General features: G+C 42.3%; 12 protein-coding genes across 21 annotated transcripts; 8 read left to right on the top strand and 4 right to left on the bottom strand.

The window, feature by feature from the left end:
- Positions 1-1,030: 1,030 nt before the first annotated feature.
- RB195_010538 (uncharacterized protein) lies at positions 1,031-14,288 on the top strand (the record flags this gene model as incomplete). Of its 2 annotated transcripts, XM_064191595.1 has the most annotated exons (27): positions 1,031-1,103; positions 1,165-1,220; positions 1,475-1,598; positions 1,675-1,769; positions 2,076-2,235; positions 2,315-2,394; positions 2,904-3,019; positions 3,069-3,183; positions 3,247-3,338; positions 3,721-3,784; positions 3,837-3,928; positions 4,841-4,976; positions 5,052-5,186; positions 6,893-7,036; positions 7,094-7,248; positions 7,371-7,431; positions 8,238-8,322; positions 8,389-8,498; positions 8,560-8,720; positions 9,183-9,280; positions 9,414-9,514; positions 9,645-9,721; positions 9,961-10,021; positions 10,166-10,302; positions 10,418-10,523; positions 13,805-13,948; positions 14,175-14,288. In XM_064191595.1, the coding sequence occupies 27 exons, from the start codon at positions 1,031-1,033 to the stop codon at positions 14,286-14,288; spliced, it is 2,892 nt and encodes a 963-aa protein (XP_064049178.1). The 2 variants fall into 2 exon arrangements, with proteins under 2 accessions (XP_064049178.1, XP_064049179.1); XM_064191596.1 differs by lacking the exons at positions 1,031-1,103; positions 1,165-1,220; positions 9,645-9,721; positions 9,961-10,021.
- Positions 14,289-14,610: 322 nt separating this feature from the next.
- RB195_010537 (uncharacterized protein) lies at positions 14,611-23,712 on the bottom strand (the record flags this gene model as incomplete). 2 transcript variants are annotated; one of them, XM_064191594.1, is made up of 14 exons in its annotated part: positions 14,611-14,703; positions 15,655-15,789; positions 15,840-15,908; positions 17,926-18,033; positions 18,177-18,307; positions 18,359-18,473; positions 18,533-18,601; positions 19,456-19,590; positions 19,681-19,797; positions 19,925-20,079; positions 20,182-20,275; positions 21,511-21,622; positions 23,545-23,592; positions 23,654-23,712. In XM_064191594.1, the coding sequence occupies 14 exons, from the start codon at positions 23,710-23,712 to the stop codon at positions 14,611-14,613; spliced, it is 1,440 nt and encodes a 479-aa protein (XP_064049176.1). The 2 variants fall into 2 exon arrangements, with proteins under 2 accessions (XP_064049176.1, XP_064049177.1); XM_064191593.1 differs by lacking the exons at positions 23,545-23,592; positions 23,654-23,712 and having other exon boundaries at positions 21,511-21,600.
- A 2,885-nt stretch (positions 23,713-26,597) lies between these two features.
- Positions 26,598-36,505, top strand: RB195_010536 (uncharacterized protein; the record flags this gene model as incomplete). 3 transcript variants are annotated; one of them, XM_064191592.1, is made up of 15 exons in its annotated part: positions 28,263-28,286; positions 28,362-28,427; positions 29,513-29,566; positions 31,284-31,474; positions 31,677-31,802; positions 32,368-32,587; positions 32,654-32,750; positions 32,809-32,950; positions 33,048-33,103; positions 35,247-35,347; positions 35,407-35,512; positions 35,589-35,742; positions 35,902-36,032; positions 36,321-36,366; positions 36,426-36,438. In XM_064191592.1, the coding sequence occupies 15 exons, from the start codon at positions 28,263-28,265 to the stop codon at positions 36,436-36,438; spliced, it is 1,527 nt and encodes a 508-aa protein (XP_064049174.1). The 3 variants fall into 3 exon arrangements, with proteins under 3 accessions (XP_013303046.2, XP_064049174.1, XP_064049175.1); XM_064191591.1 differs by having other exon boundaries at positions 29,513-29,659; XM_013447592.2 differs by lacking the exon at positions 28,263-28,286 and adding an exon at positions 26,598-26,633 and having other exon boundaries at positions 29,513-29,659; positions 36,321-36,505.
- A 2,687-nt stretch (positions 36,506-39,192) lies between these two features.
- RB195_010535 (uncharacterized protein) lies at positions 39,193-40,053 on the top strand (the record flags this gene model as incomplete). The annotated part of the gene is made up of 1 exon (XM_064191590.1): positions 39,193-40,053. One exon carries the CDS (start codon positions 39,193-39,195, stop codon positions 40,051-40,053), a length of 861 nt encoding a protein of 286 aa, XP_064049173.1.
- Positions 40,054-40,329: 276 nt separating this feature from the next.
- On the top strand, positions 40,330-41,970 carry RB195_010534 (uncharacterized protein; the record flags this gene model as incomplete). Its single annotated transcript, XM_064191589.1, has 1 exon — positions 40,330-41,970. One exon carries the CDS (start codon positions 40,330-40,332, stop codon positions 41,968-41,970), a length of 1,641 nt encoding a protein of 546 aa, XP_064049172.1.
- Positions 41,971-43,566: 1,596 nt separating this feature from the next.
- On the bottom strand, positions 43,567-44,285 carry RB195_010533 (uncharacterized protein; the record flags this gene model as incomplete). Its single annotated transcript, XM_064191588.1, has 2 exons — positions 43,567-43,686; positions 44,142-44,285. 2 exons carry the CDS (start codon positions 44,283-44,285, stop codon positions 43,567-43,569), a joined length of 264 nt encoding a protein of 87 aa, XP_064049171.1.
- A 2,811-nt stretch (positions 44,286-47,096) lies between these two features.
- On the top strand, positions 47,097-47,411 carry RB195_010532 (uncharacterized protein; the record flags this gene model as incomplete). 2 transcript variants are annotated; one of them, XM_064191587.1, is made up of 1 exon in its annotated part: positions 47,097-47,411. In XM_064191587.1, the coding sequence occupies one exon, from the start codon at positions 47,097-47,099 to the stop codon at positions 47,409-47,411; it is 315 nt and encodes a 104-aa protein (XP_064049169.1). The 2 variants fall into 2 exon arrangements, with proteins under 2 accessions (XP_064049169.1, XP_064049170.1); XM_064191586.1 differs by having other exon boundaries at positions 47,136-47,411.
- An 863-nt stretch (positions 47,412-48,274) lies between these two features.
- On the bottom strand, positions 48,275-59,251 carry RB195_010531 (uncharacterized protein; the record flags this gene model as incomplete). Of its 2 annotated transcripts, XM_064191585.1 has the most annotated exons (10): positions 48,275-48,374; positions 48,454-48,653; positions 48,724-48,873; positions 54,362-54,426; positions 54,478-54,685; positions 57,560-57,655; positions 57,930-57,965; positions 58,041-58,134; positions 58,198-58,259; positions 59,207-59,251. In XM_064191585.1, 10 exons carry the CDS (start codon positions 59,249-59,251, stop codon positions 48,275-48,277), a joined length of 1,056 nt encoding a protein of 351 aa, XP_064049167.1. The 2 variants fall into 2 exon arrangements, with proteins under 2 accessions (XP_064049167.1, XP_064049168.1); XM_064191584.1 differs by lacking the exons at positions 48,275-48,374; positions 48,454-48,653; positions 48,724-48,873; positions 58,198-58,259; positions 59,207-59,251 and having other exon boundaries at positions 54,338-54,426; positions 58,041-58,082.
- A 412-nt stretch (positions 59,252-59,663) lies between these two features.
- RB195_010530 (uncharacterized protein) lies at positions 59,664-65,256 on the bottom strand (the record flags this gene model as incomplete). 2 transcript variants are annotated; one of them, XM_064191582.1, is made up of 8 exons in its annotated part: positions 59,664-59,742; positions 59,797-59,877; positions 59,996-60,072; positions 60,224-60,316; positions 61,053-61,148; positions 61,204-61,305; positions 61,374-61,511; positions 65,209-65,256. In XM_064191582.1, the coding sequence occupies 8 exons, from the start codon at positions 65,254-65,256 to the stop codon at positions 59,664-59,666; spliced, it is 714 nt and encodes a 237-aa protein (XP_064049165.1). The 2 variants fall into 2 exon arrangements, with proteins under 2 accessions (XP_064049165.1, XP_064049166.1); XM_064191583.1 differs by lacking the exon at positions 65,209-65,256 and adding an exon at positions 63,984-64,088.
- Positions 65,257-65,475: 219 nt separating this feature from the next.
- Positions 65,476-66,912, top strand: RB195_010529 (uncharacterized protein; the record flags this gene model as incomplete). Its single annotated transcript, XM_013447588.2, has 7 exons — positions 65,476-65,526; positions 65,578-65,655; positions 66,180-66,284; positions 66,340-66,435; positions 66,499-66,591; positions 66,648-66,766; positions 66,819-66,912. The coding sequence occupies 7 exons, from the start codon at positions 65,476-65,478 to the stop codon at positions 66,910-66,912; spliced, it is 636 nt and encodes a 211-aa protein (XP_013303042.2).
- Positions 66,913-75,401: 8,489 nt separating this feature from the next.
- Positions 75,402-95,299, top strand: RB195_010528 (uncharacterized protein; the record flags this gene model as incomplete). 3 transcript variants are annotated; one of them, XM_064191581.1, is made up of 37 exons in its annotated part: positions 75,402-75,491; positions 80,834-80,932; positions 81,000-81,116; positions 84,482-84,607; positions 84,703-84,771; positions 86,039-86,146; positions 86,206-86,411; positions 86,473-86,587; positions 86,683-86,814; positions 86,873-86,982; positions 87,071-87,202; positions 87,506-87,624; positions 87,778-87,914; positions 87,970-88,072; positions 88,133-88,207; positions 88,374-88,606; positions 88,678-88,767; positions 89,172-89,292; positions 89,361-89,419; positions 89,468-89,596; positions 89,673-89,771; positions 89,875-90,030; positions 90,088-90,176; positions 90,270-90,369; positions 90,426-90,536; positions 90,636-90,755; positions 90,807-90,948; positions 91,057-91,176; positions 91,377-91,543; positions 91,812-91,903; positions 92,645-92,696; positions 92,992-93,094; positions 93,356-93,416; positions 93,478-93,513; positions 93,557-93,561; positions 93,635-93,750; positions 95,297-95,299. In XM_064191581.1, 37 exons carry the CDS (start codon positions 75,402-75,404, stop codon positions 95,297-95,299), a joined length of 3,942 nt encoding a protein of 1,313 aa, XP_064049162.1. The 3 variants fall into 3 exon arrangements, with proteins under 3 accessions (XP_064049162.1, XP_064049164.1, XP_064049163.1); XM_064191580.1 differs by lacking the exon at positions 75,402-75,491 and adding an exon at positions 80,418-80,759; XM_064191579.1 differs by lacking the exons at positions 92,645-92,696; positions 92,992-93,094; positions 93,356-93,416; ... (2 more) ...; positions 93,635-93,750; positions 95,297-95,299 and adding an exon at positions 80,397-80,759 and having other exon boundaries at positions 91,812-91,910.
- A 2,434-nt stretch (positions 95,300-97,733) lies between these two features.
- On the top strand, positions 97,734-105,051 carry RB195_010527 (uncharacterized protein; the record flags this gene model as incomplete). Its single annotated transcript, XM_064191578.1, has 11 exons — positions 97,734-97,736; positions 97,796-97,882; positions 101,689-101,793; positions 101,847-101,945; positions 102,571-102,687; positions 102,751-102,861; positions 102,948-103,045; positions 104,336-104,474; positions 104,526-104,693; positions 104,747-104,890; positions 104,941-105,051. The coding sequence occupies 11 exons, from the start codon at positions 97,734-97,736 to the stop codon at positions 105,049-105,051; spliced, it is 1,182 nt and encodes a 393-aa protein (XP_064049161.1).
- Between the last annotated feature and the right edge of the window lie 17,129 nt (positions 105,052-122,180).

The following is a 122,180-nucleotide window of genomic DNA, read 5'->3' as shown; positions in this document are numbered from 1 at the left end:
AATTCGACCCGATCAGGGCTAGGTGAATGAAGAAAGGGAGGGTTATTCGTGAAGTTTCGTTGGCTGAAAAAAAACCGCTGATGAGTCTGTCGGGATTAGAGCAAAACGCAAAAGAGGTGAAGAAGATGGAAATTAAGGAGAAAGGATGATTAATTGTGCAACTCTGTACTGGCGGAAACCCACATTTTACAATCGCATGGTGCTCAAATAGATGAGGGCGCTGAATATTTGTGGACAACTTACATTCATGAGTTACACTTCACTTTTTAAGCGCTGAGATATGTTGGCTTTCTAACGTTATACTAAACAATTCGCTTTGCTCAGCTGTCCTAACACGACGAAGCAAAAGATGGATCCATCTGGCCATTCTAAGAGAAGAGGTTATTCCGTGTATTTGAAAATTTCTGATCTATATATTTTTGTATAATGTGAAATAGAACTACTAGTTCTTCCACCGATAGACCTAAATCACCAATATTTGTTTGGTTTCAACCAAGTGTCGTTCTTGAAAGCCCGAAAAAACGTAGGAGAACATAAGAGAGCATGCACATGCTTCTCTAGCCGTTCATGCCAAATTTTTGTTAACCATTTTTTTCTATTTTCCACGTTTGAAATGAAGTTAGAGTGAAATATAAAGTGCGGATGAGAACTCCTCTTGTTTTGTTCTTGTCGACGCAACTTCTGGATGTCCTTCGGTCGTTGCCCATTACCGATAAGAGAACTGAAATTATTGATCTCAATTGAGATACAGTCAATTCCCGATATCATTATGATGCCAAGATGCTTACGAAGCGATGTGGAACGCTCCTCCTCAACCCTCACGTCTCCGCCGGCGAAGCTGGCGCTCATAATTTGCGGCAATTCCCGGCGCTCCTCTAGGGACGCAGACTCACTTTGCGCAAATTGTTACTGACAGCCCTCTTTTCCAGCCGGCTGGTGGTATGCGCCGGGACTTCTAGCAGTTACTATTGAGGTATTCACTTCTGCTGCACCCATTCATGCACACATAGTCGAAATACTGTGGTGAAGAATGACAAAATGGTGTCCTGCTCTGTTCGTGTGCTTGCTCGGCTCCGCTCGTCCCAGTCGCAAAGTTCCGCTGAGTAATTGTTTTGTGCTCCTATCTCACATCACATCTTTCCGCAATTTTACGAAAAAATTCAGGAGCATTCGTTGATGTGTCGGAAACGGATAATGCAACGGCTTACGCTACAATTGAGGTGAGAGGACTGCGCATATATGATATTATTAAAGCAAGATCACGAAATCGACAGAATCTGCGACAGATAAGAAAAAGTTGTATTTTTTGGAACTCTAGAACTCTGCAAAACCTTTGCGAGCTCTTTTGGAAGCAATGAAATCTTCTTAAGATACAAAAATATTGTATTTTTTGGACTCATCTATTTTCTGCACATCCTCTCCTTAACTATGTATCGAGTAAAACCAACTTACGAAAAACCTTAACGGTGTGCAGATGCTTCGACTTGCCGAATTAACATTCAACGCTCGTTCTGATGCAATGGTCGACGTTCTGTTAGGCACCCGAGAACTTCCTCCGCTTCAAAGAAGCACGCTTATGTGGAATTTGAACAGAATAGGTAGGATCTTAGCTGAGACCAGGTCACGCATAAAGATTCTTGCTTTTCGGGACATTGAAGAAAAAGACATTTGTAGTGTGCGACGAGATGAAATTAGGCTTCATGACTATGCTGGCGGGGACGCACACTTATAATTATGGAGTATATCAGGCGATTGCGGATACAATGAAGGTAAGTTTAAAGATTTTTGTTTTCCTTCCTTTGAGTTTCCTCCAGATCTTCTTTTCTCCTCTCCAAAGCAGCTATGTTTTTATCTTTTATGGATCAGTTCTATTTCCTCATATAAATCTGCTGCCAATCTGTTGAGGCCGGAAGATTTGAAATATTCGTTGATACATTGCGCTTTCAAAGCACCGATTGTACTGTATCTGGAATCTTCTTTCTTACACCCTCCCTGGACCAACCAATCCTGATCTCTGACCGTACTGCCCGAGAATTCCTTCCTGGAAGACGTCTGCTGCTAAAATCCATTTACAGGTGCCACTTGTGGACTGGGAAGTGTCTGACGTCCGCTCGGCAGATGCGAAACGCTCTCCGATGACTTTCTCTGTTCGGCCACCAGTTGATCACATACTTGTGGATTATATCAAGTACAAAGGATGGACACACGTTGTGTACATTCATGACGGGGCTAACGGTTTACTTTGGAGTTTTTTTTCTATCTAGCTACGACGGTTGGTTCGATTGATCCATCGAAAAGATCATCAAAATTACAGCTGATCGGACTTTACACGGAATGTTCGAGTATTTGAAGGAAGGAAGCCCCGAATACAATCTGTATGTGGACAATTTCAGGGTGGGTAAATATGATCTACATATACAGAGAAACTTCAATTCTCTCAACTAAACGACTTTGATAAAATGACGAGTTTCACCGAGGAAAACGCTACGTGCAGAAAACATTGGATCATCCCATAAATAATGCGATTAAGACAGGAGCTGGAAGGGTATCTGTGGCCACCAACAGTTGAATTTAGAAAGAGAGACATGGAAAATCCATTAGAAGAAGGGAAAAGAAGTGTAGGAAACCAACGAGAATATTCAGATTTTTCAGTTTTTAAGAAGTTTGAATTATCTTAGTTTTGAAACGTAAAGAAAGTATATGAACAATAAATCCCATTTCAATATGTAATAAAGATTGAATGAATAGTTGCAGATGTAATGAGAAAGTGTAAACTTTAAAACATCTTGGCATATTTATGTTCACTCTCATGGAATCCTGAAACATGTGAAGAAAAGTCTCACTCTAAAAACTCACTTTATGTAGCTACTTTATATGCTTCCCAATTCCTTCAAAATCTCCAGGCTCCCTCCGACGAAGAGTTCTTTCGCGAATTTTTGAATGACTTCCATCGCAGAATGTCACTCACGCATTTAAACAAGGAAAACGCCTCAGAAACAGGGGAATCGGAGGCTGTGCGGTAAATTTCTGCGTGATTGTCTCAGCAGGCAAATTTAGAATTCTTATAGCCCAGTGCACGTCATCGTTGACTTAGAAGGTGGGTATCGAATGAGGATGTTCCTGAGAGCTCTCGACGAAAGTGTGCTTGTGAAGAAGGAGTATCATTATGTATTCGCCAATTTTGTAAGTTAGATACCTGCTACCTCTTAAGTCTTTTCTGTGAAGTTTCAATGCAGAACAGCTTAGGAGATGGAAGATGCGGACTTGGCCTCCTTTCACTACTCATTGATCAACATAACCGGATTTCAAATGTTCGATCGTATGGAAAAGAAATTCCTGTGAGCCCCTTAAATACGATTGGTTTTTTTTAAAAAGCTTGACTCTGTAATGCTGCTATCGGAATGAAAAAAAGACGTTTGCAGTGACAGTAATCTTAAATTAAAGTGTCCTTTGAATTCTTTTTGATCGCTAGCTACACACCAACAGCATGCAATGTATCCTCATGGATTTGCGCACGTTGTTACTGCCTATAAACAGTCTATTATCACTTTGTGGACTGAATCTCTATGTAGTAACTGAAGTATGTAAGCATTTCTGATACTACATTTTATTGGGAAACACATTCTAAAATTTCTCGAACAATTATAACCAACTCCTCTTGTCTGTGAAGTATTTTGCGATTCAGCAAAAGGTTCACGAAGCATATGTTTCATTTTCCAGGCAAAACAGAAAGATGTTCGAGGATATATATCGGGAACAGATCACCACAGTGGACTACCTTCCGGTGCGTTTCTCGTTCCCCGTTAAGCCCTACTAGTGATCTCGTTAACTGACAGGCAAGCAGCGCATTCGCCCACGATGCTCTGTTGGTTGCAGCTTCTGCGCTAGACCGCACCATTCGAAAGCATGGAATTAGCGTATTTTCAAAGTAAGTGTTAGCTGGGTGATTCAGGTAGGGAAAGCGCTTGCATGTAACAGGATTGAGCGGAAGTTCACCTCCTACTAGACTCAACCAGAACCTGGAGAGGATAATCACTGTTGAGTTTTTCCATTTGATTGGAGATTTCGGGTACTGCGAAAACGGAACATACAGAAATGCAGATGCACCTGTGTCTGACACTTGTTTTGTCACGGCTAGAGCGCTTCTGGAATTTGTTACGTACTTTCACGAAGGAAGTTGAGGTAATCCGGTTAGTTAAAGGCAGCATACCACGGATCTGAGGTGGTGCGGATTTCAGGTGGAATATCCGTATACGGGGTGGTTCTGCTCATCTCCCCCTATATCACTGCAAACAGCTGTTTTGTACAACCCCATCTGTTGCAACGCTCCACCCCTTGCGCCGCCTCCGCCTTGCGATTCGTCGAAAATCCAATTCGAACTGCCCCAATAGGCAGTAAAGGACGCTACGCGTGCAAGCGTGGCGCGCTGCAATAGAAGGCATCGTACAAAGCAAAATTCAGGGGTCGGGTGCTTGCAGTGATTCAGGGAGAGATGAGCGGAACCACCCCGGTCTCCATGACCACGTGTACGGATACTTCACCTGAGATCCGTACCACCCTATATTCGTGGTATGCTGCCTTTAAGTTGAGTAGTTTTTAGGTTGGATATCAACTTCTAGGCGAACACATTAATGGCACATAGTGAGTAACCACGATCGAAGCTTTTTTCACAAAGATTTAATCTAACGATCAACACTTAATTGACTATATTTGCCACTTTCATTCCCTGCACGTTCAGATCTCATTGGTGACAGCATTAGAACGGGTAGATGCTGTGACTTTGCGGAAATTTTCCCAACATAGAGACGTTTTCGCAGGAAAAGGACGGATTCATTTCCAGCAGCTTCTCCCGCCATCAGCTCTTCAATCGTGGCCTCCCCGGACTATACTGCAGGTCACATGAAGATAGTGAACATCCAGACAGGGAGTTCGAACCCTTCGAGTTCGGAGACAAAATTGCAGAGTCACTCAAAGAGGTTTCACTTGTTCCTACTTTCGGCTCAATTTTATGACCTGTCGAATCTTAGTATTCTGCACAGTGACCATTTAAGGTGGTCCTTACTAGTGACGACGGAACTCTAACGGGACGAATTGAATTTGATCCCAACACCGGATGGCGCACTAATTTTTCTGCTGCCGTTATTGAAATAAAACCAGGCGTGAATAGTTTGAACAGCATAAAGGAGGTACGACATTTTAATTAAGAACTCTGAAAACCCTCCATCATTGTTCTTACTTTTTTTTCTAAATTTATGCTCTTGTACTCAAAAGTTGCCGTAAGAAAAAGCAAAAGTGTTTCATCATACTGTAGCCTTTCAGCTAAAGTGAAATTTTGAAGCGAATGCTTCATTTTCAGCGTACTTTTCGCTATCTTCATAGATCACTGCAACCATGAGTTTCGTCCTTTTTTCTATTTTCATTTTCGTTTTCTCTAAAAATAGCGGGAATTTGGAGGGAGATATCTGAGGACCAGGGCGGGTGTAGTGCAGCGGTGATAGGTTCCGCTTCCTGCACGATCGATCGGAGGTTCGAATCCGCGCTAGTGCTCACCACGCATTTCATCCCTCCAGCGTCGATAAATTGGTACCAGACCTGTCTGGAATACAAAGCACTGACTTGAAACATCGACTAGCCCCCGCGAGTCATTGTATAGGCCAGTTACACGTTCGAACACCTCAAACGATTCTGAATTGAAGTGAACGAGGATTGATTAAGGCCAGAAACTTTAACTATAACTTCTATCTGAGGACAGAAGAGTTCAATTCACGAGGGAGATGAGTACTTGGTTTAGGGCGATGTACCAAAATGTTTTGTACTGGGATCCTCAGGTTCTGCTCCCCAAGGAACAGGAAAACTCGAACCATATCTATAGCTTTTGGTCGAAAACTACTCGAACTTCGTCAAACAGTGGGATGTTTGCCAGAAGTGGGTAGTGGCGATGCTGCGCCAACCTTTCATTGAAGCAGGTCGCCGCCACCTTGTCGGGACCAACTTCCACAAGTAGAAGTTCGCTCGATTATCTTTCTTATCCATATCGGAACAGTATTTCTTTTGCGTGTTCCCTTCCATCCATGATTAGCTTTTGGGTTGGAGGCAAGAAAATGAGGGTGTTCACAAAAAAACGGATCTTTCAAAATGTAGATGATCATTCTGCTCATGCTGACAGCAGAAATGAGTTTTCATTTTGTGAACAGAAGCAGTTTTAGAGTTGTAAGGAGAGGAAGAATTTTATAGTTTTTTGTTTGTTTAAAGTTTAAGTTCTTTCTTAATAAGTTATAACTAAAAGAAAGCATATTTTTGTCAAAGGCTCACGAGGGTTTCATACCTTGTGTTTTTGTTCTTCCCTGCTTTGGCATTTATAACTCCTATCCCCTTATAATGATAGTATTGAAATCTACCCTTCACTCTCCTTCTCAAGCACCCGTCAAGGATATCCTCACATAAGAACTTTCCACCTTCTTCACCCCTTTCCCTTTAAAGGCATCATCCCACGAATCTGAGGTGGTACGGATTTCAGGTGGAGTATTCGTAGATGGGGTCGTAGATTATGGAGGGAGGGGTGATCCCGTCCATTTCTTCCTAATTGCCGTAAAAAACGGCCCGGAAGATGCAGCGCGCTCCAATCCAACCCCTTGTAGAAAAAACCCCCCGGAACGTCCGAAGCCGTATCTTCTGGGCCGTTTTTACCGCAATTAGAGAGGAATGGACGGAATCACCCCCCTCTCCATAATCTACTATGCCGTATACGAATACTCCACCTGAAATCCGTAACACCTCAGATTCGTGGGGTGATGCCTTTAATTTGTCTTACATTTCACATACCCAATAATTAGCAACCTTTTGCATATGGTTCTTTAAACGCCATCAGGAATCGCTTCTACATTGGTTACAGAGATTCCAATGGGCGCAGGGTAAAGGATTCCTCCTTGATCAGCAGAGGATGTTCCATGAAAACAAACCTAACGTGACGATGTCGGCGAAAGGAATTCTTGTGGACAAGCCATGGAAACTGAGTTTGAATGTTGTCACCGTTTTGGTGAGTTTGCCTTAAAATGGTACAGTAGCAGAAGACTGAGGTCCTGGTAATTCAAAGGTGAAGCCGTTCGTGATGTTAAAAAGAAGCAGCCAGGGCGATCCTCTACAAAAGGGCAACGATCGCTTCGAAGGATACTGCATTGATCTGCTGAAGCTGCTTGCCAAAAACATCTCTGGCTTCGAATATAACATCTTCGTGTCTGAAGGAAACAAGTAAGCGAGCACTAATTTGTTCAAAGTAGTCACTTCAGCGTAAATACAAGTTGTAAATATTGTATTTCATAAGAAAAGATGTTGAGAATCAAGGCCAGAATGGGTAAATTCATCGCTTCCAGGTACGGTGCTCGACAACCGGACGGCAGCTGGGACGGAATGCTTGGATATCTTCTGAACGAGGTCAAGAAGTTGTTTTTGTCACTTGTTGTTTTTTATCTCAATTAAGAATAATTGAAAATACTTCAAATATTCTGAGCGAGATTTCTTCTCCTGAATGTTTGATGGAGCGCCATTCGAACAGGTTTTGGGAAAACAGTGACACCAAAAAATTTATCATATCAGGTCGAGTAATCGTCCTTGGTTATCTCCACTTCGGCTGTGCGTGCTTTTTCCCATCACTGCTGAGGGGAGCATTTTGAAGAAAAAGAAACGAAGAACTGGAAGCTAGGCTGAAAACTGTGTCTGACTCGTTTCTAATTAGCCATTTTCACCAACAGTTTCCGATTTTCATTTTCACCATCCACATTTATCTCTTACTTTACACATCGACTCCTCGAATGTCAGGGGACTATTTGTCTGCCTTTAAGCTACTTTGTCGCATTTATTCCACAGAAGAAATCATACATTCCATGCCCCACGGCTCGTATGTATAAAAACTCGTTTGTATAAAAAATCATTTGACGTTAAAAAATCGATTTAACACTTTTCCATACTCCTATTACTACTATTTCCTCAAAACCCTCCAGATTTTCCCAGAAATTCAGGACAGTAGGCTGTCGCATCATAGGTTCCTAAAAACTACAGTTTGCCTCTCTGCTCAGGTTTTCTACCATTTTCTACCCAATTCCCCATTCTTTTTCTTCCCTTCTCTCTGTCCTACTCCTTACTTCCTTTTTTTCTTCCTACTATTGCTATAGCTGCTCGATTTTTGTTCCACATTTCTGGTATTCTTGCGACATTAACTGAAAATTTCAAATTTGCTTCAGACTGCAGACATCGCAGTCGCGCCGCTCACAATCACTCAGGAGAGGGAAAGAGCAGTGGATTTCTCAAAACCCTTCATGACAACCGGTGCGATCTATGCAATACGAATTAAATCACATTAATCATATTGCTGAGAATTTGTCAAAAGTTCAGGCATTTCAATAATGATCAAGAAACCGGAGAAACAAGAATTTAATATTTTCTCGTTCATGGAACCATTGGGAATGCGTATTTGGATTTTTACACTGTGCTCGTACGTAGGAGTGGGTGATAGATGAACGTAACAATTTTTATGGTCACCGATCGTAAATCTACATTCTTTAGGTTTCGCTGACAATTTTCCTTGTGTCCTCGTTCTCGCCATACGAGCAACGAGTACAGTTCAATCGTGGAGAATTCTCTGTCTCGAACGAATTTTCTATGTACAACTCTCTCTGGTTTACTCTTGCTGCCTTCATGCAACAAGGAACCGACATTCTCCCAAAGTTAGCTTTCACTCTGTTTACTAATTTTTGCACGGGCGCAATGGTAACTTGGATATATAAAAATGTAAAATGTGAGATGTACAGGGCTGGTTTAGCGCAGTAGGCACGATCGTTCGATGGTTCGAAACGGCCCTACTGGAACCAAGCTTCCATCCCGCCGGGGTCGATAAATTGGTGAGAGACTCGACTGGGAGGATAAAACACTGACTTGGTATGTCGGCAAACCCTAGCAAGTATTGTATAGGCAGGACACGCGTTTGTAAACTTCAGACGATTCTAAATAGAAGCGAACGGGGAGGCGCATCCGAAGCGAATTCATTAACGCCAGACACTTTATCGTTTATCCTTCATGAGTTGTAGATTTCTAACGGCAAAACCTTCACAAAATGGAAATTTCTGCGAAACTGATGGAGAAATCGATCCAAACAACCTTTGGATAAGTGACAAAAATTCTCTTTCCAGGGCTTTCTCTGGAAGGATCGCTTCATCTGCATGGTGGTTTTTCACTCTGATCATAGTTTCTTCGTATACCGCTAATTTAGCAGCTTTTCTGACTTTAGGTAAGTTCTTTTCTTCGGAAAGACTAAGGTGTCGATTAACTGGATTCAACTGCATAGAAGTATTATCCAGCACTATCTGTCATTGTGTTAGAGTTGGTGTACAAGAACAAATAGTAAACATTTTTGGTTCCAGAGAAAATGACTCCTCCAATCGAATCTGTCGAAGATCTGGCAAATCAAAATAAAATTCTTTACGGAGTTGTCAAAGGTGGATCAACTGCTGCTTTTTTCGAGGTTTGGTATTACCTTTTTAAGCTCTTAATGATCATTATCATCGGTGCTGAAGGCAACGAGCTGAGTTTACTCCTAGTTGTCAATCTTTTTCACTGACATGTGATTATGTATGCTGTGTGTAGCTCTATAGGATTCCACTGTTCCGCTATACAAGAAGATGTGGGACTTCATGCAAGACGAGCACAACAAATTCCTGAGAAATCAAGCGTAAGTACAGCTGGGTCGAAATCACCTGACTTGTGGTGCAACTGCGAAGCGACTGCACTCGAACGGCGCGGCGGCTTTCTCGTTAAGTCTTGCTTTAAAAGCTTTCCTGTCTTGAATTAGAACTAACGAAATTCGCAGCAGGAGCGGAGTCCCTTTGCAGTGCATGTCAAGACAAATGGTTTTGACCCGGCTGTAACGATATATTTTTATGTTCATGAATCTTACATTTTTCCATTAAGACCTGAGTCAGTTTTTGTGGACACCTATGCAGAAGGGATCGACAGGGTTAGGAAAAGTAAGGTTCGCATGTTTCAAAGAATTGTAGATGGTGGACTCTGTGACAGCTTAGGTTTGAACTTTCATAAGAAAGGACGGAGGTACTACACGAGTTCATAAGAAGCATGCTGCTGATTTGTTCTTGTACATCTCTGTTGTCATTTTAAGGGCAAATATGCATTCTTACTAGAAGAGACCACCAACAACTATGAGGGAGGTCGCAAACCATGCAACACAATGAAAGTTGGGCAGAACCTAAACACGCTCGGATACGGAATCGCAACCAAAATTGGAAATCCTTTGAGGCAATGACATTTTATCTGTGAAACATTGAGAAATGAGTTTTAGATGTGTGCTAACGATTCAACTCGATAGCATAAAGAATTCAGTTTTTCCTTCGTTTGAGACGAAATATTTGAGGGGGTCCATCAACTTAGCCATACTCTACCTCCAGGAGAAAGGAGAGCTCAAACGACTGGAAAACAAGTGGTGGTACGATCGAGGACAGTGCGACCAAGGAATTTCGGTACGTGAATAGGCAAACATATTAGATCTTGCACGTTTTTTTGTCAAGTGCTGAGTGGTACTTTTCGTAATATCTCCATCGATTTTAAAATAAAATCTAAAAAGAAAGGAAATATTTCACAAACAGGAGGATGAAGAACTTTTCCCAAAAGCTGCTAGCATTTCCCAACACCTGTCGGCGCTGACTGACTGTGTTAAATGCTGCATTCAGGGATATTTCCGGTTTTAGTCGTGGGTTGAACTCGGAGGGTAATTTGCAAGCATCCTTGAGTCAGAGACAGGAACCAGGGTGTGTCAGGAGCGCTCGACGCACCAGTTCACCCAACGAAGCAACTCTTCACAGCTATGGCGAGGTTAATCCGCGTAAAGTGGATAGGCGGTGAAATCACCCGTTTAGGCCAGCTCTTTATGCCAGCACAAGTAACGAGTTTGCCTAACGAGGAATCATTTCGTCAAAACCTAAATAGGTATCCGCAAAGGACTGTATCACCTTGATCACCTTGACTCCCGTTGATCTTCGAAGTGGTCGAGCGGGCGCCAGTAATTCTTCCATTTTTCCCGATCGCGTGCCAGAGTCGCCCAGTGGTTCCTCCTTTCGCGTGGGACACGAAGAGCATCATAATTTTCTTTGAAAGACTTGAACGTGAAGAAATCTGACCATCGGGTCGGCGGTCTTTCTGTACTGCGCTTAATATCGCGGGGAATCCAGTCTAAGGGCCGAATAGAGTTGGGTAATTTGGCGCCTTAGATACCTCTGATTTGTTCTGGATTCTTGACTCGTTGACGATGCTTCTTATTTTCTTCTCTACCCTCTACTATCTCGTAGGTGAGTGAAGAGACCTTGCGGGTAGAAATGCGATGCACAGCGAAGGTATGCCATTCTACGGGGTTTCTCAAGCTGAGAGAAAGTTCGATATATTCAGCTTCTTTGAAAATCGGAGGTCCAGTCAAAATAAATCAACTTCTAAGATTCCCGACAGCGCTGGCAAAATGTTGCAAAGTGGCCCTCTGATCTTTGTGGGATGCTGAAGACCTGTGGTGAAAGGAAAGCTCACTACAGCAAGAATGCTTAGCACGGGAAAAGATTCATTTGCCTGTTCTCAGTCCCCTTCCTGCACATTGGACCCTGCCGGCGCAAATGTCCGGCGGTATGGCGACCAGCGAGAGGCGATCAATGTTCCAGAGGTCTTTTAATCTTGACCAAGATGAGACTAGCACGATTCATCACGAAAACCGCCACAGACTTCGTTCTTACAACGGGTTATGTAACTCCTCTGTCGGATATCAAGAGAGGAACGTACGATAGATGATTGACGGAACAGTGGTTATTCGCAGAGAAAACCTTTCACCAGGGAATGTAGAGGACGTTACTTCAGTTGCGCAAGCATCTGTCGCCTATCTCGTCGATTCTCGCGATATCTTGTCAACTCGTCTAGCCATTCCTTGTCTCCGTATTTCGAGCATAAAGTCTATAAACATCATCAACCGTCACTGACCATCATCACCAGTTGATTGGAAGCTTGGAGAGTTGCAAGCTTCCATGAGAAACTGGTGATAGTGACCTACGAAGAAGGACACAGAATCGAAAGATTTGGATTGGGAGATCAGAATGAAAGTGGCAATCTCATATGTCTGCCACGTTCTTTTTCTACGGGAATTCTATTTTTATGGAGAAGAATAGTCGTTGTATGGTAATCTACCACGGACCGCCGGAGATCTACCACGTACTTCCCAATAAGAGGTGAAGGTATTTGACGTTTCACTGCTGGTAGAGACTTTGCAGTGGTTCTGATCACCGTCTCCTTCGAGCAAAAATACTCTTCAAAGGACCTAGCTGTGCTGCAAGTATCTCGAACCCGCGCATATTCCCTCTGGTAAAGTGCCATTCCTGACTCTTCCTTTGGAAGTACCCAACGCGACCAAAAACAAGGAACGTCATCTTCTATTCTTTCACATTCTAGCAACGCTCATGATGTAATGTCTTCAAGAAAGAAGGATTCTAGACCAGTGGAAGGGTTCGCAAACCACTCTTATCCGCAAGGAAGGTGATCAAGAGTACCTTCGAAACTACCGCCTCAAATGCTTACTAAATGTCTTATGCAAAGTGTTTACTAAAGTGTTCATTGTGTTGGTGATCTAATCTGGGAGCTGCTGGAGCTTGATTACACAATGATAGCCAATCTGTACGTAAAGCAACTCCAGAAGCCGCCCGATGCAGTGCGCGAAAAACGCCCAAAACGCGTCGTATTCGCATTAGTGCATGACAATGCGTAACCTCACGCTTCAAAGGTGACATGGTAATTTCTGGAAGACCTGGGCTGGAAGACGTTGCCCCAACCTCCCTATAGCTCGAACCTTGTCCCATTCGACTATCACTTGCTCTGCGCCAAGAAACATCAAAAACTTCCAGAGACTTCGATAACCTCAAAAACGTGCTCAACGAATTTTTATGGTAACAGCCCCTCTCCTTCTGGAAGAAGCGCATTCAAATTTTGCCCATCAAGTAGCTAGACTGCTAATAAAAATAATGTGGTAATTACATTGCTGATCCTTTATTTGTAGTAATGAAATTTACGGAATTGAAGTTTTTCGAAAGCGGGAAAAAGATATGCGAAAACCCAATACTGCGTGTACTTCGAAGAACAGGAAATACAAGTTGAAGACTACCAAATGTTGAAAACCTCTCTTTCAAGAGGGGCTGGATACAAGGATCCGAATACTCCACCTAAAATTCGTACCTCCTCAGATTCGTGGGGTGATGCGTTTAATGTAGACGTACTAAAGGACGATTGCCAAGGAGTTGAGCTGAAGTGGTCGCAGCACGGAAGGATAAGTTGAGAGCCCAGCTGGATACGGCTCAATGATAAATTCGTAAGCCAAGTTTACTCACTCAACTTACGAATATCTTTGATGGCGATTCGGAGGGGAAGGATTGACTGGAAACGATGCTGAGTCCACAGAATAGGTGATTTAAGTATATCTAGGCTTCACCTTTTTTGCTTTTATAGCTCTACTTGAACTAGGTCCCGCACTCTAACTAAGTAGAAAGAAAAAGTCGAAGTCAAAGGCAAACTTCTGCAGGAATTTTTTTTAAGGAGATCAATGAGACCTACCAGAGAAATTCACTCAATGAAATCCCCATAGCAATTTCCATAGAATAATTGAGAACGCAAGGATCATACCGTACCACTTACTGGCGTTGAAGCTTGGTAAATTAGACGAATTCTAAATGAAAGAATATCTTACTATTCTTGCTAGTTCACTATGACAAACCGCTTTCAGGACAGCGGTGCAAGCTCGTCGCTGAATCTGTCAAAAGTAGCTGGTATCTTTTACATCCTAATGTGCGGCATGGTACTCTCAATGCTTACAGCGCTAGTGGAGTTTCTTGTGCGAAAGAAGAAAGAGAATCGACAGAAAGAAAAGGTAACTTAGTTCACAGTTCACTAGAATGACTCAATAATTGATCTTCTGAAAACGGCATAAAGAACAAGTAGGTAAGTCTGACTTCCATCAAAACAACGCAACACATGTATTTCAGTAAATATTGTTGCGATGTAACTATTTACATTTGGATCTTTCTCCCCAAATAACATTTTCCAGGCACGGATGGAACGTTTCCGATGACTTTGATTTGAAATTTTAATTACAGAAACGACAGTCGGTTATTCGCCAACGCCCCTTCGTAACGGGAGCATCCAATCGATTCAACAAACGGCGTACAAAATCGGAGGAAGCCAGAGGCAGTTTGTCAACACAGTGTTAGATTAATCTTTTGTATCTGTGTTAGTAAACAATCACAAAAATAATAAAAATACTTTACGCAAATTCCGCTTACAAACAAGTTGCATGAAACACAGATGTGTCGTTTTTAAATTTTCTCCCCGCCCCTCATTGTCACGAATGACATCAAAAAATCTACTTCGTAATCGTAAATCTTTATTATTTTTCTAAGAAACAAAGCGTGGCAATTCTATATTAAAACCATGTAAACTATAACTTCCGAAAACAGGAAATAACAACGATAACAAGTAATATAACAGGTGAAATCTTTTTTTGTTAAACAAGTTGTTGAACAAATGTAATACTCAAATATTGATCGTTTTAAAAACATTAAAACCATCCAGCGACGTTGTGAGGGCGAGTCCAGAAATCTGTGGATGCCAGTGTACTTCTTTGACCTAGGTAAATCAGTGAGTGAGAAATCGAACTACAGCTTATTTATTAATGTATTGTCTAAGAAGGATAAATATTAAAGAATAAAGTGTCTGGCTTTAGTTTTTAATTGATTTTCTTCAGCTGTAGCCAAGATTGGTATTGATCTTCTTCATTAGATGTCTGGCGTTAATCAATCCGCTTGAGATGTTTGCGGTGGCTAGCCGATGTGTCAAGTCAGTCAGTTTTACAAACAATTCTGGTACCAATTTATTAACCATGGAGGGACGAAAGGCTTGGTGAGCACTAGGGCGGATTCGAACCTCCGATCGATCGCGCATGAAGCGGAACCTCTGACCGCTACACTACACCCGACCACCGGTCTAAGAAGAACAAAAAGAAGAACAAACTACAATATAAACTTAAACAATGGATAGTGGCAGTCCATGCTAGCTTTAAATTATACTTGTTTCTATCTTCGCTACAAATTAGTCAACGTACTATATATATATATATATATATATATATATATATATATATATATATATATATATACGCGAAAAGCTTTTCGTATATATATATATATATTTATATTTATATTTATATATTTATATATATATATATACGAAAAGCTGATCATGTAATACATGGAAAAAGTAGTAAAAAAAAACTAAGGGCGACTATGTGGTTCCTCCAGTGGGTTGCTGGGAGCTTTCAGATGAATTTTGTACATCTGTGTGAATGCATTTTTGACAGTGAGAATATTTTTTTGACATGCAGACAATGAATCCAACAAGGACGTGTGTGTTCAAAACTTCTGACGAGTCTGAGCATTTTCTTTTGAAAAACCGCCGTAATAATTAGAAAATATGGCAACTGAGAAGTCCCCTTTCTTCTTCCACACTTAGTTTTTTGCTTGTTTTTTTCTATATCAAAGTTCAATTCATTTTATAAAACTGGAGAAATAAATCGTGTACCTCTTTTTGGCCAAGATGTAAGAACATGAGTTGAGGTGGCACACCTTCTACAGCATCTTGCGAATCAGCCTCCGTAGCTATATCCCAGATGGTAACCTGATCATCTTCCGCAGAAGCCATGAAAGTCGTCGCATCCTGAATTGAAAAATTGCTTCCCCCTATATTTTCGCAATTCTCGAATATACCTGTGGCAACCATTCGACCGATGTTATAGGTGCTGAATGATACTTGAAGCGTGCAACTGGTTGACCAAACTGAATGCATGGAATATCAAGAACAAAACAGAAATAACAATGCGTTTTATAGGCGTGTACAGTATTCGTCACAATCTTCGCTTCATGCAAATAGCCACTATTAAAGCGCCGAGTATTTGTTTCTAAGAAACTAAACTCCAGTTGAGTGCTTAGAACAAGTGTGATGGCACATTTGTTTTTGACACAATAGGGAAAACAGCTATGGATAGTGGATAGATCATGGGGATCCACTCTTGCAGAAAGTAGCTGGAAGTGAAAGAAAGTGCCGCTATTGCAGTCGCTCTGTTGTGCATATAATATGTTTTCAAGATGAACAATCTAGACAGATCAATCTAGATGAATACCGACTCATTCACAGAGCAAGCGAAAGTACGCAGCGCGGTTCCAGTGACCGACATCAGTGACGCCTCAGATTGATGACTATCACAGGAACCGCATTCCGAAGCCGGATATCGCTCGTCTCTCACTGCATCACTGTAAACAGACGGCTTCGGAATGTGGTTCCTTACGATGTCCTCTATTGCAACGCGCCATCCTTTCGCCTCGCCCCCGCCTGCGATTCGTCGAAAATCCATTCGGACGGCCCGATAGACAATTCATTTCATTTCACGAATCGCAGGCGGGGGCGGGGCACAAGAGTGGCGCAGTGGAACAGAGGACGTCGTAAGGAATCGCAATCCGGAGCCGTCTGTTTACAGTGATGCAAGCACAGGTGAACAAGATCCCACCCGTTTTTGCAATCTACGTCGCCGTATAGTCTTTGGCCTTCGGAAAGCCATACCAAGTCAGATTCGTGGGATGATGCCTTCAATAAGAATGTTTTCCATGAGTAGCACACAGTAGTAACACGTAATAGTTAGAGAGGAAAAGTTAATATGCGACTATCACTGCCAATATCGATTATGTTATATTGTGGAGATGACGAGTCCTCATGTGCTACTCTCCCAGTGCATCCCTCCATCGATTTATATGAACTATTGCAGGAATGTGGTGTGATTTTATTCAAAAACACATCTTGTTCCTTTATCGCTTTGCTTTTTACGGTTAATCAATGAGCTTAGTGATGGCTCGGTTACCTCCATCTGCTGGAAGTTTTAATGATTAACAGATACTCTGATACCACATACAGTTATTTAGTGCGCTCTAGTTCTCGCGTGTTTTCACCTAATTTCTGAGGGAGTTTCTATTTGTGCTTTTCATTATCACTGTAATCTTATTTTCTGCCTCTTTTCTTAGAGGACAATATTTTTTAAAGGAACAAAAACGGAGCACAAAACTAAGAGGAAGAAAACGTGTCATAAAATATTACATTTGAAACAGTTGCCCTTGTGATATACTCGAGGAAGCCCACATTTCAAAAACTTTTCTTACGCTGTAAAAGCGGAATCGGATGTTAATAAAAGGTGTAGTCCTAGGTTTCCAGGTAAAAGGAACCCGCTGGTGCACGAAACTGGCTCCCTCAGATAGCAAAATGTTCTGCTTTCCAGGCTTTTGAGCACTGAGATTATCTTCTTGTACGTATGCTCCAAAAATGTTCTACAGGTTTTCTTGCGTAATAATAGAAGAAAATGCACTTGAGCAGTTTCTCTACAATCAACGAGATTTTCCTCATGCAAGACTGAAGCATAGAGTCCATAGAGTGAAGCATTAAAGGCATCACTCCATGAATCTGAGGTGGTGCAGATTTTAGGTGGAGTGTTCGTATACGGGATAGTAGATTATGGGGGACAGTAATTCCGTCCATTTCTTCCTAATTGCCGTAAAAAACGGCCCGGAAGATACGGCTTCGGACGTTCTGGCGCACTATTTTCTACAAGGAGTTCGACTGGAGCGCGCCAGCCTTGTGTGGCGCCGCATTTTTCGGGCCGTTTCTCCACCTGAAATCTGCACCACCTCAGATTCGTGGGGTGATGCCTTTAAGAATTCTAGATATACTACCTTTAACTGTTTTAACTGTTTCAAAAAGATGCAAGAATAAACAAGGATAAGATGGAACATTACGGAAACTTATCCTGACTTGAATGCTCTTCAACGACCAAATTTTCAGCTCAGCATCGTCTCCACCGCTTACTAACAGTGCATCGCTTGGATTCCATGATAGGACATTCACGTCAGAACTATGGGCCTGGAAGGCCAAACGGATCAATTCATTAAAAAAAAAACTTTCTGTTTCGGCAAGCATTTGGTTCAGAAAGAGATCGCACACAAACAGTAACTCAGAGACTCTTATATTTCAAATCAGTTTAGCCCCATAATTGAGAAATCTACCTTATCAACGGTGCACACACAAGCATTTGCTGGACTTGACCGAGTGTCCCACAGCTTTATCGTACCATCACAAGAACATGACGCCAGCAGACCTTCTTCTGTGGGAGACCAATGCACGTCTTCAACGAAACCTAAAGACGAAATTTCTGAGAATTTAGAATTTGTTATGTTGGCAGCAGCACCAATCAACTTCCCGGAATGACCAGTGAGTGCTCGTTGATCTACTGCCCACGTGCCACCTTCGTGCATACGGTAAACGTGAATGTTCCGGCACTGATCACCAGAAGCAAAGTCCCCCTATATCGAATACACGTGCGCGAAAAGATTGGATAAAGGGAAAAAATAAAGATACAAACCTGCTTCAGTTTTGACCAACCAAGCGCATAACCTTCTCTCTTTGTGCTGTATGAAAATAAGGGTTTCTCCTAAAAATAAACAAGAATTATGCTGAGGACGATTTCACTCAACTAGTCACGATTTGGTTTCCTATATAAGTGCAGTATAACTTTGCTAAATAGTAAACGGGAACTCGTTGCAATATTTTACAGGACTCGCAATTTTTAAACAGGATCATAGTTGATACTGCTGAATACTGATACTGCTGTTGAATACCAAATTTCTCCACAAAGAACGAACTAAATTCATGACTAATCAACTTTAAGAGAGGTCTGAATTTCATCAATCTTATCTGTCTTCAGGGACGAGTTGGCGCAGTCGCTTGGAGCTTCGCTGTGAGCGCACAGTCGATGGTTCGAAACCGCCCCAGCGCCAACCAAGCCTTTCATCTCCCGGGGTCAATAATTTGATATCAGATCTGTCTGGGAGAACAAAAACACTGATTTGATTATCGGCTGGCCCCCGCAAGTCATTGTATAGGCCAGCACGCGTTCCAAAACACGAATTGCAGAAAAAAAATGCGTTGGCGCAGCCTAAGGGGTTGACACGCCAGTGATTTTATCCCTTTTTTATTTGTGTCTCTATGATAATACAATGCAGATACTTTACTAATCAAAAGTATATTCCCGAAGCTATTACATTTTTGTATTAACTCTATCACTGATAGCTGCACAAGGTAATTATGGCCTAACGGTTAACAAAAAAAAAAAATCGGAAAACCGTGCAAAGAACCATAGACACAAGATTCTACGCAGTCGCACCTCCTATTCTCCAGTATCCAGGTCAGATTCAACAACATACCAATCAGCTACTAAGTCTATTCATTCTGCTTTGTTTAAGTTTAAGCAACAGTTTAAGCAAGAAACATTTTAAGAGAACCTACCTGTGTTTGCTTTTCGTCTTTGCTAGCTGCTGTCATTTTACTACATTCGTTTAGTGCATTCGTAACATTCCATAACTGGACTTTTCCCATATCATTCCAAACAGCACAAACAATACCATCTCCAAGCTTTTGAACCTATGAGGAATTGTATACTAAGATAATGGATATCATGGTATTGTGACTAACTAACAACGACATGACATAGCTCCAAAACTGGCAACCGACCTTGACTCGATTAATTCCGCCATAATGAGAAATCGTCACGGAGTGTATGACCGCATTTTTCTTCTCATCTTCTGAATCACTGTCTTCGTCACTTTGTTCATCTATATCCTCTTCATCCTGGAAACAGCAACCAATCTGTGGGAAAACCTAGTTTCTCCAGTACTATATGAAGAATAAAATGAGCTATGCTGGAAATGAAGCACAATCTCAAGAGAAAAAAAGAGAAGAAAAAACTTAGAGACACCTCTAATGTGTTGAGATTTTTAAGTCCCATGACAACAATTTCGTTATTTTTTGGCTTGTCAGCTTGAGTTCCTGCTACAACGTAACATTCCAAGGGAAAATCGGATCTATCGCCAAGACTATCCTGCACTATGTCGAATGAGAGACAAGACCACTCTGAAATAGAAACAATAATTGGATGAAGCGATTTCTCATGAGCAAAGAGTTGAACAATCCCGTAGGTGAAAAATAAAATTCGGAAGAAATTATAGCACTTACTAGTTTCAAATGAATAAAATATTTTGTAGGCTTCAGGATCGAATGCAAGTTCTTCTCCATCTTTCAAGGCTCTGCTCACACCAGGGATATACACCTCAAAGGCAACAAGTAGGGCTGTAACTCTGTGAATCTGATAACTATCTTTATCTTGATCGCCGAACCACGCTGTGAACATGACACAAAGGAAGATTGGAACTCTTGGTTTTTACTCCAATACTTCTTTTCCAGCGCAAGCAGAACTCTCACCAGTTTTCAAACCTCATGGGTAAAGCACAGTAAATTAAAGAAATCATCCCATTAATATCCGATGAATCCTTTTCCAAGGTTTTTCAGATCAAATATTATCCAACTACTAAACACTGGCGGTGACATTCTTATTAGACTGGACATTGTCTTTAGAGGCACGTTTCTGTGAGGAGTAAACCTATATTTCCATTTACACTATCTCTCTTTTTTTTGGATTCCTTTATATAAACCTTGTTGGTACACTCGTCATTAATCGGAATGAATTAGGAGTATGTATTATTTGTGCAGAACACTGCAGCCGCTCCTTATCCTTTATCCTTATTATTTGTGCGAAACGGGTACCACAATCCACGAAAGCGCTTTTTCGAATGAGTCCTGGAGCAGTGAAGCAGAGCGACAATCGACATCATCGTCCGAAGGCACTTATTTCAGTTGCAGAGAAAGTTGTCAACCGTTTCTCATTACGTTTATACTACAAACGTGAGTGTTGTTAGTCCGTCACCAAATCTTTACGGATGTAGTCTAGTCTTTTGCAAATCTTTACGGATCTAGTCGAGCAAGTTGTGTAGGTTAGTGCACGAGGTTAGTGCGTCAAAACTACGGCGAAAATCGCGTAAGGACATTAATGACACGACCCAACCGGAAGCGTTACATGCCGGAGAAGAAAATCACTAAGAAACGCACTGGCGTTCATTCTCTCAGAAGATAATGGAGAAGAATAGTGTAGAAATCCCGTGGCTATAACCACATTTGGGACGAAGGTGAAGCAAACCCAAACGTCTGAAGGCTGGGATTCCCACCAAACAAGAAAATACCGACTGAGCACAGAGCCATTTTTAGTTCAGATGGTAGCAAATTGTTGCCAAAGAGGATGCTTGAGGGCAGATATGGAAGCTCTATGCAATTTCTGTGTATTTTTGACCTTGGGATTGCATTTAGGCGCCACCTTGTATGAAAAAAATGGGAATATGTACAAGGAATCCACCCGAATCTATTTTTCTTAAAATTACGTGGTTCATCGAACTTTGTCATGTGCAAATCTCTTCAGGAATTTTCACCATGAGAAAAGGACTCACGAAGCACCTGTTTTTCGTTGTCAAGAGAATCATCATCAGGTTGTTGTTCGACCTCCATTTCGTGGTTGTTCTCGTTCTCCATCTTATCCCCACTCATGTTGAAAATCAAAATACCCACACTGAAAAGAAGGAAGCAAAGTCGAAATGCAGACGACAACCAACAACTATATAGTCGGGTCAAGACGAAATGAAGCACGGTGCAGCTGCGTAAGCGGTCGCACTCAAAATGGTAGATAGCTGTTGAAATTGAGGTGGGACCATCGCGAACTACAGCCATGAATGGTAGTAGATGGGGTCCTCACTCCATTCTAACCGCTATGCTTCACCACACCGCTTCGAGCGCAACCATAGTTGGGTCAAATGACATGAAACACGGACCGTGGCGTATGCGGCCGCGCTCGGAAGCGATGTGGTGGAGACAGCGGTTGGAATCGAGGTGAGACCGTGGCGAACTGCAGAGGTAAGTGGCGGTAGCGAGGATCCTTACACGATCCCAACCGCTATGCTCCACCGCTTCGAGCGCAGCCGCTTGCGCAACTGTGCTTCGTGTCGTTTCGACCCGACTATACTTACGCCACTGCATTGCATTCGTGTCGTTTTGACTCTTCTATAAATCATCGGGGCAATTTAGCGAAATGAGCGAGGTTTCCACAGCGTGGGTTTCTACTGCAGGTCAGATGCAAAATTAATTGTGGGACATCGCGTGTGGATATTCTTCACCATGATTTTCTTTTGTTTGACGCCGCATTGCCACAAGGTTGTCACTTTACGTTGGAACCGCGCACTATAGTAGGGTGGAAACAAAAGGAAGCACATTACAGTTGCGTAAGCGGCTTATAGTCGAGTCAGACCGACACGAAGCACGGTGCAGTTGCGTAAATGGTTGCGCTCGAAGCGGTGCGGTGGGGCGTAGCGTTTGTTAACAAGTGAGGACCCCTTCTACCACCGTTCATTGCTGTAGTTCGCGATGATCCCACCTCGATTCCAACCGCTATCTCCACCGCGCCGCTTCGAGCTCTACCGCTTACGCAGCTGCACTGTGCTTCATGTCGTTTTGAACCGACTGTAGCTCGAAGTGGTGCGGCTGAGCGTAACGGTTAAGTTCGAGGTTGGAGCCTAGTTGATGTCATTCCTCGCTGTAGCCACCTCGATTTCACCTCGATTTTAACGTTTAAGCTCCGCTTCAAGTGCAGCCTTACGCAAGCGCACCGTGCTTCGTGTCGTTTTTACCCCACTATATTACGCTCCCGCACAATATAACAAGCCTACACCGCGCAAGAGGGTTTTTTTTTCAACGAAATCGAATATAAAGTCTACAAAATAGTCGAGAAGCGAGGATTAATGAAACAAAAACTGAAGAAATAAACAGAGCATCTTTGTACTCATGCAGTGTTACCTACTAATAGGTCCAATTAAAGACAGCGTATCACGAAATTGACACATTCTAAAAACCCGATGGAGAACAGAGTTCGAGGTTAGATTACGAAAATGACCGTGGTTCCGCCGAACCCACGCGTCACGCCCAAGAGCGAACGGTCGCTTGTAGGAACAGACGCCATTCCCACGCTGTTTTTATAGAACGATTACAGAGAGCTGAGCGGGGAAACGCTAATATTCGTAAATTTCCATAAGGTTTCCACACTATATCAATTTCATGATGCGCTGCAGTTAACTAGCACAACTCTGTGTCAGTAATCAATTCGATGACCTACTTATTGCCAACTAATGCAAAAAGAATCAGCAGAAACAGCGGTGACAACAGTGATATAGTCGGGTCGAAACGACATAAAGCACGATGAAGTTCCGTGAGTGGCTGCGATCGAAGTGGTGCGAAGGAGCGTAGCGGTTACGATCGAAGTGGGAGGTAGGGAATTTGGTAGCATCACTCATCGCTGCAGTTCGCGGCAGTCCCACCTGAATAACCGCCGGGTCTACTGCAACTACTCCGATCTTCATTTCGTTTTGACCCGACTATATCAACGCGTATCGTTCAACTATTAAATTCGCAAGTTCTCGCCATTGTTTTGGGAATAGTACTCACATAATTACGAGGCGAATCGTAATCCAGCGAGCCAAAGTCCGGTGAGACCTGATTCCACAATGGCAGTGTCAGAAGAAGTAGTTGAGAAGATCCAAGCGAAAACCAATACTGTGCTCTAGATTTTATATCAGCTGCGCAGAATGTACTATTAACGACATCGACTATCATAAAGGCAGTTTAGATCAGTTACGCGCACAAAATACTCCACTGCTATTAAAAATCTGCTGCTCGGAAGAAACGGGCACCGAAGGAGTATGTACAGTCGGGTCAAAACGACATGAAGCACAGTGCAGCGGTTACGCTCGAAGCGTTGCAGTGGACATAGCGGTTGGAATCAAACCTTCGCGAACTGCTACAGTGAGCGGTGGTAGAAAGGCTCCTTACTTGACACTTACCACTACGTTCCACCGCAACACTTCGAGCCGCTTATATATACCGCTAACGCAACTGCACTGTGCTTCATTTCGTTTTGACTCTACTACATATATATATATATATATATATATATATATATATATATATATATATATATAGTGTTCCCCACGTGACTAGATTAGTGGTGCGATCGTCGACTAGCTATTTCTTAAAGGCATCACCCCACGAATCTGAGGTGTTACGGATTTCAGGTGGAGTATTCGTATATGGGATCGTAGATTATGGAGGGAAGGGTGATCCCGTCCATTTCTTCCTAATTGCCGTAAAAAACGGCCCGGAAGATACGGCTTCGGACGTTCCGGCGCGCTATTTTCTACAAGGAGTTCGATTGGAGCGCGCCGGGCATGTGCACGCGCCGCATCTTCCGGCCCGTTTTTTGCGGCAATTAGGAAGAAATGGACGGGATCACCCTCCCCTCCATAATCTACTATCCCGTATACGAATACTCCACCTGAAATCCGTACCACCTCAGATTCGTAGGGTGATGCTTTTAAACACAGACGGGTCAAAACAACCAGACCTGTGGTGGAATTGCGTAGTCTGCATCCAACGAAGGTCTCATCGCGAACACAGTCGTTTACGAAATTGTACCACATGTCAAACCCTTTTGAACCGACTGTATACTTTTGCACAACAGGAAATGAATCGGTCGACTCTGCTCTGTCTGTAACCTAGTCGCGTTGGGACTGCGTTATTTGTTGATGAAATTCTATGCTTCGAAAGTAGTTTGTGGTGCTCGCAGCACGCATTTGGGCAAGTTGAGACCCAACGTTGTGCTTCATCTTGAGCAGCAGAACAGTAAGAGTAATATGACCTGATCCACCCCCCTCTCATTTTGCATCCTGAAGAGCGCAATAAAATAAAGTATCTGAAGAATTCAACTTATAAGTGGAGTATGCGAAGAGGTGATTCATCGAATTGTGAGGAATAGTGACTGAAATCACCCTCCTTCAGAGTTTGCTCCTATCGAAGAGGTGTTCTGGCATTTCCAAAACAGAGGACGAGATTTCTACAAGGAGCGGCAGAAACAGCCCCACATTTCAACGGCACATTAAAGAAAAAGAGATACTAGGTATCACCAAAAACTTTCTCTTTCCCAAATCTAGATATTTTTTATGAGATTTTTTTCCGCGTCAAGTTTAGAAAATTATGTTGTCCAAATGGTGTCTTGACGACCAATACTCGCCTGGAGCAGTCCTTAGAACTTTTCCATCACCCTCAGCACGTCGGGCGGAACTCGTTCAATTTCTTCTTGAATGGACTGCTTCGGTTGGTCCAAATACCGAGGACGACATTTGAAAGCTTCGATCTTGAGGTACTCATACAGAAAAAAGTCGAAGGACTTAAAAGCAGCATATCATGAAATTGATTTAGTACGGAAACTCCTGGGAAAACGTAGTATTCGGACTCTGCAGATTACGGAAACGAGCGTGGCTCCGCTCATCTCCTTCTAGTCCTCATAAAACTGGCGTGGGAACTGCTCAGTTCCTATGAGGTACGTTAGAACGCACACCCATGAACACGTCCCGGTGTTCGCAGCAACTTATTCATTGGTTTTACTTGAGAAGACTTCATTGATTTTCGACCGCTTGCTCGTGGACATCGCGCAGGTTGAGCGTAACCACACTCATAATCGTAATCTACACCCCGAACTCCATGTTTTCCATCATTAATCTTCTACCAGTCGCTCGTGGAAGTCGTTCGTGCACCAGAGTGGCGCGTTGCAACTGATGTCGTAGGAAAGAACACGGTCTTCAACGCCGTTTTTACGACGATTAAGAGAAGATGAGCGGAGCCACGTTTAATCTACAATCCAAACTCTTCTACGCTCTCTGTCTCGTTTCCACGTCAATTTCATGATACGCTGCCTTTAAATCAGACGAACGTTGTGGCCACGGAACTGCTTCGCGTAAGGAGACCACTCGACCCGGGAACATCTGAAGTCCATATACCCCATGTTGATGACCTGCTATATGGGCCGTAGATTGATCCTGCTGGAATCATTCCTCAGGTTGTTTTCTTCCTTCTATAATGGAACAGTTTCATTGGCACGGAGACCGAACCGCATGCGAAACGCCCTCTGCGTCGCAGTTGCACATTCGTCATTAACCAAAAGAACCTTCATCACATAGCCTCAATGGTCGCCCGGCCATGGCATGGTGGCGACTGCAAACTTTGTTGTCCATATACCCTACATAACAGAGCAGGCCGCACCCCTCTACCTGTCTTGCGGAGCCCCAGGTGTTTTCGAAATGTGGTAGTTATTTCAGCAACACCCTGCAGCCTCTACGCATTCTACGAGTATCCGAGTTCATTCTTTGACAGCAAAAGAAAGGTGAATTCTTCATGAGGAAATCTGAAGAAAAACTACGAACAAAGCGCGACGCCACAAAGTATTAACTATAAGTCAGTGGTCAATAGCACTTCAGGCAAGTACAGACCACTACGAAGTTCGCTTTCAATAACAAATAAGAAAAGCAATGCCTCAATTCTGATCTTTCCTTCATCTTCTGAAAAACTGAGTGAAAATAGAGTACAGCCAAACGATCTCGTGTATGGTGCAATGTTTCGTAAGTGTCACTGGGTATTTATCACTGCAACGTTTAATTTTCAGTGGCATGAGGAACCGAACGAGGGTCCGACCAGATCTGCAGGTGCTTAGCAGATGTTATCTGTGGGTACGTCAGTAGCACAGTACCTAGCACTTAAATCAAACATTTTAACCTTGGCGTAGATTCGTGCAGTGCTGCACTAATAAGTGCACCACACTTTTGAATTGCAACATCGGTCATTCTCTTGAACATTATTCCTCTCAGAGCATGAAAGTAACAGCATGGCCCCAGGAGATTCGCGAGCACCGCAACATGGGGGTCACTTTTTTCCAAGTGCTGTCTCCTCAGTTTTCGTGCGCTAGTCTAGTTGTGGAGTATGGGGGCAGTGGGTTTGGCCTTAATCCAGGCATTGAGGCCCAAACATCAGTGCCTTCAACTTTAGCCTAGAGTTTAGTAGCTTAGCTAGTAGCCGGGTTGAAACTACTGAAGTTTAGGCCTTTAAACCTGAACTTCAGTTAAGATCCGGCCAATTGTATGTAAGTCTCTCACTGGCGTATGGATCCACTTGGGATGCGCCAACGCGTTTTACTGCAATTCGTAATCGTTGAGGTTCTGTAACGCGTTCAATGTACCACGCGTTCCATTGTATATTAGTAACGACAAATAAAGTTAGTCCTGATTAGCAGGATCAACGTAGCAACTTGTTGCAATGGAATCGAACCTGATCACATATGAACGAAAGGTCTTTATGATAGCGGATGAAAGATGGATTGATTGGCTTTGATCAATTGATACGTAAGGATGCTTCGATGCTTTATGTGAGAAGATATCTTGAGTAAACTGTTAGCCACAATTTGCTCAAGACAATTTATTAGGAAACTGCACGAAGATCCCATGTGCAGATGTTCGGTATATTTGAACTTGCTCGAAACAAGTTCTCAGGAAACTTCAAGGTGTCGAAATGTCAGGAACGATTGTTACGAATGTACGATTAATTTGACATAATTAGTTTGTCAGTATTCGAGCTCCTCCTTATGTTAGAGGACAACATTTTCGAGTACTCGAATTTTCAAATGACACGCTGTTGACTTGTTTCTCCGACGACTCGAAGAATCATCCAACTCGGAGGCTTAAGCAAGTGCAAAGTGAGTTGAGAAAACGTTTGAGAACAGCCACAGAGCTGAACAGACACCTAATGGGAATCAGAAGCGTTTTTGTAAGTTCAACTTTCCGAGGTCAACGCTTCTGTGGTGTATCGCAGTACCGATGATGCAAATTGAACCGCAAAGCATTTGAAAGAGAGCAAACACTCGCCAACGCAAAGAAGAAGAGAGCAGATAGAATAAGGAGTAGTGCACTGTTGCTGAATGGAAGTAAGTACTTCGCTGGTCTTCATCAGAAGCAAAAATATGTTAGTTCCAGTCAACTTGCTTGCTACGGCTATGCGCCTTATTCAGATGCGATCAAAAATAAATCGCTGAGCAAAGTTAGTGCTATCGTTACGAGGAAAGCCACGAGTAGATCAGGAATCAACACCAATCTCAAACAGACGGTTAAACAGCGCATTGGAAACAAGCAACACTGCTAGCGTGGTTAAAACGTGCTCTGGAGGACGAGTCCCAGACAGCGGTGGTCTCTTCACCCGATCAATATCCAGTTACATTTTCTGTTCTCTACTCCGCACTGTTCCTTTACTTCCTTTTATCGAATTTAAGACATCTGCTGGGGTGGATGGTGGTTATGAGGGAGTTGTTCGTAAGATATCACTACGTTGTTGTTCCTTATATCGTCTTCCTCCCTCTTTACACCTGATATCTCATTTCGTTTTAGATTTCACAGTGGAGCCTGGGCTCGCGAATTTTGGGAATGCTTGAAATTGAAGGGATCGGAAGCGAAGTAAGTTACATTCTGATTTTATATAATGTGATGAAGCTGCAGATCAAGTTCTTTTGAGTCAATCGAGGGGGAAATCAGCGAAAGAACTTCAAATATCCGTAGATTTATGCGAGAGAGAAATAAAAGGTGCTATTTTCTCAAGAATGCTTTGCTACAAATTCCGAACGTGGGCTGATAGCGAGTGGCGAATCATGCCTATGCAGTTCTCAAATCCCCAGTGAGAATCATATCCAGCAGATTAGATAGAGCGCATGTCAACGATCCCTTGAACAATTAATACGGCACACTTTTCATTTTAAACTAAATAATTAAGTACTGTGCTTGACTGCGTTTTGAAGTAAAAAGAAAATACATCTGGAAAGAAAGCTTGTCGCTGGATACTCGAGTGTTTTTAGACGTCGAATCTGAAAATTCCATCCTTGAATTTGTTTGGGAGTTCAGCTCTGAAAGAAATGAATTCGGACATTCATCCGGTTTCACCCGCATTAATCATGCTAACAAACGGGAAGGTCAAATTCCTTGCGCCTGGCCACCTCTTATGTCGTTACCCCAAACCTAGCGTTCGATACAGTATCCACTGTTGGTAATCTGATCTAACGTTTCCATGCGAAGTTTTTCTTTCTCCTGTTGGACCTCATTCACTGTAGTTTCAGCTGCAATTTAAAATGAGAACCATTGGCCATCAATTGGCGTTGCGGTTATTCGGTACAGCTATAATGTATGGTTGGTTCATCGCGGTGGTTGAAAGCGTAGGCGCCAGGCATGATTTCTCTTCGTTTGAGACCTTCTCTTCCTCTCCTTTCACCTTACAACTTTCCATCGAAGGTGCACCACGCTAACTCGGTGGAATACGTTCGGCGGGGACTATAAGTATCAGTTCCTTTATCGAATTGGGCGCAGTATTGCTGACGGCTATATTACATTCGTGTAACTCAACATTTCTTTTGCTTAAATTGATTATGATGTGATTGATTGAATTGATTATGTTGTGTTAGAGGAGAACATGAGAGTGAAACTCTATAATATAACATCCTTATCAGCTTTCAAAAGATTGCAAAATAAATTAAGACAAGAAAGACTTTCAGGTGGTGACTGCGTTCTTTGTGGTTGCTGCGTCGCTGGCAGTATTGTCAATATTGGTTAGTGCATGGAGGTTAACCGGTCGAAGACCGCTTTTTTATGATCTATTCCTTGTTGAAATACATTCATGGGACGCTAGGAGATTTGTTCAGGTAAGTGGCGCAGCTTTTTGGACTACGGCTTGGAACACTTTGCAATGAAGCCAACAAATGATAGTTGGGTCAAAACGACCTGAAACGTGGTGTAGTTACGTAAGCGGTTGCAGTTGAGGTGAGTTTTAGCTCATCTCTGCAGCCCGATCGCAGCAGTAAGCTCCAACCCTTCGAGCGCAGCTGCTTCTGACTCATTCTGCAGTTACACCAGTTTCGAATCGTTTTGACCCTACCATATTTATGTGTGAACACATAAATCCTTCATTTATTTCCCTTTCTTATTTTTCTAACTTTTTTCTCTAGATACAGATAAGGTATAAAGGTAGAGCCATACAGAGCTACAAACACCATATCTGCAGCATTGCTGTTTCTGAGAGTATACTGCATACAACTATCCGACGTGCCAAGCAGCATGCGCGTATCAGTCCGTGCGGTAGTTTTCTTTAAAAAAAAAACCTCAAGTTGCAGTCTTTCGCCTGACTCTCCGGTTATTGTTCAACCCAGAAAGTACTACAAGAGGTTGTCGTAGTTCCTTTAACGGTTAAGGTTCTTGAATATGTGGAAAATTACTGCAATGTGTGGAATCCAGCATAATAGATCCTACATATGCAGTGGAACGACTGAACGAAATGAAGGCGTTGTAAGCCGAGTTGATAAGGACGTAGAGTAGTGGGTGGCTCAAAGGCTTGCTCTACCGCCTTCGCCATTCTCTCCTTCGTTACAAACGGGCACAACATCAAAGAAAATGAGTTCTCCTCCAGTACTGCTGAAGACGACGACGAGGGGAACGGTAGTTTACCTCTTCCAGTTTGTCCCAAAATCATCTTGTTTTCAACGCCTTTCTCAGATTCAAAAGCTAGAATATGCGCATTGTTTTACGTTCTAGTAAGTGTGAATGGCATATTGCTGTGTCTGGTGGAATGCACAGTTTGATTCGGATACTACTTCATTTATGCTTTTAACGAAGTACACCGAGCGCATCAGCAATCGTAAGATTAGAATTACACCACTATCATGGTGAACGTATCGTTGAATGTTAACGTTTATGATTGATATAGATCATCTTTGCTATTATAGTTTTAAGACCTTGCTTTTATGTTTTGTTTCCAGGTATTTTCTTTTGTTCCGGGGTACGCAGGCTTTCCCCCCTTCCCCCAGTTCTTCAATTTCTTTTTGTTTTTATTCGGTCAATTTGTCCGCTGTTGATTAGGGTGACGGGAAAAATGTCGTTGGAGGGGGAGGAGGGCACTCAGTAGCGCCCTTATTTCCCGAAGCTCTAACTTACATTTTTCTCTTAGTAAGTTAAGTTTACATAGATCCTTTAAGACTAATGCTTAGACCTTAGGGCCCGGATTGATTTGATTATTTACCTCGAGAAATAAGTGCGCCACTGAGTGCCCGCCTCTCTCCTAGCCCCCCTCCCCTCTCAACGACTTTACCCAGAGTGACATGGTCCTGTTTTCGAAGAACACCATTAAGCGAGCATGAATCGGAATTGGAGATGTCAACAATTTTACGTCAACAAAAAGAAAAATGTTTTAGAAATGATACGTTTACGTAGTGACAGAGTCACTATGACTTTTAACACAGTACACGAATAATATAGGACATGTTTCTGTTCTAGGTCTTGCAACTGGGCCAAGAATTTCGTCCACGTGGTTCTTGGGGAGATGTGATGACGCGGATGCGAACAAGAGCACGTTCACGTTCTCAGACTAGCAGTAGTTCTGAAACACTCGTTCCTAGGCATAGGATCAGCGATACCAACGTTGTTATACAATCTCCTGCTACCGTAATGGATGATTCCTCAACCAGGTAGTCTTCTTTATTACTTGTTTGTGGGCCTACCCAGCTAGTGAATGCAAGCGCCAATCGCAATTTGTGGATGCTTTGTTGTTTAGAGTTTATAATCAAGAAGTTTATGTAGAAATAAAGAATTTCAAACGTCTCATCTTGACCAAACAGACGAATGTTCTGCAGCGAGTGGAAATGTTACGAATTCAACATACATTTATAGTGTCCCGTCTCCATCTGCTTCCACACTGTGGGAGATAGAGATGCCATCAAGTGGATCTGGTGGCGGTGATATATCACAGGAGAGTCATTTTGCTGCAGCTGCTGCTATCGCTGTTCTTGGGAGAGGGTCAGTTTCTTTTCCTTCTATTTTCTTTCTTACCGCATAAAGACGCGCGAATGCCTACCCTCAACTTTTTCTTGAAAACGTGCGAATACCTGTCCTCAACTTTTTTTTGTGGCATTCACATATCTAAGTTGATGCTTATTATGTTCTGAACTCTTTTACTTATTCACCTCAGTGAAATTAGTGGCAATTGATGCAGTCAATGCGCATGCCTAGTTTTTACACTTAATTTCCCCTTTTAATTTAATACTTTTGTTTTATAGACAATTTCACCTATTTTCTGATAGTTGATTGAGTACAACTGCAGATACGGCGCTGGAAATGAGACGCAATTCGCTTAGTTTGCTGCACAGAAACAAATGGTGGCTATCATTTGATATCGCGTGTGTTTGCAAAATGAACTCTCATTTGGCGTACAGAAATTCCGTTTTCTTGCCCTTCATAATGTTGCGCAGCGAGGCAGACTATGACAATGGCTCAGCGAGCGCACTCTGAAAATCGTCGTTGTGAATGTGGTTTAAATCGAAGTGATGTTTGAAAATATGAAAAGTGAAACTTTCTTCTGCAGAGGTTTGCAAGTTGGAAGCACTTCATCCGGAACAATGGATGTACTGCCGAGTGCAACAGCCACGACTTCGTTGGGCGTTTCTGCTGTTGGTGTATCATCGGTCGGTGGGGAAGTTAATGGTAACAACTTCACAATAGAAGGACCACGTCCACAGGGAACCACAAATATAGTGATGCCTGTAAACATCAGCGTCGTAAGCGATGAACTTGACCCCAATGAGGTAATAAATCGAAGGCATGTTTCACTCCTGGTAGATTTATTCCTCTCTGTTCATGTCTCTGTTTAGGCCGAGACGCAACCGCCTAGCGATCCTCAAATGGATCCAGAAAGTGCGGAGGTTGCCGCAGTTGCTGCAGGTGCAAGTGGGGCTCACATAAAAGAAGGTTGTCTGTGATTCTTGGTTTGTCATATCCTACCATCGCCACGGATACTTTTGTTTAGAATCAAAAGTCATGGAGCGGTTACCACAAGTGCATGATGATCCTGAAGCTGAAGGGGATTCTGTAATTCGTCTAAAATTTCTCGATGACACACAGAGGGATGCTCGTACTACAATGACGGATACCATAGGCAAATTCAAGAGGTAAACAACTTACATTGTGCTCACTTTGATCTGAAATTTTTGAAACATTTTCCTTTAAAAAAGCCTAAGAAAAGTGTAGTACTACGGATGTTTTCAGCGTACATTTTGGTGATGCTGTGGCAGCTGGTCGTGTGGTGAGACTTATTTACCAAGGTGGGTGCTTTAGGTTTGGTAGGTAGCATTTGCTTCCTTTTTTTGTGTGCAAGTGTGTCAAACTACTCATTTGAAACAGGGGTGCACTTTAGTATACTTTCCACTTATTGACATAACTTCTCCTTTTTCATAGATGACGGTATGCAATTCGCCAGGATTCTATTTAATGGACCCAATGATTGGATGAAGGTTCTGAGTGCATAACTATCTTTGATTATTACCTGTTTCTTGCTCTTCTAATTCCCACACCTTGCATTCGCAATAATTGAAAGTGACAGAGTGGGAGGATGCATGGGGAATAGTTGTTGAGTTGTTCAATGATGAAACGTTTGGATTTCTTTGGCTCTTTAAGCTACGAAGATCGATGAAAAATAAGGAATTAAATTACGGTATGTGTTTGGGTTTGAGTTCTTTGAGAGCCACGTCAGTTAGACTAAATATTGTTTTCTTTGTCACTAAAGTACGGTAGATGCGTATTTTTCAAGTTTAGTCAAGAACGAAGTGCTCTGAGCAAGTTCATTTATTCATCTATTTGAAAACACCTACAGGTTAGCTATGAAACCAAAACAAGAAATATTATGGCTCATTAGAATATCGCCTAGATTTTATACAGCAAAGTTAGGCCTTTTATCGTTGGAAAGTGTTTTTGTTCGTGTTCGCACGCAAGATTTCTTTCGGCTCCTACGCTGCTACTATTTGTAATGATCTAAGTTTTACCGTCATATCAGGGCTTTAGAAGTTCAGGTGTTAGAATAAGACCATTATCACATAGATAGTCTTACTAATTGTATATATAAATATTTATCTATAACAGTTTCCTTCGTTCATAGTAAATATCATATCGTAATGACTTACTTGACTTAAACGGCGGGCAGGTGTTACCGTCTTACGCAGCTATCTACATGTTCACCGACGTGTGTCGTCCTTAAAGCCATTACCCCACGAATCTGGGGTGGTACGGGTTTTAGAAGAGTAGTGCCTATATGGGGTCGTAGACTGTGGGAGAAAAGATTGATTTTGTTCATCTCTCCCTCTATTAGTGTAAACGGGCAACCCCGGAACGCCGTTTCTTACGATGACTTCTGTTGCAATGCGCAACCATTGTGCCCCTCCGCGCCTGCGACTTGTCCGAATGGGTTTTCGTCCATTTACACTGACACAGGGATAGATGAACGGAATCACCCTTTTCGCTCACAATCTACGACCCCGTGTATGCATTACCCGCCCGAAAACTAGACCACCCCAGATTTGTGAGGTGATACCTTCAAACGTATCCGAGCCCATCCGGTCCGATCTTCATCTTGATCTCGCATGGAATCTATCCATCCGTCATTAGCACTGTCATCATAATTAGTGTCATCATTTATATAAAAAAAACCGGCTACTTTTCACTCGAGAGTACTGGACCGTGTATCTGTCTTACTGGCCTTTTTCCTTGAGCGCACTAGTGGTGTTAATTATTATTACCTTGTTTGTTTTGCACTTTTGTCGAGAATGGAATATTCTTCAACATAGTCTGCTTTGATGAGTATAATGTCTCCTGTATAGGAACTGTTGAGTCGTTTTTTTTTAATGCAACAAAAATATTGTTTCGTTTAAAGTTAAAGGCAGCATGTCATGGGATTGACGAAATGTTAGGATCTCTCCATGGATATGTGTAGGTAGAGGTGTAGATCACCAGTATAAACGTGACAAATCAATTCAATTCAGTGTTTCCTAGTAATCCAGAAAAATGGATGAGAAGGCTTTTTTTACTCCGTATCAACAAGTATGCAATTAATCACGCGATGGGACGCGGACAACTGTTGTCGTCCGACGTTTAGTCCAACTAATAAAACGCTTAAGCAGAAGAAGCTGTTCCAGACGCACAACCTTTGGTACATCATCTTCGTTCTATTACACGCAGTAAGCTGCATGGTTGAAGAGATGGGATCCCACAAGGGTTTTTTTTTGCAATTTCTAATGGAATCACTGGCGATCTCAATTATACTCGTGAACCACACCTTTATCGTATCTATTTATGTGCATTGTCGGTTTAAGATCTGGATAGGACCTAATGCTCACCTCGACTCAGCTCATTCATTTTACGATGATCAGAAATGTTTATACCATCAAGACATAGATGAAGTCGTTCGTCATTTAGGTCAACTTCTTCGCGAAGACTCTAGAACATTAGCATCGTATGGGTTGCGTGATGGTTGCGTTGTTCACTGCCACATAAGTAGCACGCCCTATTCTACACAGGTTCGAACATAGTCACATATCCCTCGTTTGGCTTGTATTGTAAGCATATTCATACCTAGGGGCCATCCACTTCTCAGACAGTGTCGAGAGGTGCTCATTTGAGACATCGAGACTCTTCGCGTGCTCATACAGCAACTGTACCCAACACTGGACCGGAAACAAATGGTTGGTGCAGAACATCCAGCGAGTTCTATTTCTTCAAATTTATAACAACCATTCTTGTATACGGGATATCTTTCAGAGTTTCGATACCCTCGCTGGGCTGTAGCTCTGTTACTATATACTTACCGCTTCCCTCTAATTGGTCTGCCTTTGGATGCAATAGTACGATTTGTTTTCGACCAGCAAGCCCAGGCTGCCGCGCAACCAGGTTTCATCCGTAGGACGTATCGCAGGTAAAATCTCTTCCCGTACTTTTAAAGGAGAGTCTCTAATTTTTGGCACTTGTCTCTACAAGGTATTCGTAGGTACGGTCCTGGCTTGCTTCTGACTCTGAGGGAAATCAAAAACCTACTGAAAGCTTGTATATTCAGTTGAATCTAAAGACTTTGCAGACTTCTCTCGACAATCTATAGAGAAAATAGAACTGATGAAGCCTCTCCACTGGATCGTGCCGCTGACGCAGCTGCTAGAGTCCCGTCTCAACGATTATGTCTTGGCGACTACATTCTTTGGATATTCGCCGGTGAATTCTGATAACTGTTTCATTTGTTGTATTTATTGTTGCTTTGGTGGTTTCTTTACGCGGTCATATCAAATTTCTCGAACAAGTTATTAGAACCTCTCTGGCGTATTCACAGACAGTTTCGCTTTGTTTTGCATTGTTTCATAGTTCAATATGGTCTGCCTCTAATTACGAGATGCATACTATGAGACACAATTGTTCATCTGAAAACACTCAGGAAGTAATTGAATGCATACTGCATAGCCAGGAAGAAATATTTTACACTCGCGAAATGTGCGTATGTTTCAGGACAATTCGTCGCCGTTTGGGGTTTCGTGTACGCCTTTCCTCAACTGTGCGATCATACAGCTCTCGGTCTTCTTGTCTTGTTGACTCTTTACTTTTTTTTTGTAGTTTGTCGAAGTAGAGACCAACTCGGCGAGACTCGACCGACGGATGAACAAATTGGTATTTCTACTAGTCCTGATCGGTGAAAGTCCACGTAATATTGGTCCCATAGTGATACTTGTATTTATTCTGTCAACTTGGGAAGCACTCTTTTGTCTGGAATCGTCCGTGATATTGTTATTGCGGGTGATATTTCTCCGGTTTGATCGTGAAAGATTTCTTTTTATTCATCTAATTTCTCAATTTACATTCTACCCAATAGTATCGTCGTAGTGATTTTTCAAAAGGGTTTGACTGGATTTTAAGAATGGATCGTTTCATCAGTATTGCACAGCAGATGTGAGCTTCATTGATTTTCTTAGACGTAAATTTTATCTTCTTCTCGCTTACTGCTCGAATCTTACTTTGTACTGCAGTGATTTCTTTTACAACCTAGAGAATTCGCCTCAAATGAGCATTGCAGAATTTTCAGTGTTTTTGTCTCATAGAGATTCGCATTCTATAGAAAGAAATTTTCATTAGATATTACTGCTACTAACTTTTCGAGCTTACACCATAACAAATAAACAAAACAAAGGGTAAGAAGCAGTGAGAGTTGCGTTGCTCCAGATTCCAACGCTAACAGAAATTCCAGTGCGTTCGCAAGACTGGCTACTGCCAAGGATTCTTTACTTATCGCACACACTATGATAGTCATTATTACCAAAACAACAGTTGACAACCAGGGGATTACTTGTTTTCTGGGCAAGCGGATTCCTCCTTGCTTAGCTGAACTCAAGTCAGAGTCAAACAAGTCTATGGGATCAAATTTTGAATTTGTGCTAATTTGAACCCTGAAACAGGAACATTACCAACTCGTGTCCAACTCTGAGGTGGGGTCATTCGTAAGGAGTGAGCTAGTTTTTTAATATTACTTAGAATGATGTGGCAAAGCCAAACAAGAGCAATCACTTGCATTTCCGGAAAATTTGAGGAATTTTGCAGAGAACTCCCAAAGATTCAAAGATCGTGTACTCAGGATGTGGATCGCAGAATCATTGATGTCTGTGTCTTGTAGCGTACGTTCTTACATAACCCAAAGTAACAATTATAGTAGGGTCAAAAAGACATGAAGCACGGCGCAGTTGCGTAAGTGCCTGCGCTCGAAGCGGTGCGACGGATCATAGCGGTAAGATCCTAGGGGAGACCTTTGCTGACACCATTCCTCGCCGTAGTTCGCGATGGTCCCACCTCAATTCCAACTGCTATCTCCGCCACCGGCTTCGAGCAAAGTCGCTACGGACCTGCACTGTGCAGTTATAAATACTAGTAGCAAATAACTCATGGGATTTTTCCATGTATTTAGCAAGGCTTTTTTCTGTCTGAGCTTTCTCAACAAACCTTAGACACCTCGGGCAAATGAGCTTTTAGAGATGTTTAACTGGCTTAAAATTATTTATTCGTAACTGCGTCAAAATATTGTTCTATAACAGCCAGTTGTGAAGAGATGATCATATAACATTTGATGCGTATTCGTGCAATCAGCTGTTCTATCTGCTCCCAAATTGTCGGTTTGCCTTTTCATGGATTTCATTGTAAAAGCAAAGTTTCATTTGTTCGAAACGATCGTAGCATGGGACATAGGAGTAGTCCAGTTTGGTTATCCTGAAACGATGGAGAAGACAGTGGATGAATGAGTGAGATTTCCATGTAGACGTAGTTGATAAATATAAGACCTATCTGGTCGTTGATCACAAAATGTAAGGCACTTGTTTCCGGCTAAAGTTGTTGTAACTCCATTACGTCGGCAGCACTGTAATCATATTTCATTCAGTAAACAGAGCTGATCTTGGGAAATATCAATAAGTGTTTTGTCTTACATGCTAGATAAAGTTACGACACGCCTAACCTTAGTCTAGTGTTCGTGGGAACATTTGAGGTTGGGGTGTCATAGTCAGGGTCGTAACCGAGGTGTAGTTCACAGAAGTAGCAGCGAACAGCACGTACCTACCCTCAGAAATCCAGAGAAAACAATGGTCAATAAAAGCTCAGAACAATCAGTCTGCTATGCAATGCAAACCTCCGACGAGAATGCCGCACCGCTCTGGGCAAGTTACCAACAAGTTAGCAAAGGACACCATTGCTCTGGTACGCTACATGTTCTCAATTGGGAGGAGGGGGATCTCAGGTCACATCGTCAGAAGTGTTTTCGCAGGCGTCCTACGAACTTCTGGTTTTGAGTGCTCCTGCTGCTCCAAATTCCTGGATTTGTGGAGAATAGCTGCCTGTTTTCTCTGCAATACTTGTGAACCCCACGGATCTCCCTCACTAGAGAGATCACAGCCGGTTAGTCGCGAGGCTACGTGGCGCGTCCCCGGGTGGCGGATAGGGGGCTAATTGCGGACCAAAAGCGACCTTGTGCTTGCCCAGAGACGCACGTGGATTCAGGGGATGGACTCCTTGTTTCTGCTGAGCCAGGACTGACTCATGACATCTTTGTATCCCGCACGTCGGTCCGGCCAAAAGCCTGCAATCAAGTGACTGGGAGGTGCAAAGGAGGCGGTTTGGAGTCGCCTCCAACAAATAAGCTCCACATGTCCACTCCGGGAGAACGAAAGTTCTCCCAGAAACTCATGGGACTAGAGGCTTGCAACCTGCCCATGGGATTTAAAATTTTTACGCAAAACACAGTAATAGAAAAGAGTCTTCTGATTCCGGAGGAAAGCCTGGTACGGTAGCGCCAGGTAGGACGGGGTTGCAGGAGTCATGTAGGCTACCAAAACGGAAAAGGACTATGATGGCGATCTGTACTTATAACGCACATACGCTTGCATCGGAAGCGGCCATCGAAGATCTGATGATGCAAGCCAAGAAGATCAAGTACGACGTCATCGGACTGACAGAGACGAGACGACGTCACCCTCTCAACGCTGTATATGAAACTGGAGAAGAACTGTTCTTAAGAACATGCGACAGTAGAGGTGTTGGTGGAGTTGGCGTCCTCGTCAACACGAGTATGGCAAAGAACATCGACTCTTTCGAACAACTTACGACCCGAATCGGACGTCTGCGGATGAGAAGATGTCGCCCAACACCAGCTTTGACTATCTTCGTCGCTTACGCTTCAACATCAAGCTGCGAAGAAGAAGAAGTCGAAGCTTTCTATATGGACCTGGAGAAGTTCTACCGCGAAGGTCATGCCTTCTACAAGGTCATAATTGGCGATTTCAACGCCAAGGTTGGCCCAAGAAGAACGCCGGAGGAACTTCACATCGGGACTCACGGCCTACAATGGAATGACCAGGGGGAGAGGCTCTCCGAGTTCATCATGACGACTAAGACCATCCATGGGAACTCGCAATTCCAGAAGCCCTCCTCTCTACGCTGGACGTGGGAGTCACCCGGTGGAGGGTACCGTAATGAAATAGACCACATCATCGTCAATAAAAGGTTCTGCCTGACGGACGTCGGTGTTGTACCAAAGTTCTATACGGGATCGGACCATCGCCTCCTCCGAGGAAGATTTTCCTTTACAAGGAGAGCAGAGAAAGCCGCCAAGTTCAAGGAGAGAAATCCCAGGACTACCATCAATTGGGATCTCTTCGCTACACTAGCCGGCTTTTGGGAAGATTCTGCAATGGACAACATCGACTAGGAATATGACCGGCTCGTTGAACACCTTCACGACTGCGCGAAGAAGGCTGAGAGTTTTAAAACCACCAAGAGGCTCCTGTCTCTTGAAACTCTTGAGCTGATACGCCAGCGTGGAGCCGAAGGGAACCAAGAACTCACGTCCGAGCTCGCAAGGCTTTGCAGAGAGGCGATAAAGGAAGACCTTAAAGAGAGAAGAGCAGAAGTGCTGGCTGAAGCTGCAGAGGCGGGGAAAAGCATCCGCTATGCCCGTCGAGACTTCGCCAGTCGCAAGACGAGGATGACTGCTCTCCGAAACCCAAAGGGAACAGCCATTGCATCGAGAAGGGGGATGGAGAAAATCATCTACGACTTCTACTCTGATCTCTTCGACAGCCATGTCCACTTGCCTCCTCACCATCTGAGGGAAGATGGACAAGTCATTCCAGAGGTTCTCCCGTCCGAAATACGACATGCTATCATGTCGGTAAGAAATCGTACGGCACCCGGTTCCGACAGAATAAGACCAGAACACCTGAAGAGCCTTCCGCCAGTACTCATCAACACCCTGGCGAGGCTCTTTACACGTTATCTGTCGGAATGCAAGGTTCCTAAACAGTGGAAGACCAGCAAGACTGTGTTGTTGTATAAAAAGGGAGATCCACATGACATCGGCAACTATCGCCCAATCTGCCTACTGTCCGTCATCTACAAGCTCTTTACAAGAGTAATCCTTAATAGGATTGAAAAAGTCTTGGATGAAGGACAGCCATGCGAGCAAGCAGGGGTTCGAAAAGGATTCAGCACGATTGACCACATTCACACTGTTTCAAAACTCATCGAGGTATCACGAGAGTACAAGATGCCGCTCTGTCTCACCTTCATCGACTTAAAGAAGGCCTTCGACTCGGTTGAAACGGAAGCGGTCGTGGAAGCCTTGGACAACCAAGGCGTCCCTACTGAGTATATAAAGGTTCTTCGAGAGTTGTACAGTAACTTCACGACCGGAATTTCGCCATTCTACAAGAACATCATCATTGACGTGAAGAGGGGGGTCCGACAGGGTGATACAATTTCACCCAAAATATTCAGAGCCACCCTCGAGAACGCAATGCGAAAGTTGGAATGGGACTACATGGGAGTGAAGGTTGATGGTCGGCAGCTACACCATTTGCGCTTTGCTGATGACATCGTACTGGTAACACCTAGCATCAGCCAAGCGGAACGAATGCTGACCGAATTCGACGAAACATGTGGATACATCGGTCTTCAGCTGAATCTACAAAAGACGATGTTCATGCGGAACGGATGGGCCTCGGATGCCCCATTCACGCTCAACGGAACGAACATATCCGAATGCACCAGCTACGTTTATCTGGGTCGGGAACTGATGATGAACGACCTGACCCCCGAGCTGGGCAGAAGGAGACGAGTGGCTTGGGGAGCGTACAAGAGCATCGAGGATGTAGTGAAGAAGACCAGGAACACCCTGTTCCGTGCTCACCTCTTCAACACCACCGTACTTCCTGCTTTGACCTATGCTTCGGTAACCTGGGCATTTTGCAAGCAGGAAGAAAACGCGGTGAGCGTCATTGAACGCGCAATTGAGAGAGTGATGCTAGGAGTATCTCGTTTCACGCAAGTGAGGGACGGGATTCGAAGTTCTCTCCTACGTCAACGATCGAAGATTAGAGACGCCGCCGCGTTTGCCAAGGAAAGTAAAATAAGGTGGGCCGGACACTTGATGCGCTTTAATGACAACCGTTGGACCAGAGCCGTGAGCGACTGGGTTCCCCGCGATATTAAGCGCACTACAGGAAGACCGCCGACCCGATGGTCAGATTTCTTCATGAAGTCCTTCAAAGAAAAATATGATGCTCTTCGTGTCCCACGCGAAAGGAGGAACCACTGGGCTACTCTGGCACGGGATCAGGACAAATAGAAGAATTACTGGCGCCCGCTCGACCAGTTCGAAGATCAACGGGAGTCAAGGTGATCAAGGTGACTTGTGAACCACGCTCCAGTCTACTATATTCTGGAGGAGAAATCCCAACCTCGATCAATTCCCGGACGCTGTCTTTAGGCAGGGCACTGCTTTAATAGGGGAGCACATGGGTAACCGAATTTAGATTCTTTTCAATCCTGGATTAATGTTCCCGTAAGAGACGTTTGCGAGTGTAAAGGCTGTAGGAAGAATATCAGCAAATATTTCGTTGTATTTCCATCTAAGCTCTTCCAGATTTATGTCCTATCAAACTTTGATTTCGTAAATGTTTATCTCCAGATCACGGGGGAGCTAATCCACCTAACTTAGGTGATGCATTTATCCTTTTTTACTTCTAAGAGCGCCACACACATAAATTTTGGGCTCGGTGAAGTAAGTTGCCATTTATTACTCATCATTACTATCACTTAGTACTTATTCATTATTTTCTCCTTAGCAAATTGCTTGTCGATAAAGTAACAAATAGAGCTTTCAAATGGCTTCTGGTGGGATTTAACCTATTGTTTGTGATTTGTTGAAATTAAGAAAAAAAAACTACACATGCATCTGATCACAAATAACAGTTCATCATGAAGGCAGTGCTCTAAGAAATCATTGAGACTCGATTCTCATTAGTACCAGATAGGGTTCAGCATGCAGTTCTCAAGTATCACAAAGGAAAAAAAAAGAACGGAGCGCTCCCGTCTCACGAATTCAAGAATCAGTAGCTTCAGCTTTCTGACACAGCAACTCTTCGCACCCGAACGATTAATAGAATGAAAAGCGCAAAGTGGATTTCGCTACTAAGGTACATCTCGTTGAGTTGGCTGAGGTAACTGCTTACTGAACTTGCAGGGAGTTCACGTCTTCTCTGACAATTACGTATCGAACGCTTCCTAGTAGCCAATGGAAAGGGGAAGACATTTAGGATTTTTGCGAACAGTGCTTTAGATCTTTCCGAATGCTGCGCAAAACCACTCCCTTTCTTCCCTTTTTAACAACTTTAGGTAATGGGTAAAAGGACGAAATTTGTGCAAAGCAAAGGCGAGACATATTAGTTCCAGAGGAGGCTCTGTGTTGTGCATTTCACTTGTGAGGCCAGTCTTCTTCCAAGAAACTTTTGTGGCATGTGGTACCGAAGTCATTCGTGTCTCCTTCTTAGTCGTGGTACCGATCAACTAGTTAGCAGCTACAGCAGAGAACTCCGTCGTTTTTAAACGATTCATAAATAGGAATTCAAAGACGAAATGGATGTCTTCGATAAATTGTTTTTGTGAATAAAGCCAATTTAATATCCCCCCATCCCTGACGTGACACGTCGGCTAGCCACCGCAAGTCACTGTGTAGGCCAGTTACACGTCCACAAACCTCAAACGATTCTGAACTGAAGTGAACGTGGGGGCGCATCCCAAGCGGATTGATTAACGCCAGACACTTCAACTTTAACGTTCATATACCTTATATGCTCTTCCTTTCTAATTCTTCAAATCATAACAAGAGGTCAGCTGTGATTTAAAGAACATGCAAAAGAATGTACTAGGTAGAGCTAAGTTGTTACCAAAGCATCATTTTTAAACGCACCTCCGTGTGATCTCTGCCCTGAGCAGCACAAAAGTGCATATCTGCTGTCGCTTCAATAGGACATCCATCTGTTTTGAAGTACATCGCTTGTAGCTGAAATAGAGAAACTATTCTCAGCAACATAAGTTTGTCCGGAACTTCAAAAGCCATAGTTTCGCTCGTGCGAAAAACTTCGAAGGATCTCTATGCATTATTTTCAGCTTCTGTAAGCTTTTGGTACATCATTATCTTCCACTACGACAGCATGTGTCTAAATGACTCCAATAATCAGGGAGATCACTAGACATCGCAGCAACGCTGTGAACGAATGAACCCGTAATTTTATTCCTTGAATTAATCTGTAACACAACTGGATGCATATTGATTTTTGGGGGTTAATCGACGGGCTGGTGTTATGACCTGACGCGGTTGTTCGGATTTTCTTCGAGTCTTGTCTTCTTTGAATATAGCTCGTGTAACCTGCTCTACCAGAATCTGTCCATTCATCACTGTTCCACAGCTTGCGATGCCTCGCATGAACAACCTATGAGACCGAACTACTCCAGTACCTTCAGATCCGGAAGTTCAGCGCCACGGAACAGAGTTTTGTTACCAAGGTCCCATGCTCTCTTTACGCTGAAGGAAAACACTTGTCTAAGGAATGTCTGGATAACCTCTGCCATTTCACTGTGCAAGATATATAGTTCATACATGCCAGCGCCTGTACTCACTCAAATGTCTGATTGCATTTCGAGGCAGCATACACCGAATCTGACCTTGAGTGGTGAGAAAATCCGCGGGAAAAGCTAGCGATGGGGTTGTAGGTTGCGGGATCAAGGATGGTTCCTTACCTCTTCCTACCTCCTCCCTTACCTCTTCCTAATTGTCGTAGAAAACGGCGTGGAAGACCATGTTTTTCACGACGACTTCGGTTGCATCGCCCCATCCTTGCGTACGCGCTGGCGCCAGTGGTCGAAGATCAGTGATGTCTTCTCACAAGCCTATTCAAACGAGATAGATGAATAGTCTGTTGAGGGGATGTGTGCATAGAGGAGCGTTCCAACGCACTTCGTAATAAACAAAGTAGTTCCCACGCCCCCGCAATCTACAACCGCACCTCTAGCTTTTTCCGCGGATTCTTAGACCACGTCATATTCATGGTATGCTGACCCTAATACAAGCAGGACCACAGCGAGCAGGTAGCAACCAGACGCTTATGCGCGGGCCCGAATGCACATCATATTGTTATTATTACTATTATTATTACCATTATTATGTGTGTCAATATAATTATTGTTATTATTAATATTACTATTATTATTATTGTCATTATCATTATTATTGTTATTACCGTCATCATTATTGTTATTATTATTAGTATTATTACGTAAGTTTAATCTTACAATTCAGACTTACAACATTCGTATTGAAGTGACTAAGGCTAGCATAGGCATTAAGATCTGCCTATTTACATATTTACCTCCTTTTATTTTTCAGACGCTGAAGACACTTGTTCTTGTGAGTAAATTTGTGAATAAAATCGTCTTGCTCCAGGTAATAACTAGATTGTATTTTTTTAAATCTCGTGCAATTTCTGAGACTGGAGAAGAACTTAGAAAACCCGTTTAGCCACACCTCATCTTTTAAAATTGGTCACTTTTTGTGTCGCATGAGAAGAAACGCATGGTCTTGTGTTGTTAGGTAACATCGCAAAGGAGTCGGGTCGGTTTAGCAGTCACAGAATGTGTTGGAAATTTTGAAGTTGATTTTCAGATTGTGATTGCAAAATTGTTACATTACTTATACACTTATTTTCAAAGCATTCTACTCTATTGTTGATAGTGGAAACAGGAAATGTTGTTTTTCATGTACTGCTCAAGTTGAGGAACCTTTGTAGACAGATATTAATCTCATCACGACCTGTCACATCCTTTTCCTATAGAGCGATATTAATTTGCGAGTTAGGCGTACGCTTTCGCGTAGTCTACTTCATTGTTTTCATAGCCACTTAATATTTTCAGGAAGACCAGAACATCAACTGTTTTATGCCCGGTGCAGTGGCGTTGGCTCGAAAAAAAAAACAACAGTCACATATTTCTTCCGCTGTTCTTTTTAAAGACAGCTGAAAAAGCTTCCTGGATCTCCAATCCCGCGCTCTTTCGGTAACACTGAAAACATTTTCCTGATGAAGGAATCGTGGTGTTGAAATGATAACCACAGAATCAGCTGTTTTCAATCTTGTTCGGTCAATGTTCTCGTTTGGGCCAACCGCTCGAATTGAGTAGTCTGCTGATTTGAGTGTGGTGGAGGGAGACCTGAGAAATAAGGCAGATGGGAGACCGCTTCACAATCCAGAGCCTAAAGTTGGCGGCGTGTTGCCAAAGCGAGATGCATGCGGACGCACACAATTCCTGGGGCGCATGTCGACATGCGTGAACCTGAGCCCCTGGGTTGGTGAACGATGCAGGTAAAAGTAGGTTAAGTGCGATCTGGATGGGGAAAACCGCTCATTTGTTTCTGACACAATTTGAAAAAAAAGCTCTCGGTGCATTCGGTATATTAGATTGACACACGGATTTCCAATGAAATGGAAATCAATTATCTTTCTCAGTTTCATTAGTGGTTATTCCACCTGAAGTTTTAGAATGGTTTTTGGTGCAAAATTGCAGAAAGTTGAGTGGGAAATTGAACGTGTGAGTGATTGATCTAAAGACAACGAAAGGTGCTCTAAGCACGGATTCAAAGTGTGAATCAAAGGCATCACTCCACGAATCTGAGGTGATACGGATTTCAGGTGGAGTATTCGTATACGGGATAGTAGATTATGGAGAGGGGGGTGATTCCGTCCATTTCTTCCTAATTGTCGTAAGAAACGGCCCGGAAGATACGGCCACAGGCGTTCTGGCGCACTATTTTCTACAAGGAGTTCGACTGTAGCGCGCCAACCTTGTGCACGCGCCGCGTCTTCCTGGCCGCTTTTTACGGCAATTAGAAAGAAATGGACAGACTTACCCCCTCTCTCCATAATCTACTATCCCGTATACGAATACTCCATCTGAAATCCGTACCACCTCAGATTCGTGGGGTGATGCCTTCAAATCCAGTTCACTTCAATTCCGAACAACATACGATAGTGACTAAAGCTGGGCCCAAAATGTCCAAACGTGAAACATTCGAAAACAAATGTTCCATGCGTTCGGGATTTGAAAATACCACTTGTGGATATAGTCGTGTTAAAACGATATAATGCTCGGTGCAGTTGCGGAAGCGGCTGCTCTCGAAGGGGCCAGGTGACGCTACCGATTGGAATCGAGGTGGGACTATCTCGAAAAGGGTGCTAACAAGGATCCCTCCTCGATCCTAGTCGCGACGCTCCACTGCACAGCTCCGAACGCAGCCGCTTACGCAACTGCATTCGTTTTGATTCTACCATACATTCGTGGCTCCTCTGCAAACGACTTGTCGTGTGTTTCGACTAAAAATGTTATCAGCAAAACAGTCAGTGATGTTCGTTCATTGAGCGGATGGATTGTTTGTTCCTTTGGCCTACATCTCAGGGAACTATGAATAAGAAGAAAGCTTACGACTGTGAAAAGAAACTTATGGGACAATCCAGCAGGCGGGATGCACTTGGATTCGTCGAACCTGAATTGAGGCCAATGCGACAACGTTTTGTGCCATGGCGCGCATTTGTAATAATGCTTTCAATGCACTATGCGCAGCAGCAACTGGATCGCAGCGGTCCGGATCCATGCAGAGCCTGCGAGGCGCCGCCGGCACGTCGCGAACAAACATACATCCGAACTACATGGGAATCCGTTGCGAAACGCTTTCCATGAAACAGCTAAGTGGATGCGAGAGTGGATGTGGAGTTTGGAATTCCCAATAATTATTATATAACAAGAAGTTCAACGACCGCATGTTTTCAAATGGTGAATCGCCTTTTAGAAATTCAACATACGCGATATGCCGATGTGTCCTCCAAATCTGAAAAGAGGGTATTTAGCCTTCTGAATTTCACTAATGACATGATTCTATTTCGAGCTTGATGATGATACGATCTGGTACGTAAATTTTGGCACTCCAGTAATGATTGCTTTATGTGGATACAGCAGTGATAACTGACGTCAGTGGTGTACTCGCATTTGTTGTACAAGGGAGTGAATATGGCAAACTAAAAACCAGTAGCTTGGAGGCGACAGAGTATGAGCCTTCTGGATTAAGAAACCACATAGTTTGGCGCCGCTCCTATTTTTGACTGAATCCCATCGCACGGACATGATTTCACAACAGATTTTATTTAAGAAGTTATCGCTCTTCTGCAGTCAGATACGGTTGCAGCGATCACGTGCGTATTATATGCCATTTGCACTAAAGGTACCACAAAGTTATATAATTTCGCCAAATAAAACGTGAATAAAACTTGGTAAACTTGAATAAACTCAATTTGGCGAAGCATTTTTCTGCTGCAAGCCTTCATAGAAGAGGAAGGTTTTCTATCTTTGAAAAAAAAAGAAACTGAGACGCTAGAAAAAACGACATCCAGGTTCTCGCAACACTTCCTTACACCCACAGAATGTTACCAAGCTCGGATCACCGATCAGGCAATTCGCTCAGATATGCAAATAGGTTAAGAATGTTTGGAAACTTCCATCGTATAAAACGGAACTGAGGAAGCAAACTTGATCATAGTAATGGATACTCACTGCATTGCGAGTGTAGGAGTTGAAATGGCATTTGTTGAGACACACATCTGGGAGTCCCCTCTGTTCGCAGCATTGCCGAAAGATGTAGTTGGGATTCTGAAGTTCTGACTTAATTTTAGTTTTAGTTTTTAATAGGTAATAGGTGAACACAGCAGTAGCTGTGTTCACCTATTACCTATTAAAAAGAACACCTATTACCGTTAGTCTGTGTACAGTGACATTGTCCGGCGGTTCTCGACTTTCTTCTGTTGACGTCTTCAACGATTTGGTCACTCCGCGGCTCATTCCGAAGACATTCCTCTCCTCCAAGTCGCTCTCATGGCTCTTTTTTGGTATCGGAGTCGTATGTTGTTCCTCATTTATAAATATTCCATCCTAAAATCTTTCATGTAAATTCTGAGGTCTCTATCACAGGGTATTTTCTTCATAATTAGAGATTCCTCACAATTTTCTTGGTGAGAGCGCTCCTTGCACGATTTCGAGCGCATCCGTATTGGCCACAAGTGTATCCGGGTTGACATGATGCCGGCTGACAAGGAAGAGGTGCAGGCGGTGCACAGTATCCGCCACCGCCACAAACTCCAGAGGTAAGACACTGGTATTAACTGTTATAGACTGAACAGAAGTCTTCGAGAAAGCTTATTTTTGTTCTTGTTGTTGATGTTTACAAGAAGCGTCAAAAAACCCCAAAAAACAGTCTCAAATGACATGAAGAAGGAATCTTTCCAAATCCTCTTCAATAGGAGGAAAAAGCTCTCAGAGAACTCCATTTTGGCACTGTTGCGATAGTCAAGTTCTGCAGCGAATAATCCGTAGGTGAGTACGCGTCCACTCATGCATTGCTTGCATGATCAAGCGTAAAAAAGTCGACAATAACCCCATTATTTTCGATTTTCATTATTTTTTGGACATAACTCGCCTTCCAGTCTGATTCTTTCCTATCAACTTTCACAAACTTCTCGCATCTTTCAAATACGACTACTTCCACATGAAATTTGTGCAAGCTTTACCAGTTCGCTGTTCTCAGAGTTGTACGTGAACGCGGCGAAACCACTTATTATACGGACGCATAGCCTATATAAGGGCCACAATTTAAGCGAATGGGAATTCGTTAGGATTTTACTTTTATGTAGCCATTTTCCTACCTGCCTACATCTTTAAACATACAGCAATTACAGGCAGCAAGAAATTCTCGGTGTTAGAGACTCTACAGCGATAAATAGAGATAGGGACGTTGTTACGAGAACTACAACAGAAACTCAAAACAAAACATTCACTCCAAATATGGAGCTTAGATGGATGACGAGCATCAGGTTGACCAGTTTACCCGATGAAGCAACTGTTTCAGCCCATATGAGCCACAAAATCCAACCCACTCTACACGATTTTATCCCATCAGTCGTACAGATGTAAAAGATTGGATCGTCGTGGAAGCTGATCGGTCGGCTGCTCATGATCTATCGGACTTGAAGGATGTTTCGTGGTATCGCTACGGTAGTTGCAGGCGACACTCTATTTAGAGCTGAACAAAACCCAACACCGGAATCGTTCCAATTAATTGGTTGGGATGTAATATACATGGCTGTTGAGGCGATACACCAAAACGGCCGTGGCTCTTTGTGGAAGTAGAAGTTTTGTGTGGGAGAGAGCGGTAACCAAAGGAGCAGTAGTGATCGTGCGAACGTCTTCCGTGAACACTTTTTCAGAAGATCTCACACAACACTGCGGGAGGGTCGAGACAGAAAGGAGATTCATTTCGTTTGTGAGATGCTGCAAAAGATGCTTTCTCAGTTCTCAAACAACTCAAATCCTCGTTGTAAATTTTCTTCTAAATTGCCTGCGGATGTTGTTTTTTTTTTCTTCAGAAATTTACGCTATGCTCACGTCTGTTCTTGTCCTCAGTTTTCGAAGCATGCTTCACAACTCTTTTAATTCTGAGTGTTTCATGGTTCTGCTTTGAAATCAATTTAATCTTATTCCACTCATTTTGTGCACTGTGGATTGAGAGTCTCCATAGCGTATGTCTACGTTGCTATCAAAAACCAAGAAAAGTTAGTGGAAGACAGGGGGAATTAGCCTGGCAGCCTTCTTCTTTTATTTATTCCCTTTTGTGTATACTCGTAGATCACTGCACAAGTAAACTCTCACAAAACTTTAGTCATAGGATGCAGATTCTCCACTTTCAAAACTGGTGCAGGTAATCCCCTATGTAAATTGCAAACTTCATTGTCTTTTCTCTAACTCATTTAGCGCTGTCTTTTAAGTCTTTTTAAAAGTTTAAAAAAGAGTAGTTTTATATCTGGGAATCAAGTGATATTTCAGAATGAGCGTGTTGTAGCAGTGGAAAAAGCTAAATTCTCCATCATTTACATAAGTAGATCCGATGCTGAGAGATCATCCAGATCGAGTAATCGGGCTAACATTATTCGGTGAGAATTTGTCCAATGTACTTTACAAAAACTCCTAAAGAGTCAAAGTAAGTGACGAAAAGGAAGTTCCCGAGAGTCCGATCACAGAAATGTCGATACAGAGGGATCTCGGGAGGAAAGATGCTTTGATGAATTATTTTTCTTTTTTTTTCTAACTCCTAAACTTCAAAGCTGGAGATCTGTTATGTGCGGTGATACTACAACTCTCGATTCACGAATAATTTCTGAGAGTCTTTCCATGATTAACGGAGTATAGCGAAGGAGCGCAGCCGAACCGCGCCTCTTTTCCCACGCAGCTGTGTTCTGATTGTAGCCGAACGAGTCAATTTTGTTGTCAAATGCACGCGGTACGCATGACAGGATGATTTTTGGCACGTAGCCAGCCGAGGTGCTAGCGAGCTCCCCCATATAAACATTTTCTCTAGCAAGGGCTACTTTACATCAAACTCAAATATGCTCACCTGAGATGAAAAGCGTACGAGAAAACTACATAAAAGCAATGACAAAATCATCGGCAGTGATTGTGAGATCGTAAGGGATGGCCTGAAAGCCAAACAAGTGAGGTAAGACGGAACCAGAAGCCGAACGATCGCAAAACATTTCGTGAAATTGCGTTGTAGTAGGAAAGTGAGTGAATAAAACAAGTGGGTGGGCAGATCGGAGAGCATTTATGTAGTGCGCAAGAACCGGATAGTGAGCGTATTTGAAACACTCGCCTGAGGAGGCGATATTGTCGACTGACCAGTTCATTGTGCTTCTGTAGCAAAGGAGAAAAGCCTAGTACTCGGCGAGGACGAAGCTGCCACTTCAAGAACCCAGTTTGAAGGATGTTTTGGCTTCAAGAGGCAGCGGAGAATTCGATGGAACAACTCTCCGTGGCATCATTGAATCGTTAGAAGGAAATATTCTGGTATTTTTCCTAACCACTGCATGACGCCGGCTATGGGGTGAGGATCGCTAGTAATATCGGTTTATAAGGTTCGCACATCGTATTCGAATAGAGCAGGGTTAATGTGCAGTTGGATCGTCTTAGTCACCTTTCCCTTCACAAAATGAGACAGACTTTCACAACCCAACCTTTAAGCAAGTCAGCAACAAAATGGCAGGAGATACTGATGATGTGGTACGGTATGTGCCCTCATTTTGTGGAGGCGCACGTGCCATTCCCTTGAACTTTCCGCGGACTGATTGCTCTTAGTGATCCTGACCTCTCAAATTTCTGTCTTTGTGTAGAGTGTGCGTTTTCACTGCGATATTTGTGGAATGTGTCCTGGCTTCTACCCACTACTTGAGGGATAATCTCGAAACTCTCTGAACGTTGCCTTTAAGCACATGTATGTGGTATATATCTATGATGTGGGATCGTTCTAAACTGCGCTTTTTTGTCTTCTTTTTTGTGGCGGCTCTCTCACCTCTGCGCAATGCCGCTATGCATTTAAAAACATGCCTAAAACAACAATTCACTTAAATCTCTGTTCATAATTCTACCTTAACTGCCTTCGTACTTGCAGGGATTCTCACAATTTTCTCATAGTTTTCCAGTCAAAGGCAGTGATTCGGGTGCGGTTTGCTCTCGTCAATACTGAACAATTTGAAAAGAAGATGGGCGGGGAGAGGATAAACATGTGTGATCCGTGTGTTTTCCATACTCCACTCAAATTTCTTGAATTCATGAACTGGAAATAGTGAATTAAATCCGAAAAGAATGGTAAACTAAGATGAGGAAAGTACAGTGGGGTCAAAACAACATGAAGCACGGTGCAATTGCGTAAGCGGCATCTCTCGAGGCGGTGCGTTGGAGCGAATCTGTAATGAGGGAAATCGCTGGACAAGCTAAAGATGGGGTTGTGGATTGCAGGATCCGGGATGGTTCTGCTCATCTCTCCCCAAACGGTTAAAAAAAAACGGCGTCAATGACTCCGTTTTTCACGACAATTTCGGTTGCAACGCGCCACTCATGCATATGCGGCTCATCCAGCTGCCCAGCGGTCGAAACCCAGTGAGTTCTCCTCGACTTCAAGTGAAACTAATGAGTAGGTTGCTGAGAGGACCAGAACGTATGAGCGGAACCATCCCTGATCCTTATAACCCCATCTCTTCCTTTCCGAAATTCCTCACCACGTTAGATTCGTTCTATGCTGCCTTTAAGGAATGGCATCTATACGTTAGTTCGTTTAGAGGTTTTGAAAATTCATCACTTTTCTCAGATCTTCTGCAAAATGACCTCGTCTGGTTTGCAGTGGGGGCGACGTACTAAGCCCTCAGTTGAAGCGCACTGGCCAGAACGACGGTGCCAATGAAATACTCAGAGTGTTGTTCGTGTTTTTTGGGTAATTCTTTGTTCCTGCTCCCCACAACTATGCACGATAGAGGGTTCTTCATAGCCGTATCCCTAGCAAAATAAGATTGGCACAATATTCGAGAAAGAAGCGAATGTAGCGCTGTCGATTAGAGGTTAGGCTGCCCGCACGGTCGATCGGAGGTTCAAATCCGCCCTAGTGCTCACCAAACCTTGCATCCCTGCATCACGCATCGGCTAGCCGCCGCAAGTCATTGTCTAGGCCAGTTACATGTTCGTAGACCTCAAATGATTCTGAATTGAAGCGAACGCGATGGCGCATCCCAAGCGGATTGATTAACGCGAGACACATGCCGACTGTCATTGTGATAATCGAAGCGGTGTAATTTCATGTCTTTCAAGAAAATCTTTTCTTTCTATTTGGGAAATCTCATTAGATATGCTTGTTATGCGTTTAAAGGCATCACCCCACGAATCTGAGGTTTACGGATTTCAGGTGGAGTATTCGTATATGGGATCGTAGATTATGGAAAGGAGGGTGATTGCATTTCTTCCTAATTGCCGTAAAAAACGGCCCGGACGATACGACTTCGAGCGATCCGGCGCGCTATTTTCTACAAGTTCGATTGCAGCGCGCCAGCCCTGTGCACGCGCCGCATCTTCTGGATCGTTTTTTTACGGCAATTAGGAAGAAATGGACGAAATCATCCCTCTCTCCGTAATCCACTCCGAATCTAACACATAAATAAACAAATGAAGGACGCAGAAACACAAAAAATTACAATCCTATGTTTTGGACAGGGCGCGCGGAAATTTCCGATGCTTTGTATTATCAGCTAGTGGGTAGAGTTCAGAACGACGTTTGCAGAGATCACGACTAATCCCTTGATATCGTAAGAGTTTGATAGCAAGGGTCGCAACTCTTAACCTGCATAAAAATCAGTGACTGGAACCGCATGAAGCATATTAAAAGTGATAAAATCCACTTTGTGCGAAATCTCTTCGTCGGGTATTCCTAGTTTGAGTGAAGTGATGTCGCTGGTGCTCTGTTTTGTGCTTTATTATTAAATTACTATTACTATTACTATTACTATTACTATTACTATTACTATTACTATTACTATTAATATTACTATTACTATTAATATTAATATTAATATTAATATTACTTTATTACTATTATGCTAGCAAATCACACCTACACTACCTAACGCAGAAGTAAACCCTACATCGAAAGTTTTCACGTACAACACCTTCAAATAAACAAAGTGAAATGTCTTTAATACCACAGCTTCTATTTCCATTGCACTCAGGAATTAATATATACATTATCAAATGAAGCCTAAGAAAGGCACGAGGTCTTCAGTAGGTTGTGATTTGGTTTCCTCTGATTTGTTCGAAGCTTCGCTGATAAAGCAACCTAAACAAAAATGTATTGCAGAACAACAGAAGACAAACAGATGAGTGCTACCTTTCATCTCCTCAAAATAACGAAGGCATGAAAACCAGGGTCCTCCCAAAATTGTCCGTTTTCTTGGAACACAATAATTGATGCACTGCGCAGGAATTCCGGCTCTTGCGCAGCAGTCGCCGTGATCGTGACCACGGGAAGCACACGAGTGGATGACTGGGAGTGTCGTGACCGTGCACTGTGAGCTGCCCAGTATCATCGAATTGATCTGGAAAATTTACGGATTTGTTGTGGCGCTGGAATGCACTGTCACATGTCAGATAGAGTGACTACTGCAATGCTTGATGGCATTAGCCGTTGACCATAGGGAAACCCTAAAAATTCCAAGCCCACTAATTATTTTTTTTCATTTGAATGTCGTGCTGTACTGGGCGAACTGTGACAGGCCAAAACATACTGAACAATTCCAAGAATTAACTGTTCAGGAGGAAAAGTTTGAAAAAGACCAAACAGGAATTGCAGCACCTAAGGCGGCGTTCCGGGAAATGCTTGAGGTCAGTATCTATCCACCAGTAGATATTGATTGGCCAAGTAGTTTACAATTAACGCAGCAAAAACCCGGCACCTCCCCTACAAATACAGGATTCCGATTAATTAAAAAAAAAAGACACTGAGAGGCTCACCAAATGATGGAAATTCTAGCGAACACTAACTTCAAGTAGATAAACAACACGCCAAAAAATATGCTGCCATATTGCGATTTTTTTTACTTTTTTTTTTCGAAAATTAGCCCTCACGCTGACTTTAGGCTTTCGTCCAACTAGGTGCGGTCACGGGTAGTCAAGAAGATTTGACTTGCTTACTTCAAGAAAAGAGAATCATGCTGATTAACTATGTACGCGCTTAGTCTACGTGTGTTTCTTTGTTTCTGTATGCATTTGTCTTTGTTTCACGAAAAGACCACAAAAATTTCTGCATTGGCGGGAACGGAGCTCAGGCCAGCAGTGGCGGTCGAGCATTCTACCACTGAACCGCCATCAACAACTACAACAACTTGTATGGAAGGAGTGATATGACACGTAGTTTTGTTCATATGTTGGGAAGAGTTCATCCTAGCAGTTTCAGAGCTACAAGGTCTGGAGACCCTTATATATTCTCGGAAAATTCTTCATGGACATTCTACCGGCGAACATTCTACCGCTGAACCACTGTCCGCACCTGTACGGACATATACAGACGTGCTCGGCAGCAGTACATAGCCGATGGTTTCACGTCTTTTCACGCAATTCCGGTCGTAGGATCAAACAAGAATGAATGCCTTAAAGGCATCACCCCACGAATCTGAGGTAGTGCAGATTTCAGGTGGAGTATTCGTATACGCGATCGTAGATTATGGAGAGGTGGATGATTCCGTCCATTTCTTCCTAATTGCCGTAAAAAACGGACCCGAAGATGCGACACCGCGCAAGGCTGGCACGCTCCAGTCGAACTCCCTGTAGAAAATAGTGCGCCAAAACACCTGAAGCCGTATCTTCCGGGCCGTTTTTTACGGCAATTAGGAAGAAATGGGGGGAATCACCCCCCCCCCTCTCCATAATCTACTATCACGTATACAAATACTTCACCTGAAATCCACACCACCTCAGATTCGTGGAGTGATGCCTTTGAGGTAGGTGATTCAAAGAAGGTGTAAGAACATATCGACATGTCTACTCTACTACAATAGTAAAAAAAAATACTGTTTGCAAAGTCTTTTCTTCAACAGCTTGAAGATTTTTGGTTTTAGATGCAGCTTGTGTGGAAGTCTGACTACATTTCGGGCAAAAAATTATGAGTAATTATAAGTAGAATATTCAAGCTTATAAGGAATTAATTGTAAAATTAATGGCAGCGTATCACGAAATCCACCTCATGGAGACTATAGGGGTCGGGGAGTAGATTAGTAGTGGACGTGCCCCGCTCAATTTCCCCAATCGTCCCGATAGCGGCGTGGAAACGGTGTTCGAGGGCGTCGCTGCGAGGCAGGTTGGAGCGCTCCATTTCTGTGCACGTGCCGCGTCCATGAGCGAGCGGTCAAAGATTTATAAGATCTCCTCAAGTAAGACCAACAGGATCGCGTACACAGGTGAAGCGTTCTAGCGTACCTCGGTGGAATCATCGCGTTTCCACTCCGTTTTTTTTTTTTCTGGGGGGGGAGGGCGATTTGGGAAACTGAACGAAGTGTCACAATCTGCACTTCGAACTCCCTATTTTCCATGAAGTTTCCACACGACGTCAATTTTGTGATGCCTTTAAGCCAATCGTCGTTAATAAGTGGATAAGTGATTACGATTTTGCATGCTTGTGAAATTTATTCGTGGCACGAATTACTGCTAGGCAAGAACTCGCAAGCATGCTTAATAATATTCAATGGACTGGAGTACATATTCATTACCTCGGTGACAAACAGCTCGATACCCATTCTCAGCCGAAAGCTGGTTGGCTCTGGTTCAGAGCTGATACTTTGAACAAAAAGTTGTTAACAGCAAAGATGCTGAGGTACAGTAATTGTTTTATAACAAAAAAGTATGATTGTTTCGGTGAATGTTTCGGTGGATGGGCATCGTGTGGATAAACTTTAAGGGAGTTGCGGTGAATTTTGACACATTCAGAATTTTGCACCGTTGACACATTCATACGTACTACTTCATTCCGTGTGTATTTCGTTCAGAATCACAAAGTTGACAGTGCATGGGCTTCCAAAGGTTTTTGACAAAAAAAAAACTGCTGAGATTGTATGCACAAGAAACTTTCTCATGTAATTCTTTTTTTTTCGCCGTTGAGCTGCTAGACATAATCAGATGTTTTCTCCAGGAAGTAGTTGAGTTTACGGAGATGGGTCCCATGGCGTATCAGGAAGATGCGACAACGTAGTGAGGTGGGCTAGGGTGGGTCCTATGACATCAGTTAGCGTTGCGCACGCCTCAGATACGAGGGAGATGTGATGGGATGGGTTTGAGAAAACAGAAAGTGTCCCTATTTTGAATTTTTATTGATCGCTGAAGGCAAGCGAAATGAGCACCACAAGACAGACTTAAGGATGTCTTGTGGTGCTCATTTCGGACTGGTAGTGTATAGAGTATAAAAAGTATAAACAGCAGACCAACTGGTTGTTGTAGCTGTCGTAATTACATGCTGGAATGCACTGCTCCGGAATAGCATTTTTTCGGCAACAATCGGTAAAGATCGTATTTGCGGCCTGAAATGATCATTGTGAAAGGAAACAGTTTCCTGCGTTAAACTTGCATTCTTGAAAGAAAAAAAATTTCTGAACGAATGTGAAGTGGTGTCATTGTTGTTACAATGCCGATGTTGTTTCACATCACTGAACATAGTGGAAACAAAAATACCGTCCAAAAGTAGTGTTTTCTATCGAAAAGTAAATTTTCCAAGAACCAAGTGAAGCGGAGTAGAAAAATAGCTGATTAAGGTGCCTGTTTTTCATTCCATCCCACCCTATCAGAAGGAACTACCTCGAATAAACTGGAGACATGACGAGAAAGGTTGCTCTGCAAAAACCACTCGTATTCGGACTATTCAGCTGACTTATGTTGTAAACCACTTGAATCTACAATAGGACTCACAATGGGAGTGCTTCGCTCTCTGTTGGAGACCCCACGAGCCATCCTGGAATACTTGCAACGACTGCCTCCACAACGGTAAGGACACGCGACTGGCCTACAGTGATGAAGAGTGGTCATCTCTGTATCTAATGAGATAACATCCACATTATTCACGCACCTTCTTTCCAAGCATTCATAGTGAATTATCGGAGGAGGCAGGTTACTGAGGTCAGGTAGACACTAAACGAATGTTGTTACTGTTGAATTGCAGAGATTATGTTTCAAAGTAAAGTGCGACATTAGTTTTTAACTATTTGATATAGGCATTCAGGTGTGTATGCTGAACTTCTCCAGTGTAGACATCTGCAGCGATTGCTGAAATTTAATTTTAATCATGGATAGGCTGACTTTGAACAGAAGGCCTCACTCAGTCTTTTTCTTGCCCACGTCTTAACAAATCTAAAAGAACTTTTCGACAGTAGACGAGAACCTTTTTTTAATTCCTGAGCGACCTTAACATCCCCTCTTCAGCTACACCTAATGGTGAAACGAGCTAATTCGTGAACTCACATCGGACACCCCTTCGTTTTGCCAGAAGACACCTTAGCTAATTATATTCGGTGGAAAAAAAGTATGTGCATTCCAATTTCTAAAATCCATTTCTTCAGACCATCAGAAGTTTATTTGTGGCTTTTAACATTATTCTCTTGAAGAACTGAGTTCAAGGAAGATCGAGAGCTTTGAAAAACAGTACGTGTACTGTTGCTGTTGTTTGTATTTGGCTCCTTTTATGCTTTAATTTGAAAGAAATAAAAGTCATGCAAGTTCATTATTCAGGAAATATGTAGGTGGGTATTGTTGAATGGCAGTGCATTCGTTTTTTTTTCGTAGGATCAATAAACTTCTTTGTGGTGAACATATGAATTCCTAGGTATTTGCTTGTAACACGTTTTTGTTAACCCTAATTAGGTGACAAATCTGTGCTCAAGGGAGTATACCGAACATACAAATTATTAATTTGGTCCTGAATTCTACTAAACAGATTGATGATATCCTAGTGAATGAAGAGATCTCCCAGTTGCTCTCGCATTCGCTTACCGGACTTAACATAGAGTAACTTAAGGTTTCTCTCTGGAAAATTTGATCGAAAGTAACTGTTGTTGAGAAAAGAAGCGAGTACCACCTACCGAAAGTGCAGGAAGTGTCAGAGAACAGATAACGATCAGCAACATTTCTATAAGATTCACCGTTCATTTGCAGGTAGACTTTAAATACTGAGCAACAAGGACACATTCTAGAGAGGTGCAAAGGAACTGAAGAAGTTAACACGAAAACTCCTAGGAACTAACGATTAGTATCTGCCGCAAATGCGTGGTGTCGGTGAAGAGGCAATAATCGGAGACATTTTCAGAACGCGTCGGAATACACAGCAAGCTCCGTTTTTCATATTCTGTCGTACAAACAATGCTGGACATTACTAAACCCGTTTTCCATACAGTTTGTTCCGTAAAGACTAGTTTTTCGTAGGACCGTTTCCATAAACAAATAGTCGAACTCGAGCTTTATTAAATGAAGTTCAATAAGGTTAAGGTGGCTAAGCGGTTTGCGAGATATTTGAGATAAAATACAGATTCATCGGGGCTGCTAGAACTCTTTGGAAAGATTTAATGCTTCGGACTCAGGAGCTTTCCGCCAACTTCCGAACTTTCCCTCTGCCTTCGTTCTGGAAACAAAGATCAAATTTCGCTCTTGCTAAGGTAGCAAACCTGCAACAGACCTAATCGAAACGAAGAAACAACGCTTCATATTCTCGAAAATGTCGTAGCAAGGGAGATACGAGACATTAAGGGCGGTGATCCTGCAATATTGAACTGGAAGGAATGTCACCAAATATGTGGCGAAACTTAGGAAATACTGTGAAGTGAAGGAGAATTTTGGAACATTTTTCAGTTCTCGGAACATGCAAGACTGCAAACCTATTTGGTCTCTGGTCGCACAAAGCCAAACATTTGTTTCCAGCTGTAGTTTCCCCTACCCCGTTCTTGGCGCAGCACTGAAATGTTTTTTTTTTTCTTTCTCTCTCTCTGGCGAATACTGTTGTTTACAATCTTTTGATGCATGAGACCATCAAATTTATGGCCACCAGCTGGCGTAATAACGGGAATCATGTTTCTAAGAAATCTGGTGACTAGAAGCGAAATTACCTGAGTATGGTCGACTCCTTGTGCAGCGCAGTAATGAATTTCATGAGCCGCTTCGATAGGGCATTTGTCCTCCTTTCGGAACATCCGTTCAAGCTAAACATACTGACCATTGCTTCCATTACTTTCATGTTGCAATCCGTTTAAAAATCAACTTCTGATAGTCACAATTCAAATAACTGAAGTGCAGATACAGTTATGTTCAAGGTACATACCTTCTCTTTATTTAGGTTTCTGAACATTTTTACTTCAAGACTTTGAGAAGCAAGAAACACGCTGCTTTTTCTCGAATGTTTTTTGGAGGTGAGAGAGATGCAGTTAGCAGTTTCTGCGTCCATACTTTGATAATTTGAAGCCACCGCAAAAGTACTCATTTTGGCTGCAAAACACTCATCCTAGGATGTCATGGTGCGCTCTACATAGTTATAGATAGAACGTTTTCGTACTATTAGGACTGGGTAGCTTCCTGTTCATCAACCTTTTGGAAGAGCTTCAGTTGTTTCAGGTTCTTAATGTTGCTACAAAAGCGTTGGAATAGCAATATTAAAAGACCTTTTTCCTGAAAAAAAAAGAAATAGAAAAAATTGTGTACTTTGCAACCAACAAAATTGTATTCTTTGAAGGCTGAAGCTTTGCATTTCTTTTGGCCTCAGAAAATTCTTGGAATAACTTCAATGTTCCCTCAGTAGTACATGTGAGAACTTGGAAAGTTTAGTAATTTCTAGCACCAAGTACTTATCTGCCTACGGGGACCGACCTTCTGAGCGTTAGTTGGTGTGTGTGAGAGATCCAGCACAAGCCAAGAACGAACTCAAAAAAGAAAACAACCCACAGAATCTGCCGTGTAGGTGTTGAAATGGCAATAGTGAAGACAGGCGTCTGGCAGACCACGGGCTTCGCAACATGAGTGGAATATGAAGTTGGGATTCTGAATTACATCATTCCTCGTACTTCAGCATATCACAGAAGAAACCTGAAGATACCGTCAGTCTTTCAAAGGTAACGTTCGCGATCACGTGAGCCTTCTCATGCAGAGGTGCCGTATGGGCTTGTTCACCATTATCGTCGCCGACAATCACTCCATCCTCAAAACATTCCGGTCAACATAAGTACATAAGAGGACTAGTGAGTTAAGATTGTTCCAACTGCCTACAATTCTAGTGGTGAGTGACGAGAGAGCTTTTCTTCTTGTACATCCGTACGTTCCGCATTGATAGCCTTGTTGGCATCCACTTCCACAGCTGGCCACAGGAGGAGGAGCACGAGCGCAGCAGCCAGAACCTCCTCCGCACTAGAAGAAGTTCTCAGGAGGCCAAACAATTCTTAAGTGTTTTCTTTCGTAGCTGCTAAAAGTTCGGAAAAAGTTATAGGGCCGTTAGGGAGTCAAATTGGTTCAAAATCGATGTATTTATGTATGAGTCTATGTTTACGTATGTATTGGGCAAGGTAGTAACTGGCTGGCATGAGACCGCTGCAGACGCCTGACAACATAACGCGGCAAGGTGACCAGATACTTTCGATGCGACTGTACGTGGACTGCTGACAGCAAGGAAAACCGTCTTATTTTTTCTTATTCCTTTCGCAGAATACCAAAAAATTCTGTGCGAAACGTATTTTCATTTTGGACACTATAGACCATTTGTCTCTCTTGCGAAATTCTCCACAAAGTGATGGAGAGAGAAAGTATGATTTTCTGGGAGGAAACCAGAGCGAAGACGAACTTTATGGCTGAATTCAGAACGCAAATAACCGGTTAATAAATAAGATAATTAATCGTTCGCAATGGTGAAGAAGGGTGTGGCCACCGTCTCTCTTCCAAAATGCATCTCTAGGAATAACATTCGAGCAGCATTGGCATGTGAACAAACTTTGCAAAAATATCCCCATAAGGATCAATAAAATATATTTTCGGAATGTCCTACAGGTATACGGAAATGAATATACTTCACACATCTCTCCAATCTCGTCCATCAACGTACATAGTTAGCTAGTGTGAAATTTGTTTAGTTTGAAATCTGCTTAGTTTGAAATTAGTTTTTTTTTGGAATTCCTGAATTAATTAAAGGGACTTTTTGAATCCAGATACACTAACAGATACTCTAATAAAACTGGAGGTCATAAATAGAACACAACCTTGAAATTCTTTTTCCGGTCATAATTTTTCGGAAATGAAAGCCACCGCCACAAAATCGACTGTGAGCGGTTGGGCACAATAACGTTCTCTAGTGCACACATAGTAATGGTTTTGTTCGAATTTTAAAACGTCACTCCTGACTAATAGCTATCAAGAAAAGGAACTAATTGAAGATCGAAATTTCACAGATTTGCTTCGAAGGAACACCCCAAAATTGGTGTCTTTTTCATAACCCAACAGCGAGCAAAGTTTTATTTTCTTCTAGAGAAAGTCGTTCAGTTTTCAAAGGCACGGATAGGAAAAGTTTTCGATGTTGCACTTTCTTCCATTAGTAGCCAAAGTTTGGGCGGAGTTTGGGGGACTTTTCACAGCCGCAGGATTGACGAAATGAATTGAGGCAAAATGTTAGTGGAATTACCGACTAAGATTTCATTCCGGTGATCCAGCGAGAGCAAAGAGTTGTTTCGTTGGAATATCACTGACTTCTTTTGTGGTTCGTGAGACCTCTGCTCCACGGATTTGTACTTCAATTTTCCACTGCAATACTTGCAAAGTATGCCCTGAGCCTTTCCTACCGCTGGAGAGAACTCAACATCGAAAATTCCTCTAACGCTGTTTTTATGTATTTCACTCTGAAAATGGTAATGGATCCTTGGTCCCACTCCCAAAACAAAACTCACGATCTTCTAAAACAGCGACTCCAGTTGTTTGCTAATTTCAGTATACAAGCTTATATGAGTTTTCTGCTGTTTGTAAAAATGCTACACATGCTGTGTTCAAAACTCATCCGTTTATAATTGCGTGTCTATGTAACTGTATACCAGACATACCTACAAGTGACAGCACATGTTTGCCTTGAACAATCACAGACCATTTTATGGAACAGGTCACCAACTCGCCACGGTCTCATATCTATGTACCGCAATTGAAGATGAGGTATTTTACAACCAAAGACTGCTATTGGACAACGGTGCAGACTAAATTAGTTACTGACCGGAAGTTGGATTTCTCAGCGAGGCAAAGTTCATACGTCCATGAGGGAAAGGAAATGTGCGCATCACTAACGCTTTTTGCCTTAATTACTGTAGTTCCATAAATGCAAAGATCAGGGCAGAAGGATGTGAAGCGGGAGTGTTCTAGGTAGAAAAAGCGCTGCGGCAAACGCGTTTGAAAGCAGCACACCACGAATCTGATATGACAAGGGAATCCGCCGGAAAAGTTAAAGACGGGGTTGTAGATTGCGGAATCCGGGGTGGTTCCGCTCACTCTCCCTTATCGTCGTAAAAAAAATCGTTGTGGAAACCGCTTTAGTTTCTACAAGGAACGTCAAAACGCTCCTATATGTATGTATACGTTCCGGCCCCCTCAGCAATCTATTCATTGGGTTTACTTGAATATGGAAAGAAGACATACATGATCTCCGACCGATCACACTTGGATACGCGAGTGCACAAGGATGCAACTGAAATCGTCGTTAAAAAATGTCTTTCACGCCGTTGTCTTTCACGATTGGAGAGAGACGAGCGGGGCCACCCTTGGTTCCACAATCTACAAATCCATCTCTAGCTTTTCCCGCGGATTCTCTCAACACGTCAGATTCGTCGAGTGTTACCTTCAAAGGCAGCATACCACGAATCTGAGGTGGTGCTGATTGGCGCAGTCGGCTAGAGGTTCCGCTGCTTGCACGATCGATCGGAGGTTCGAATCCGTCTTAATGGTAGCCAAGCCTTTCATGCCCACGGGGTACCGACAGATTGGTAACAGACTCTGGGAGGATAAAAACACTGATTTGACACATCCGCTAGCCACCCCAAGTCATTGTATAGGCCAGTTACACGTTCGTAGCCCCAAACGATTCTGATTTGAAAAGGACGTGGTGGTGCGTCCCAAGAGGATTGATTAACGTCAGACACTTTGTCCTCTATCCTTTATCATTGGAGCAGTGTGTTACAGTAGCTGGATTTTGAAACGTCATCTAGTGAACGACGCAGAAAATTTAAACTTTGAATTCATGGCGTAAGCCACGATCTGAGACTCACAACTACAGCCTGAAACATGTGGGAACAAGATCATGAAGGAATCCCAAAAGACAAAAGCTAGGGAACAATTTTCTGTGAATTCCGAAGAAACGACGAACAAGACTTCATAGCTGACGACATGTTCCGATGAGAAGTTGTGAGAAGTCACAAATAATGCAAGATGAAACTATTTCGAAGGTAATACAGGTTAAAATATTGCAGGTACAGCAAATTTTTATTTATTAATTCCAAGGGATTCTGGCTCATACAGAAGGAATCATGAAAAAAGACCGTTGCGGAACGTTACTTGTACTTCACACGTAGATGATTTTTGATTGAATTTCGGCCGTAGAACTCCGGCATTCATTTCCTTTATTTCAAATGCCTTGCGTGAAGTTCCACGGATCTCGCTCACTAGAGGGAGAAGTGCGTGAAGTTGCGTGAAGTGTTTCCAGTCGCAATTTGTTGTCAGCGAATCGAACCGAAGCGACACGACCTTAAACCGCCAGCTGATTTCAATGTTTTTGAAGCTCAGCTTGAAAGCGGATTCCAAGACCGAGGGCAGAGTGGAGTGGAGGCCTCGATCGCAAGATTGCTACAGCAGAGGCATCGGTAGTACAGGGGTGGCAGGACGGGGAACGAAGATTCTCGATTGGACTGTAGCTGTAAGATTTTGGTATACACTTCTCCTAAATGTAACATCGGTCTCCGATATTTCCTCTAAATATGATGACTTGATATGATAAATGGTTCGGTGTAAGTGTAACGTTTCTTGAGAAATTAACTCAAATCAGTGGGTAACATAATAACTTTATTGGAGAATTGTTAGCACTCACAGCTTCTCCTTGCAAGATCAGTGCGGCGAGGACAGTCAGCGAAATCATGATGAAGCTGAAGAAAGCGAACGGACCTATTCGCAGATTTATATACTGAAACGAACGGATCCACTCGAGATACTAACGCATAAACTGGCTCAGCAAGCGTCAATTACCCGAAAACACGCTAACTCGCCCTCGCAATCGCCAAAACACCCTCTTGAGTCTATCCGCAATCGAGTAGATATAAGAGCGCGGTTCATGCAATTTAGGCTAAGCTCATTGAGTATGCTTACCCGAGTGGTCTTTCTTCTTGGTCTCGCGTTGCTGGCCTACGCTGTGAGTTTCTTGCCCAGAAATTTCTGATTTTCTGAAAGACTGCTTTTTTAGTGCAAGTCGAACGGTGCTTGTGGTTGCTGTGGATGCAGAGCGAAGGCGAAAGCGCGTGCAGCCAACCATAACCATTTGGTGGGGTATTTTTTTATTTATTTTAGAAGGTGTTGAGATCGAAATTAAAAACGAAAATAATGAAAATCGAAGATATTACTCGTGTAGCTAACAAAGATGCCACCGGAAAGAACATAATTCTGTATACTGAAGGTTCAATTCTGACGAGAAAATCTTATCGTTTGCAAAATAAACGCACACGCACATAATTCTGAGATTGTGACCGTTTTGAACTTGGTGACGTAGCCCCGAGGGTAGGGTTCGTTAATTGCGATTTTTACGCTAAAAGAAATTATCGAAAGATCAGAAGATGTGCAGATGGTGGAAGGTGAAAAATGTCAGAAGATGAAATGCCTATGAAAAAGGACCGGAAGCTACCAATTGGCATATCAGCGTTGTTCTTCTTTTCTGCTTCTTAGCGGAGCAGAGGTCAGACTCAGGGTTGTTGGAAGAGTTCTGCTGTTACGGAACACCATCATAAAAACCAACTAAATTACAGATTTCCTCTAGAGAACTTCCTCTACTGAACTCTCTTTTGTTCTCAGAACGGTGACACATTGGATGCCCGTGACGATGGCAATATTTTTGGCCTTCAAATCTGGAACAAAACCGATCTGAACGTAAACAGAGAGAACATAGCAAGATACACAGTAAGCTGTGAATTGTTCTTGGATTTTGTGATTGAAAAAACCTCTCTTTTCTCAGAATCCGAACTTCTTGTTCCACAGCTGTTGCGAAGAAAGACGTCTGCCACCGGCGTGTGTACAACGATGTCACTTCAACACTTACGAAAAGGAAGTGGTGAGAGCAATTTGTGTGTGCCACAGCTGATGTTTTTTTGAAGAAATGAACCGGGCCGTTCAGCTGGAGTCGATGTTTGTTGGCACGGATGAATGCCCAATCGATTTCCTCCCTGAAATGCAGTTCTGTGCTGCACAGGGTATGGATCATCGCAAGGTCAGCCCTAACCGCTCACAACTGCCTTGGTTTCGTTTTGAAAGAGATGTATTTAGTGTTGTGCCGCCTCCGGTGTCGCTAACACTGCCGCCGGCAACAAATGCTTGACCTTCTGCGACCAGAGGCCCGACGTCTACACTCCCATCAACTATAGCTACGCTCCATGTTACGATAGGTGAAGGAGTCTAGCGGCAGATCTCTCCGAACAACACATTGTCCGTTTTTAGGTTTGAAAACATGAAGCGATGTTTCTATAGCGAAGTGAGGATGTCAGCGGAGAAGCATTTCACGCCGATGATGAAGAAGCACCCGAGGTCTTGAATACCATTTCTGATCCAAGCTTCAGCACCTCCATTACTGTTAATTATATACCTCTCATAAAACGTAATGCAACTCGTTCTGTTTGCTGATGTTTCAGCGCGCAACAAACGATCCTCTTCCTACAAGGTATAGAGATGGGACTTCTGAACTGGTCCCAACCAATGCATTTCTTTCTTTAAAGGCAGCGGATCATGAAACTGACTGTGTTACGGAAGCCGCGGGGAAAACGAAAACGAAAAAAAAAATGAGCGCCGTCCTGCTCAGTTCCCCCTAAACGTCGCAAAAAATAGCGTGAGAACCGCTTTAGTTCCTACAAGGTACGTTAGAATGAGCACCTCAGTACACGCTCCGGTCCCTTCAGCAGCCGATTCATTGGTTCTACTTAGGTACGCTGGCGAGGAGACCCTATTAATCTTTGTTCGCTCGCCCGCGGATGCGGCGCGTTGCAAATGATTTCGTGGAAAGAACCCCGTATCCCCTCATAGCCGTTTTTAACGACGATTAGGGAAGGTTGAGCATAGACATCCTCGTTTCCCTAATCTAAATTCCAAAATCTACGTTTTCCCTGGGGTGTGCATACTACGTCAATATCGTGATACGATGCATTTAAAGGCTCTACCCCACGAATTTGTAGTGGTGCGAGTTTCAGGTGGGCTATGCGTTTGCGGGGTCGTAGATTATGGAGAGAAAGGCGATTCCGTCCATTTCTTCCTAATTCCAGTAAAAAACGGCCCGGAAGATGCGGCTTTGAGCGTTACGGGGCGCTATTTTCTTCAACGAGTTCAACTGGAGCGCGCCAGCCTTGCGCACGCGGGCCATCATCCGGTCCGTCTTCACGGCAATTGGGAAGAAACGGACGGAATCATCCTCCTCCCTATAATCTACGACCCCGTATAGGCATAACCCACCTGAAACCCGCACCACCCCAGATTCATGGGGTGACGCCTTTAAGTAGGAAACTACAAATTAGTAGGCTCAATGCAGAAGATAGTGTGATAATTGATCCAAGATCCAAGTTTTTCCCGTAATTTTCTACCATTCCCATTAGTTAGGTTTTCAGAAACGAAGAAAAGCAGCGCAAAATACACTCGGGTCTGAATGACGTAAAATGTGATCCCACAGCGAAGACAGTTGCTCTTGCGATGGGGCTCCTGCTGGTCAAAATAGGGTCTGCTGACTGAATGAGGGCCTAGCGGATCTACTTCGGGCATAACCGATTACGTGTTTACTCCGTAAATAGGCCCTTTTGGCCTGATCCAGGATAAGGGTTTCAGTTGCTAAATGGCTATTGAATCATGAAATAAATAAGATTATAATTAAAAATACAACCAGGCTTTAACTTTAAAGCTCCTAAATTCGAATATCTTAATCCTTCCACAGGTGTCTGCTTTTTTTGCAACTGATGACCAGCACATCCAGCAGTGCATATTCTTGAGACTCCATGAATGAAGTAGTGTTCTCCAGAAGGTTTGAAGACGGTTTTTGCCACATCAAATTGCCAGAGTTAAGCGATCGGGGACTGTTTCTTGATTCCAAAGTGAGTTCAGTGCAAACTACAGAGACTCGTATTACAGAAATGATTCCTGTAATCTCCAGTGTGAGGATTTCGCCCAAACCTGAGTTGGTACCGCGCACACCTGCTCGAATAGAAGCGTTAGCGTATTCGAAAGGGGGGTGTTGTGTTAGTGAAGCGATGACTCCTCACAACAAACGCATTCCACAGACGTTGTTAGACCTTTCCCCACATCTATTGTTCATTGTCGACATTTTTCTTTCACTGACATGGGAAATCGTCGCCCGCCCGTTCTCGTCGTTTTTCAATCATTCTGCAGTTATTCCTCGAATCTTGCATCCACTGGTCCTATGCTACAGCGAGTTCAGCTTGACCTTGCTGAATTATCTGGTTCGACTTTCCTCTTCTAACTCTTTGCGAAGCCAGACCTCCTGCCTTGTCATTGACTTCACACAGCTGAAAGCACAGAAGTTTGTGATCAATCCCCTTTTTTGTTATCTCGTGGTATTTTTTACCGAACATTGAAAAAACAAATCAGAACAGAAATGTCGTTACTGTCTCCTCACTGAAATTTCGGTGCAGAGTCTTCTTTCTATCTAAATCAACTGATTCCCTTTTAATGTGAAAATCGCTTGTTACACCCACTACCTGCTGTGACCTACCAGATTCTTAACCACCGATGACGGTACACTTCTATCATTCGTTGCTTGTGCTTTTTTAAAGAACAGAATCACAGACTCCCAAAATATTTGGAGGGACTATTTTTTAGCCGATCTCCAAATGTTGTTAGCGAAAGAGCTCGCTGAGCATTGTTCAATGGCTCTCGGGGAGATTTTTGAGAACTATTCAGGAGCGCCGTCTGGTTCAGAAACATAACAGTGGAAATATGTTTACGCAATGAAATAAAGTGCATGAGGTTGATAAACCACACATAAACTCCTCTTTTAACAAGTTGTGCTCCGCTGTAGCCATCAGTGTTAAGAGGCCCCAGAGATTTAATGAAACTGCTGATGGGATGAAATGACCTTTAGCCAAAGGTGATCTTCTAAATCTTGCGAATCGGTCGGGTGTAACCATATTAATCTTGGTGAGGGATGATGGGTATTTTCCAATTGTCTTCATCTCCAGGTACAGCGCGGAAATTCTTGAGATCATGGGCGTGATAAGTGGGCAGGACCGATAGTCGATGTATATATGTTCGTTCCATCCTCTAGTGGATTTAAATCCCTCGAAATTATCTCTTCTTCATTGTGCAATACATTTCATGAAGCCACAAATCGTTGGTGCGATGGATGTCGATGGTCGGGTGAAAACGACGTAAGACGGTGTATGGTCGAGACAAAGCGACATGAAGCACGCACGCGATGGCGTACGTGGCTTCCCTTCAGTGGAGCGTAGCAGCTGGGAGCTTGGTGAAACTCTTGCTGACACTACCCATCGCTGCAGTTTGTGACGGTCCTACCTCGGCTCCAACTGCTGCCTCCACCGCGTCCTTTCGGGCGCGCACGATTCATGTCGTTTTGCCCCGGCCATAGTTGCACGCGTTCTTTGACCGCTCCGCCAAGAGGCGTCACTCGGATCGATATTAGCCGCAATTTTCTGTTTCTCTTCTTTTTTTTTGCCTTTCTTTCTGATTCTTTTCGTCTTTTATATTTCTTTTTTTCTTATCTTTGTTATGTTTACTGTATTTGCTTTTATTATGGATATCTACATTGTATCTGTAATATTCTTAAGTTATTGTTTTTGTACACGTATTTATTTTCATGTTAATGTTTTTTGTTTGTTTGTAAGGAAGGGAAGATAGGCGAAGAACCAAAAAAGAACATTAACATAGAAATAATAACAATTCTAAACCTAAAAAGGAGCAAAACATGAACAAAAAAAATGCAACAATTTCAGAACAATGCAGATACAATACAGATCTTTATAACAAAAGCAAATACAGGAAAAATAACAAAAAAAGAACTTAGAAGAAGAGAAATCAAACTTGGCAAATTGCCAAGGAGGCCGCTCGCAGGCCGTATGCGAGCGGTCAGAAGCCGCGTTGCTCCGTCGCCACTGCTCGCGCCGTTTCGAGCGCCTACGCAAATGCACCGTGCTTTGTCATTTTGACCCAATTACACCTTCCGCTGTACTGTTAGTTTTTCCAAAAACTAAGCTAGCTAAGACGAAACTTGCCCTTGGAGGTGGCAACTGAAATAATGAATTTCTGCAACTTAAAACACTTTTTAGTGGTGATGCCACATCTGCAGCACTTCTCTGGGAACTCGACTTGGAACTCATGTACCATGCAAGTTTAATTTGTAACTTATGTGTACGTCTATATACACGTATGATATGTTTATTACAAGTAAACATAATATGTGTGATGTATGTTACTGCTCATTTTTCCTTACCGTCGCTCTTTCGTCCTCAAAGTTGCTCATTCGTCCTCCTAGCTGTTTCTTCGTCCCGCAGTTATTCACTCGAGTTCGTCCTTCCTCACTTAATCAAGAGAAAATTCAAGAGAAAACGCGCGTTGTGTGGTTGCTGGTGTTGCTCCTTGTCAGATAAGTGATTGCACTCCTGCCAAAAAATAAGTCATTTATTCAGGCAGTACTCAACTATAAAGATTAGTTGCTCCTTAATCCTGTCGTAGGTTATGTACTTTGGATAACGGTGTTTTAGAATAAGTATTACCTGTTTCTATACCTTCCAAGTAATCTTTTGTTGACGAACACTGTGAAAAGCATTTCTAAGCTGTCTTTGTCTTTCACTACCTTGATCCACAGACAAACTATTTTTTCTTCGAGAGGCATCCAAACATGTCATTCTTCTATAATGTTAGACGATTCCGATAAGGTATTGATACATCCCCCACCCGGTCGATGACCCCATTCACTTTAGACTGTTTAAGATTGGGAAGACCTCTTCACCTAGGATGGTACGGCTCGGACCCGTCGCACCTGTGACAGGCATCCGAGAGTCTCGTGTACCTATCCTCCTCGTCAACATTCGTCCCATCATATGAAAAAATAATCGAAGATAAACTAAAACAGTTGAATAGATTTTGTAAACAATAAAATTAACTCCGAGTGTTTTAACGTCCACTTTAGTGGCTTTCGACTCACAATCATGCAAAGTCAATATGTAGATGCTTCAGAAACGCGAAGCCATGCTTGAATTTTACCACGACTTGACAACTGCAAGAAACAAAGGTCAATATTGTTAACACTCTTCATTACGGGTGATGTTTCGGGGTCGTCTCTTTCGTCGGAGCATTTGCAGTGCATCCTCTTGAATGCCTCATCCAGGACAAGCAGGAAACTCATTTCAAACCATGCTTGAAAGGAAGTAACTGGCCGTGCTTACCTGAACAAATGTGTCCCTGTGATGTGAGCAGACCAGTGAAAGAATTATCAGACCGCCGTTCCCGATTAGGATTCGACGCATGCGTGACAACGGAGATCAAAGCCCGCAAAGGTCTCTTTCAGATCCGTTGGTAACGGTTAGGCACTCTTCCTTCGTGATCATCTTTAGATTTTTAGCAGTTATCCAGAATGACTCTAAAGTCGTGTGCACCATAATTTGCGACTCAGTTATCCTGAAAGCGTTGCCTACGCTGAATCCCGAGACGGCTCGCTGCTTTCGAAATATTCGTGTCATAAAGATGTGCTTTATGAATGTCTTGTTAGATATTAAACCACCCCAAAAACGATGCAGCTGCCTTCCTTGTGGAATGAAAATACTACGCAGTTTGGCGTTAAAAAGCGCGAAGCGACTGCACATTCTTCTGCAAATTGACTGTTTGTTGAGATTTGCGGACTATAACTTCGCAACTCATAGTTGGCCTCTGGGTCAAACCTTGCCAATCTAGTCCATGTCACCTTGTTTACACTGTCTTGAGAAAAAAGTATGAAAAGTCTTTTCTTGACTTATCCATTGCAACACGCGCGAACTTCCAAGTTGCTCTATTATTTCGCAACCAGCGAAGACGTGCAAGCCTCCTACTCTTCTCTCTGAACACCTGTAATTATCAAAGTAGGACGATTGCACTGGAAGAACTACCGATACAGTCAGGTCAAGACGACATGAAGACTTGTGCAATTGCGAATGTGGCTTTTTATCGGGGACCCTTGCTAGCACCACTCATGGCTGCAGTTCGCAATGGTCCCACGTCGATCCTAACCGCTACATTCACCGCGCTTCGAGCGCGGCTGCACACTGCTTCATGTAGTTTTACCCCGACTAAAGAATATCGTGGGTTTTAGACATTATAATTGCTGCCTTGCTCAAGTAAGTGAAACTAGTTCCCCTTACACCAGTATCTGTAATGGCGCATGAAGGTGAACTTTGTCTGAGTTACTCAGACAACATCGGGAAGTTTAACACGTTTAGAGTTCTGCATTAGGAAAGTTTTTATGATCCCTAGAGTGCTTAGTACCTGATACTCCGTACCCACATTTTTTTATATTCCATGGAATGTGACTACTCTACTCTACTACTCTTGGCGCTGTTTTCTTGATATTCCGCTAAACAAGTAGGGAGCAGTGCGTCGACCGCTTTTAGTTCCGATGGGCGTGACAAATTCGAACACAGAAATCCTCTTTTTTCCTTTTTCGTAGCTTATCACAAACTAGCGTCATACAAACGCACTTTTCCTCTTTAATACTTTTGTCCTGCTGTAGAGACTCGAAATCATAGCGACGCTAGCGGCAACTCACTGTGTTTTACACGGCTTAGATGGACGCGTTTAAAGGCATCACTCCGCTAATCGGAGGAGGAGTATTCGTATACGGGATAGTAGATTATGGAGAGGGGGGTTATTCCGCCATTTCTTCCTAATTGCCGTAAAAAACGGCTCTGAAGATACTGCTTCGGGCGCTCTAGCGCACTACTTTCTACAAGGAGTTCGACTGGAGCGCGCCAGCCTTGTGCACGCGCCGCATCTTCCGTTTTTTACGGCAATTAGCAAGAAATGGACGGAATCATCCGCCTCTCCATAATCTACGATCGCGTATACGAATACTCCACCTGAAATCCGTACCACCTCAGATTCGTGGGGTGATGATTTTAAAGCAGTTTAACCATCCTGAACCTACAAGTGAACATTATGCATGTGGACATAGAGAATGTCCCAGGTACGGCACTCTTCTGCTTTTCGAGCTTATTCGTTTTATGTGCTTCATGCACTTCACTTTGTGGCACCGTTAAAAGCTGCGTATCACGAAACTGACGTAGTTGTGAAACCTGTGGGAAAATATTGACTTCGGGGTGCGGGTTACGAGCGTGGCCTCATTCAAATCCCTCTAATCGTTCTGGAAAACGGCGGGGTACGGCGTTTGCTCCTATCCTGTCCCTTGTACCCAACTATTAGGCTTCGAAAAAGAGTGACTCTGTTAACCCTAGGTGTCGTCTGATGCGATTGAAACGAGGAGCACTTCAAGTCTTCGTGGAACCAGTAATGACAATAACTGCTGATCAATATAACTTCGCAGGTTGTGATTACCACGCATCCGAACTACAGATTTTTGACAATCCATGATAGCTAACTCTTAAATGCACTCCGAGGTTTCAAAACTACCGTACCTGGGGATCTTCACGCATCAAGGGATTTAATAGCATAGTCCCACCAGCCGTCTCATGTCAGAATGTTTATTTCGGACGGATCTATACTGACCTGCATGACTGCGTACACGGCGGAATCCTCGTTTAACTCTGTAACATCACTAGAAACTTTCACTGACCGCGTTGATGTGAGGATCTGGGGTGTCCACCGCTTCTATGACACTGCTAACATCGTGGACAAAAACTTTACCACCGTAACCAATCTTCCTGCAGCCGGTGGCGCAGACTAGAATTATTCGATCTAACCCCTTTCAGGCTCTGAGGAAGGCGATATTGCCGAAACGTTAGCCACGAATAAAGGATTATAACAACCTCGTGTCCGGCTCTGTTAAAGAAACAATTATAGAATTATTCAGTTTTGCTTGATGAATTGCTCCAAACATAAATTACTAGAACCACTTCTGGAAGAAATTTTGGCAGCAGCCTGACTTCAGTCGGCGCCGAGTTTTTCCAACCGGATATGTTCGATGCCGTTTCAATTGGGGCAAGGTAAGTTGGGCTGTACGTGTCTGAGGAGCTTGCGTTGCAGTGCACGTGATCGGAAACATTCGAATCCGACGCTGATCCGACCCTTTTCACGTATTCTTAGCATTCTTAGCATCAGACTTTGGACATGCAAGTTTCAGAAAGGTTGCACCAGTATGTGTTGTAGAAAAACTCGATGTTAACCGGTTTGAAGTGAAAAAAAGATTGGAGCAAACAAATGACGAGCGGCCTTAAATTTCTTAGGGGATATGAATTACACCAAACGAAGGCATCCATGCTTTGGCGTGGCGTTTTAATTTTTGATTCAGTTTTTTTTTTATTTCGTTTCGGTGTCTGAGAATTAGTGGTGAGTTCGTGCTGGCCCTACGTTTAATACCTGAAATACTAGCTTATTTGAGCACGAGAGGACTTAAGAGTTAAGGATTAGTCCTTCTGTCCAGCCGACGCACTTGTTACTCTGATCTGATGTTATTTTGATCGGAACCACCAATAAGCATGTTCGCTCCAAACAAGAACGGTTACATAGCCCCATGTTGATTTTTGAGCGGGAGATGCAAATGTTCTTCGCGCTGCTAAGGATTGCCTTGGTTTTACCAATGGGAGCAGTTCCGAGAAGGATCAGGACGCTGCCGCTTCCTCTACTTATACGTGGACGATATTGTTGCTTTGCCTATTGTTTCCTCCAACTGTTGTTGATTGATATTGATATTATGATTGATATTCGGAGTATCTAGTGTGTCGTTCTACTATCCTCGATTGATCGACGCTCGCCGATATTTCGGGCGACGTGACTGTAGTGATGTTTCATTCGTGTGTCAACCATCTGTCATCAGTACAATTATCACCATAATCCAACAGCTTTGCAGAGTTTTCTCTTCTCGTCATGTTTGCGAGGAAAAAAACGAAGGATCGTGAAAAACGGACGACAAAATTGCGTGCTGATTCAACTTCGCAAAACTCTTTACATAAACTGGTTAGTACACACTGCCCGTCAATTGAAGTTCCCTCTCGATAGTCGTGTGTTATGCATTACCTTTCTCATTTGTTTTTTTTTTTTTTTTAAATCATTGCTATTGTTTGTCTACCTTGTAAAGACGGAAATAATACAATCATCTTCTGTCAAAAAGACATTTCTTTTGAGAACCTGGAACAGGAGTGGTGTTTTTCTCAGAGCAAGAGTAATGACTTCGCGTTTCCACGGCATTATTTCTTGTGAAATCGAAATGACTACATCATTGTTCAGCCTGGCTTGTCTAGTTCAGAGGCTAAACGAACCACTCGATTTCATCATCTTTTTCTTTCGTTTTCCATAGTAAGGAATGTTGCAGCGCGTAACGAAAACGTCTTTCTTTTCTGTCATTTATTTAGTTACGCTGCGCTGAACACGAGCGATTTTTTCTGTTCTTTTTCGTTGGACGTTATAGGCGTCTCAGCCTTAGGGTGTTAAATTGGAAAAGGTTCTTATTAGCATCAGAAATGCGCAACTCGGTAGGTGACAGGAATAGAAAGCGTTGAAGGTGGGCGTTCGACACAACCATTGCCTTTTTTCATTTTGTCGCCCTAATATTGCACCTAATTTGTGTATTTTATCGAACACTCGGTCTAGCGCAATCTCTTGCGCCGTGTTTTGTGCTAGTTCCGTATTTACTCCTGATTGCACTTTCCATCTTAATTTTGTCCACAGCATGTAGTCCATATTTTGAATTCTCATGTTTGGCGCGCGCGACCTTGCCACGGGAATGTTGTTTCAATGTCAGATGGTCGGGTCTTTTTCACGTAATACTATCGATTGTTGGCTGCTGTCAGCATTCAGTATTGGTAAACCACAAATGACTATGCTATGATGAACCTAGGGTTTCTTTCCACTTTACCTAACTAACTGGTTTTCATGTATATGAGTCCTCGTAAGCATTCTACTCATGTACTTAATTGTTTTGTGTAGAACTGTGTTACCCGAAGCCCAGATTTGTACAAATATTTCACACTGCTTGAGAAACGACCAGATGCCAATAAATCTAAGCAACGTTCCAGCGTAGATTGAACACTAAAATCTACCTCTGAAACGTCACGGTTTTCGTTGCTTCCGTGCCTCTTTTGCTTTCTAGCTGGTTTTCTTTTTTGTTTGCCACTCATCTCCCAAAATTGCCCAACCGAGACAATTGACCAACGCTGCTGGCGATTATTCTTGATAAGGAGCTTCGCAGCTCTACCGTTATGCACCAATACTCTTCTACAGTACCGTAAACAAAGAGGCATTAGTATCTCTTTAAAAAAATCATTGACAGCATGATGATGAACTGTTGATTTTTGTTTTTCAAATTCACTTGTTGAGGATTTCAAGCAAGTATCTTCACTGTTCTGGAGAACACAAACAATATAAACGATTCTCGTAGTTACTGCGATTCTTACCAAGAACTATAGCCTGATTTGCTTCTAAAAATGGCGAATTAGCGATGAAAGATGAACGAGTGACTGAGAGATTGGTTTTCCATAAAATCTGGCTAGTTCCAGAGAAGCGTTGCGGACTCTGTTTTAATAAGGAAGAGCAGTAGACTTAGACACATTTTGTCTTTTTTTACGGTAACACTAAATGTTGCGTACAACTGGTTTGTTCTAATTCAACGCAGTATTCGCTAGACAATGTCATAGTTTCAATGCATGCAGAGAAGAACAAAATAGGAAATAAGAGTGAAGAGGTGTTCCAGTTGAAATCTTTCCACGCCTTTGGTTTATGGATTGAAGTGGTCGAAAATTTGTTGTAAAATTTTTGCAAATAGTTGAGTTGGTGCATAACTTTTTTTGGCCATATGTGACAGACTAATTGACAATTTTTTCTGTTTGGGATGCTGAATGAGTTGAAATTGGACCTGGCAGGGAGGAGAAGACACACGCAGACCCCCCCCCCCTATACGAATTCAATGTGTAGGCTTGAAGATGGCGGTGTCTTATCACCACCTACGCCAGAAACATGAACAGGACTATGCAAAGAACTAGATATCCTTCAAAGGTGCCGCGTTATCAGTCGTGCTGGTTTTCAATGTTAAACAGTATGAAGATCCTCTAATCGATTGCTTTGTGGACAGCGATTTTTCATGGTACATATCGTTTCGATCACGTGTTGACGTCATTGTTTGCTTTGCATGGGCTATCTCGATTACGTTCTCCTTTCTTTTTCAATTCGTCCAAAACACTAGTTTTTATCGAACATTTTCAAAATTTTGTGATTAGATTTCTCCGATGCCTTTCATTAATTCTTGGTTTCACACATCTCTATCACTTATTTCGCTTATTCTGCTTCTATGAGTTGGTGAGAACTGCTGCAAAACATAAATAAGTTTCACTTTATTCTCTTAACATTCTCGGAATATATCGAACGATAGGCATCTCTCTTCTACAATTGTTTGCAAAATATCAGGAATAAAGGCTGGTTTGGAATGTTATTGTGCTGGGAGGCAAAAGATTTTTCCGTTAGGAAGTTTGCTAAAGGGTTAAAAAAAATGGAATCCATCATAATACATCCATTTGTTCACACAGTCTGAACATTTTTGGTAAATAGATGTTGTGTTCAAATGTTAGTAGTATGGAATTATGTAATGTTGAGTTGCTAAACTTTTAGGCGCGAATCTGGATTTTCCTCCTCTGCGAAAGTTCCGATCCAGTGAGAGATCGAACCCTCGGGGCCCTGTTGTCACCTTTGTGGAACATGTGCTCTATTCTCGCGTTTCTTGTTTTCCTTGATAACGTGAAACTGGCGACCTCCATTCTTTCCCCTTCTCATTCCCCTTCACCTCCTCTCCTCCCCATCCCTCTACGATGCCCTTTTGGAAAAACCTCAAAATCACCTATTCAGGATCAAATGAACCTCGGTTCACTGAAATGTGAAATCTATTCACTCAATTTTTTTTTCTTGAGCACCCGTTAAGAAAGTGAACGCTAGCTTGGCACGAGTTAAGCTGGCTCGATGGCCAATGTATGTATATAATGCATAATGTAATATATGTACATATCGTTCCGATCAAATGCTGCGTTTGCTTTTAATGTGGCTTTCCCGATTCAGCTTTTGTGTCTGTTTGAGTTCGTCGTAACCTTTACTTTCATTGAACGTTGTCAAAGTGCTGTTGTTGAATTTCTCCTCTGATTGGACTCCTGTGATGCGTAAATGAGAATGTAAATCAGTGTATGGTCAGAGCTAGACGTGTTCACTCGGGGTGCTCGACGCGTCCGCCGTTGGAAGCGGGCGCTAGTGCTCTGTGAGGACTACTAGATTGAACATCGGACAGCCACGGCCTGCCGCGTTCGCGCTGCGTATCCTAATTGAACCCGTTCACACCCTCTGTGTTGGTATACAGAGAAGCTCGAAGCGGAACCGACTTAGTAATTCACTTTCAGAAATATGAGCCGAGTTGAGTGGTCACCCAACCACTCACCACATTAGCACCTCGAACTTTTATCTTTTTAATATTCGTATATTGCATACAGAACAAATCTTTGTTAGCACCTCACATCTTAGACTGACTGAACCTTCACTGCATTTGTTTTCGCGTATTCTTTGTGTAGTAAACAAAAGTTTTTCTTTTTCGTGAGAACGAATGTTTTGTTAGTCAAGGTGTTGACTATACTTTCTTCGATGACGTTTCGAGATCTTTCATTTAACTTTTTAATTCCGCGTCCAAAAGTTCGATCTCTTAAAGGGGAGAAATGATTTTAGTAACGACCTGACTTTATCAACCATACTTATTAATGAATGAACATTAAATGTTTAAAGCTTTCTGTAAAAAATTAAGTAAATCCTAGAAAATGTGACTCAAAGTCTGGCGACTGCATTTGTTGCTAGAACATCCTATTTGCAACAGTTCTTTTTCTTTACGACTGATCAAAATTATGTGTACAAAAATCACAGTGTTGATCGAAATCCATCCGCCAACTTAGCGGCTCAACTTTCCTATAACCTCTACATCTCCACCTATAGATCTGAGCCCGTCTTCTCGAAGTTCTTAACCGAGGTAGTGATGGCGTGGCAAGTTGGAACAGAGGCACGACGTCTTAAATTGAGAGTACGTCGAGATTCCCGTTGAACAGCAGCCGCACTATCACCATTTTTGTAAAATGATTTCTGATGCGTATCAGAATCGATCCGCTGGTCCATGGTTAATAAATGGGGAGCAGTTGCATACTGAAAAATGTCACTTCCACCTGTGTAACAACTTCTCAGGGCCCACTACTACCTTGAAAATATCCCGTTTTTCTGGGTCGGGTGAATATGCCTAGGAATTAAATTATTTTATGCCGAATCCAGTTTTCTTTACCGTTGTGCACAATTGAACTCTAGTTTCCAAAAACCTATCTAGTTTGTGTCTTCTTTATCCTGAATTAACTGGGTATCACCTAAGATCATCTCGAACTCTAGGTGGGGGCAATTTATTTCTAACGAAAGGAACGAAACAAACACGAACTCTTTGAATCTCACGTATCCTTGATTTCTCAGATGGTGAATTAATACCCTCGCTCAGTAGAGGATTAGAGGAATGCCCTGTCTTCTTTCGATTTTTTCTTGCGCAGATTATCATTATCTTCCCTCTTGCTCTTCTATAATTGTCACTCACTACAGTCCTGTCTACTTTTTTTTCTCAATTTTTTCTCTTATAGTATTCGTTTCAAACCTTTTCCGCATCCACAAAGCTTGTTAATGTTAATCTTTTTTTACATAGATGTCTTTATTTTTCTTCCTTTGGTATACGTCGAGCGTAGTGGTTATACCTATACGATTCCTCCTCTTTTGTATTGTGAAATTCTAGAATAGCAGTGAACACTCCAGTGGTTTACAGTGGTTTACATTTCTCCTTGTCCCAAGCCAATACGAATAACGTAACGTCTTCAGTGGAGGATAACAGTTCCAGGAATGTCATCGGTCGAAGAAGTGTCAGACGACTTGACGGCACTGGTCACAGAGTCATGTTCTGCGGATCCTCTAGAGGACAAAATTGATCAAGTAAAGTCGCAGGAAGGTTCTTCATCGAAAGAACTGTGTGCCATGCCTGACCCTGAGGCATCTTCAAGTGCGCAGAGAAAGCCGCCGCAATTGAAGCCTGATGATATTGCTCACCGTAATCTCGAGAGGTCTCTGGGTGAAGACTTCAGCAATCGTCGGAGTCCTAAGGATTCTCCCACCCGGTGGACTGACGTTTTTTCATCAAAAAGAATTAGGAGAAGAATACACAAGCATTTTGGGGACTCGCGTGTGGTGGGCATATGCAAAGTGTTTGTGCGAACTGCCACAAGAAGTGTTATTTAAAAAACTGAATAATTTGTTTCTAGGAAGATGATCGAGACATCACTGATGAAATGGTTTCAGCTACACAGGAGTTGCGATCGCTGTCATCAACAGAGCTCACTGGGCGAGTTGAGCAGGTGTTGGTTAGTTTTTCACCGTAATTTTTAGGTTTTTTTTTCTCCGAAGTTTCGCTCATTAAAAATATTTCAGAAAGATAGGAACATTGATCAAAAGAAGATCGACACAATGCTGGATAAGATGGACGATGAAAGAAAGCGGTTAATTCTAACTCAACACCTTAAAACTGATGTTAGCTGCACGAAGAAGGTGTGCGTTTCTAGTTGTACTTAGTTTTCTTCCTATCGAAACGCTTCATACGCTTCATACAAATCCAGAAATCAGATACATTTATTACAAGAGATCGAGAGTACATATGCTGACTAGTTTACGCTTCGATGTCCAGCACCGGCAAAATTTCAAAGTTTTCAAAGTTCAAAATTTTTTCATTCAACATCTTCAGCAGCGCTGCAACAGGCAGTAGTGGGGAGCAAGGCAAAAAGAAGAAAAATTAGAACATCGAATGAAGTGATGCTCCAGTGTCTCCTTTCGTAGTATGTCGATTTGGGCAAGAAGTGACCTTTTAGAGGGTTTTGACCAAACCTGTGGTCGATGGAGAATGCCTATAGAAACTTTAGATTTTCGTGGGTTTGGTTCTCAGTCGCAAAACGACAAGAACTTGCTCTCGGAAATTTTTGAGGGTGATAATTTATGATAGGTCAGAACAATGGGAACGGTACTCTTTGGCTGTCAGCAGTTTTATTGATTAAAGGATAAAGGATAAAGTCACTGGCGTATTAATCCACTTGGGATGCGCCAACGCGTTTAACTGGTATTCGTAGTCGTTGAGGTTTTGGAACGCGTGTTGGCCTATACAATGACTTGCGGGGGCCAGCCGATGATCAAGTCAGGGTTTTTATCCTCCCAGACAAGTCTGGTACCAATTTATCGACCCCGGAGGGATGAAAGGCTTGGTTTGCACTAGGGCGGTTTCGAACCCTCGACCGTGTAGCTAAAACGGACCTCTGACCGGCTGCGCCACACCCGCCCCTGTTTTATTGATTATGACCTATAAACATTAACCACCATTTTTACACATGATTACCGCAAGTACAATAATGACGTCGTACAATAATGATGTTAGGACACGCCGCTTGAGGGCATAATCGCGCGAAGCGATTATGCCCGGTCAAGCGGCGTGTCCTGACAGCGGGCAACATAGCCGTACACAATTTCACATTTTTCGAATATGGACAGTCTTACGACCTCAAGTCAGGTGTGCACAGTCGTTCATATTAGGGACATATTGGGAAGTGTGCGAAGATGTTCTACAATAGAAAACAAAAAAAAAACTATCAAATTAATGATTTGATTGCTAAAACGTCTCGTGTGATTTTATCCACCAGTGCTTTGTATGTGCGCATTGCTTTTTCACACTTGTACATAGGCTGAAAAAAAACTCTCCAGCTCATTCAAGTCCAATAGTTTCAAAATGGTGGCCGACTGCCAAAAGGCAGTGGGAAGCTGATGCGGCAAAGCACTAATGCAGATCCAACAGTGTTAGATCCGTTAAGGTCAAAAGATGTTATTAGTTAATGGCAGCGTATCACAATTTTTAGTAGTGCGGGATCCACAGCGAAAGCGTAGTGTCCGGATAGTAGGTTGCGGAACTCACTGTGGTTCCGCTCATCTTTCTCTGTCTTTCATTGGCATGGAAGACGCTGTTTTTTTACGACGATTTCAGTTGCAACGCGCCACTCTTGAGCACGCGCTGCGTCCAGGTGCGAGCGGTCGGAGATCAATTACGTCTTCTCACCAGCCTATTTAAGAGGAACCAACGAATGGCCCGATGATGGAGGAGGACGTGCACATAGAGGTGCGTGGGGAGCGGACCGCGCACACAGAGGCTCGTAGTAAATAGAGCGGTTCACGCGGCGTTTTTGTTTACGACGGTTAAAAGAAGATGAAAGGTACTAATCTGGGTTTCGAAATTACTACCCAAATTCTAAAGTTTCGCTGTGGATTCCACCACGTCCAAATCGTGATACGCTGCCTTGATCACCGGATAGTAGCGTTGCAAACCGTAAATATTTAGTTGAAGAATAATTTATTGCATTTTTCAAACTTAAAATATAGGTGGAAACAAATATTTCATTTGACTTTGCAACAACAGAATGTTACCTAACCCTTAGTAGAGAATTTCTGGCTCTACGAGTTAGTCGTGTTCTGATTTTTTTACATTCATTGGTTCAGCTTTTTTCAAATCTTTATAAATGCCGTTGCAGTTCCCCCGACAATCCAAAAACGGTCTTTTTTCAAGAGGAGCGTTCTCTGCACAATCTCTTTTGCATTAAAGGCTAAATTGACTATGTTGGAATCTTTTCCCGAATAGGTTGTAATAAGAGTGTGAATAGTTCAGGAATAACAACTGAATCACAGTAGGAATCCATTCTATTTAGTAATTTAAAAAAATGCATGTGAAACAGAACGTGTCGTCCCGTCTCCCAAACTGTGCAACTCATAACGCTGGAAAATCTGTCGCTCTACATCCGCTATACAACCAATATAATTAAAGCGGCAGAAGCTCCCATCAGCACAAGCGTTGCCTTTGTTCTATTATCCGTAATAAGTTGCATCGTTGGGGAGAGGAGGTCATACAAAATCATTTCTTACGCATCTTTTTCAGATTTAAGGGGAATTGGGCGTGATCAGGCCTGAAGTCAAGTCAACTACTCCACAGCCACTCGTAGAGCGATCCCAGCAATTCCAAACGGTGCAACCCATACGGGTGCTGAACTTGTTTAGAATTGAGATTGGTGCTGTGTAAGCAGAAGGAAAAATGTTTTAAAGGTTTAAAAAACTGTCGTAGGTGGAAGAAAAATTCATTTCTTTCCAATTCTTTTTTTTTTTGAAAGCCTACACCATCTAATTATATATATATATATATATATATATATATATATATATATATATATATATATATATATATATATATATATATAGCAGATAGGTAAATGAAGAGAAAATTATGAATTTGTGCAAAGTTTTTGTAATGCAGTTCCTTTACTCCGATCTCGTGAGAAATATGGGCAACTGCCATTATCTGCGGAGTGCTACGAGAAGTGCAGATATTTTCTTCCGTGATATTAGTATGGCAGGTGTTCGCGCTTCGTATTTTCAACCTGCTCCCTCATTTCTACTTAATATCGCCATGAAACTTCACTCGACGAGACCACTTCAATATAAGCCTAAAATATCCTAGTTTTCCGTTGCTCCAACAAAGAATGTAACTACTGTGATTTCATGATGATGTCCGAGAAATGGGTCTATCGGAGGAGCTGAAGGCCTGGTTTGAAAACAAAATTTGGCTCATTTACGTTGTATACTATATATGCCTCTTTCATTTCCTTCCACTTTTTCATGGAAGTTATGGAAGTAATGCGACTGGCGAAGGGGTGTGCTTATCAATCTGATTGAAATGTATGAAATGGCATGTCGATTTCCATGTTTCGAGTGTTAGTGTTATAAAATAGAAAGAGAAAGAACAAGAGGACTGTAATTCGTCCTTCTTAAATAGCATTTTTTCCTTCATTCTGATTTCACTCATCATGTGTTTTTAAGTCGCAATGTTGCAGGCACCAGCAATGATGATTGACCAGCTTCTTGAAGTGTTAGATAGTGACAACGTGTTGGATAGAAAAAAGGACATCGTCACGTTAAAAGTTATTCTCGCAGGGGAAGGTGTTCGCTATTTGTCTGAGGTTTGTGGTCGCTTGCATTTCTGTGAGTTCTGTACAACTCATTTCTGGGTAATTTTCGTTTAAGAAAAATTGCGATATCCCCTAATCCTGTTTAGTTTGCAAGAAACGGCAACAAACGCAGTGATGAGAATGGCTTGCAACTGATCTGTCGACTATTTGGAGTGGTAAGCTTTCTCAATCTTGTATTGCTCACACTGCTTTTGGTCTTGCGGTGGCGGGTAATTCAGTACATAAGGATTCTACAATAAATTCTGCAGTAGTATGACTTGCAACACTTTCTGTGATTGATACTCTTTCACTCGTCCTTGCTTTCGCTTCATTTTGAATTTCCATCTCGAGAACTCGACAAATGCGGAATTGCAAATCAATGGATAATTAAAACAAGATGTGTAATTGTTGTATTTCATGACTTTTTCGATTAGATGTGATTTCAAAGAAAAAAAAAAGCATCACTAGAGTTCAATGTTCTCGGCTTTTTCTCTTTGGACTTCCGAATAATTTAAGATTCTTGACAATTGAGTATTATCTGAAAAGTTGGAATTTCCAAATATTCGAGTGATTCATTGGTCTCAAAGGTTCGGTTACATGTTCCTTTAAACGGTTTTTTGATTTTCGTTTGTCCATTGTACGGTCTCCGAGGGTGTGAATGCTTGAAAGTAAAACTGCAAAAGGAACTTGTACATCAGGGCGTTGGTGTGAAACACACCACAGCAGATCAGAACCCAGAATGGCTTTTTCTTTTTTCATGATATCGTAAGAACATTTAAAGGCTTCCTTAGAAGATGAGATCCCCCATTCAACTCATATGCAAAAGAACAAATAACTTCCAGAAAAGGTAGTTAGTATTGTCCGATTTCACTAAGCAGCTTTAGGTTAGCATAGTGCAGAAAAACAATTTTACCTTAATTATACCGCTTTCTAGTCTCCAAGAACTTCAAGGATGCTGTCGGAAAATGTAATTAAAGCACAACACATAGTAATTGTTGCAATAAAAAATAAAAAAATTAAAAGAATAATAAACAATAAATAATAAATGAATAAAATTAAAAGGGGTTTAAAAAAATTCTGGAGCCTGTGGGAATCATAAGATAGATAGATATGATTGATAGGACTATCCCCAAATTTTTTTGGGGATAGTCCTGTTCACGATTGATAGGACTACCTACAAAACTTTGCTTTTTACACAATTGATGCGACTTGAAAGCTCCTTATTTTCCTAGCTTGATACTTCGGAAATCATTGAAATTAGGTCAATCGAATGTTTGTGAGCAGAAATTCAGTCGTAGATTTGCAATGGTCACTGAAGAAAATCTATCTTACCCAACCATTTTCTTTGTGCGGGATTATTATTTCTTTGTAAAACGTCATTAGTCTCTCCATACTGGTGTGTTTCGTCCCCAGCGTTTGTTTACAATATTCATTCTGTTGCAGATTTTACAACAATTGGGCGCCTGTCAAGAAGACACAAATGAATCTCGCGAGCTCCTATCGCTACTGATGGAAGTTGTTCGGTGCATCCGCACGATAATTAACACATATGCGAGTTTTTTTTTGCGCCTTTGCTGTGCGGAAATCTAAATTATTTCGTATTGCTTCAGCCTGGATTGGAACTCGTGCTACAACGTGAATCACGGGTCGTTGGGCGCCTCATCGAAGGTGTCTGCGCCATAAACAAAAGAAGAGCTAAAGAGGGAGAGGAAACGGAAGTAGCTCGTGTTCTGAGAGCAGAAATTGTGAAGATCTTGGCGTCTTTGGGTATGGTGAACCAAGAATCTACAAAGAATATTAAAATGGAGATGTCAGGGTATGTGACAAATTGTACTTACCGAAATATCGGAGCTACCACTATCCGTAATTTTTTATAGTGCTCAGAAAATGATGAAGGAGCTTACCTTGTTAGCCGCAAGAAATAAACAGCCAAGGTTCAAACCAATTTTGGACTGTCTGCGATTCTGTAGAGATTCCGATGTAGATCATGTGGTTAGTGTTCTTGGTACATACTGGTAATTGACATAGGAAAAGACAATTTATGGCATCGGAATTGTAAATTTTTTCTTCATGACAAGACTTTCCAGTATCGGATTCTCATCATCGTGAATCTGCTCATTCACAGCAGTGATCATGACTTAAGCGAGGAACAATCGTGGCAAGTTCGAATGGCTCTCCGTTCTGAGTTGATGAGAGACGGCTTTGGAAAATACATTCCTGTTAGTAGGCCAGAACGAAAGTTTCTCAAATTACGCTTGAGCTTCCAACCCGTTGTAGAATATTGTTCTGCTGTCGAAGACGGATGAGCGTATTCGCGAGGTGTACAGCGCCTTCACTTCAATCCAAGATGATGATTTCAACGAACTAGTTTCTCGCTTCGAAACTTTGTATGTAGTTCTTTTATTTTTTTTTCCTTGTCTTGGGTCGTATTTTACTATGATTTTGATGGACATTACTCTCCGCTGCCGTTTTCAGGCGAGGTGAGTATGAAACACTGGGTGGATGTTTTGAACTTTTGGTTTCAACAAGTGCGAATACAGCAGTTGAGCCGGTTTTGTTAAGCATTTTGCAGCATTTTATGCTCATACCTGAAGATGTTTCAATCAGGTTCGTTATCAACTTCAATGAAATTCATGGAGAAAAAAAGCCAACCCTTATGATTTTCTATTTACTTGCTTTTTTGTATTCTAACTTCATCAAATAATAACAGTCTGCAGTATTTTCCTATCCTGAACATGGTATTATTTCATGATGGATACAAGAACTTATTACTAGACATTTAATAAGTTCTTGAAAAAAAGTTTGTAACCATTGGATACCTGTGGTATTGGGCCGATAGGGAAGAAAAGCGTTTTCGTTAACCCATTCCACATTTGCGCGCCATTATGAAGCACTTCGTTATTCATTCAGGCTTTCGTATTTTCGTCTTATTGAAAATTGTGTGAGCGAAATTGTCCTTCACAAAAATGGAGTAGATCCTGACTTCGACTCACAATTTCGCTTCGAGACACCTGTCAATGAGATTATAGGTAAGCATATAAAATATTCGTCTGCTATATGCCAAATTTTCTTGCTTTAATTACTTTTAAAATTCCCCTAAATTTTGATAGTTTCCGAAGTCGATACGATCTTGACTATGTACGCTGGTTTGCCCATTTTATAGATGCTAAATTTTTCTATAGATCAGCTACAAGATGCGGAGTTTTCGCGGAAGCTTGAACAAGCTGTACAAGCCAAGCAGGAGGCAGTAGCCAAACAGATGCAGTATTGGCAAAAACTTGACGAATTCCGCAAAGAAGCAACCCTTCTCAGGAAACACGTAACGGATTGGTATCGCTTGTTGGTCTCTGTCGCTCTAGGACCACTATTTCCAGATTGCAAATCCTAACGAACCGATTCCACCCGCAACAACCTGCACTATCCAACAGCCAGTTGACCAGGCCATTCCATCGACCAGCCGACTTCTTGCAGTCGAGGGTATAGAATTACTTTGTTGCAAGGAAGCAGTTTCTTGAAATTATGCCCTTATTGTTGTAGCGGGATCAAACTCGAGTAGCTTGCCACCTATCACTGGTGGCCCTTCTGCACCACCTCCCCCTCCTCCACCTGGACGTGAGCAACTTTTGTGTAGCTTTAGTATGGTTTTTATCCGAAGATCGTCACTATATTTTGATAGTATTATTCGGAACACATTCGACTAACAGCTACTTTTTTACTTTGTCATAATAGGAAATAAATACCCTTTTATATTTTCAAGTGTAGAATATTCGTACTATAGCAAGGATGGCTCCTCCTCCTCCTCAACCTCCTCCTCCGGGACCGCCGCCACCACCACCACCACCGCCAAACATTCTTCGTAGCGGTACCGGACCACCAGGTCCACCACCACCTCCACTTGTCAGCGGGTCACTGCAAGGACCTGCACAACCTGCAATTCCTGATTTTCTTTCTGCCAAGAAAAAACGTGTTGTCGATGTGCCTATGCGGAAGTTCCCGTGGACCGGTAGTGCTGTGAGTTCTTTTGTTTCTAGTTCATCGTTCGTTAGCTGATCCTGCTTTTCAGCTACTTTTTTCTATTAAAGATCAATCCTCGAAGTTTGGATCGTGACTGTTTTTGGGCCACTACATCAGAAGATTGCTTGGCTAACGATTCACTTCTTGAGCAATTAAAAGTAAGTCCATTCTTGGAAAATGTCAGATTTTTCAAGTTTCGCGAAACTAGAGCTGTTACTGCTAACGAGCTGCTGAAGACAAAAATAAGATAAGCGCTTTGTCCAATTTTTTCGCTTCTTGGTTTTCTGAGCATACTCAATATTATTCAGTTTTCCTTTTCACCTCGTATTCCCACATCTTTTCTTTCCATGTAAGTTCTTCTCAAGTTATCGATGGAATTTGTCACGACAACGTAGTTTTCTATAGTAGAATCATCTTTTTCTTCAACTGTTCGTTTGTAGCAAGAAAAGCGAGATATGCGCTTCCAAGAACTGGTGGTTTTGTTCCCAGTAATCCTACCGAATTGTAGACTACACCTTTGTAGAGGAAAATCATGTCTTATAGGATCATCTCTCTTTTATAGGAGAAGTTCGCAACCTCGAAAGCTGGTGCAAAATCCAACGACGTCCCGAAAAATGCCAAACCGGCCAAAAAAGTGAAGCAAGCTCAAATAGTTAAGGACGAGAAAATCCTTCAAGCACTTGGTCTCTCTTTTTGAATTTTCCTGTTCTTTAGAATTTCAAATTTGTTGGAAGATATCCACATTTTGCAGCTATTCTTCAAGGCTCGGTCAAGCTTTCCCACAAACAGTGGCGAAAAGGACTGCTAAAAGTGAGGATTTGTTGATTCGTCATTACCTTCCTTCTGCTTATGTTCTAGATTGATGACTCGTTGCTGTCTGCTAATACTCTCCAACAGCTTCGGTCTGCACTTCCACCATTAGATGTGATCAAAAAGCTGTCCGAGGTTCAACCATCTTCGTTGGATGAAATGCCGGAAGGAGAACAAGTATGAGCTAATTTCTATTGCTTGAGAACGTGCCTGTTCTTTTCAGCACTTACGCATATTTCATATTCTTGTTCAGTTCCTTGCCTCGTTAGCATCAATTAGAGCTTTGCCGCTGCGACTCGATCTTATCATATTCAAACTTCGTTTCCAAGAAATTTTGAACGATCTGAAACCAGTAAGTCTCTCGCTCTTCTGAAACAGAAGTTGCAAAAAAGTGGGCGATTGGATGCTTAGAATATTATATGTTAGGTCGTAGTGTTTTTACGAGAGTACTACAGGGAATTTCATCGGTGATGGAAGCATGCGATGAAATTCGACGGTCACGGGGTTTCAAAACTTTTCTCGAACTGGTTCTTCTTTTCGGGAACTTCATGGGTCAGTCGTCAAAAACTTACAAAGATACGTTTGCTTTCGAGATGAATGTACTTACTAAGGTGAGATACTTTGATGTACAAGAAACTGCTGCTTTTTCTTAAAAAAGATTACTTAAGCTGATGGATACAAAGGATGTAGATAACAAATTTACCCTTCTCCACTACATGGTTGACTCGATGAGAAAATATGACGCCAAAAATTCTAGGTTTGTAATTAAATCAAATAAGCTTGTTTATTTTAGTTTGGCTACTTTTACTCAATACATTTTGTGAATTGCTCCACCCTGATTTAATATCAGATTCACCCAAGAAGACTTTTACCACTGTGTAGCTGCCGCACGAGTCAACGGTGAGGAAGTGGAGAAATGTGTAGCAGCTCTTCGTCAGGACGTTAACAAGGTGCGTTTTTGTTGCTTCCAGTATTTAGATGGTTAAACAAATGTTTTGTTTTTAAGTTGCAAAATAGTTTGAAAACATACCAGAAACAGTGCGATGACGACGCTTTCGTTGAAGTTATGTCGCCTTTCTTAGTGAAGGCTCAGACAGAACTGGAAATTATTGAAACGGTGAATAGTTCTTTGACAGTTTTCATAAACTATTACACTATTTCCGTGTACATTATATGTCTCAAGAGGATCTTCACCTTATCTTTTAATTGTCTTCAGATGCATAATAAAATGAAATCTGATTGGACGAAATTCGCTAAGTACTATGCGTTTGATCTCAAGAAATATCCCATGGAGCAATTCTTCATGGATATGAAGACGTTCAAGGAACAGTACGAGGTAATCGCTACAATCGTATTGAATAGAGATGATCGAAGCTTACTATTTTAGGGAGTTTACCGCGAGTTGGAAATGGAGCGCCTCAGGACCGAAAAGGAAAATGAGGACTCGAAAGCGAAGAAAAGAAGAGCCGCATCACCCGCTAAAAATCAACCGGCTCGAGTTGGCCTTGCTGCCAGTCGTCTTCAGACAGGTATCGCTTTCATTTCATTCCCTTCAGTTTTTTTCTGAAGATTATTCCTACAACATTTCACTTTTCCCCAAACATTGTCCTTCTCATAATTCATGTCTTCCTTTGTAGCCATCGATTCCCCGGGTGTGTTAGACGAACTCGATAAAATGATGGCAGTGGGCGGATTGGCGAAACTCCTACAGGGACCGAGGACACCCCGCAGCATGCCTGCAGGACGGACTAAAACGGGTATAGGATAAATATTTTGTTCTGTCCTTTATGTTACTTGGTTTGAATTTAAGTTGAATCGCATAGAGATCACAGAGTCTAGTTTTAATTTTGTGCATGCGCGCTTCTCTTTGTTCAAATCTTGCATGTTTGGTCGGCAAGTACTTAGCTTATTTAATTGTCTGCTTCTTGAGCTTCTTGAGGTTGTCCTCAAAATTTAGGAAGGGCTGCCTTGCAGCGTCAACGATCGAGAGGAGCAGATTTCCTTCTCCGTGAAGCTCTTGAAGAGGACTCCGGAAAGAGCAGCAGTGGTCGCGCACCGTTTTCTATTTTGCCTCCCGCTCCTGAAAAGGTGCGAATTCGTAGGAAAGGTGCACCTACAATTGAGGTTTGGTTTTCCTTTTTTCAGTTTCCATTCTGTTCATTTTCTCACATCTGCTTTCATTATATATTCCCTGGGTCTTAGCATTCAAATATGTGACCAAATGAATGTGTTTTCGTTATATTATTGCACTAAGAAAATAGGACAGGCTGGGACAAAATAACAATTCTTGCTTGTTTCTTCTTTGTTTTTCGTGGGAGATCATCTTTTTGCATTAGCACGTCTTGAAATATGGCTGCAATAGAACTACATAGTTTAAGTACTAGCTTTTCAGGTAGCGCTGCGCCCATCTGAAACCTCACCCAGCCACAAAGAAAACAATGGAATGTCGCCAACAACCGAGGAACTGCTGGCGCGGCTTCAACAGTACTAAACTAACGTTTGCCATCGATCTTTGTTTTCTTCACCCACATGCTTGTAACTTGAAACGAACTAGTTGTTTGCGTTTATTTAATCATTTATGATTTGTTTAACTGCTTAGAGTTAGTTCCATGTTGTGGTTGGTTTTAGCGTAGACTTCATTTATATCAGTGTTGTCGTTGTTGTGTGCTGGTCACTTGCCATTGTCAGTCGTAACTATTCCTACTGGAAGCGGGACCCTGTGTTCGTTCCATAGATACAATCTAGTCTTTTTTTCGTATTCGGGTCTTAAGTGCGCATGTAGTGTGCCTCTGCAAAATGCTTAATGTCACATATCCCGTTGATCGTGTAATGTCGAATAATTGGTTTAATGTTGAGTAAACTTGTGTTATTGTCAGATAAAGGTAAATATCTAATCAATAAATGTTTCTAATAACAATCTCTGAACCAAATGAATGACACGCCACGTGCATCGTTAGGTAAATGTAAATATCTGACAAGGATTCAACCCGTAAAATAACAAACCAGTATGTCAATACTTCCATAAAACTACCCTTTTAGGTAGGTAATGATAATAATAATACGAGAAAAATAAGACATGTTATAAAAATTATCGTATTAATTTTGCAAATATCCCGAATTTAGATTGTTGTCAGTCAGGAATGTTTGCACGATTTGAAGAAACGAAGAGAACTGTAGGGGAGAGCTCGTTAGGAATCTGCGCCAAATCGCTGCGACCGATTCCAGGCATACAACAAAAGTTGTTGCTAGACGAGAGCAGGCGGATCCTGGACACGGGGTTTCTTAAGTCGGGACCGTGATCGTCTATAGTCATTCTCTATAGTTTCTATAGTTTAGATCGTCGATCGATCGTCCTTAGTTTTAATCGAAATCGAGAAGTGGATTTTCGAGAGAAAATTACCTTTTGAACCTTTTCTCTGGAAAAGCAGCTTGTTCGGCTTCAGTGTAGAGGCTCGAGAGTTCCAGGATTGGAACTTAACTGTTGAACGCGACTCTAAACCTTCTGTTCTGTTTTTGTTTTGTTAAGACGACATACAGTTTAAAATCTCTATCCGTATCAGAAACACATCCAGGTCGCATGTTCTAAGATCCCTTCATCCACACGGAAGGTATGGGTTAGCAACAATAAGCCGGAAAAGAGAAGTTCTGATCAAGAATATATTCTGAAATTGAAAGGTTCGTGATATTTTCTTGCATTACAAACTCAAGTGCTAATATTTTGTGGTGTCCTATTCATGATGCGAGAAAAGTTCTCGATGCAAAATACATACTCTCCGACACGTCTTCAACATTTTTATCGACACCACTATCGTGTGCATAAGACGAATACAATTTCCTAAAAAAAACATTGAATTTTTATAGTGCAGCTGGATCTTAACTATACTTACCTTTTTGTCAGCGAAGTTGTTGTGATTACGACTGTTTTTTTTTTTCAAGACTTGTTGGAGAGAGGAAATCATTCCACTGCTCAGAACAAACATACACAGCACAACTTAAGGTATTTTCGGCACGATTTATTTTTTAGAATTCTCTCACTCGGAAAGCTTAAATATTTGCAGGATCGCCTCTTTTATATACAAAAATAGCCCTAGAGGGTCTGATTAAAGAAAGTCCTTCTTCTTCTACTCTCCCATCGAGCGAAAGTGATTTAAATATACTTCAACTTTCAAAAAACTTGCCTGTTTGGGAATTTTTTTCGAGAAAGTCACTTTTTAGAAAGGCAGTTGTTGCAAGCCGAGTCAGTCCTACAAAGACAGTTCGAGAAAAACAGGAGATATATGCATAGTACTTACTACACATCTCATGCTCTTATCAACGTCTTTTTGTGGCAGGTAATGGTCATAACATCTTGCTTATGCTATCACTTCTGTGTGGTTCTGGAGCCTGAGTACAGCCCAAATAAGTGGGTCCTTACTGAGACGCATGTAGGCGCAGGTATGACTTAGACAACTTGGAGTTCCGTAGAAAGGAGAGGTGTATAGGCGTGGCAACTAGAGGGATGCCTTGCGGTGCGGCGTATGCATCGCGTTCACCCGATTGAACAAACTCGCTTACTCTATTTTCTTCTCAGTGAAACGCAAAGCACTTTATTAGTCGCGAAGTGCTCCATTCTACGTAGCAATGCCCGGTTTGTGGGACGTTTTGCCACAGCCTGTGCTCTACAGTGAACGTAGAGAAATACATGGCAATGAACAACCCACCTATGCAATGCTGATGTCAAACTTACAAGAACATGTATGGAAGAAATAAAAATCACGAAGTAATCGTATCTTTGCTAAAGTTCTTAAGCATTGCTTGAACACCTGCATATTTCTGACAGGCCCTACACAACAATAAAAAGGCACAAGCATTGGATAAGAGGAAGATCACGAGTAGTTTACGCTCTTGAGAAAAGCTGGGGAACCAGTCCTTCATAGCACTGAAATACTCACTTCAAAGTGGTTGAAATAACACGTGATGTCGATGAGATCTCCGCTGTTTGTGGTACGAGTTCTCCGCACGGGACGTGACGCGTTCCTGTTTCTCGGCGAGCTCGCAGTGGGTCTGTCCATGAAAGGTCTTGTTTTCATGGCTGTTCCACACTCCCACTACTCCCTTTCCGTCATCGTTTTATGGTGCGACAGAGACGATTACCCACGGCCTATCAACTGCAAAAAGAGACAATCTAAAGCTGTCCGAAGGTCTAAAAAACAGCGTTGGAAGATTTAAGCGGTCTGATGCAATCTCAAACAGAGAGTCACCTTTTCTACGTTTCCTCTTGAAGTGTGTCAATTTAGTTGTTCCTTAATCACAAATCCAAACCTCCAAAATTTGCTTCCACACCATGCCCTCCTTATACATCTCTTCGACATACGGAAAAGGTGACAATGTTGAACAGTTTCGAACAGTGGTGTAGGTTCCGTCAGAACTCCTGAGATCTCGTAATTGTAGCCGTGAACAAAGGATCATGGAAATCAAAAAATGATGAACTAGTTCCCTAAAGTCCACTCGTTCAGTTCTCACGTGTTCGTTTAAACTCAGCTCAGACGCTGATGATTAAGAAATGTTGTTGTCCGATATTTATCGGAAAATTTTGCATTTATCGTGAAAAATCGAAAAAATGCATATCTTTTTCATGGATTTGCTCAAGCTATGGCCAAGATTGGTATTGATATTTATTAACAGCCAACGGCGTTATCCCCTTCGTCAGGGCCTGGAAAAAATCAAAGTCATTAGTGATTTATCCTCTCAAGCGTCTCATCACCCTACAGAAAGCATCCAAACGGTAGGCAAACTCGAACAGCAACACATTGGCTAGTGCTTACCTCATTAGCTAGACTTGGTAGCAACCAACAGACCATCACGTACCACAGCTACGAGTCACAAGAGTTTTTTCAGTAATTCAACAAGCAAATCAATAGAAAAGCTGCGTATTCAACATGCCAAGATTCAAGGACAATCGAACATGGTCAAAATGCCTATCGTTTTGAGAAATAGAATATTTACGTCGTCCAAGAAACACAACACGTCGTACATCAATAAATGAGGTAGATTCACATTGTATTAGAGTTTTTCACCGGATAAGACACAGAATATAGACATAGAAAAAGAACCTACTGCTGAACGACAATGTTAATGAGAAAACATTCAGGGAAAGGAATTTCAGGTTAAAGAATAATTGGATATTAGAAATGCAGAAATGCACATAGAAATAAGAAGTACTGATAAAATGTTGTATATTCTATTTGATACAGAACCTTTCGTCCTGTTGTGCTCTGATTTTTTTAAATTTCATTGACTCCCGAATTTCCACACCATTGCAATGCAGTGCGAAGAGGATTACAAGAAGCACCTCTGACCCCATCCGTTTTCTTTTTGTTGAATTTAATCGAAACAATAAGGGCGTTCTCGAGATTTGCACCATTTGTCGTTGCGACTAAAAAATGGAAATTTTTATCTCAGAAGCGAAGTATGCAGCGGTTAACCTGCCGTAGGTTGAGAAAAAACACGTTTCTTAACTTTCCCAGATGAAGTGAGTCATAAGGATCAACAGTACACCATCCTTAGCTGTTTCTCCTAGCCTTCAGCCCATCATTCATTAGGCCTTTCAATGCGCGTATTGTTTTTCATGAAGCTTTCTTTGTTTTCCTTTCCTTCCTTTTATTCTATTTTTAGCTTTTCCTCGTACATCTGATCACCTCCGCACACAACACAAATCTCAGGGACAGTTTTGGCGACTTCAGCTAGTCGATTCAGTTTTAATCAAATCAGTTAATTGCAAAAAAGCAGAGGATGCAGAAAGTTCTCCTTCTTTCCCACTTTGCACCCCATCTCAATGACCAGAAGAAACAAGATTCGGCAAAATTGAAGTTGAAAATGCAAACTTCCAGTACGTCGAGAAACTCTCTATCCGTCTGTCTTCATAACATTTTTAGCATACGATTTGTTTCTATGTGCAGTTTTGAGTTCGGTAGAAGGAGTGACTATGACTTCTTCGTCGTAGTGGATTGGACTTTCGAGATGATTTATCCGATACGTTTATGTCTGGTATAAAAGATAAAAAGATAGATATAAAAGAGTGTTATGATGAGTCCTGGCTAGTCTGGTGGAAACATATGGAAAGAGAAGTTTCTGCTAATCAGCAGACGTACTCGGAAGGAAATTATTTGCGAGTTTTTATCTATTGAAGTGACATTGAAGGGAAAAAATCAGAAGAACGTCAGCTCGGTCTTGTCACGCAAAATTTTCAATACAGTAGGTGCTTTCGCCGTTACTCCGGCGAGTGCTTCATAAAAGACTGCTATCTGAGCCCAGTGCGATGTTTTGATAAAAATTCCACTCTCATAAAGGAGAAAAGCAAAATACTACAAAGTACAAAATGCTAGTTCTGCTTTTTTTTAAATAGCGTTTCTGTCAATTTTCTTGTGATAGGTTCACCGGCGTAATGCAATCTTGAAAGATTTTGGAAATTACATGAAAAAGCTGTGAGACTCCCTACAGTTTGCATAATTCAGACATCGCTGTTGTTGTGGCTGACTGAAACCACAACATTTGTCCCACGAGATCGAATAAAGAGGCTAACGTTACAGAAAATTGTAGAAACAACATAAAAGTATTGAACAGCAGGGAGTTTTGCGAGGGCATACAATCTGATTTCGAATAATTTTTTTCCGCTATATCTTGCAGAATCTAACGTTCTGGTGACGTTGCTTAGGTCATCGTGGCGCAGCAATGGACTAATGGTCTGTTTAGCAACAACACTTCCGGGGGGCTAAACTTACTTTTTCCATTGGGTTTTGAGAATCTGACAACATTGATCAAAAATTAAAAAGAGAATTGCGCGACATTTCGCACACATAGCTCTTAATAAGGATTAATCCGTTTCAAGAAGTAACTACTTTCACCGACAACCTTCTGGCCAGTCACAACTATTGTTGACGAAACGGGAAGAAAACAGGAGAACGTTGTGCATATGGTCTTACCTTCGATACTATAAATGTTTGTTAAATTCTTTAAGTTGCGCGCACTGCTTTCGATCTTCACTTGCTTATTCACCACGATGGATGGTTGCCCGCACACGGGTGGCAATTGTTCCGCATTATTGACTGCATCTTCATGATCAGCGCTCGCACGTTCTTCGAACGATTTTATGTTCTTGGGCCTTATGTGGGCGCAAGCAGCAGATCAAGTCTACTGGAGTCGTTTGCTTTCAACGACATGCGTAACACACATTTCGATGACATTGATATCACGTGGAAAAGTGCCGCCTATCAGTAGCGGTCCGCCTAACGATCTCCGCCGAAGTAGTGTTTGAGGTCACCAGCAACGTTCCTGAATGGTAGGTGCAATGCCCACAATAAGTCGATGTCGAGTCTGCGCTGAAAACAACACTTTCAGACGACTTACGAGAGGGCACCGAAGCCTGACAAAGGCACCTTCGTGTGCTTCGACCACATTCGATTCATCGTTGGTAATGCTAAGCAGGTGAGTTGATGAATGAACAACTTTGTCTTTGAGCCGCATTATCTTAACCACCATCAGGGGTCACTATCGTTGCTACTAACGTACGCACGTAATGTACTTCCATGTCCTAATTTTACTGTCGTATGGAGGCTATCTTTTGATTTTCTGGTTCTTCTGCTGCACTATTCTGTAAACCACACCATCAAAGCTAAAGAGAAAAAATTCGGTATGATCTTGAATTCATTTTTTCACAGTTGTTGGATGCATGAGGTCATATTGCTTCTCCTCCTCTCCATTCTGTAGATAATTGCACTTAACCAAATCATTGGTGAAATTTTAACACTTCTTTTGAATTGATTTGCTTTTTGACTCCGAACGGATCGATATTGCTATTGTTGGCATCTTCACCGAAAGTCCATCGTCGTTGAAGAGCTGAGTCCAACTTGCTCAATCCTGAGCAAGAGTCCGCACAGAATAAATGCATTCGCTATTCCATGATATTTCCAGCCAGACTTAATTAATTGACTCAAATTGATCACCTTTCAAAGTTAGATGTCTTTAGATCTTCCTTTATTGCCTCAGTTAAGTGTGCTTTCCTCGGGTAAGTGGCTATTTCCAACTTCAAGGCGCGTTGTGCACGAGGGCTTACCGCTGCCCTCAAAACAAGGATGAAATGGTGGAGAGCGAGTTTTCGATTAGGACTTTAAAAGACAGACCAAGATGTATTTTCGAGCTCTTGCGGTATATCCTAGAACAAAAATAGCAAAATAGCTTTAGCCTCCTCTCTGTGCAGTCTGGCTTCACCGTCACGTTAATAGTGCTGCTCATTTCTCCGTTCTGTACATCATAGCAGTCCAGTGGATAGACCCGTACTTGACTTCGTTGGCGATGACAGTTTGGTAAAAATACCCCGCGAAGGAGTACGATGTTGAGTTATCTCTAGTGCATCTTTGCCATGCATCATTCTCTTCGTAGCTGAGCTCTATATTCCTGAGCATAGACACAGATGACAGAACTCTTACACGAATTCAGTCAGTTGTTCGCTCTCCCTGACTTCCGTTGGTGGTTGCGAAAAAAACGCCACATCTACTATTACGTGTAAGGTGAAAAATTCACTGGCTACGGGTTGCTCTAAAACACCAACAACATCATCCTGAAGGTGTTAAGACCGAATATCGTCAATGTCTTTTGATATCCTCAATGGCAAGTTAAGTAGCGAACATCAAACGATGAAGCGGGCCTGATGTACATCCGTGATTTGCAATGCGAACTGCGTTCAATCGTGCCGAAATCGCGTTGCGAGGATGGTCTCGACGGGCAAGACTAGAAGGAAACTGAATTGTGGGTAGGCTACTTGGTTAGGCTTCGACCTCCATCACTCTCCTCACTTCCAACAGTTGCCAAATCATGAGTAGATCAGGGCGAAAGTAGTGTGTTTGTTGCTTATTTGATGAGCCGCTCCAGGACGAACTGTTCTAGAACGTTTGGCATGACACACAACTCTCCTCGATAGCCTTTTTTATTATCTGTGCGGTACAAAGTCGCTTGTGAAGCACGGGCTTCTCCCGAGTTCTTGTCATTCCATGTATTTTCAGTTTTTTTCCTCTTTGCATAACCTTCTCAAGAGCTTCTTTTGGTTGAAATCTCTAACAGAGCGATCGACATATGAATTCTGTTCAGAGATTGGACGTTAGAACGTTTTTTTCACTTTGTAAAAAAGTGAAACAAGAGCTCAGACGGCTTCTTCCTGGTTCATGCTTCAATATGAATTGATACTCCCGACGAGATTTCGTCCTGCATTTCTCATTCCTCACACTCTCTATGTACACTTTGGATTTAGAAGGAACTTCTCGATCGTTTTTGTAGATTTTAAAGCAGAAAGAAACTGAACTATGAGTGACTGGATTGGAGCCGAATGCGTCGTCCCAGACAGATCTGGATTTTCGGAATCTCGACGGATTTCTCTTTGGGGCAGTTCTTTTTCAGAATGTAGTTGAATTGAAATTTGATAATTGTCACCTGGTTGGTTGACCGACCTCTTGCATCTCCTATCTTAGGTGTCTTGCGCGTAGCGCTAATCGTAGAAGACAGTCTTGCTGATCTTCAGCGATTTCCGTGTGTTGAGCACATACGATTCAGAAGTCGAGATCTATGCAATACCGCAATCGTATAAAAACTAATCGCATCTAGACAGTCTTGTTCTGAACTCGATCACATTGTAGTGCTCGCTCATCGCAACTACCAGCCTTCCACTTAAAATATTTCGTTTCTCATTAGAATCATAGAAGCAAGTAGTGCAGTCTTCGGTGCTGAGGGTTTGCTGATGCGTGGTGCCTTTGGTGCAGTAGACGACGGCCAGAGATATCGCCGATACCTGGAGAGGCGCTTACCGGAATTCTGTCGTTGGCAGCTCAGTGTTAGAGGAGGAACGGCGGCTACCCAACATTCAATGCTCACTCCGGACATTTGACCTGGTGTCAGTTTATGGGCTTGGTGCTGTGCTGACAATACTTTTGAAATGCATAGGAATCTAATGCCACAATATCTCGCATACTTTCACAGCGTATACTTGGATGCCTGGTTGACTCCCACATAACGACAGACACCACGTGCTGATAACTAACAGGTCCGTAGATGCGACCTCTTCCGTGTAGGTGGCTGAAAAACAATGATAGTATTGAAGTAGAAATTGATTGTTTGTTTGAAAATCCTCGATAAATTACTTGGACGTCTCGAGCGCCAAGTTGAAGAATTACATTCGAAAAATGTAAGATGTAGAATGATGTGAAGAGTTGAGTCCATTTCTTCTGAAGACTAGTATCTTTCGGATTAAAAATCTGTAGTCCTGTTCTGCAGCCTTTTTCCTTCACGAGAAACGCAAGGAATCGTACTCATTCTTTCCAGGATGTGTACGCCTCCACTTTCCTTTTATATTCGTGTTTCATGACTCTCTCATTTCTCTTCTGTGTTTTCTGTACGTGGCAAAGAATTCAAATTCTAACTTATGTTCAAATCAGTTGATGGAATTTACAACCCATTTCTTGCGGGTGATAACATGAAATTGTAGTTAGGAAACAGCTATCGTACGCTCAGAACTAATAAAGCCTATTAATAACTGCAGCGCTGAGGCGGTACGCTTTTGCTGCGAATTCAGTCCGGAGACCTTTCCCCCACAACTGCACAACTTTATTCTTACAGTACTAGCGCTCAAAAGGGTTCGCGAAATTTGGGCAAGTTCCGGATAAGCTCCGCATGAGCAGTGCACTTTTGGAACCTAGAGGAGAGAGATGAGGGGGAGTCGGAGAAAGTCCGCGGAAAGTTCTTGCATTTCCTGTCTTTCTTCCAGTCTTTCCTTTTTTGCAGTATTACTTTTAGCGAGTGCACCATACCTTGCAAACGATTACTGCAACTTCAACTTTAGCTTTGATCTTTTAACATTTAACACCTATCCTTCGGTTACTTTTCGTCTGATCTCCTCTAATTTTTCTCCCTCACTGCCCACTAATTTTCTTGATATTTACTTGCACAATATACAAAATGTATACTTACACAATTATACAAAATTTGACGGTTATCTGCTGTTGATGTTCTTCCCCAGAATACTACTCCTTTTCTGTTTTCCTCTGAAATCAGTTTAAAGTGCACAGAAGAGGACACGCTGGAAGAAGAGCTGATTGTCGAGATACATGGATAAGTTTCACATTACACATGTCTTTCGAATATTAGAACCGTAAGAGGCCACGAAGAAAGATTCAAGGAGTTTCTGGAGCATTTTCCTGCTTTGTTCAGAATTTTTTGAAAGCTACTAAGACTCATTCTCTGTTCAGGCAGCCTACTGGTACTGCGCAAACTTCGGCTTCGAGCCATTTGCCTACCGTGGACTGGAAACAGGAAGTCGTCACGTGGCTCAACACGCCGTGAAGCAGAACAAGGTGTTATGGTGAGCGGATGGTGCGCACAGTGATAGTAGGAGATAATTTTGCAGATTATCTTTGTGTTCGAGTCTGCGCTGCTCCCAGGCAACAAAGAAATTGGCGACCACCTCGTCAAACACGGAGATGGCGTGAAGGACGTGTGTTTCGAGGTATGAAAGTAGTGAAGACATCTTCAATTTACAAGGTTTCAAATTAAGCGAGAAGGAATACAAAAAAGTGTAGAACTCCTTTCAACTTCGTGTTCATCTGCAACAAAAAATCTGCGGATTATGACTGCCAGAGGTAGGCGTTACGGCACGAATGCGATGCAATTTTTGTCAGCGTGCTGGAGGAACTGCTAGAAGCAGTTCTTTCCACCTGTGGAGGTGAGTCGGATCTCATCCGAAATGCATGCACTCGAAAAAGGTGCTGTAAAAACCGGGTAATAGCCGAAAGTTTTCTTTCTTCTGACGGGTGACGCATAAACCTTTTTTAAGTTCGAGTTAAACTGTGCATGGATTGTTCCTAATTGCAACTATATCCATTTATATAACTAAGGTGTTCGACCTTCTCCTAATTACTGGAAGTACTTTTACAGTAACTTCTCCATTTACTGAGACTTTCCTCTGGGTCTACACTTCCATTAGTACGTCCCGAATATTCAATTTCCTCCGTTAATTTAATTTAATTTAATTTCCTCCATTTTTCCATTAATTTATCCGATTTTTACCCGCAAATTTCCGCCAAGACTATCATGGTATCTTTACGAAGATTCTATTAGCAGCTTTGTTCCAGGTGGATGACGTCGCGTTAGTCGTAGAGCATGCGAAGAAGGTTGGCGCATCCATTGTGAAGGATGTAACTGAGGATTCCGATGAGCATGGGACTATCAAGTACGCAGTGGTGAAAACGGTTGGCACATTCTCCCCGCTCATCAACACCTAGGCACATCCAATCTCTTCTTTTATAATTCAGTACGGGGACACAATCCACACCCTTCTGGAAAGGAAAAATTACAAAGGGTTGTTCCTGCCGGGATTCAAATCACACCCACTCGGCAAAACGTTCTTCCAAAGTCTGCCTAGGGTACGTTGCATTTGGAGTTGGTGACTGCACAGAAAGCGTTTAGAAATAAGTTATAGCATTCCACAGAGAAGATGAACTCTTTTTAGACTGGATTGAACTTTGTCGACCATTGCGTTGGAAACCAGCCAGACCTTGAGATGAACTCGGCCGTCGAATGGTACGAAAAAGTGCTGTGCTTCCATCGGTTGGTCCTATTTATATGCTTTCCTTTAATCATTTCAAAAATTTTTACTAACTATAGCAATTATTCATAAAAATGCACAGCTTTCTCCCTACTGGAGGTGATGCATTGTTTTTGTTGCTAGCGCGCTTGAAAACGCGTATTCTACGACGACTTGTCAGTAAGTTCTATTTTTGTGTTGAGAGCCGAACTGCAAGCAGTGGGTAGTAGATAAAAGATGAAATAAATGTGAGCAAATAGCATCGAAAATCCAAGGCTTTTTCCTTTTTCATAAAGAATTAAGTTCACAACAGAAATTGCTGCAGACGGGTTCGAAAATGGAGAATTTTTGCCATGGGATCGCTGCTTATGATTCTTGCGAGCCACAACTCAAAATGCCTACTTTTGAGAAGATGATGTAGGAAATCAGTTGGGGTCTGAAATATCGGCCTATGAGTTGAATAACGGTGCAACGGCGTTTTATTAATAAACAACTAAGTTTAGGAAAATAATAAATTATACGCTGATTTACATTTAAATAACCCTTTATCTATCACCTATTACATTTAAGGGTATTAAATTATCTTGTATTATATCTAAACCTTAAAATTTCCCGTTGAAGCTAACTTCAAGAGACCGCTAACTTCCCCTACATATTCGGGTCAAAACAACATGAAGCACGGCACGTTGTGGCCACACTCGAGGCGGCGCGGTGGAGGCAGCAGTTGGGACCGAGATGAGACCATCACGAACTACAGCGATGAATGATGCCGGTAAGGGTCCCCACTTGATCCTAATCGCTACTCTCCACCGCGCCAGCTCGAGCGCAACCACTTACGCAATTGCACCGTGCTTCATGCCGTTTTGACCCTACTACATATGTGTTCACTTCTTGCGTACCAACTAAGGGCATACCGTAGCCATCACAGCAGGTCTGCCGGAATATAGTGTGCACCACTGCACTGTTTTGGCCTCATATTGCAGGTAAAAGGTCCCACTGCGTCTGTGTTTTTATACCAACTTAACCCAACCAAACGTTTCCTCCTTCCGGTGTCGATAAGTTGGTCCCAGCCTTCTCCACTAGTGTAAGGACACTGAGTTGATCCCAACCACTTGGAATCGCAAGCCATCGTATGGCCGGCGTTCATGAGCCCTAACGATTATAACTTGAAGTCGAACGCGTAAGCGCGTCATAAAGGCAATGCTGAAAATTTTATCATTTATTCTTTTCTAAAAAGCTAAAAACCTCGAAGAGGAGCATCTTTCACTTCTGTTATCAAAACTCTTCGAACTTCGCAGCAACGTTCAATTAAGGTTTTGGTCCGTGGATGATTCGATGATCCACACGGAATACTCAGCACTGCGATCAATTGTCGTCACGAATCACGAGGAGACAATCAAAATGCCAATCAATGAACCCGCAATGGGCAAGAAGGCAGTTTCGCAAATTCAAGTAAGCTCGCCCAGGCAACGCCTCAGTTCCTTTTTAAGCGAAAATGTTCAGGAGTACGTGGATTACTACGGTGGCGCCGGAGTGCAGCACATCGCTCTCAACACAAGCGATATCATCGCAGCTATCCAGGCTCTTAGAGCTCGAGGCGTTGAATTTCTGAGCATTCCGAAGAGCTACTACGACAACTTAAGGGCTCGTTTACAGGAGGGCAACGTCAAGGTCTGTCGATAGCTTTTATGTATTGTTTTTTTTTCTGAACAAACTACGTATAGGTTGCTGAGGACATGGATCAGCTACAGAAGCTGCACATTTTGGTGGACTTCGACGAGAACGGTTACCTCTTACAGATTTTCAGCAAACCATGTGAGGATCGACCGACATTGTTCCTTGAAATTATACAACGACACAATCATCAGGTCAGATCAATTTCCTAGAAATCCACACAGGCTAAAAATGCATTTTTAAGGGTTTCGGCGCTGGTAACTTTAAGGCGTTGTTCGAATCGATTGAGTTGGAGCAGAACGAACGCGGAAATCTATTCTACGAAGATGTTGTGACCGGTGGAAAGAAATTATAAGTTTCTAAAGGAAGCATGCCATGATCTTCCGTTCATATGAAAGTTATGCATAAACAACTTCACCGGCTGCTTGTGCGTCCTCTTTTTTTAAAGTGCAATGATTCGGCCATGAGATCACGTTGTGGTTCACTCACATCCGCAGCTGTAATAATTTGGCTGTTACCCAACGTTAAAAAGTTCAAAAATTGCTGCAGACCAAACATTCATTTAGTTGAAATCTGAAAAGCAAGCTAACCTTTTTTCTGTAATTCCACTCAACGAATAGCAATTAAAAACGCCGTCAGCCTCACTGTTATCTGATTTCGTCTACAACGAAATTGACAAGACCTAGTCTTTTCTACCTTCTACTTTATGGGACAAAATTTCTTTGAAACGTCTGCTACATGAAAAACAAGTGATGACCTTGTTTTCCTATTTAGAAAATGTGTTTGTTCGTACTGCACTCTAAATAACTATAAGCCGTTATTTCGCTGAGATTTATTTTCAGACATACTGATTGAACTCAGACGCTGACTTTCAGACACACTTATGCTTAGTCATTATAGTTTGAAAAATGATTGGAAAAGTACAGTAAAAGAAGTACAGAGTGCAAAAAATTGTACCGGTGACAATTTTTGAGATTCCTTCAGGAACGGAAATTCTGTCTACCTTGAGTTGGTGACGACCAGCAAACAGAAACGAAGGGAGTATGTAATACTGGAAGGAAAACAACATTCACGGCTAAGCGCGGTACCCAGCTCTAGCACCTCAGACTTCTCTATTTTCTACTAAGAAGGGACCTTCCCGTCAAGAATTCGGTACAAGACCAACGGGCGCAGGTAGAAAACAAAGAGTAAGTGGGAACCCCACAGCAAAAGAAAATGGACCCTTAGCAGAAAACCATAAACCGCAGGCGTTTGTTTGGACGGTTAGACAAGGCACTGGATGCGTTGTTCGTCTTCTAGCGCTAATAATGATCAAGAATTGAAAAAGAAACTATTCTGAAGAAAAAACAGAAAAACAGTGACTGTTACTCATAATTCAAGTAAGAGAAAGATCCCATGGAAAACGTAGAGGTCGGGTTGTAGATTAAGGAAGTGAGTGTGGAATCGCTGAGTTCCCGTAGTCAGGGACGGGGTGGGAACTGCTTTGGTTAAAGCGTTAGGTACATTGGAACGCACACCCCTGAACACGCTTCGGTCCTCCGGCAAGAAATTCATTGGCTTTACTCGAATACTTTTGTGAGGAGAACCAATTAATCTTCGACCACTTGGATGCGACGCATTCAGGAGGGTTGCGCGTTGCAAATGAAATCGCCTTTGAAAAAGACATCTTCCACACGGATTTTGACGACGGTCAAGGAAGAATGAGCGTAATCAACCTGAGTTCCTGAATATACAACCCAAACTCTATGGCTCCTCCGGGCCTATTTTGAAATACAGTGTCTTTAAGTGATTCTCCAAGATTTTGTCGATGTCAATTGGTCGGTATTAAAAAAGGGTAAATTTCCTGGCGTGTCAATCCGCTTGGGATGCTCCATCGCGTTTGACCATAGCTTGGTGTCGTTGAGGTTCTGTGAAGGTGTGTTTTGCTATACAATGACAGGCGATGTACCAACTCAGAGTTTCTATCCTTCCAGACAAATCTGGTGCCAATTCATCGACTACGGAAGGATGGAAGGCTTGAAGTCGGTCTCCACCCACTGTGACTACACGGGCGACCGTGTAGTCACAGTGGGTGGAGACCTCCTTCTTGGTTTTCTCAAAGGTGTTTCCATAAACATATTTGCTGCTTTCCACGCACAGCACAAATCTCACGAGCAGTTTCAGCGCCGCGCCATCATCCTCGATTATGCACAAAAAGCAGGGTTGGGAAATGCTCCATCTCGTCAGCCTGACACTACATTTTAATTATATGAAAAGAAGGAATAGAGAAAATATTTTAAAAAAAAACCCCTGATGATATCTTGTAACAAATAGTGAACAGTATACTCTATTTCGAACGTTTCGCAGCATTTGCCAGAACATCTTATTTCTACAGACATTTTTAAGTTACCAAACTAGTAGACGCATCCACTTGACGTGTCACGCCGACACGACATATACGTCGGACTGCGACTGAGTGTTTTAAAGGGTATTCCCTCACTTGATGTGGCGTAGCGGTTAGAGGTTCCGTACGAACGATCGGAGGTTCGAATCCGCCCGGTGCTCACCAAGCCTTTCATCCCTTCGTGGTCGATAAATTGGTGCCAGACCTGTCTGGGAGGATAAAAACACTGACTTGACACATCGGCTTGCCACCGCAAGTCATCATATAGGCCAGTTACACGTTCGTAAACCTCAAAACGGTTCTGAACTGAAGTGAACGTGGTGTCGCATTCCAAGTGGATTGATTAACGCCTGAAACTTTATCCTTTTTATCCTTATCCCTCGCTTGCATAATGCATATTCGAAATCGACTTAATTACTGAATTATTGACGTCTTGAATATTACGATGCCAACTGTGAGGTTTACGAAGTGATTGTGGAAAGAATTCGCTCATGTTTATCAGAAAAAAACATCAGATCCTAAAGGTAGGGTTTGAAGTGTGCATATTCCTGAAAAACCCCAAGGAGATGCTTTCAGTCATTTAGTTGTGCACAAATTATTTACAAAGAAGCGTCTTCACATCCCTTTAGAATCCATTTATTTTCTGACCTGACTCTTCAGCTTTTGTAGAGCTATCTCGCAAAAAAAGGTTACATGTCTATAGTCGGCCAAAAAATGGTACGAAGTACGGTTCAGTTGCGTACGCGCCTCGAAGCGGCGCTGTGGAGATGGGGGTTGACTGCAACGATAAGCGGAGCTATCAGGGGTCCTTCCTTCACTCCAACCGCTGCGCTCCACTACGCCGTTTCGAGCGCAGTCGCTTACGCAACTGCACCGTGCTTCATGTCCTCTGCTTCATGTCCTACTATGCTTACCATTTTATTGACGTTTGCTCCTACAGCAGCAGTCTCTTGCATTCACTCCCTCCACTTTCCCAATTCTCTGCCTCTATTTCACTCTGGACTGACCTACCACCTAGAATTGGTAGGAATTTATCGTCAAGTGCAGCTAAATCGTGTTAGTGAACCCCGGTAAGCACACATGTTGTCCGTTGCCATTTCCCTGCACATTTCATGCCATATATTTCAGTGGCAATAGCAGGACATGAAGGAGGGCACCACAAATCTCAGATGTCTTATGGGTTCTTTTTGAGTGAAAAATGATGCGCAACTCGTCCGACTCAGAAATCCCGACTACAACTATGCAAATAGTAGGGAAGCTCTTTGAAGAGTCGACGAAGTTTCATATCTAAGATCTCTTACCTCGAAACTTTCAGATTTGATTTTCATTGCGAAAGTGAATGGGAACACTATCGGGAACGATGCTATGCTTTATTGGAAAAGGGAAGAACAGCAGTTTTGCCCTAAAGCCTGTGATCAGAACTCCATGATTTTTTGTTGATCAAACACTCAATGAAGACCAATCGCAACTTCACTCTAACATCCCTACGGTACCCAACTGTACTCATGTTTTTTTTTTGCGGGATTTTACACGACTTCCATGACTTGAAGCCCGAGATGCTCTTTAATCATAGTATATAAAAACGAAAGGAATCACGAAACTGTCACTTCTGCACAGAACCAAGAAAGAACAAATACGCACTTTTCTTGGCACTGACTCCATCGTCTTGCCCCTGGGACAATGGTGAGCTACCCACTCGAGCTGACTTTCATCTAACACATATTGAGTAAGATTCCACACCTGAGTAGTTCCCACTGCTAACAAAGAACAAAATTCCTGTTTATTGTGTGGTGTTTTCGCTCCTCCCTCAGACTATTTATTGTCATTCTTTCCTTTCGCATGTGCTTGTAATAAATAAACAAGCGAGAAAAACTCGTAGTCCGTCGCTTTTGCTCTCTGATATCGTGAGTTTGTCAGACAACGCAAACCTAAAAGTTCGCTTGCCTATTTAAGCAGCTAAATAAAAACTGCTTAATGGTCTCGTCCGTTCCAAAACAAAGTCGTCGGGTTCTTCATCGTCGAAAACATAACTTTGAAAATGAATTGTGTGAATCCTCTAGTTTTGCTGCAGAAGTAATTATTCATTGCAAAAGAAGGAACGGAAAACACTACTAATGAGACGCGTGCATACTTCAAATAAACTCTGCCTCTCACTTTAAACGGACAGAGTTTGTGCGAATTAAATCAAAAGTACTTTCATTCGTGTGCAGGAAACATAAATACAGTATGTTTGGTAATTTTTCACCGGAAACGCGGACCCGCGTTTTTTTTTCTCGTTTCACGGCGAAGAATTACCGTGCCGACTGTATATGACGAAATCAACAACAAAAAATCAGGCCAAAATTGTCCCGAATATACGCGGCCTGACAAATCACCTTTGACATTCGCGGACATCGATACTCGCTGTCTATATGTCAGAAGTGTTAATTATATTTTCGTAACGTCACTACCTTCCCAGAACCTGAATAACATACGAAGTGGAATAATTCTTTTGGTTTTGCCCATGTTCGACTGTCTTTGAATCTTTTGGTTTTGGTCGCAACCTTTCAAAACATGAATAATGAACCAAAGTTGATTTTTAAGAAAAAAAATTAAGAAACCATCTTCACTTGCAAAACTATTTTTCGCTGCTCCTAACGTATCTTGTGCAGCCGCTGCTCTTGTCCAACAATTCTCGGTAAAGCCTAAAGCTGGATTTTACAAGCATTGGCAAAGGCTGGTCCATTGATCTCCGAACTCTCAAAGAACTTCAGATTTTCTCTTCTGCCTGCGCGTTGCTTTCTGAGGCATAAGGGATAGCGAAAAGAGCAGGTGAGTTTAGGTGATGTGAACCGAAGCAGGCATGGCATGAGACGCTCGTCATCCACAATATACCCGCAGGCAGTTTGTTTCTCCCCACTCAACCCCCGTTTATAATTACCGATTTTTGAGTTCAGTTGTATACTAATCATTCTGCATATTTCGTTGGATTAGGCTGGCCCTCGTTCCTCTTGATGCTTGATTCTCCTGATGTTCAGAACGATCCCATCGATGAAACGAATTTTGGTTCCGAGTAGAAACATCGTGTAAGGCCTCCTTGACTGTTTGTATTCTGGAAAGAAAACATTCTTTAAGTCAATGAAAGAAACATAGAAGGGACATAGCAATCTCACCTAGATCTGGGATTGTGTTTATGCTGTCAAACGTTCATTGCCCTCGCAAAAACCTGCTCCCATCTCCGTCCTTCACCTTATCGTCGTTCAGTGTTTGAAAAGTTTGTACTTGATCTCTTGGGATAGAATGCCATATAATCGTTCAGCAACATGGATGGATTTTGGAAGTAAACACTGGATAGCTCCGAGATGACAGGTTCATCTCATTTCAAACGTTTCTCCAAGCAGTTGAACATAAATGTCGGAGAGGCTAGAGGAGAAATCGCTGGAAAGCAATTATTTTCGTTTTTTGAATGACGAAGTCTCAAGGGAAGTGGGTTTTTATTCCGGTTTCCCCAGCTCCAGGAAGTAGCGTTGTAAGGGTGTTCTTTTATAGTTTCTCAACGAAGCTGCACGAGTTTTGGTGTGAGTTTTTATACCAATGCTGTTACTGCCTACCGTATCATACCTTTTATTTCAATTAATGTAAAATATGTACGTTTACCCAATTCAGTTCGATCATAGTACGTTCAATAACATCTTGTTACAGTTGTAGACATGTACTAAAAAAGCAGGGAGTAGAAGTGTAAATAAGAGGAGAGGTTGGGGAATTTACAAAGATTGCCAGCCTCCACAAATCTTTCACACTTCCTTCGCATTCTCATTCGCATACTCCCGCCCACTTCTTCGTTTCACCCGCCTTTCCGATTCTTTTTTGCACCACCGTAACACAGTAGATTTCTTTCATGAAGTTTTCGTGGCAGACACTTTTTATTTACTGCAACCAAATGTGCAGATGACTGAGTTCCTTGCCTTAATTCGGAGGAGAATGACGGCGTTTTCGACCAAGCAAATGATCTAGTATCTGCCTTGTCGGAAACAACATGATACGGCTACGCTGTTGTTTTCGTTGTTTTCCTTGTGAATCCTACATACTGCGCACGCTGTTTATTAGTACGTGTGAAGTTTAATAAGGCGCCTAAACAGCGATTTGAAACTACGCAAACCTCTGGATCCGGAAAAAATCTGGATCGGAAGCTCTAAACGGGTGTAGCGCACTGTTAAGAGGCTCTAGAGGGACGGTTCGGCCATGCAAACTTTTCGCCACAACTCCAAGCCAACCAAACTTTCCATCACCACAAGTCGACACACTGGTAGCAGATTTCTGAGAGCACAATCACATCGTCTTAATATTTGATTGTCTCCCATTGAATAGCAGTATACGCGTTCGTACACCTGTAGATCCATAGAGACATACGAGCTCTAAACAGCAACCAAACTCTCCGGTTTGAGCATGTATGTCGTTAAAATAATTTCCGAGCAAATGTGTAGTATATATCTCAGGTGAGTTAAACGACTGCTATAGCAATTATCTCCTCTTTTCCTCCTCTCTGGCGTAATGATGTACTCGTTTCCTGTGATGCTTCATTAGCCCAACTAAATAGAAACAAAGCGCTCACAGAACAACTGCCGTGCTATTTAGGCACAATATGAGTCAACGATGACGTAGCAAGGCATCTCTCCTCCTTTTTCCTCACGTGGGTTTCGATGATTTCGTGAGCTGTTGTTTTTAGGGATCATATTTCAGGATAGAATTTCAAGGAGTTAATAGCTCTGCCTGGTTCCGTTATATGTCAGATTATTTGCCGTATCAAGGGTCTGGGGTATAGAAGGGTGTGGAAAAGTAATGTCATTTTTACGCGTCTAAACATTTTCAAATACCAGTCAGCTAACAGATTAACCTGCACTGATGACGTTAAGATTTGTGGCATACATGATGATGAGAATCAGCTCGAAATAGATATTGCAGTTCAGAAATCGCCGGCTAAAATGTCAGCCTGGGCTCGAAATTGGATCTGCGCATTAACTACGACAAGTCTCTGGTTAAACAGGTCGGTAAAGCAGATGTGGCTGAGTACAACATGGATGGAGTGACTCTCATATAAATCCGTTGGAGACTTAGAGATTTTTGTCGATGCTAATCTCAACTTTTTGGAGAATATTGAGCATATCGTAAGAAAAGCATACTTTTCACTTTTTCGGTCATTCAGGGTTGCCCGCACCACTACTTCAACTGTTTTCACTCGCCTATGCAAATTGTTCGTTATTCCTCACCTTGAATGTGGCCCTCATATTTGAAACCCTTGAAAGAAGAAGCACATAGCAAAGTGAAGGAGACTTTTCTCCTGTGAGTTGTTCAGAGGAATATCACCGGACTTCTGATACGCTGTAACTGTGACTAGGTACAGTTACAGCGTATCAGAAAAATTAGGTATGAGCAGTTTGAGCAGCAGATGTATACACGGCGCCTTAGTGTTCTGCTTTCGAACGCGAAACGTAGCTATGTTAACACGCAACAAATAGTGGTACTTCAGGCTACTGAAAATCTGGTGGTTTCAGCTAACATCACCCAAAAATACAACATGTACCTCGTCCTGATGTTGTGCACTTTGTCCTGATGTTCAATAACTTCTTCTGTAGAGCTATAAGATGGTCGGAGGTCTTACCCCTGATGTTGTTATTCCCAAACACGGTAGAATATCTGGCATTTCTACATTTATCTACGTTTCTCTCTTTCTTGCACTCTTTCTCCTTATTATAAATAGTTCTTTTTCAGTTGTTTTGCCACTCTTCCCCATCTTTCCGGCCAATGAGGCCATTTGCACTCGCTGGAGCTCGCTCACTAACAGAGATACTCAAACCTTGCGATGACGTTTCTTTTCAATTTGTTCACATTACCTCTTCTCTCTACTATTTCCGTCTAACTTCCTCTTACCGAGTTCCGCGTCTTCTAGCTGGTTGGGTCTTGACTTCCGTCTGTATAGATTGTGGTGCTTTGCCGTTTGAGGACCTCAAATGTGAGTGATCCCTTTCGCTTGTGGCCATACGTCAGATTGACCCAGTTCCAGCCCGCTTCTTCTGTCTTGGGCAAAGTTGGGCGTCCGTACCCTGATACGTGGATAATAGGAAAGCGAAGTGTTGCACCACTGGTGTATGTTAATAGATTTTAAAAAAGAGAGCTCGTGAGCTAATCTTGTACAGGATATTCTTCACAACTGATGGTTAATTACTGCTGTTATTTTATAACAAGATTCCATCCTTGAAATGTTAAACGCAAACCAAATGCAAACTTAGCGGTGTGTTCATTCGAACATCGGATAATGTCCGAGGCGAAGAAAAGACATTTGTGGCGTCTCTCCACCGGCATCAGGCACCCCTGAATCCCATACGGTTTTCCAAGTTAAGAGATGAAGGACAAAGACATTAGCGTCTCAACGCGCGTTGGAACGCGCCAACGCGTTTTACTGCAACTCGCGATCGTTGTGGTTTCGGCCTACACAATGACTTGCGGGGCCAACCGATGTACCAAGTCAGTGATTTTATCCTCCCAGACTCATCTGGTACCAGGAGGGACGGAAGGCTTGTTTCGCACCAGGGTGTTCTCGAATCCACAACCGTTCGGCTACAGCTAACCCCTTGCCGATTGTCCCTTCGAGTAATAGAGGAGTTCCTGCATAGAACATCAAAAGTAGGGCGAGTCAGAGGCGAAAACCTTTTCTGACGTTACCGAGAATAGGACTCGAATTGCTCAAGACCGTTATCGTCTTTGGATTTTTGAACATTTTCTGCTACTCAGTGAGAATATACCATTGGTCCTCATTTTTGATGTGATCCTGGATCTTTGAACAACGTTGATAAAGATGTAATCAGATTTATGTGAGGTGGCTCTGGTTGGAAATGTTAGAGTGCAGGTGATCAAAATCCCTTTAAAGGGAAATCATGTGCATCTTCAGAAGTTCATCAGTTGTCTTAATTCTGTTCAGGCGAGACGATGATCATTCTCACCATTCGAGACGAAACAGTCATTGTAAGCGCATTTTTGCACAACAAAACTAGAGTAATTTCAGTGGCATCCTGTTGTGTTATGCGCTTTTAAAGGCTACATGTCAGTATCAATCAACAAAAATCACGATCATTCTTTTTCTGGGCAAATATTCTAACGGAAGACACCTGTTGTCAATAGGTCCCGTTTCGCCTCTTTTCAACCTTGAGATCGTCTCACAACGATGATCATGAGTGAAGGCTTCTTTGCTCCGATTAAGGTTTTTTCATATTTTAAGGCTAACACATATCACATGGTCTTACAACCACATAAAAGCTACTGCAAGTAAGTGCTTAGTTTTATCTAATACACCAATATTCTACTCTACGTATGCAAATTCTTATCAATTTTGACCTTAAATGTCCTAAACTGCAAGAACTACAAGATGAAGTTCCTTTGCAGCACTAAAAATAGGTACATATCCTGCTATTACCAGGGAGTGGCACTATAACTTCTCATAAAATCACCATGGGGAGAGTTCTGAGCCAGAGTCGTGTTTTCTTGGTTATAGTCAGACGGAGCTTTTCCCACCTCTATCTGAATTTTGTGTGAAAACGTTCCATTTCAATTTTGCTATGTTAGTTTGGAGCTTTCTTTCACTTGAAATGCTATAGTAAGCTGTAAGTGGGAATCATTCAGGGAAATGTACTAATGAAGCTGAGAATGAACGCATCGAAGATCTTTGTTTCTCCTAAAGGTAATTATAGCGCAAAGAAAACCTTTGAATGGACGATGAAAGGGTCCCAGTAATTCTATAAGGCGACGCCGAGCGGAATGGTTAATGACGTCAAATCTTACGAACACTTTTAGCAGTCGAGGAAGCTTAGTCATAACCAAAATAATAGTCAGTCAGGAATTATGGCCTATTTCACAGAATGTTGATATTGTTTGTTGATTGCTGTTTTTGTTTATCACATCCACCACGTGCAACAGAGCTTACCAAAAGCAATAAATGGGGACCCTTAACTACTAGTGGTAATCTGAATGAAATATCGTAAGACAAGATTTGTGAAATCTACAGAACTCCTCGAGAAGCCTCCTACATGCGTCGACATTGTTTTTAGTTCAGATTTACGAAGTTATGAGAATCTCATTTGTGTCTACTCTTTACTAGCTGTATAAACAACTACTTGGGTTAAATCATCCGCAGAAGAACATTCTGAAAGCAACAGTCATCCGGTTGTGTACGAGGCATCTGCGATTTCTGACCATGAACTTCAAACGGCATATCTCTGTCCACACGAAATCTGACTAATCGGAGTGAAGAACTCCACAGCAACCCGGAGGAGTCCTTTTTCGAGAATATTCCATCGAGAATTGAAGTAGTGAAAACAGCTTTTCCCACAACCTAACGTTGTGGTATTCAGAGCGTTGTGGTTCAACGCGACTGCATGAGAGATGAGCTGCGCAGTTCTGACGTCAGAAGAATGTCATGTTTGTATATTCGTTACTCACTACAAAACAGTGACAAAAAACCGTTTCAATCAGGAAACTATCGCTACAAATCGTTAGAAGTACTTACTATTTACAAGTTGCCACTCAATCTTTCTAAGAAAATTCGCAAAAGTTTCAGATTTGAAAATGCAAATTATTGATAAAGTGAACTTTGTGAACCAATATTTACTATATTTCGGTTTTTTCTCTCTGCTTCTCCTTTGTTCCCATCCTTTATTATTGTTGATAAAAATTTAATACATATATGTACATCACACACGCATTTTCTACGCACGCAAAATGTTTTTCTGCCAATCAGCTGTGACGCGAAGCCGTGTTAGTAACGCAAAGATACTGAACATTGCCGTACTTCCACCTCTACAGTTAAGGATTATAGATGAAGTCGACGACCACCGCTAATTGCCTCACGCTAGTTCACATAATTTTGCTCCTATGATTAAATAGAAGATAAATGCTTCAAATTTTATGTTTGGAAAAAGTTTTACGAACATTTTGACTAAACAGTCGCTCTAACAGCTTTTACAAGATCTTATCTTTATTTCTCCAAGATTTTTCGGGACTTTTATTTTTCAGCTGCAATGTGGGTGTAGATCTATCTATTTGGAGTAATTGACGAAGAATCTCTAAGCGGACATTCGGCCACACAAATGATTTAATACTAAAATGAATCAGCCCTCGGCAGTGAATTAAAAGGTTGTGACAAGCGCGCACTCTTGTGGAACGTATTCGTAGCGCAGATTATTCTGAGAAGGGGATTCTGGCGATCAGGAACTTCTTGCAGGCACTCTCGGTCGCATCCATGCTCAGATAACCAGCTTTGTTCATTCATAACATCTGAAGGCAAGGTTTTCGATGCGTCGTTCCAGCCGATGATTGCTGATATTCAGGGAACATGAAGCTATTGATGGGAAAAGTACAACAGCAGCGCTGAACAGTAGACAGATAGCGTATTCCAACTCGATTAGTGAAGTCAAGGTTAATTTTCACACTCTGCTGCTAGCGGTTAAAAAAGATTTAGCCTCTCTGCGAAAGAAACACTTAAAAGTAACTTGTATTTCCACCGAAAGTATTATTGACCAGGCTCCTCCTTCAGAGATTCCGTCCCAAATGTGGTCTTTGCTTTGAATTATTCATGGACTTCTTATTTACAGGCAAGCGCTCGAGATTTTAACCGAACGAATGTAGACCCGAACATTGATGCTTTACTCCACTTCAACATCACATCCGAGGCAGCTGTTTAAAATAATATTGTCACTAATTTATGTGGTTACACCCACACTAAAAATTCACGTGAGGCTTCTCATGTGGCCAAGTGGTGCGTGTGAAGGTTGAAATGCTTGGAAATTTTCGTGTCGGAGTCAGATAGAGCCTAAAAAGTTCACACGACTTACAAAGTATTTCTACATTTATGTGGACAGGAACCTTCTTGAGTCTTGATCCCAGAAGTGGGGAATTTGTAAACAGTTCTAAGCGAAAGACCTTATGACTATATTTGGTCCAGAAACTCTAAAAAAAACGATCGATCAATGATGATTTCTGGTAAAAATGCGAATTTTTCCGTTTTTTGCCTCAGTTTTGAAAGGAAATAAAGGGCGTTTCAAAGAAAACGCCGCCAGCAGAACAAGAATAGCTGCCTGAAGCACTGCAGAGGGCCTTCGGACTGGGACCTCTGTCAGCGAATTCGGGGATGCGAAATACAGAAGCTGGGAGAATTAACCTCGACTTTGCTAATGAGTTCCGATACACGGCATTCGCGCAGAATCCAGCGAAACGATTATAGTTTTTCCATTGATAGCTCATTTTTTCAACAATATCTTCGTTGTCAATGTCTTTTTTTTCGTATTAAGATGTTGTGGATGTGCATAACAATCTATTTGAGCATAAATACGATAAGAACGGTTGCAAGAAATCCTTGATAGTCGGAATTCCTAACCACAATACTTCGCTCTAAGAAGTATTGTGGTTAGGAATTCCGACTATCAAGGAACCCTACAAAAGTGTAAGGTTGTCATTACTTTTCAATTCACTGATGAGGGCTGTTTTCCTTTAGCATCCAATTATTTGTAAGGTCGAATGTCTCGCTTCTAGACTCGTTGTCATTTACTCGGAACGTCGATAGATTTACTCCCACGGCTGAGAAAAAAACAAAAAATTGTAGAAGATATGTCGCATGCTAGAGCAACCCTGCTGAAATGCGAATCGCAGCAATCTTTTACTGTTTAGACCATTTATTTTCTCTTCAATGAAAGGGCTGGCACTGCCTGAGGTGACGTAAGACAATTATGTTATGTTATGCAATTATGTTACTATGTAACACTTGACAAACAACCGTTCTGCCCCGGTTGATCTCGCAGAATCAAAAATTTTCCGTAATAATTCTATGATTTACTGCAAGTTTGAAGGCATCACCCCACGAATCTGAGGTGGTGCAGATTTCAGGTGGAGTATTCGTATACGGGATGGGAGACTACGGAGAGGAAGGTGATTCCGTCCATTTCTTCCAAATTGCCGTAAAAAACGGCCCGGAAGATACCGCTTCAGGCGTTTTGGCGCACTTTTTTCTACAAGAAGTTCGACTGGAGCGCGCCAGCCTTGTACGGTGCCGCATCTTCGTTTTTTTCTCCGTTTCCGTTTTTTATTTTTTTTTTATCTCCGTTTTTTACGGCATTTAGAAAGAAATGGACGGAATCACTCCCTTCTCCGTAGTCTTCCATCCCGTGTACGAATACTCCACCTGAAATCTGCACCACCTCAGATTCGTGGGGTGATGCCTTTAAGTGCTCCTATCATTGAAAATGTCGACTATTTCGCAGCTCCTGTTTTCACAGGAAGACGCGTTCTCAGGTGCAGTTACTGAATATAAATTTTCCACTTGTAACATGGCTTGCATACAACTTTTAGCCTATCTTTGCAGAGCCTTTCCCACTCACAAAAGTTCAGGCTGAAGTGTTTTCGTAAAAGCAATCTCCAAAATTCAATAATTTTTGCATAATTCCAAGTAAAAAGAGTGCTTCAAGGGAAATGATAATCCTATCACTCAAATTTGAAACAGGACAATAGATGTTTTGAGGAAAGCGCATGAGCAACACAAAGTATTACAAGTATTACAGTACAGTATCACAAGTATTATATTGTTTCTTTATAGATTTAATTTGCAGTCATTCGAACCTTACGTTAACCTTCTTAGAAGCTTCTTATCCCTGTCACTTTATATGTCGTTATATATATATATATTGTCTATTAGTTTCTTAGAACAGTTTGTGGCTTCCTTCTGGCGACTGAGAGGTTATAGATTCGTTTCTCCCAGAGCTCAGATAACTATGAATTTAAAAGGTTGGCGATAGTGGGATGAAAGTTGTGAAAAAGAACGCAATATTCGGTTTTCTTGCCCATTTGATTCTTCTTAGCTACTTCATTTCCTCACTTGAGAGGCAGCAAAACAGAAAATTTCATGCCGGGGAATTCGAAGTTTTTTCAGCACTCGCTTTTGCAGAAACCCAACTACGCATTAAGAGATGCCAAAATGTGGAGTATGCGGAGTTATTGGAGTTTAGAATTCATACTGCTTCACATCTACCTATTTGTACTCGCTCTCACCGCTTGTGACCTCATCCAACGTAGGAGCAGAACAACGCCCATGGAACTTCAGGAGAGCGAGCAGAAATAAACTTAAACATCTAGAAACCAACGATTGAACTTACTGGTAAAGCTGGGTTGAGAAAAGATTGGGAGATTTCAAAAAGAGTCAGCTGCAAAATTCCAATAATACGATAATTTTGCGGTTTTTCTTCGCAAATTTCAGACCTCGCCTTCTGAATTTACACCTCTCCTCCGTTTTCCAATATTCCTTACGAGTCTTTGATTTGGCGGGTGTGGCGCAGTCGGTTAGAGGTCCGTTGTAGACACACGGTCGAGAGTTCGAAACCGGCCTAGTGCAAACCAAGCCTTTCATCCCCTCGAGGTCGATAAATTGGTACCAGATTTGTTTGGGAGGATAAAAAGGGCTGACATGATCGTCGGCTGGCTCCCGCAAGTCATTGTATAGGCCAGATACATGTTCGTTCACCTCAAACGATTCTGAATTGAAGTGAACGTGGGGGCGCATCCCAAGCGGATTGATTAACGCCAGACACTTTATCCTCTGTCCTTTATCCTTTAGTTTTGCATTTTATCCTCTTTGAGAAAAGTTTTTCAAATACTAGCTCTTGGGAACCTTACTCATCTACTCACGATAGGGAACGTTTTTAAATTGATTTTTTTACAGCTTTGCTCCTCTTATTGAGATAGTAAGGGCACTTAGACATATTGCGAATCCCAGTCTTATTTGTGGGAATGAAATATCTTAGAAGGACTGATAACTGGTTGATGTACAGCTTCTAAGACTCTGTTACAAATGTTACAGAAGTGGTAAAAATCAACTGAATTTTTTGTGCATATGATCTTTTAGCATTTTTGTATCAGTTCGCATTGATTTTAGAGCTGCGGGTAGAGGGCAAAATCGTCTGATTTCTTCAAATTCTCACCTCCTTGCTAACATACGTTCGGAACCGCCCTGAAGCAGATACGCTAATGTGCTCCTACCTGTTTACCCACTGTTTCTACGTAGTGACAAGGTGAAGTGAACGTCAAAAGGTATGATCTGCTCAGGATTCGTAGACAAAAAATAGGTTGTTACTGGATCAGGTCATCATTCCGACTTCACTTTCCATAGTCTGTCGAGAACTACTCAGTTCTACAATGCAAAAAACTCTTCACTTGGCCCATAACCCAAGTCTATCGCTAACTTGACGGTGTTAGGATCTGTAGACGAATAGAAAAGAATGGGAAGAGAGTGCGGTCGTAGTTCGCAGTTACGAGCGTGTCCAAAAAGAAAAAAAAAGAGAAAAGGCGTGTGAAACAGCATTGGGCGCACCCTGTGATCCAACGAGTTTTACGGGCAGTAGACGATGAAAATCCATAGCGTTTCTGCACCCGTGGCAACATCTGGTGCTTATCTGAATTATATTAGCTGGATGGTGGCCGCAGGACGACGACGAAATCGTCTGCTGACAAGTTGCATCGTATTGACACGGGTGCAGCAAAAATTGTTTCACGTCTTCTTCGGATTACTAGTGGAATTGAGCGTAATTACGCCCGTAACCGTGAACTACAACCCTACTCTCTCTGTTCGTTTTGACCGTTAATTTCGTGATGTCCTTAATGTAAATCAGAAATTGGTTGAGCTGAACGATCCTTTTGGCGTGTGCCAACGCGTTCGACTTCAATCCAGGATCATAGAGGTGTGTATGAACGCTTGTGGGTTGTTGCAGGACTATCCGATGTACCAGGTCACTCCCGTTATTTTTTCACAGAAGCTCGCAACCGGACTTCCGAGCCAGAAGCAACGAAAGGTTCTTCTGGGGACAGCTTAGCACTTCGCCAACGCCTACTTCAGTTGCTTTCTGAAGTGAAGTGCTGATATCTATTTACGTTAGCGTTAACTGTAACTGTAGCAACCAGTCATTCCCGATCCAATCTAATTAGCAACTAATCACCCTTTAAGCATCAGTTAGTTAACTGGGAACGATTTGAGACGTTCTTCTTTTTATGATTCCTCTCACATTTAGGGAAGGTTAGTTTGCTTTTAACATAACGATGCGCTTCCCTAGCAACCTGGTAAGATGATATTTGCTGATGGAGGCAGAAGTCTCTTTCTCTATCACACTCTCTCTGCTATTCATCCTCACTGCATCTACTTCAGTCTCTCTATCAACTATCTTTTTATCTCTTTCCACAAGAAAACTAGTCTTCTTATTTGGCGTGAAGGGCGGAGCAAAGCGGGCACGATCCAAGAATAGCCCTCGATTCCTGGCATCGGTGAATATCTCACTCGTTGTATCTTAACATCTTCTAAGCAGTTTAGACCTTCTTCATCATAATGCGAACACCCCCGGCTCCAATTCTAGGTCACCCGTTGATCTCTGGTGCCTCGGAAAATGAATTCAGCAGACCAGTTCAATACATAAAATTTTGGATGAGTAGTTCAGAAGTCAGATAAAACCCGATAAGTGACCGTTTTGGAGTAGTAGGTAGAAGATTTTGAAAGATCCACATTAAGCGCGAAACACCCACCTCGTCGTGGATTCCCACGATCACAAAGGATAGCGTGACGTCAAAGACGTTTCATGCCTCAATGAAGCTTCGGGGTCTCTCACTCCTCTGGTGTTGTTCCAGACCACTTTCTCAAATTCACGGCTGATTGCACAACTCGGTTAGAGTTCATATTTGGCAGCATGCCGCTATTTCGGGAGAAACTGCGTCATCAGCATCCCGACAAGGATCTTGTGACTTACCGTTTCCTAACCTACAAATCTACTTTTACTAATCTCACATATCTCGGGAAATAGTACGTGACTGAACGCACATATCCCAGTCTCACCCTTATTGGGTTATTAACAGGCGAACTGCACTTTTTAGTAGGAATCTGTGTTGTTCTTCCACTTCAGTAAAACAAAATGTTCTGGAAAACGAGAATCAATCCGCACTTCTTTTTAATCTTTCTCTGGAGACGATGAAGTTGCGTTCTTACTAATCGGAAACAACGTTTGCAACGTGCCATGTTTTCGATCAAGAGCTACGGTATGACCTGTCGG

This window comes from Necator americanus, chromosome III (assembly GCF_031761385.1).
Source record: "Necator americanus strain Aroian chromosome III, whole genome shotgun sequence".
Lineage (NCBI taxonomy): Eukaryota > Metazoa > Nematoda > Chromadorea > Rhabditida > Ancylostomatidae > Necator > Necator americanus.
Note: the sequence above shows the minus strand (reverse complement) of the source record. Positions and strands in the feature narration are given on the sequence as shown.